Source organism: Chanos chanos, chromosome 1, assembly GCF_902362185.1.
Source record: "Chanos chanos chromosome 1, fChaCha1.1, whole genome shotgun sequence".
NCBI classification, from domain to species: domain Eukaryota; kingdom Metazoa; phylum Chordata; class Actinopteri; order Gonorynchiformes; family Chanidae; genus Chanos; species Chanos chanos.
The window spans coordinates 26,943,328-27,065,147 of record NC_044495.1 but is presented as its reverse complement, the minus strand read 5'-3'; the positions used below and the strand labels follow the sequence as shown (position 1 = coordinate 27,065,147).

At 40.9% G+C, this 121,820-nt stretch overlaps 4 protein-coding genes across 5 annotated transcripts; 1 reads left to right on the top strand and 3 right to left on the bottom strand.

Moving 5' to 3' along the window:
* Nucleotides 1-1,370: 1,370 nt before the first annotated feature.
* Nucleotides 1,371-68,545, bottom strand: osbpl8 (oxysterol binding protein-like 8). Of its 2 annotated transcripts, XM_030770383.1 has the most exons (24): nucleotides 68,263-68,545; nucleotides 51,746-51,837; nucleotides 33,678-33,714; nucleotides 31,834-31,977; nucleotides 16,659-16,729; nucleotides 13,907-13,987; nucleotides 12,270-12,371; nucleotides 11,856-12,059; nucleotides 11,271-11,355; nucleotides 10,802-10,961; nucleotides 9,996-10,221; nucleotides 8,528-8,712; nucleotides 8,178-8,259; nucleotides 7,968-8,066; nucleotides 7,247-7,343; nucleotides 6,997-7,095; nucleotides 6,770-6,867; nucleotides 6,375-6,464; nucleotides 5,027-5,163; nucleotides 4,615-4,800; nucleotides 3,731-3,818; nucleotides 2,799-2,915; nucleotides 2,080-2,171; nucleotides 1,371-1,824 (listed from the first exon to the last, which is right to left on the bottom strand). In XM_030770383.1, exons 2-24 carry the CDS (start codon nucleotides 51,788-51,790, stop codon nucleotides 1,686-1,688), a joined length of 2,664 nt encoding a protein of 887 aa, XP_030626243.1. In that variant the 5' UTR covers nucleotides 51,791-51,837; nucleotides 68,263-68,545; the 3' UTR covers nucleotides 1,371-1,685. The 2 variants fall into 2 exon arrangements, with proteins under 2 accessions (XP_030626243.1, XP_030626251.1); XM_030770391.1 differs by lacking the exons at nucleotides 31,834-31,977; nucleotides 33,678-33,714; nucleotides 51,746-51,837; nucleotides 68,263-68,545 and adding an exon at nucleotides 23,498-23,642.
* Nucleotides 68,546-69,845: 1,300 nt separating this feature from the next.
* zdhhc17 (zDHHC palmitoyltransferase 17) lies at nucleotides 69,846-88,917 on the top strand. The gene is made up of 17 exons (XM_030776924.1): nucleotides 69,846-69,908; nucleotides 75,195-75,298; nucleotides 76,678-76,800; nucleotides 77,511-77,588; nucleotides 78,293-78,437; nucleotides 78,949-79,013; nucleotides 79,152-79,314; nucleotides 79,470-79,595; nucleotides 80,359-80,501; nucleotides 80,855-80,955; nucleotides 84,968-85,092; nucleotides 85,795-85,857; nucleotides 86,097-86,190; nucleotides 87,469-87,552; nucleotides 87,786-87,943; nucleotides 88,051-88,145; nucleotides 88,373-88,917. The coding sequence occupies exons 1-17, from the start codon at nucleotides 69,846-69,848 to the stop codon at nucleotides 88,509-88,511; spliced, it is 1,869 nt and encodes a 622-aa protein (XP_030632784.1). The 3' UTR covers nucleotides 88,512-88,917.
* A 2,448-nt stretch (nucleotides 88,918-91,365) lies between these two features.
* Nucleotides 91,366-97,176, bottom strand: csrp2 (cysteine and glycine-rich protein 2). The gene is made up of 6 exons (XM_030777468.1): nucleotides 97,133-97,176; nucleotides 95,027-95,145; nucleotides 93,774-93,942; nucleotides 93,002-93,131; nucleotides 92,036-92,129; nucleotides 91,366-91,450 (listed from the first exon to the last, which is right to left on the bottom strand). The coding sequence occupies exons 2-6, from the start codon at nucleotides 95,136-95,138 to the stop codon at nucleotides 91,374-91,376; spliced, it is 582 nt and encodes a 193-aa protein (XP_030633328.1). The 5' UTR covers nucleotides 95,139-95,145; nucleotides 97,133-97,176; the 3' UTR covers nucleotides 91,366-91,373.
* A 6,096-nt stretch (nucleotides 97,177-103,272) lies between these two features.
* e2f7 (E2F transcription factor 7) lies at nucleotides 103,273-112,111 on the bottom strand. The gene is given in 12 exon segments (XM_030777855.1): nucleotides 103,273-103,422; nucleotides 104,130-104,518; nucleotides 104,634-104,802; nucleotides 106,042-106,366; nucleotides 107,199-107,271; nucleotides 108,364-108,508; nucleotides 108,651-108,799; nucleotides 108,911-109,069; nucleotides 110,342-110,581; nucleotides 111,081-111,243; nucleotides 111,416-111,712; nucleotides 112,019-112,111. Coding segments are annotated over 12 exon segments (2,352 nt in total).
* Between the last annotated feature and the right edge of the window lie 9,709 nt (nucleotides 112,112-121,820).

Sequence of the window (121,820 nt, the reverse complement as noted above, 5' to 3'; positions counted from 1 at the left end):
TAGCTCCAGAGTATACACAGACAGACAGACAGACACACACACACACATTCCCTTCAAACGCAAATGCACATACGCTACCGTCTGGTCAGTGAAACAAGTGAAGTCAATTGTATCCAAAATTAGACATTTCTCTAAGGCTTGATATGGCACATAACATTTGATTTGTTTGTTTCTGAAAAACAAAAGCAAACAAGCCAAAAAAAAAGAAGGAAAACAAGAAGCCATGCTGTCAGCTTCATCACAACCCCCACCTCCTAACATCTCCCCAACCTGGGATCAAAAACACTGTCATTCCACCACTCCGCTGTCTTAAACCCATCTCATAAAGGCACAGGTGATGTTCTTTTGTTGTTAATGTTGTTGATATGACCACACTCAAACATCTAGTGATAAAATAAGTGATAAATCATCAGAATCTCCATACACAGAATTTTACACCAACCTGCCCACTCACCCACCCACTCACTCACCCACCCACCCACACGCACGCACGCACGCGCACACACACACACACACACAGGCCCAGAGAACAAAGACACGTAGGTTATGGGTGACCAAGACTGGCTGACACATATTTCTACAAAAGAACAAAAATACAATTACTAGTAAATTAATTTACTATTTACACCACATCAAGTAGAGGCCTATACTCTATATCTAATATTTGGCTTTTCTAAAACTTAGAACTAATAATATTTCTGTGATAGACAACAGGGAGGAGCAACTACAAAATCAAGTTACTGGTCTTCCTCCTACCAGACTATATCTACTATTATTCATAGTAACATTAATGCGGCATCGGCGAGAGTTTAAAGCAACATTTCTGATACTGTACAAGCATATTATTCAGTAAAGGATCATGTGGAGCATTTAGATTACAGTGACCTTGAAACTAGACCTGAAATTATGAAATGTAGAACCAGTGTATGAAAACTCAAAAGATGGTAATTCATCCCTCGTGAACTTGTTCCTATCATCGTTTTTTCACTTAAAGAGAAAAGTCTTTGTTTCTGCTCTCGTTCATTCAACATGTAATGTAAGTATGAAATTCACATGCTTGTCAAAGCGTTTCAAAAACACCAAAAATTGTTGGACCAATTTAGACTTTTTTCTCCCTTGCTTTCCATATATTTCAAGTAGGTGCTCTTCTCTCAAAGATACATCAGAGCAGGAATAAAATATTAAAATGAGAAAAAAACAACAACAATGCAAAACAGCCTTATAAAATGATAAGAACAGGAATGCTCAAACAGCATATGGTTCTTCTATTCTAAATATTTTTCAACTCAAAATTCCCTGTAGATAAAGAGAACAGATGAAAATCAGCATGGTGTCCACTCCATCCACCTGATGGCAGCTGTGATTACAAATCTTTCGCCGTCCACTTTGCCGAAGTATAGGGACTGCACTGTTACCATGACAACAGTGGTGCACTTCATTAAAAAGGGGTGGGGGGGAGGGAAATAAAAAGTGGACAAGTTGTGCTCCCTCTTGAGGACACATCTGAAGATCATGGGGAGCAAGCTCAGAACACGCAATCTGTTACATCCAGTCATGAGAGAGAGAGAGAGAGAGGCTCAGTGGGCGGGTCTCTGTGGTTAACCCTTCTCTTTCATGACGTCCCATTGGTCAACCATAGAAAAAAAGGTCCTGGTTTTCCTGAGGCCTACCGTTGCCTCTGTTTGCTACTTAAAGAGAAAATTAATGAAGACCTGCAGGAAGATGAGGAAGATGATGATGGCGTAGTCACGCTGCTGAAGGAAGCTGCCCTCTGACGCTGACTGACTGGCTGCTGCTGCACGGCTTCGCAAGGCGCTTATACTCCTGAGGGTTGTCATGTGGAAAGGAGGAGGAGTCCAGAAAAGCAAACTGACATTACTAAGAGTAATACTACATGATGAATCGGCAATACACAGAAAGATATTCAGCTGTGGGTCACTGCATGAAATTGGAGAAATGTCTGTGTAACTCTCTGTTAATTGGTTTATATGATAAATATTTGATATGAACATGCTCATACAGAGGTAACTGGACACACAGCGGCATGGTGTAGGAAATGATGTCCACAGAGGGGTCTACCTGTTAATATCCTCCTGGGTTTGCTTTATGGATTCAATGGCACTTTGAAGTTCACTCAGGTCTGTTCCCTTTTTCCTTAACCTGCTGTTGTGCTTGCTTTTATGTCCTGAGTGAGAAGACAACTAAAATTTAGTGACTGAAAACATGCAAGTAGCCATTTTGAACCAGAATGGCAGTTAACAGCTCCACAGTTACAAACTATTGCATCATGTGCATTATGATATTTACAAGTCAGTTTCCTGTAACTCAGTGACAATTCATTTGTTACTGTTATTGTTTTTTCACATCAACAAATCGTACAAAGAATGATTTTTTGTGAAATTTCAGTGTGTTTTTTTCACCAATAAAAGCATGTTTTTCATGGTAGCAAATCATTTATTACTATTTATGGCATAAGAAAAAGGTTGTAGCAGCTATAAAACCTGCTACAACTAGTAAAATCATGTGGCTTTCCTTTGTTAGTATACTTTATATAAAAATGGTTTATGTCACATATATTGATTTATAATGGTTGCTGACAATAATGATATAGTGTAATTCTTTTACTGCACATGTGGTGAATGTTGCTAATGTAACCATATTTACTTCATACTTATTCGCTAGTTCTCACCCTTTTTGCAGTGATTAAAGTTACAGTGGTACAGACAAGACATAATTGTGTCAGGTGGTCCAGAGTCTGTTTTCACCTGACGTGGAGTGTGTGTGTGTGTGTGTGTGACACAGGACTCACTCTCACTGCCTGACGAGTCTTGATGATCTGGCTCAGGGGAGGAGCAGCCACTCTCTGGACTCTTCGGTTTATCACTCTGTTTGTGTTTACGCTTGGGGCCCGTCACCTATACACACGTACATACACACGCACACACAAACATACACATACACCCATACACACACACACACACACACACACACACACACACAGAGCAGAGACACACATACAATAAGAGTTACACGCAAGTCTTGAACAATCACTTGTATGAAATTGTCAAAGTAAGACTATACATGAAGATTGTTGGAAAGAAATTTACACCATACACGCACGCACAGAGACACACACACACACTCACACACACACAAACATATATCAGAAAACACTGCTGTGAGGCATGCCAGCGTGCCAGTGATTTTCAATGAGCGACACTGCGCACAGTGCAAAACAACTGAAAAACAAACGCACAAAAACTTATATATAGATAACCAAATCACGAAGCTAAACTCAATGTCAAAAAAAAAAAAAAAAAAAAAAACAACTTCAGAGGACAAAAACCTTAGCAGCCTTTAGCAAAAAGAACAAAAATAAAACAAACAAACCAATCTACAGAGACAACAGACCAACGGTGAGACAGAACGGCCACGGGTGGCCAGGCCAGGCAGCCAGGCGGTGGTGACTGGTTGGTTGGCTGGTGCAGCTGGTTTGTGGTGAATGGCTGGGCAGTGCGTAGGCGACAGCGGCGATGGTGAGACGGAAGCAGAGAGAGGGAAACTCTGGGAAGGTGGCTGTGCGTTTTGGAAGGGGAAGATGGAGAAAAGGGGGGAGTGGGGGGGGGGGGGGGGGGGGGGGGGGGCGCATTAGGGCCCTACCTACCTGGCACTTGAAATTGTCTCTTCTGGGCCCCTGGTTACTGAGACTAATTACACTGCCAGAACGTACCATTGGGGTCCTGTGACGCACTTTAGTCTGGATCCAGCCATCTTTCTCAAACTGAATCAAATCGTTCAGAGGATCCCACGGACGAGTGCTGCAGGAGAGAGAGAGAGAGAGAGAGAGAGAGAGAGAGAGAGAGAGAGAAACTTAACTGATACTGTTGATGATGCCCAAGATAAATTAGTGTCACTGCAGCTTAAGGACAGTCATTTTACTCAGATGATGGGATAAATGCTCTAGTAACATTTTTAAGGTTAACAATAATGCGAAAGTCGGGTTGTGTTCATCAGCGACAACATAGAGATGCAATGACCAAATCTGGGAAAAAGGTTCATGTGAGTATAAATCACCACCAGGGGGCAGTACATTACTAACGATATGCCAACAGGACTGCTGCCTGATGAAGCAAAAATTGCAGCACAGGGTGCTTACTGACATAGATATTACATCATTGTGAATAATTTGTTCGAGTTATATTATGTTTTTTTTTTTTTTTTTGCTTCCAGCTAGTCATGTTGTTGTCGCTCTCTCAACCTACTCAATGAGGTTGTTTACCCTACATTTGAATCTTAACAATAAAAACATCAGTGTTCCAAAGAATCATTCCCTGAATAAACAAGAATCATCAGCCTAGGGTTTTTAAGCTAAACTGCAAATCAACAGTAGCTTTTCTTCCACATCTACACCACAGTGCAGATACGGCAGAAATTTTAGGCATGTGGTCATTTTATGCATGTTCAAAAGAGGTCAGCCTGAGCAAATCAACATTCAGACCAGTGATACATTTTAGACCACGTCATGTCAGCTCAGCCTTACACGCTGATCATGTCTTCACCGTGACTATGATTCTGACTGAGGAGCAGTGGTCAGAGGAGCAGGGAGGCACTCACTCAGCATATTTGTAATGCCACTCCCCTGTGATGGGGTCCTGCTCAAACAGCGCCGGCATCCACTCCTCACACTTGGCCTTACGCTCACGTGCTGCTTTCCTCTGAGCCTCCTCCAGAATGAATTTCTCATTGGTGGCCTCGGTCTGGTCTTTGTTGTTGATAGCACGGGTCACATGCTGCCATAGCCTGAGAGGGACGGAGAGGGAGGGGCCAAGAGAGAAGCAGACAGAGATGAGATTTAGAAAAGAAGGTTCAGCTCTGAGGAAAATGCTTTGAGTCAGGTAACGCCTCATGCATTCAGATATCAGCCATATTTGTGATTTTATTGAAGGTGGTGTTCCTGAATGCTATTTTTGAAAAAAAAAAAAGAGATTGTCGAACGGCAGAGAAGGGAATGGAGTGAGGGGCAGACCTCTCGGACTCAAACTCGGCCTGTTCCTCCGTAGACACGGTGCAGCGCGTCAGACGACTCTGCCGCAGCTCCGGGGTAGGGTTAAAAAATGTCTCCACCACCCCCGTCTTCTTATCATTGATGAATATCTCACTGTCCTGGAGAGACAAATCACACACACACACACACACACACACACACATTGACTGAGAACTGCAAACACCTTGCCATTCTTCATCCTCATTGATTGTCTGTTAGGAAAAATCCATACTGAATTACATTAAAAGAGTTTTGGTCACAATTTTGCATTCATTACAGTCAGCTATTCCCAGCAAAGTAAACAAGCCAATGAGAAAAGAGGGACAAACAAGGCCTGCAAATTATGTTTCTGAGAAACTATTTACTTGCAATGTAATTATGGCGATTACAAGTAGACAGTTAGAAGCACATCCTAAAGCTTTATTCAGCGATAACCTGTGCTGATAGGGTATTGATATTATCCTTTCCAGGATGAGCTATGATGTGTCAATCAAACACATTTGGTTCTACAAAGGGTAGGTACATGTCAGTTACTTAAAACTGCTCACCAAACAGTCATGACGTCTGAATTCTCCGTAAAAACGGGATTAGGGCCACAGTCAGGATATAAAATCACTGCTTTAATGGCAATAGTTAATGTCAACTGTTATTTTATTATAGTTTGAGGGCTTGTGTTAGCAGCCACTCGGTTCAGTGACAGCTGCTGAATGGGAGCTGGCTGACAGGGACACTTGATAAATGAATAGAGCTTTCAGCAGTGCCTGAACACTTTGTCTGAAATAGCAAATCAAAAGGAGTGGGCTGACAAGGCCGGAATAGGGCTCATCTACTTCTTATTCCCATCACAAACACACATATCAAATTAAACAGCACAGTAGCAATTTGTCCCAAAATTCACAAGGGTGCCAGAATGAAATATTGGAAGCTGGTGCAACGGGTAATACATATGTTACAGTTGATAGGTTTCCTCTCTCTCTCTCTCTTCTCCTGCTCTGCTTAGAATAAAATGTCATAAAAACTAAAAATATAACCACTGGTCACTATGTATTAATGAGATGAGTGAGAAGAATGTAAAAGATTGGTCATAATTCCACATTGAAACAGACTGAAAGATTACATTTTTTCCTTATGCAAAGATTCCTTGGAACATAAGTTGCTGGGAGCTTGGCAGTGATTTTGATAGAGTCCTCATCAAATGATACCACCTCATCCCAGCCTCTGCATGTCTGAAACTATTACTGAGCCAATACACACAAACACTGCAGGGCTCTGCAGTCTGGACTGAGAAGGGAGTTTAGACCAGTATGACAGCTAAAAAACAGATACTTACCCAGTGTCCCTCCAGTGTGGCCAGCACCTCCTTGCCCAGTTTGATCTTTCCAGCAATGTTATTGACACTGTCATTGCTGCCCAAAAATGGCTATTACAAAGACACAGAGACAGGACAGATATCCAGTAAATATAGACAGAACTATCAAATGGCAGTAAAAAACAAAACAAAAACCTAATGGAATGCCGTGATGTTTTTGTTGAAACCCTAATCCTAACTATATGTCAGAACAAGTCTCACATACAGTGAGGCTCAAACACCAGTAGGCATCCATGAGGGAATAAACTCTGTAATGCACCAGCAAGTACTCTCTCTCTCTCTCTCTCACACACACACACACACACACACACACACACACACACACACAGAGAGACTTACACAAAGGCTATGCAAACCTTAAGTTTGAACTCCAGTTGAGCGCTATAGCCGGTCTTTTCACAGGTTACTGTTACTTGTCCTGCCAGCTCCAGGGTCATTGTGCCATACAAGATACCTGAGAGACAGAGAAATTCCAGGGTTTCACTTGTATGCTGCTTACCAGCCTGGTTACCAATGTAATCATTTTTTTTTAACTAGAACACTGTAGTGTGTTGAGGCGTGTGTGTGTTTATGTAGAGCTGACCTTTACAGTGTGCATATGGCATGTTCATCACATAGTCCTCTCCTCGGTTCAGAAAACTCAGCCTGGCCTCTCCATCCAGGATGGCCGACAGAGAGTTACCTGAGGAGGTGCACCAGACAATCTTTACAGTATTTAAAACATGGTGAGAAAGTATAACAGCGTCCAAAACAAGGATTAGTGACTGCTGGCATTTGATAACGGTATTGTTTGGTTCACAGGCCAGGAGGCATTTGAAATATTTGACACATACCATAAAACTTGGACTTGGCCAGGATGCTGCCGCTGAGGCAGAAACCATCCTTCCTGTTGCTTACATAGAAGGCGGACACTGGAGGATGATGGGATACCTGAAGAGAAGAGAGGAGGGGGTAAATGTACCATCAGTTCACACACAGAGAGAGAGAGAGAGAGAGAGAGAGAGAGAGAGAGAGAGAGAGAGAGAGAGAGAACGGCAGATGCAGTTGGTAATTCGAATCTTGCTCGTACTCTTGTCTGGGTCAGATGGCATATAGAACACAATCGGCCATGTTGTGGGTGGGTCAGCCAGACAGGCCATGCTCCCTGCCAGCGCGCTTTACAGACTGTACAGTTACAGGCAAATTTAGAGGATATGTGACAGACTGCCCTGAAGATGCCTGCATGCTACACAGCTGAGAACAGTAATGGCTGACTGTGCATATACTGTGGGAGCGACACAGCTCTGACGGCTCAGTGGCCTAGTGACTTAAAAACTAGTTGAAAAGATGGTCTGTATGAGTAGCATTCAGGTATCCAGGTCTGATTGGGCGATTTGCTCTTTAGAGAGTGGAGGGCCTCTCAAACATGAGGTCAAACCTCCACTCACTCTCCCTCATCCATTCACTATTCCTATTCACTGCAGCCCATGCTTTTACATTTTGATGCAAAATAAATATTAAAAGAAAAATACAGGCGAAAAAAAAATATATAGAAAAATAAATATTTGCACTTGCCTGCTCTGAGATATAAAAGGTCTTGCTGTTGGTCCTCCTATGGATCCACATACAGCGGAATGTTTCTCCAAGAATGGGGTTGTATGGCTTCTTCAAGCCCTGTCAATAAAACAGAAGAACAATGGTTACCTCAGAAAGAAGTTAAGGACAGTCAGTCTATGCCCACATGTTAGACGAGTACTCAGAGAACAGAGGAACAGCTGAACTGACCTTTGGCTTCTTATAGAACCCAGAGATGTACCACTTCACTACCTTCTTCATGCGGTTGTAGGCGTTCTCTTCCACAGCAGCCCTACAAACACAACCGCCAGAGATCAAAAGTCAAACTGTGTAGAATTACCGATGAGGTCAATGGAATCAAACATCTATATGATATAATTACAGCACAAAGTGAAATATAATGGCTTGAAGTTGACACTGCAGGTAATCACTCTAAGTAACAATATTTAAGTAATATTTCTGAGTAACATTTTTCAGTGGAGAAGAGTAAACAAAGTTTAAGCCCATAACATCTGCTACCATTCACCGCTAATGAACATCCTGTAGAGCAGGAGACTCACTCAGAGAGAAAGTCAGCGTGGTAATAGTAGTCAGACAGCTTGTCCAGGAAAGACCGCGGCTCCAGGATGAAGGTGGGCAGAACCACTTTTGACAGATCCATCCCTGGTCGCACTTGTTTCAGAAGAGTCCAGATTAAAGACTTATTCTCCTCAGACACTGTCTCTGTCTGAGATGCTTCACCAGCCTGAGAAAAACAAGCACGGACACACACACACACACACACAGAGGCACGCACGCACACAAACACAAACACAAACACGAACACAAAAATGTTCTCAATACTCATCTGTGTCATTTTACATTCCTACACTTGCTACCACCTCAAAGCATTTCACCATGCACTGTATGTAAGCAGAAAACACAAGCATACACTTACACACACACACACACACACACACACACACACAAATATCTTTGACCTCCACCAACTCATTACCCAGTTTACACTTAGTCTTGTCTCATTTCTTTGGCTGTGGCTAAGGCTATTACAGCAGACTGAGTTGAGGCTGATGGATATGAAGTGTCTGTATGTGTGAGCTGAGTGTCAGAGGGAGATGAGTGTTGGGCTCTCTGTTGTCACTTCTGTCAGTGACTCTTCCAATGTCAGGCTATATTCAGAGTGCAAAAAACAGGCTTACACATTTCATAATTACAATCACATAAGATCCTTTACTCAACAAGAAATCAATCTATCTGACCCATTACCTCTGTAATTATACAAAATTTAAGTCATCCTAAGACTTTCAGAATAACTTTAACTAAATTATTTCACAAAATATATACATGCAAGTCATTTTCTCTTTCATAATACAGACAAACAGATGTGAAAGTATATTTATATGATGATCAGGCACTGTCAAAACATGCTTGAATATGTGTATTTAATGTCAGTCTTGGTTTAAAATCTGTGTGAGATGTGGGTTATTGGATTCAACAGAAACATCAGTTACAGTGGCTATGTTTTACTGCTGCTCCTTGATGTACACATTACAGTGACTGAGATATAGGAAACCTATGAGGGAGCTGTGATCACGGATGGCTATAGACAGATGAAGGATCAGTGCTGAGAGAGATAAGTTATAGCCCAGGGCATGGCAAGGCAAGTGAAGAGTGATGGAATGAAAGCCCTGTAAAAACACAGGCATCAACACAATCTGGTCAACAAGAGAAGAGTGATGCGCTAAGGCCTGGACACACACACACACACACACACACACACTCATTCACGCACATACACCCCTTCACATAACAGTACATTTCTAAACGTCTCTGATCTCCTTGACCTAATACGTTTACCCATTTTCTGCACTAAACATAACTTCTCATATTAAGGGCTGCTGTGAAGAGAGTTCCACATTTTTAAGGGTATACGGATTGTTTTTTAAACCAGACTGACTGAGTCTGAGTCTGAGTGGCAGCAATGCCTCACAGAGTCAAATCTGAGTAAAGGCGTAGGGACATCCGTACCTCCCCCAGCTCCTCATGGCTCTGCTCTACGTATGTAGTCTCCCGTAGAGCCTCGTTTGGGTCCAGGTCCACGTAGGAGTCGTCCTGACGCTCAGAGGTGTCGCTGTCACTCTCCTCACTCTTCTCCAGCGCCTCGTTGTCAGACTCTTCGTGTTCTGGTTCGTTCTCTCGATCCGATTTGTCTGAGTACAGGTCTGGGTCTTTGAACTGATCGCTGTCATTAAACCTGCGTGACGCGTACAACCAACAGTGCTTAGATTTACAAGAACTCTGATTCAGTTCAATCGCTGTGAGCCGTTTGTTTATTTGTTTGGAGAGATTCCATTTACTAAACGACAAAAGGCAAATACACAGATTGTGGCACAGATGCATCTTTTCATAACTGAATGGTATTTTCTCTCAGGAAATATAACACCCGAGAGGAATTGTTTGCAAAAAGTTGATGCAAAATAACAAAGGCCTCTCAGAACATCCTTCTAGCCATATGTTTATGTTTCAGAAAAAGCCAACAGTCAGCGACAAGCTCGGACTGCGGCTATAGCTACTCAGTTAAGATGCATATTAGTGCGTTTGAACAGCATGGTTCTGTAAATTAAATATACATTTGAGGAGCAGCAAATACAGCTTGCAAATAACTCCAGCCTATTTAATATCTTTTTAAATATACATAGTTATATTGGCATGTATAAAAGAAATTTATTTTTAAAACCACTGCTGGTATGTCTCTACATCACTGCATAGGCTGACAGACTGCCTTTCTGTGACTGTGTGCTGATTTGAAAGTGTGTGTGTGTGTGTGTTCTTACTGAAAGCCTTGCATGTTGTGTGCACGCAGCAGGCTATAGAAGTTGATGTGTGAGTGCTCAGCAGTAGGCCCAAGTTCTTCTTTGCCCTCTCGGATCATAGTCCTCTTCAAAAGACTGGAACACTTCAGAGCCAGCTCCAAAGCATCCATCCAGCAGCGACCTAACACACACACACGCACACACACACACAGAGAAGGAAGCTAAATTACACCAAACATAAAAATGCAGTTCAGATCATACATCCAGTTCTTCTAATCAAGCTCCCACAGTAACAGATATGCATATATACTTGAATAATTTTACTTACAGAATCATACATAGCCTATATTGCTGGCTATGCATAATTCTGTAAGTAAAATTATTCAAGTATACACAAAACTAATCACACGCACACACACATCGACACACACACACAAACGTATGCACAGTCACACAAACTTGTGAGTTATGGTATTGGTGTGTAACCTACCATCAGACTCGGAGGCTGCACGAAAGATAAGGTGGCTGCTTGGTAGGGGCTGTGTGATGGAACCCACTGCCTCTCCTTTAGGACCCTGAATCAGAGACAGAGAAATGATATTTCAGCCTTATGTTTGAGGGTATGCATCTTCATACATCGCTGTATTTGCATTCTGAAATCTAGATGAATTTGTATCTTAAATGGAACGTGTGTGTATAGGTCTGTATGTGTGTCTCTGTCCATCATTCAGTTACTTGTCTGTATAGTGTGAGTTAGCATATGCCAGCCATAAATAAATCCACCGGCTGTCACCCTGACCATTCTGACCCATCTTGAGATTTGGTTGACTCAGCGATATGTATATTTTTCAAGATCAAGATTAACAGACAAAGCTCAGATAATTAATATAATTCATAACTCGTATACTTAATCAGTCAGTAGTTATCTTAAACGTATTTTAACATACAAGATTCGTGTTATCTTCCCAAATATCCTCATATCCTGGGTTAAAGGCATGTATATGGTCTTCACGGTCTGTGGTTTTAGAGTAGAGAGAGACGCAGACTGAGGCACTGCATGGTGCCTTGTCCATACCTTGACGGCCCATATGGACTGCTCCAGTGGGTGGAAGAGTTTGAAGCAGAAACCATCCTTCTTAGAGGGTCTCTCGATGAGTTCGCAGGCATTCAGGAGCACGGTGCCCACCCACTGCCCATTCTTGTTGGTTTTGTAGATGAGAAGCACACCTGGCTTCAGCACGCACCACAGCTTGGTCCAGCTCTTCAGAGTACCTCGGATCTGTGAGCAAGACCACAGGCCATTAACCCCAAATATAAACATTATGACGAGGGAGAAAAAAAAACAACAAATAAATGAATATACATGCAAGTATGTTAAATCTAAAATACAAATGTAAGAGGAGAAAATATTTAAACACACACACACACAGAATTAGTTCACACACACACACACACACACACGAACACACACACATGGAGTTCAGTGTACCTTCAGCCAGTCAGCCATGACAATGACTGAGGGGTCTGTGATGGTACTGAGTAGTTCCTTTGTGGCACGTTTCTTCTCTTCCCTATAGTTCTTCTTCTGCACCTGAACACACATACACACACACACACACACACACACACACACACGCACACACACACACAGTTAAAAAGTCTTATAGACTCAAGGTGTACCAGTACCTTATACTGCAACCCTCCACAATAATGAGTCTCATAACAGCCAGCTCACACACACTGCCTGAGTGTGCAAAGAATGAGAGCAGCCAGTGTGTGCCACAGACACCTTTCAAAACAGCTGCTCATGGCCTTTAAGTCACAGGAAAGCAAGGGAGGCTGAGAAGGATCAGTTTGACCAATGGTTCTCAATTCTAAGCCTTGAATCCTGGGTCTTTCAACAAAGCAAGCTTATTTAAGAGTTAGAGCATCTGATGAGCCACTGTGCCATCATACCTGACATTTGGGTAAAGAGAGTTGAGTAAAAACTACATTACCCATCCCCCTAGGACTGTATGTTGAGCAGGCCTGGCCTGGCAGCTGTTCAGGCAGATACATACCCTCAGTCAGAGATGATTAATCAGACTTTTAACACGGTTGAGATGTATCCAGGCACTGAAGTGGTTTTCAGTGATCTGCTGTCAGCAGCAACCATGTATGACTTGAGACCATTTGTTTTTTTTTTGTTTTTTTTAAATCTCTCCCTCCCACTGGAGTCCAGACCAGTGAGCCTAGCACATAGTTAATACAGTACAATACATACAAAGTCAAAAACTGCTTCTTTTTACACGACAAGCTGCTGTGAATGGCTAAAAGACGTGACATGCTCAGCAGAGGGCTAGGCTGCTCACTGACTCCATGTTAGGGATAATACTTTGAACCAGCGCCATCGGGTGCCTTTGGACAATTGGGTAGTTTTAGTATGGACTGAACTTTCCTAATCTGAAGACACACGTCTGATGTATAAACATAGTAACTAGCTGTTCCTGTGAATCCCATACGTAGTATTGATCTACGGCCTCTAGGGCTTTATCTGGATACAGCCTTCCAGGGCCGCTGACCGAAATCAGAACTTCTGAATGCCCCACAAAATTCTGCACAAACCCTCCTAACACTCTCAGACACAAAATACGTGGGCCTTTTTCACGAATGCGGCACAAAAGGTGGTGTGTAAAATGTATGGGGCTGTATAATGCAGGTTAAAACTAGATGGACAGACTGTGAGATGGTGCTCGTGATAAAAGGTGACATATCACGAGAACTAGAAAGCTTCAGTGAGACTATATGCCCCTCACAGTTTCTGTGAATATACTACATCATTCATATTCCTATACACATTGTCAGTTAGATGATATATCATCAAGTACAGTGTGCTAAAGAGATGTGAAATTTGGAAAGAGATACAGAAAAGATTCTGCAATATTGCATAAAGTATAATATCCATAAAGCAATATTTCAGTAATACTCAACAGGTAGGGGTTTCAATAAGTGCAAATGTCTCTTTTTTCTTTTCTTTTTTTTAAATGCTGAGTTTTGAAGTGAGGTGTTCACATGTGCATTGTTACAAATCTAAATGATTTGGTTGACTTCTGAGCCAGGTGTGCAGATACTGTATGTGATCCGTACCTTAAGAGACTCTTTCTTCGTGAGCTTGTTCCCAGAGGCTGAGATGTCTTTATCTGAGCCATTGTAGAGTTTGGACTCAGACTGCAAAGGGAAAGAGACAGTTTGAACACATCATCACTGTGCAACAACATCAACACATTTGATTTATTTGGCTTCACTAAAGATTTGGTTTCATGACAATGGTGTGTTTAACCATTTCATTTGGCAGTACACTGAAGTGGCTTATGCAGATGCTAAGTGGGATTCTATTGTTATTCTATCCACACTGACAATGTGTGTAATTGCTAGTTCCTGAAGACACACAATATAATTGAGAACAACTGACAACATACTTAGATCACACAGTCACATAGCATTTATCCATACTGATACATGTGAACAACGTGGTTACAGAAGCCAGAGTGAAAATTAACTTTACTGAACTTTAGGTTTAATACGTGACTTTGAAAAAAATAAACTGCTTAATGCATCAAAACTACCAGGTTAAAGACGATCATATCTAAATCTGGAATGTGATATAATACAAACTAAAGATACATTAAAGAACATACGGAGCAGGAATTTCTCAAGGACCAATACCAAGAATCAGTACCAAGTCAATGCAAAAATTCAGAAAATAGAACGGTACAGTTGGACATTCATGCAGTTCCTTAAATCTGAAATCAGTATAGTGTCAGTATGCCTTTTTTGATTTGTCTGTTTGTTTTCTTTCTTTCTTTCTTTTTTCACTTGAATGCTATATGGCAATGTTGGACTTGAAGATCAGTGCTCTTTGATCTGTGTGTTTACTTAATTTTTTTAAGGAAAGACTAGGGTACTGCAACTTTAAAGATGCACAATGAAAAGCTGATTGTACTTTGATATTACTGAATTACAGTACTAGTTTACTTGAACAATGGTTGGTTACATATTTGAAGGATATATAGCACAATTTTAAAACTGCTGTTACTGTTAGTTGTTGTATCTTTTATATTATATTACTGAATGGAAGCACAGTATTGTTTGCTTGACTAATGAAGGAGATACTCTAAAGCTGTACTTGTTAATGTTCCAAAAAATTTTTATTTTTAATTTCATTTTTTTCCTATAAAGGAGTGCATGCTGAGAGGATTTTTTTTTTTTTTGCAGTGGTATCAAATCAATAACTGAAAATTGGGGAAGATTCACTGGTAATGGTATTGTCTACCAAAACTCTAGTATGGTGACATCCCTGAATAATCAAGCACAAAAATACCATGAAATAAGCAAGGAAGTATCACATAGCTGAGATTTTACTGACAGGCAAATACGATTTTCCTTTTGTTTTTTTGACAAAAAAAAATCTGCATGAAGCTTCAGCCACACTACTGCATAACAAGACGTAATTAGCTACTGAAAACATGTCGGAGATTTGAGTTACTAAATTGAGCTACGACCCAACACCGGTAAACAAACAGTCGAGAGACATTCAGAGGATTTAAGCATATCCAGTAAAAGTCAGAGAGGACTAAAAATAGCTCTCACTGTTGCTTTGGTGCTATTTTTCTAGTCTAATTTGCTGTCACCATGCTGGAGTGTGAGGTTTGAAGTGTGACAGTTTGACTGGCCCTGCAGACAAACAGAGAGAGAAGAAGGCTGCTGATTGCTGTGATAGCTCTCCACACACAGTAAATGCTTTAAGCCAGTCAGCCCTTCATTACCAAAATGTGGCTTACTCTGCTCCGCTCTGCAATAATCAGAGTTATAAATGAGAACGCTGCTATGCTAACAGCTTGCTATGGTAACAGCTTGCTATGCTAAGATCCTCACTAGTTACTGGCGAAACACGAGCACACAAGCACATGCCGTCTGAAACAAAGATATGTTATCAATGACACACTGTGTCGAAAAAAGCAGTAAAACACAGTTTGTAAATAAGAATAAGACACCTTGAATAAATGCTATAAATATTCTCTTTTGTATGATGCAGTACCTGCGCACTCCAGTTTAATCAATTCTCAGTAATTAGTTTGCTTAGAGGAAAGTTTCTTAGAGCAAATGGAAATGTTCTTGTGCAGCAAAACAGTAACTACTTCATTTTATTACAATGTAATATTTCACCACTCATTACAGATTGAAAAGTATGAAATGTGGAGAAGTGCATCTCTGAAAGCTCAGTGGTGCATTAGCTGATGACATGAGTCTTAATGAGGCTTAAATGAGATTCCTCTGAAAGCGCTGTAGTCTGGTTCATGAGAACGTCACAGGGGAATGACGCAAGGTGGTGGTGGGTGGGGGTGTCAGACAGTCTAATCCTGATGCTCAGTCTGGAAGTGCTGTCCCAGCAGATCCCTCTCTTTTCATCTCACTCGAGATTCAATTGTTTGCCGCGCTGATGCTCACGTGATCCGCCGACGATCAGTAGAGGCTAATAAAGTTCTGGTCTACAGCAGTCAAACTTATTCAGACCCTCTTTTATTCTCTATTCGTATCAAAGACTGATCTGCTGGCTTCAGAGGAGAGGGGAGAGCTTCTCTCAGAAGTGAGATTCACATACCATCTCTCTAAGTCTCATTCCCTCTCCCTCACTGCGCCCCTCAGCCAGCCTATATATATATTTAATGAGAGGGTGAATCTTTAATGGCTGGAAAGGCTGGGCCATGGGGTAGAGATATAAATTCAAACAGCATTGATCTGTGTCTGTCCAGAGAAACACAGAGATACAAACAGCCTCTGGATACAGAGAGAAAGAGAGAGGGGGATGAGAGAAGAGAGAGGTCTTTCAAAGTCATACCTTGCTTTTTGATATGGAATGTGAGGAATCCTCTTTGAGAGGCAAGATTTCATCTTTTCCCCGATCGAAACCTGTGGAAACAGAGAACACACATTAATACAAAAGAACCATTCACTACTGCAGACAGCTGGAGGAAATGCATATTTGAACAAATGCTGTCTTTATTAGGCATGAAATGTCAACTGAAGTAGCGGAAATGTGAAATTTCATTCTGTACAGACGCTCAGATATCACCCCATTTGTAGCCAGTACCGAGGGTGGACACAGCAGATTGTAACTGAATGCCTTATGTAACCACAGGACTGCACGCTCTGAGCCTGCCCAGTCACTGCGGCAGATATCACTTCTCTGAGTCAGATTCGGGCACGGAGAGGTTTCCGCTCTGGCTATGGGAATATGTCAGAGCTTTACCTGTCACAGTCCTGCAGTGGGGAGCAGAGGGAAGTGCACACTCTGACTGCACTGTTGTCTTTACGTATTTCACTATTCCAATACGCCGCAAAGCACAGCTAACTGCAATGAGGTTCTATACTAAGGCATACTGCTCATTGAGTTTTCAAGTGTCGCTCAAGTATGTCTCATAGTCAGAGTCCAAAGGCTTACATGAATGTGAGAGTTTGCAATCTATGAGAACTTTCAGTTCCATTTAAAGATCGTTTTCATTTAAAGAGACCGAGGCATTATCGCTGTTGTTTACGTCCAGATTTTAAGATAAACTGCATGATGATGATGATGTTTTCAGCTCTTCAGTGGTTCATAGGATGCAAAGCAATGTAACATTTGTCCTCCTATGTTCACAATGTTTCAGGTTTCAATATAACAAAAGAACTGCAGTAGTTTTAACAAAGAACTGCAGTAGTTTTACAAAAAACTACATGAATATCTGTGTGTGTGTGTGTGTGTGTGTGTCTTATTAGTCATCAGTTTAATAACACAGCCTTCTGACATGTTATGCTTTTACATACTGTCCAGACTTGATGCTCATATACAACTCAAAAGAAACAGAAAGCTTTTATAATTTCCTCAGTGATGGATTCATTTTGCATGTCTTAATTGGCAGAAAAGAAGATTGCTCAGTAACAGATGTAGGTTGTATTCCAAACCCTCTGGCAGTGAAAATCCACCCATAAGCTGGTGGTGAAGCTTTTTAAGATTGACTGCAAGACTGTAGAACATAATTCATAGCTGGAAGCTTGAAAGCGCAGGTTTAATCTTGTTTCATTCACACTTTTTATTGCAGTTTAGAACCTTGAAATGATACATTACAACCCTCATAATCACTCAGCCTGTCAGCACAAGCAATTCCAAGTTGCTGTTGCAGTGAAATAAGAGGAAAAGTTAAGTTTTAAGTTTGAAATGTCAATCAATTCAAAAAAGTGCATAAAGATAAGCAAAATCTTAGGTTTGAGAAATGAGTCACTTGGCAATGAAAGCGGAGATAAACCATAATGTATGGACACAGAGCAATAAGGAGGCTTAAAGTGGATTATTGGACCTTCTTAAAGAATCATCCAATATCTCAGCTGACATATTCTAATACATGTATAATAGTATTTTAAGAAGGGCTGTAGAGGTACATACACACACACCACACACAACACACGCACTACAAGAAGAACTCAAGCCCCTTCAGTTGAGGCCCAATACAATAACAAGCCTATTGTAATACAGTACTCTAAATGCAGATTTCAGTCTTTTAATGCTGATGAACACACATAGCTCATTGTATTCTGCTTCATATTTCCACGGCTGGTCTCATTCTGAGAGACAGAGAGCAGCAGGCTTTTAAAGACCACTCCATAAGCATAACACAGTCCACTTCACCACCTCATCTCCATTTTTTCCACTAAGCACATCTCCCATTCAGTGCATCTAGTAATGAACACACACGAACACACACACACACACACACACACATACGCACGCGCGCGCACACACACACACACACAAAGTAAATTGATCCAGCATCAGTCCTGACTCACACTTATTCCCTCTTCACTGCCTCAAAGTCTTCATCAAATGAGCACTGATGACAACACAGCTACCCTGCCACAAGAGCACTTCTGAAATCAAAACCTATTCACTGCTACCTAACCAACAACTTCCTGCTCCAAGGACCATGTTAATAAAAACTGCCTCAAAACGCTTTCCCTGCAATGTGCTCATCAAAGGTAACACATCATGCTTGAATGCCCCAGATAACAGTGAGTAAGCCTTTTTTTATGCTAATGAGAATATTTGCATAACCCTCAAATCAGCCCAAATTGACGCCACATAAATCTACAACATAAGAATTTCAATCAGCCTGTCTCATCATTTGTTGGCTCTCTCTTTTACCTCTGCCTCTCAAGTGGGAAACAAATGAAGCATTTTAACAAAACACCTATGTCAAAGTGACCCCGAGTCACTCTTAACCTAACAAAAATACGTGAATTTAGCAGCTGAGCTCAACTTTATTGTCAATCACACCATGACGTCCCCTTGTAAACACTGCACTGTAAGAGAATTGAAACAAGTGAGATGTTTAAGACTTTAATGTTGTGGACATGGACAAGTCTTCATACTGTTTGATTTAGGAGCATGTTTTCAACTTGAGGCATGTAAGCTACTTTTGACAAATTCTGACAACCTTAAACTAAGCAGTGTAACCTCAATCATAAACACTTTCTTAAATACACAGTGACGTGCGCAATGGAGCTTCTCGTCCAAACCAACAGATCTCCATTCCACAGTGCCAAACGAGTGTGTGTGTGCTGTTAAAGGTGGGTGTGTATAAGGGTGTGCCAGCAGGCTTGAGGCTGGAGCAGCATGTGATAGTCAGATTAAAATGAGAGGAGACTTAACGAGGGCAAAGCCAGCGGTGCTGACCACAGCACCTCCATTAAGAGATTCATTCAGAGCCATTCTTAATCTGATTTACTCTCCAGCATTTTAGCCGTGATTTTTTTTGGTTGTAGTTTTCTCTTTTTTTTTTTTTTTTTAAACCATTATTTGTGTTTTTAGTGTTTTATTCTGAACATCATAATAAAAAACATCATTAGATCCTCTGTATCCATTTGGTTTTAATCATTGGTGAGTAAAAGGTCACAGTGACTCTGCTGGCATACTTCTGCAGAATGTCTTTGTTAGTATAATATAGCTTAATTCCAGAACAAATAATATCTGCAGATATTTGCCTTTCTGACAAGGCCACATGATATGTTGCTGCTTTATCACAGGTTAAACGTTGCACCGGTGTTGGCAAAATGAAAATGGTACGAGTGTAGAGCACAGGAAGACCAACAGATAAACACACAAAGGAACAATTCAGTTATAAACGGAATATAGAGTGTTAGGGCACAGTGTTATGCAGCACACTGTTGACTAATCTGGACATGTATAGAAAGTGAGAGAACAGGAGAAGTGAAGAGGGTATTGTGGGACGGGTCAGGTCAACAGAAAAAAGGACAGAGAAGTGGAGGAAAGAAATCTCACTCCCATTAAGACATTCACATAATGGAAAAGAAATTTAAAGACAACAGTGGATTGTATAATTTAGTGTAATCAGTGGTATAGATGGGAGAAAATGGTCAAACCAAGTAGCAACAGTATTTGATGACAGTTCAGCCCAATAAATTCTTTGCATTGTTATGTTCATTATGTCAACTGCGGTTCCCTCACGTGGAATTTTTTTGCCGTAATCACCTTTAAGCAAAGCCATTCACAATATTTTACAGCATAACTTCGGTACAACTGAATCAAAAGGAGAGAGAGACCCATCTGTACAGCAGTTTATTGAAATGTCAGGGCTGATGAGTGGGCAAGTCCAAGATGTGGCTGTGTATATAATGATTAATATCTATGTGTTGTGGATGTGTGTGTGTGTGTGTGTGTGTGTGTGTGTGTGCGTGTCATGGTGTGGACCAAATGTAAATATCTGACAAAACTGATAGTGAAGACCATTTACTGATCCCAGCTGATCAATGTGCTAGGGTTAGTTTTCTGATTGTTAATTAGTCAACGAGTGCACACTCTCTCTCTCTCTCTCACACACACACACACACACACACACACACACACACACACACACACACACACTGTCCTCAGTGATTTATGATGCAAAATGGCACTGCAAAACTATGACACCACTACATGAAAACAAACAGAGCAAACAAGTAATCAATATTACTGACAAACAGGGGGTTTTGATATCAGAAGCACCAAATTCCAGTTAAATTAAATTAATTTAAATTAAAATGTTTCATTCACTGGTCTTTCATAGAGCATGGACATGAAAATCACCGAAATGACCATACAAAAGAGACAGGGGGAAGTGTTCACTCCAATCAGCAAAAACATTTGTGTATTTTTGAACTAATGCAGGAGGATGGATGGCCAGCTACGAGGAACCTGCAAAGGTACGGCAATGAATGCAAGCACAACACAGAATTTCAGGACAAAGGGCATCAAAGATCGGTAAACGGACAAAAGGGATGGACCGGACAGGGGCATCAGAGGCCCTCCCGTGACTGGCTGAAAATGTGTCAGTCAAAAGGGAGAATCACAGAATAATATAACTTTCATTCAGCTACAGTGATTCCACTCATCCTCATCATGTCCTAATCACCTCAGTGAGGCAAAACAGCAATTCTATGATAGAGGACAGACAGACTACGCAAATGTACTCTACTCAGGTAACAATAAAAACATAAACATGTTGTTTGTTGTTCACTATGTTCTAGATAAGCACCTTAGTGCCTTTGGAGCACCATGTATTGAGGTAAATAAATCCCTTTGCAAAGAGAACATCTCCAGTCTAATGTGTGTGAGTGTATGTATGTGTTTAAAGTCTGAAGGGGAGAGAGGAGGAGAGGCACCTCACTTCATTTCCATATCTCTGCAGCGTCCTTGGATAAAGCAACATAACCTTACAGACTGAAATTACATACACAGTGCCCTGGAGTACTGCACTGCTGCTCTGGGCACAACTGCATGAAGGACTGCTGGCCTCAAGGACCAGAGAGAGAGCAGATAAGCTTTTAGTGGCCAGCAGCAGTTGGTTGTTTACCTGCCACCTCATGAAGACTAGTTCTCTGTCAGGTCATGGTCCCAACTGCATTTCAATCCCAACCAATCCACAAAAGTTATTTCCCCTCCTTGCTTCTCAGGAAGAGCCATAAGAGTGCAGAAAGAACATTTGCTAGAATCCAAAGACAACTATGAGCAAATAAAAACCAAATCAAAAGGGAGCACTCATAAATATATGAATCCCATTAAAATCAGTATGAACCCTGGGTGCTGAAAACTGAAGTATGTATGTGTGCACACATAGCAGCATAAGAGTTGAATTTACACATGAACAACAGGCCAGGAGAGAGCTCTTAAAATGGTAAAATCATGTCTCCGTTTTGTGCACTTTGTCTATTTATAACCCGTTGCTTGGGTTGATCTGCCCTGTCAAACAGCGAGAACAGCGGGACTTAAACTGACAACCGGAGAGAGACACTCTGGGTAAACCTGAGCGGAGGAGCTCTCTGACCCAGGAACAGTTTGTTCTGAATATGTTAAGTGTCTTTCATAGTAGGAGAATACATATCCAAGGACAGAGCAGATTGGGCACCACAGCAACTCGTTTTGCCATTGAGACATAATAGGATGCCGTTTTCCTTCAAATGTAGCTGCACTAATATTCACTAAAGTGCACATCTTAGCCCATGCGGTTAAGTTCGACGTAAGACAACTCTATATAGGAGAAGACATTTCTGAAGCAAGGAGAAGCACCGGCGACGCAGCTCTTGAGATTAAAAAACATTACTTTCTCAGTCCTGGCCCTCATGTTTGCCCAGTTATTTCACATGTTTGGTCTACAGTCAGCCTGACTTGTCAAAAGCTTGAGCACCATTTAACCAAGTTAACCAGGTTTGGTAGAACTTGACAATATCTAAGACGTGAAGTGTCTCAGCATGCCGAAAGAATGTATCACAAAAAAAAAAAAAAGTAACCTTGGCAAAGGATGCAGATGTTCCCTGACGTCACCAGAGATCAAATTCAATGCCAGATCATCTTAGCAAAGAAGGTTTTTTTGTTTTTAACTGTTTCTACTAGACAGAACTGAGTGATTCTAAAGCACACAGCTAACAATTGAAAGAAGATGAGTCAGACGCCATTAGAGAGGTCCATTGAGTTTTGCGTTGGATATGAAAAGCTCAGTTCTGTGTAAAAAAGACACCACACAAAAGCAACGTTAGACCTCAGTAGAGTTGAAAAACTTTCTCACGAGTCCTTGGAAAATGAGCAAGGACAAGAAACAGAATACTGTTATCACATTATTTAACCACAAACCATTCATCTACAACATTCAAACGTCCAACAAAGCCTTTCAGAATAGTACAGCACTGGAGATTCTCACTAAGGAGCTCTTTTTACATGGAGACAAAAAATACATCTCCAAAGTGGATCCAATAATTGACATGATAAACAAGCTCTTGGAAAAGGTCACATCAGCCTTTAAAATCAGGAATACCTGAGAGGTGGACGTGTGGGATAACATCTTTTCAGAACAGAGCAATAATAATCCACACTGTCAGCTGTCCGGGAGGTGAAAACTTAAGATACTATTTCAGGGATAAAACATCAGTCAAAAATATAGAAACTTTGCAAAAATATCCCAAAAAACCCCTCCTCAAACAGCTTACAAATAAGAAAGTTTGACCACTTTAAGATACACTAGCACCTCTTCACATGTCTAACACAAGTAACTTCAACTACACACATCACTACGAATTTAACAGTGAAATCCAGTTGGGAAGTCTCTCATGACACATGAGAGGATCTGTCAGCATTACAAAGGTAGGACCCACCTGGCAGAATTGGGGAGAGCTCATTGTAGCCCCCAAAGGAGGCATTGCGGATGAGCTTGCGTCCGTCGGGGCGTGGTGGGTGGACCGTAGTGGTCCCGCCGCACGTGGAGAAGCGGCGGCGGCACAGTATCCCCTCTTCTTTCATCATGGGGACAATGAGGGCAGGGCTCACCCTACAAGGGGGTGAGGGGAATAGCCACTGGTGAAGCAGACCAAAGCCCGGGTCTGCCCGTCTATCCGCCTGCCTCAGTCTCAGACACGGAAGCAGCTACGGAGCACAGACATCTAACACAGTCTAGCCTGCACTAAAGCAGAGCAGCATACACACACACTCACACTTGCGCTCTCTCTCTCTCTCTCTCTCTCTCGCTCTCTCGCTCTCTTTCTCACTCGCTCGCTCGCTCACTCACTCCTGCTCCCTCCCTCATGTTTTGGTGGGTGTTTGTGTGCGCATGAGAAAGAGCGTGTGAGTGAGAAACAGAAGGAAAGGACGGTTAATACCAGGTGTACGTGTCACTTTCCTCGGTTTTCTATCGTTCAGTGTGAGGCTGACGGAAAGGTCCATGTTATTGCTCTTTCTTTCTCTATATCAACCTGTTGCAGGATCTTGCTTGATATGCTTTTCTGTTATTGTATTTGCTTCATTAATCTAATTTTTCAGCTTGATTTATGAGATTCTCACACTGAGTCTCATACACACACACACACACACACACACAGAAACATAGAGATTCCTCATTTCTGGATAAGCCTCCACTGACACAGCTGGTGAGATTAGAAAAGAGCAAGCCTTTGATAAAAAATTTTCTACCCAATCATCATCTCAAGCCAGGTGTAGAGACAGTCCAATTTCAGAGCACCTTTCCGTCCACTCATATTCTTCTCTTTTCTCAGGGGGAGGACGCAACTTGAATTCTAGAAAAGCCTTCCATCTACTCGTCAAAACTGTTGCATGAAATTCATAACCTTCTACAAATTAAGCCTATGCTATGACAAACACAACACATCACTGACAGATAAACCTGAGTAAACAGATCAAACTGCTGCTCAGGTAAACTGCTCTGTCAACATGGAATGGAATAGAATATAATAGGATATCTTTAATTGTCATTGCCCAAGTACAATTTTCACTACACAAGTACAACGAGATTATGTTAGCAAGTCCCGTACTCAGTTCTATCAAAAAGACATGAATAGGTAAGATTAGATTAGCAAATAAAATAAAATAGCAATAAAGTAAAGTAAAAAAAAAAAAAAAAAGGTTACATGTTTGGGGATCAAACTGCATTTGTTTTCTCTGATTGCCAGTTTGTGTAAACCAAATGACACGAATGCAGAGAAGAATTCTACAATATTCAATCTTCTATCTGTGAATTTACAAACGGCAGATGACGACAGCAGAGAATCTCTTTCTAATGCATAGCACACACAATCCTACATTGCTTAGACTGCTTAGCAACATCCTTTAGTGTTCCAGATAGGAAGACTGATCCCGCAGGATCAGACAGGAGCTCAGAGACCCAAGATCAGCTTGAGCTAAAATACTCCCTCATTTCCTCCTATAGACCCCTATTCATCTCTCAAGGAAAAGTTGTGGTAAGCCATGCAAGATTACTACAGGCTGTTTTTACTGCAGAAACAAGATATCTGCTCTATGTACTGTGGCTGGAAAGATCCCATCAAGCTGTATTAAAATAACAACAGTGAGATCTATTTCAACACCAACAAATTAATGAGATTGAGAGACTAGTCGAAACCACAGATACTTTCCCTTTCCCTGGTAGTAGATCCTTGCAAGTGAAGTTTTGAGAGGGGGGAGAGAAGCAGCCAAACTGAGCATCAAGATGAAAAGTGTCTAAGCAAAGTAAGTAAATAAATACATAAAAATCACCTCACCGACTCATCTGTAGAATCTTACAATTTAAATTTGGTCAAATTAACATAAGAAATTAAGGTGTTCTCTTGTATGCACAAATTAGAACCTTGCACTCATTAATCAGAAAAGAGAGGAAATTAAAGCTAGGGCTCTAATTTAACTATGACGCAGAACTATGACTCACTTAATGCATTTTTTAATGACCCAAAACCCCAGGTCTACAATTAACAGAGATGCAATTCTCAGACCTGTAACTAGTCTCCAGAGGGATGTACAGTGGAGACCTTCCTGTCACGCAATCTCTTTTCTCACTCTCCTGATCCATAACTGATGTGGTCCAAGTCATTAAAGGCATAGAAACAAACACTCGTGACCAAAATTCAATCTTAAAGAAGCCAGAGGGCATCCACAAAAAGGCTCTGAAATAACTATGACTCAGGGGATTAAGACTCAGTAAAGAACCAGGTGAACAGACTCTCTACACAGTCACAAATTGCTGACAACCAACCAATAAATTTTCAGGGTAAATAGCAGCACTTGGCAGCTCTAGTTTGCAGGTAAGTAGTGTAATTGTAATGGGATTTCTGATTCAAATCCCAAGCAGGGCATATAAGGATGTTGACTAAGTAATCACTGCTGCTGGTTCTAATTCCTCTGGCTTTCCACTGGCTGCTGCAAGTGAGCCCTTGAGCAAAGCTGAGCAAGTTGAACATACTGGCCAGTCATAGACTGATTATGAATTACACTTAGCCATAAAGAGATGTCAAAGATTTTAACTCTCCAAAGCCTCCATGCGTAAACTTCACGAGGTATCCTGTCAAAATACTGAAATACTTTGATTTACAAAAACTGTTCTTGATTAAATACCTAAAACCAACACCAATATATTCGCTGTAATGACCATGCAAAACACATCTGGCCTCTGCCTTCCTTTGTTTTACTCCAAGCCATTCTACCATTCATACCATTCATACCATTCATACCATTCTGCACAGTAGCCTTAGGAGGAATAAGTATTCAAGCGAGATATTCACATGGTAATTTTAATAAACCCACAATTAGTGGTTTCCTTCACACTGATTTCTTATACAGAAATTTCACATCACCCTTAACAGGCCATATGTAAAAATTGTTGTCAGGATTCAGAGCTTGCCCAAAGACAGAGCTGGTCCAGAGGATGTAAGAGGCACTCTGATGATATAACACTGTTTTTCTTCAAGGGCTAGCCAGTCTGGTCTCTTTAATCCCCTTGTGTAAAGCGAGGGTGTTAGGAAGGGTCGATCTTGACAATCTGATTGGAGGACCAATGGTCACTTAACACTGACCCTCAGACACACAGAGCAAAAACAGTCTTATCCTCGCATGAATGGTTGAGTCTCACCAGGCATACAATGCTATAAAAAGCACACTATTGTTTTTTGAGAGACACATTTGAAGTGTTTCGATTTTAAAAAGTCACATATGGAAGGTCTTTTATGCTCTTGTTCAGAGAGCTCTACTTTGTGCTGCCCTTTTTTATGTATGCTTTCAGCAACACTCGACAAAGTAACTGGTTCCCATCCATTACAGCCCGCAAATGGAACAATTTCAGGCTAGAAAAAAACAACTTCAGGGAACATTTAATTCTATCCATTTAATTCTATCCAATTATTTCTGAATTTTTGATTAAAACAAGAATAGTAGTAGCAATCAGAACCAGTAATCTGTTCATCGAACTGTATGATTCAATAGCCCCTACAAACACCTGACATTCTAAAACCTAAGAATGGAAATACTCACAAGAGCTTGTAGTTCATTTGCATGATGCAGATTTACCATTTATCTATGTGTGTGTGTGTGTGTTTGTGTGTGCGTGTGCGTTTGCGTTTGCGTGTGTGTGTGTGTGTGTGTGTGTGTGTGTGTGTGTGTGTGTGTCTGTCTGTGTCTGTATTTGAGAGAGCTATTTATTCTGCGTTATGGAGTGCTCTGAGTGACAGCTACAGTACTCCAGAGTGAGTGACTGAATTTTGAATGACCTGTCTTTCTGTATGTGTGTGAGTGTGTGTGCGTGTGTGTGTCTTTGAAAGAACTGTTTACTTTATGCTATAGAGTGCCCTAAGTGACAACTGCAGTACGCCAGTGTGAGTGACTGAATTCTGGATGATTTCTCCCTCCCTCCCTATCTCTCTCTCTCTGTGTGTGTGTGTGTGTGTGTGGATGTGCTTGCATGGGGCATGTGTTCACCCACACATGTACTAGTGTAGTCTGTGTATCAAACAGAACATACCACATGCCCCATCTGACAAAGTCATTAGTGGCAGGCTAGTCGGAAAGATGTCTTCTTTACCAGAAACCTGAGACGGTTGATGGGATTCCTAAAGACACGAGGTGTCTGAAGAACCTCACATACAAGCAAAAGTACCATATCAATACATGTGAATAAACACAAGGACCCAATTCTGCTTTTCACTAATTGGGTGTGAAGACATTTAATATAACCTGGTAGCTCAAACATGGAAATGTGGTATGATCTACAGTTGTCTAGTTTCACTGTAGCTTAATAGTTCTGACTACATGGAGGACACATTGCCCTGGCAGCCTCTAATGGTAGAAACAGTTTTCGCAATTTACTGGGCGTGTTGTTCTCCGTCAAACCTTTTTCAGTATTTGTAACAGTATCTCAATATTTCAAAAGGATAATCAATGAAGTTTACACTATGGTATGTCTAGGGTAAGTCTTTAGAGAGTTTAAATCTTTGACATCTCTTTATGTTTAAGTATAGTTTAAAACCAACCTACGACTAGCCATTACATTCAATGCCCAAAACAAAAGCACCACACTGCTAGGCTAATGCCTCACATATTTCAACCCTATTCAGTAACTGAGACCACTGCTCTAAAGAGTGCAGCCCATATTGAGACCTGCACTGATCTTTTCCACCATTAAAAGAAGCCTGATGGATCTCAGATGTCAATTTCTATTTGTCCTCATAAGCAGTCATGTTATTGAGAATACTATTGAACAATATCTTAAAAACACACTCAAATAACAGGTTTCCTTTGGATGCTCCTGGAAGACTTATGTAACATGCCTGTGAGCCACGGATTAGCTCTCTGACAAAGAGGCTTTCTGAGCAAAGACCTGGGAACACCTTTTGCCTTGACTCTCCCCCACTTCTACTATCAGCTAAGGCTTTTAACATCTGTCAACAGTCTTTTATACTTCATTTGGTGTAGAAGATGGTGCATTAGGTTAGCTTGCATTCTATTCTCACCATGTGTTGTTTCCAGTAAGTATCTACTATGCTACAACATACAGTGGACAGCTCTACCTCTATAAACAGGCCTGACGACATGTCCTGACACGGGAAAATACTGGATGAGGCAGAGACGAGCAGACCACAACACAAAGTCCACTATCCTCAGCTGAGTCCCTTATTTTCCTATATCGGGACACCTCGGACGGCATCATCCTACTTATACCATGGCCACTTATTAAAGTTCAAAAATGGAGGCGTTGTATAAATTTTGCTCATTCCTAATTAAGGGTATTAATATAAACATATCAGACAAATGCTCTGTTGTCATGTCAATAACTTTCTAGTCCTGTCCATTGTGCCCTTAGCTAAAACACACTGCTCAATTAAAGTAGAAAATTTAAATTATTATTTTTTTTTTTCTAAATGTGAAAACCCACGTGAAAATTCACTTTTTGTTCATTTCGTTAAGGTGATACAACATAGCATAAACCCATAGGAAACAGCTGTGACTGTTATTTATTGATGTTATTATGGATACATGCCTTTTTTGGGGGGGGGGGGGTACAGGCCTTTTAATGTTTGATTGAACTTTTACTGTTTGAACTTTTAACCAGATTTTTTTTTTAGATTTCCCCACATATGATTTTAACAGACACCTGCCAGAAATGAGTACCTTCCTTGGCCGTGGTATAAAAGTTAGATACATGGTCAGCGCAAGCAGCATCACAGGGTTACTCCTACTTTGGTTAGGACTGGTTTGATTGATCTAAAATGGCTTTCAATCTGCTGCAATCACCATGAAGATTAAATACCCTTGATAAGACGTTCACTACACAGCTACATTACTTGCCTTGCTTGAAGTAAGGCGTGGACCAAGACAACAGGACACCGTCAATCAGTCAAACCCGGCCCTTCAGAGGCAACCCTCCAAACATGCACACACTCACACCCCCACACAGGTGTTAAGTCCAGCCCTGCTCTCCCTTCTCATGGACATCCAAACACTACCCAGGCCTTTCGGCCAGTGGATCCTCCATTACGTCCACACCACTGAAGCAAGTTGGGTACATGCACACAAAGACACATAGTCTCCTCTTCACAATGCTGCACAGTCCTCATTGGTTAACAGCAGGTAGCTCAACTGGTGATTGGTGGAAACACATGTTGTCCATGCTAACCCCATCAGACGAGGTGTAATCCTCAAAGGCTAAGCCTAAATCCAGGTTTGTCCCACCTGCTCTCACTCTCAATCTCTCCATCCATCCCTTTTTCTTTCTGGCTGCTGAAGAGGGGCGAAGAGACTCAGATGGTTAAAGTGAGAGTTGCTCCAAAGTAGATTTGGCATTAATGTTTTGGTTCACATGTGGGGTCACAACATGAGGGTGCTATTTCAGGCCCATTATGGAAGGGAGAAAGCTTCTGGCTATCTGGTCAAGTGCTAATGTCTTGGCTTTAGGTTACTGCTGGCTGTGGTGAATAATTGAATGACATTTGGGTTACAGCAGGCTGAGGGAGTCTAATCTAAAAGCAAGGCATCTGAATTCTCTCTTTGAAAGCTTCTCTAATGAAAAAAAAAAAAAAATTTCCATCAAAAATAACAGCTCCATCAGCCCAGGATCACACACTTGAGAACAGTGACCTGATCTTATGTAGGGTTTTTTTTTTAAAAAAAAAAAATGTGTTTTTTTTAAAAAAGAGAGAGAAAAAAAAAAAAAGATTTTCAATATTAGTGGGGTAGTGTTTCAGGGACTGCTTGTTACCATGGAGACCTTATTCAGAGCCACTGGCACAGAGGCATTAACCCATGTTGGGTCTACATACTGTTTGCAGGAAATGAGATAGCAAGGTTGTGTCTAAAAGTAGGCCATGCATTAACACAGTGCTCTCAAACACGGAAATGTGGTAAGCTCTACAGCTGTCTACAGTTTCCCTGTGGTTTAAAGGTACTGACTAAATGGAAGACATGTTTCCCTTGCAGCATCTAATGGTACTGACATCTACATGCAAGAGAACGACTATAAGCAATTGACAGTTGTGAGACATCAGTCTGTAACATTACAAGATCAAAGATTATTTGGAAATATAACATGTACTATATACCATGAACTCTCATTTGCAGTTTCCTGCCAACTCACTCCTTACCATCCTCTTCACAGAACACACAGACAGTTGTTTTTAATATTGATTAGAAATCAGCTCCTCACAGTCCAGTTTGAACTTTCAGCTTAATGAGAAGAGCTGCAGCTATTTCTAGATCAGTAGTTTTAGGCTATTAGAATAAACAAAATCAGTTTTAGGCTATTAGAATAAACTAAACCAGTCATCCTGGCTGAATGGTGAGTGGATGGTCATGTCTGTGACAGCCAGTGTGTAGGAGGACTCCCAATATGTACAGACATCTGAACAATCTCAATACATGATTATAAATAACACACATACACACCCCTACAGGGGGGTGGTATACTGGCAGTTAACCACCAATATCTCTGTTAAAACTACATAGTGAATTTTTCTTGGGGTCAGTATCACACACCCACAGTTCATAAGGATTTAGCTCTCCCTACTGGTGAATGCTCAGACCTCTGAAATGATTAATTAAACACAGACTTGCAATGCAATCACACAGTACCAGCACTAAAGTAGAAGGGTATCTTCAGATAAGAGCCTGTCTCTTGCCATAAATCTCAAATGTCTGTAAAGAATTTATTGTATCCAACATGCTCCTTCTAAACCTGATAAATTAGCTTCCGACTTGAGCCAGTGAGGTAACCAAATTAGCTATACAACCTGTGAGAGGACATGTAGCCTGTGTGACTGAAATACATAAGGCTGGTCCTTCAACTGGTCAAATGTTGAACAGTGTATCAGTAATGTCCAAAAGTTGGGTAAGGCAGATCCCCTTAGACGAAAGTCTACCCCATCCTCGGAAAAATACCTGCAGTATTAAAACACAACTGCCTACGCAGACAGATGCTAACTTAGCAGTCAAGTGATGGTTCCAGAAAGTCAACACAAAAATCCAGAGTCAAAATCAACATTTATTTGGGAGTGAACAGCAACGTTCCACTGATACCACTCCAAAAATCCAAAGGCCAAAACAGCAGTGAGAAGAATGGGCTGAAGTTTCTTTACGCCCATATTTAACATAAGCACTGGTGACATGAGTGAAAAATAAAGGACAAAGCAATAACCGCAGGTTAAAAAAAAAAAAAAAGTCTTACCGTGGCTGTAGCTGATCCCTGGGCTAAGGGAGGGGCTTGTGAGCAGGTCTCTGCTGGGCGTGTGCAGCCCGGCCTCCTTGCCCTGGCGCTGACTCATCCTCCCAGGGGTCAAGAGCACCGCCTCATCACCTGGCATTAAGGCCGCTGTACGGCAAGAGAGAAGGAAGACAGAATTTCATTTTCAAAATGGATAATTCAACATGATTAAGCAGATTCCGCTCAGAGAAAACATATGCAGCTTTTCAGAGGAATATGTCTCATGACACCGTTGGAGCCACAAGTATGTTGTTTTTAGTTGTGCTCAGAGCGCCCCCTAGTGATGGAATTATACAGTTTGTAGGAGGTTTTCACTGTATTGACAGTGCTTTTCTCTGTAGTCATGCCATAAGAATTACCTGATAAAACAACTAAGAATAGTGATAGTAACTGATATTCTCCTCTCTCAATATGTCTGCATACACCTCAGACCAGCTGAAATCCGTGTGTGTGTGTGTGTGTATAAGGAAAGAGGGGTGTTATACATATACATTTCTGCTCAATTCAAAAACAAGAATCAGAAAACACTAACAAAATTAATAAAAATAAGAAGCAGTAATTTATTAACTGCAATCTTTAAAGGCCATTACTCATGCAAGCCAAGATTTAATGAAATCTGAGATTTTATGCAGATTTTTGTCATAAACACTCTGAGGGTCTTAGTGTCAATGGATGACCAGATTAATAATGAGCTAATTATGAGTGTAACACATTTACAGCAATTTAAAAAATTAACAGGCTCATTTTCATGAGGCTGAATATGTTTCTTAAAATGATGATTAATACAGTTTTCTGTAATGCTACTGCAGTGAAACAACAGAGATGACTCATACTAGCAAACTCAACCACTACAACACGCCCTTCTTTATAACATACACACACACAAACACACACACACGCACACACACAAAACAGGATGTTTCATGATTTGAATGGCCCCTCTGTGTGAGTTCACATATCTTGTAATGCTGACCTCATGGTGTAACACTGAATTTCTTGTTTTAGATTTAACTGACATGGATTCCTCTGATTGGTGGGGATGAGTGGTCCTATTCTCAATCATCCAATGATAAACAGAGTTTACAGATATATCAATACGCATGGGACAAGTCATACAGATTTAATTAGCTCATTTTTAACCCAATACACAACAGATGACACTGAAGGCCAATACAGTCATAAAACTCAAAGGTAATGCTGACTTCAGGCATACCCATTTATCATTCATGTCAAATTTGATCTCAGTTTGCTTAGTATAATTTAACTGATGTTGTACTTCTCTAATGGAACACACATGAAAAAGTTGAGGGACTTCAACCATTATCTAACATGTATTGTCACAGTCTGACCCATCAGCTAGACGAGGAAGAGGACAGGACTGTAGAACGATACCCCTGTTTTGAAACTCATCTTGACCAACTATCAGTGTTTCTCTGTGGCTTTGATTTCTCTCTCGTCTGTTTCATATTGTGTAATACACTGTACATGAGACACAACGTTTCATTAATTCCCAGATGAAGCAATGCCGGTTGTATTAAAGTTTACTAACAGGACATCCTTAACCAATATCACAGGCAGCAATAACGTAAATAAGAGCATAAAGTCAGGAACTGCTCTTCATTAATATCCACCACCTTTAACCCCCACATGCCAAAAAGAAGAAAAAAAAACATACAGTGGTTTAGTGTTAGATGGTTTTAGTTACCAAAATAACCATCACCACCCCCATCTCAGTCCTCCCCGTTCCCACTGACCCTCACCAGCGATCCCTACCCCTTCCCCTGGGCGGGCAAAGGGCGGCGGCTTACCTGATGTGGCAGGGTGCTCTCTAATCTCTGCATGATGCTGGGAGTGAGTGATGAGACATATATCCGCACAAACACAGACACATACACACAGACACACACACACAGACACACACAGTCATAGACAAGACGAAGAGGGTCCAGCCAGGCCGAGTTGGTTCACACACAGTGGTTGGTGAGGTTTGCGCATTTGAATAAACAAAAGAAAGGGGAACAAGAAGACAAAAAAAGAAAAGATGTGTTAGTTAAAACAGCAGACATGGTAAAATGTGACAATAGCAACGGAACAGGGGAAGCTGAGAAGTCAGTGAAAGAACAAAAACAAAAAGCCATTCAAAGCATGGGACAGGAAACTGACTTGTGACTTGACATGACTGGTCAACATAGAGACACATTACACCCTGGGCAGATTAACAGATTACTGAAGAGCTAGGGATGAAGCAAGGTGAAGTGCAGTTATCACTTAGTCTTGTGAGTGGATGGATGTGAGAGAGTGCCATCCCAAAGCTTTTGACTTGCCCTCATGTCTGCCAATCACAGTGGGAAAAAAAATAGAAATCAAGGCCGTTGGCCATCTCTCTATAAGAACAACCCCATTCCTAACGCAGACCACTTCTTTGAATAACAAAACGGCTAGCTGATTACAGAGAGGTCGCCTAGGTTATTGTTTGATTAATAAAGCTTTCAGGAGCAACCACAGGCCAGCTTTTCAATTTAATTAAGCCTGACAAAGCATGGCACCTCTGAATCATATTCATCTGCAGGGGAATCTCACTGAACTTTACTTTAATCTGACCATCAAAATGCCTCTCAGCATATACTGCAATAACATATGTTTTAAAGCACTTCATAGAGAAATACACCAGACCCAAGTCCTATCAGTCATTATGGTTAGCCAGAGACTGAAGGATTAAAATGATTCAATAATAACAAGAAGGCTTACATTACATACTGGACCAACAAATACTGACTCTGAGCAGTTTCAGATAATGAGAATAATACAGTTCATACAAATGTATGGTATGACTTCCAGTGCTATGAAGGGAAGTGTGTCTGCCTGTCTGCGGACTCTGGTATGCCCTTACACCATTTCATTACCACCCCACTCTGTCTTATCCAGGCACCTGGCAGCTCCATCCCTACACGTTTCCTAATCTCATTCCTCAGGAACTCAACTCGTCTCATTTCGAGCAATCCTGGTGGGGTAGTGACCTTTCCCAGTTGAGTCTCTCCCCAGGACATACCTCACCATGTCTCACCACATCTCACCCCCGATCCCCCGTACCTCACCTAACACCCACGTAAACAAATAAAATACGCAATAGATGTTCCTCTCCATTTTAATGTACTTTGAAGTCTCTCTGGTAAAAAAGAGTCTGCTAAATGAACAAAATGTAAACTGTAACTGTAAATGAATGACCAGACCAGTGGTTTAAGTGAAAACATACCACCATAACCATTCCAACCTAGAATTAGACAGAGTTGTAACAAAACTATCAATATTGATGTTTCCAGGTTGTCAGTCTTTAGTGACTGTATAAGTTAGCCATGAGTGCACTACACTGCCTGTCTGGTGCCGCAGCTGCCACAGCTCTGGTCTGATTAAAAATAAAAAAGCAAGCAGTAGCAGGCGTACTAATGATGTTTGTCTTGCACATTGCTTCCATCCTACTGGGCCAAGCCTGTCTGAAGCTTATGAGCAGGGGGCCCTTAAAAGTGGCATCAGGACAGATGAGTTCCACCGCTGTACTAAATGATTTGGCTGATTCATTACGTAGACATGATAGCATTCTAATCACCTGGGGAGCTCCTTAAGCACGATGAGAATAGTGATTGAGGAGATTCTTATCCAACTGCAAGGACCAGGGAGGAATTTCAAGGGCACATATAAGGAAAGTGATGCATTTATGTTATACATAAGCTAACATTTCAAAAGACACTGATTGATTTGTAGTTAGGATTAGTCTCAAGATTGGATCTACTAGGTTAAGCGACACATGCCATTTTTGTATTTCCAGTATAGATTGAAAGGCATCCAATGTAATTCTCATCTGGAAAGTAATCATTCGACAGAATCTACTGCAGACACTGAGTTCTGGTCATAACTGGTCTCTCAGAGGCCGTGGCAGACTGGTAAAGGCCAGACTATCTCTACATTATTAAACCACTCACTACCCTGTTCTGCTGTCAGCCACAGTCCCAGACTGCCTGTCACTGACCAACAGACACCAGACTGTCATTAACCAACAGACACCAGACAGTCATTAACCAACAGACACCAGACCGTAATTAACCAACAGACACCAGACCGTAATTAACCAACAGACACCAGACAGTCATTAACCAACAGACACCAGACTATCATTAACCAACAGACACCAGACTGTCATTAACCAACAGACACCAGACTGTCATTAACCAGCAGTCACCAGACTGTCATTAACCAACAGACACCAGACAGTCATTAACCAACAGACACCAGACTATCATTAACCAACAGACACCAGACTGTCATTAACCAACAGACACCAGACTATCATTAACCAACAGACACCAGACTGTCATTAACCAACAGACACCAGACTGTCATTAACCAACAGACACCAGACTATCATTAACCAACAGACACCAGACTGTCATTAACCAACAGACACCAGACTATCATTAACCAACAGACACCAGACTGTCATTAACCAACAGACACCAGACTGTCATTAACCAACAGACACCAGACAGTCATTAACCAACAGACACCAGACTATCATTAACCAACAGACACCAGACTGTCATTAACCAACAGACACCAGACTATCATTAACCAACAGACACCAGACTGTCATTAACCAACAGACACCAGACTGTCATTAACCAACAGACACCAGATAGTCATTAACCAACAGACACCAGACTATCATTAACCAACAGACATCAGACTGTCATCAACCAACAGACACCAGACTGTCATTAACCAACAGACACCAGACTGTCACTACCCAACAGACTGTCACTACCCAACAGACACCAGACTGTCATTAACCAACAAACGCCAGACTGTCATTAACCAACAGACACCAGACTGTCACTACCCAACAGACACCAGACTGTCACTACCCAACAGACACCAGACTGTCACTACCCAACAGACACCAGACTGTCATTAACCAACAGACACCAGATAGTCATTAACCAACAGACACCAGACTATCATTAACCAACAGACATCAGACTATCATTGACCAACAGACACCAGACTGTCACTACCCAACAGACACCAGACTGTCACTACCCAACATACACCAGACTGTCATTAACCAACAGTCACCAGACTGTCATTAACCAACAGATACCAGACAGTCATTAACCAACAGACACTAGACAGTCATTAAACAAAAGAACCTCACACAGTCAGTCCAGTGAGATGCATGACTTTTCTCTCAGATACATACAGAAACTGCACACACTGTGTTGAGGAGCAAGAGCAGCTCTCAGTCACAACACAGATGGGATATAAAATTACTTTCTCAACTCTGCTGCATTGTTTGCCATTTATGTAAACTGTCCGATATGAACCGAGCAATTATGTTTACACAGTTCTTATTCAGGGTACTGCAGGAGGTGGTCAACCAGTCCTACCAATGTGGATGATAAGGGACCATAACAACATACCTACCTACCTGTCAGCAAACCTCTGTTTGCTTTATGATATTAGCATGGCATTAATTTAGTTATTTCACTTCCATGACAAACATCCAGGGCTACACAATGCTTGCTTATTTTGAAAGACTGGAGGGAGAGAAAAAAGCTACTAGGTAGGGTGAAAAAAAATGAAAGCTGAACTCTCAGATGAGAGGCCATCTCTCTCTCTGCTTTTGAAGCTTTGATCTAATGCTACTCTCTCCTGGGTGGGCAGAGGGGTCAGTTCTCACGTCAGCACACGCTTACAGACTGGCTAGTTCCTTTTTCTGACTGTCCCAGAATAGCACTTCACACACACACACACACACACACACACGCGCACACACACACACACACACACACACACACACACACACACACACGCACGCACACGCACACACACACACGCACACATACCTGATGACTGAGGCACCTGGCAGCTGGTTCTGATTTCATGAAAGTACGAAAGAATGGACCAGTTTGTGGCAGGAGCCCCTGCTTGGGAGTCCCTTTTCTACCCCAGTATTCTTTTACTATTTATGGTCACTTCCTGATGTATTCATTTTCCTCATAAGACAATCCCAATATGGGCCTCTACAATCAAAACACAAAACTTTTTTGGCAGGTTCACATGTTTCCTTAATAATGTTCTACATTCTTTGCAGCGTTCCCAGTGCAGTGAGATATAAACAACAGGAGTAAAACAGACGGGCCGATGACATAACAGCTAAACAGTACTTGAAGCAGACAGCTGACCCATTGCCCTCACATTCTAAGAGCAAAAACAGGACGGCACAAGCTACAGATCTGTGCACCATGGGAAACGTAGTCTGGGTCCCCCCCACCCCCCGCATTCATAACATGCAACAGTATAATGTAACATGCAATTGATGGTCAAAACAGCATGGTCCCATCTCGCCCTCTTTGATTAATACAGTGAGTGGCTTGGGGAACAGAGGTGGGGGTCCTCTTTCCAAATCCTGCCTTTCTAATCTCCTTATACAGCAGAGCAGAGGGCTTAGCCCAAACACCACCCCTCAAAGCCTCTGGCTTTCATCAGCAGAATTACCAAAGGCAGAAGAAAACCCATGAACTGTGAACACTCACTTTCATTTCCCTTCCCTGTCACACTCTCTCCTTTACACATGTACACACATACTGAAAGTACCTCTACCGTACTCAATAACTTACCCTCTCTCTTTTTACTTCCGAGAGACAGGTAGTGGGGGAGTGATTTGGGTTTTGAAAAAAGTGAGACAAAGGTGTGAGAGGGTGGGGATATGAGAGAGAAAAAAAGAGAGAGAGAGAAAAGAGAGAGAGAGGAGATCAAAAACAGCTGCTTGATGTATCTGTTGAGTTGTTTGTGGATGCCATTACATAGAGTTCTTACTCTGAGGGACAAATCCGTAGTCTCTTTAATAAGGCAGTGGATAGGCCAGAAGTCTCTTTTATTCTCATTGAACCACGGAAACCAGCGGTCTCAGTATAGGAGGAGCACCAATGTGCGACGACAACTGTAAACAATGTGTTGGGTCTAAGTGTTTTCTTTGAAAGAGTTTGTTTTATGTTTCCACCCTCTTTAGCGTGTGTTGTGTGTGTGGGTGGTGTATATGTGTGTGTGTGTCTTTGTGTCTGTGTGCGAGATAGAGCACATGTAAATAAGTTTGTTTCTAAATTTACCTCCTCGTTTATGTTACCAGGGCACAAATAGTGTTTGAGAGGATGACAACGCAACAGAACAGTTAGCAAGACAACCTAATAGACAGTCCACCGGTTTATGGAGACACTTGATTCAGATACATGTAAGTTATGCAGTTTTGGATTTCCCTGGCAGATGAATCATTCTTTTCCAAAGCAAAGCAAAGTACAAAGTTAAATACCAATGTCTATTCTAACACCAATACTAAGTAAAGCTGTATTTAACATTAGAGGAGAGTGAGTGGAGTATCTCTGTGGATTGCCTAGATCAGGCGTCGGCAACCAGCGGCTCTGGGGCTGCATGCGGCTCTTCAGTCCCTCTGCAATGGCTCTCTGCAGCTTTGACCAAAGACGACGTGGGAATAAATAATGTTTTATTTTTATTCATTTTTGTTGCGCAATGGCTAAACTTTTCATAGGGAACACTTCATAATTTCTTTGGAAATTAAAAAAAAAAAAAAAAGTTTTAATATTTTGTCCACGGAAGTATGCGTCACCTCTTGTGCAGGCGCACTTCTGGGCGTTTTTCCCCCCACAGGTGGCTAATATGCAGTTCTGACCCTCGCCCTCGGTAAGCTATCATGGATAAATCCAAGAAAAGAAAAGCGTCGGAGGAAAATGGAGCGTTTAATTCTGCGTGGACAGATTCGTTTGCTTTCACTGCCAACGATGCTGGCTTACCTGTACGCTTGATATGTGGCGAGAGATTAGCAGACAACAAAAATCTAATGTTGAAAGACATTTCCATGATGTTATCCTTTGTCCTTTTTTATAAAATGTCAAGAGTTTTCTGTATTGTATTTCTATAATTTCATAAGTGCATTATAAACGATAGTTTTAGTATATAGAGTATAACTATATATAAAATTCTGTGTTATCTTTATTTTAAGGGTCAAACAGGTTTTCGTCTCCAGGTGAATTTTATGTGGTGGGAGAGGGGGCAAATATGGCTCTTTTGATAATAAAGGTGGCAGACCCCTGGCCTAGAACATGGTTCTGATTTAGTTCTCAAGTTATTTTAGAGCCAAGTGCTATTTATTTTTCGTTGTCATACCTAAACCAGTTCCCAAAGCTCTGCTATCGACCACACGTCGGACATTATGTGTAATATTTGGGTTTGAATGGGACACGTATGCTGGCGTGTTCTGCAGGGATATGGCACACGAGGAGATAAGGTGGTGGAAGTTCAGGTTCCTTGGCCCAACAGACCTTCCTCTGTCTGAGCCATCTGAGTGCTCTGGCCACATTACAGGAGCAAACTGATCCAATCTCTCCCAGAATGTTCCTCACCTGACCACATCCTCTGCATCCTGCATCTTTTAACAGGTCGACGTTCTATCAATACTCACACACAGCTGAGACACAATGCTGACCACCAAGCTGACAAACACACACAAACACACACGCGTGCGTACACACACACACACACACACACTCACACATGCATTTCAAAGGAAGGTGCTGAGGTTTGCCAGCTCACTGAAACATACAGTCTAAAACAAGGAATTTCCTGTGAAATATTGCTACTACATGATCTAAAAATGTCCAAAGCCTGAATCATCCATCTTATTTTTTCCTCTTACATGCAAAAACCTCTCTGTCAAAGCTCTTTATAAGCAAAACTGTCTCTCTAAATCCAAGAGCCATTTCATGAGCAAAACCTGCCCCATATACAGAGTAACAGACTAGACTGAGCAAGCAACAAGCCCCTCCAGCCCATTCTAAATTATTCCTAGACCACAATTAGCGTGCACACACACACACACACACACACACACAAAAACCCCAAACCAAAACAAACCAAAACAAAGAGCAGTTTAGACAAAGAGGAGCGTATAGGGGTGGTTGATTTTCAAATGCTGGTAGAACAGTCCCTCCGTTATTCAAGTTCCTTCCACAGGCATCACTGAGCTTTTAGAAAAGCACTCAAGGGGTTTCCACGTCAACCGTTAGACAAAAAGATCAACTGCAGTCAGCATAAAAGACTGCACTGTCAATGGTGAATCCGCACTGTAACCATCACAGCAATATCGCCAATTACCTGCTGACAAGGCCAGTACAGAAACTGAACCAAAACATGACAAAATAAAGAATGATAAAATGCAGAGAGAGAGAGAGAGAGAGAGAGAGAGAGAGATTTACTGCTGGTAAAGAGATGTGGGCCATAGCAATAAATAACATCTGGTCTCCGGACATGGAAAGCATACTGAAGAGTGTTGAGAAGTAGCTGCATGTTGACATGAGAGGAGAGAAAATGAAGGCTAAACAGAAAAAATGACCATGATGAAGTTGCAAAGGAAATATTAGCTTAGACAGAGACAGAATGAGAGACAGAGTGAGAGTGAGAAAAAGGGGAGTCCTACACTGTATCTTTAGTTGGGATCAGCAGAAAGGAAGAGGAAGAGGGTGTGCAACAGTTTAGTGAGTCTGAGAGAGAGAGAGCGAGAGAGAGAGAGAGAGAGAAAGAGATGGAGGGAGATCAGTTTGTTACTACTGGAATCTGTTAACACTCCTGCCAGCCCAGGCCTGTGCATTGGGATATGCGAGCACTAGGATGGCTAGGTTGACGGCATATGTAGGGGGTATGATTGATTAACTTGTTGCCAAGAGAGACAGGTCTAGCACACTGAAAACCCATCCTGTGTGCAGGTATGGACTGATGGACCCCTGGCTTCCGTGTGGTGAGACTGTGAAAGGGCTTCACTGTCATAAGAGCTGAACAACCCAAACCCACCTCCAAGGAGCTGCACAAGTCCACACAGGAAACATCACTGAAGACAGGCCAAGACTCAGACAAAGAGGGGAAGCAATTAATATCCTCCAAAGGTAACACTATGACAATATTAAGAATGCAGGCTTGGCCTGCATCAGAGGACACTGAAGATAGAACATTCTATGGTCCAGAGCTTTGATTGGCTACAGTCTGTTTTTGAAAATCACACTCAAAGTAAGCTACAATGTTCATATATTTGAAAGATGTTTTTTGATATATTACCTTTTAATTAACTTTAAGTGTGTAACAAAATGCAACAGAAATGCATTCTAAGTGTACACTAACTTTAAGTCTGCCTTGATTTTGATAATCTTTTGATTTCTTATGAATTAAGTGATTGAGGTATCGCGCTGAGGGTAGCACAGTCAGTGTGTTGAGTTTGTTTAAATACCCATCTCAGGCATGATGCAGCAAACAGAGAGCCTCATGTCTAACTGTAGAATACCCTACCAAGCAAGTCCCATCCTGTAGCATGTTTGGAGAGGTAGAGGGACAGCAGGTCCACGAATTACGGCAGGTCCATTAGACTTTTGCTTTCTGTTACAGATTTCGGATCAGTTTTCAGAAGTGCTCTCCTAATCTAAGACCAGTATGAATAAAAGGTCACAGTATAGGAGAGGACATTCTTGGATTCTTAAAAAGCACTCATAAAACAATTAGGAGACAAACTTAATAATAACTGATCTTTACCAAAATAACAACAAATTTTTAAGTGCTCATGTACAGTTCAATTAAGTCTCATTGTTCCTCTATTGGCTGGCCTTTGAAAGTCCAATCTTGGTGGTTAAGGTATTCCTACATTTTGCACTTATCTCAAATAGGTTTAGGCAAACCAGAGAGCCCAACTGTTGGACCATATGACAGCCAGCAGCAGCTCTCTGGGACTGGGTTTGAAGCTCTGGTGTCCTGTATATCTTTCTCTCAGATTTCAAGCTCTCTGTAGTGTGTTTCATCACTGAGTGCAGCATAGGGCTCAGTGATGGTCTGCAGATGACAGCTGAATACAAACAGCCAGAGCAAATGACAGGTTGCAGGGCAGAGGCTGATAAGTCTCTTGCCCTGACCTTCTGCTGACTGCTAGAGTTGTTCCTTAGAGAAAGACACCTTATCCCATATTACTCCAGGGGTGTTGTTACACAGCACCCCTGTCTCCCTGTCCTCTTACTACAGCAGACAAATCGATACACAGATAGATAGATCGAGAGAGACAGAGAGAGAGAGGGGAAGAGAGAGAGAAAGAGAGAAAGAGAAAGAGAGAAAGGGAGAGAGTCAGAGAGTCAACAGCAGAAAAGGACCATAAAAACAAGTAGATACATTATGCAGACTTGTGACTGGAAACAAGCAAATCTAAGAGACAGCGTTTTGCATTTCATTCACTATGGTAAATTAGCTATCTTGGCGCTTTCATGCTGGAGTTCCGACTTTGTAAATAAAAAAAAATGAACATAAGGGAAGCTAAATACATTTAACCTGTTTTCTTTTTTTCCAGTGGAGAATCATAGTGGTTACACTGGTCTACTGGTACGAGAACCGTCTATAAAGACTGCCCAGCAACGTTTACCACAAGAAGCGTCACACTAAAAACAGGCTGAGGATGAAACCACCAGCGAGCACAGTCACAGAGCATAGAACACAACAACACGAGACTTGGCCACAGCCACACAGGTTCAGGTTTGCGGATCTAAGCTGACATGGGGGGTCAGCTTGCTATTGATCTGTAGTCTTTCTATACATATCCCTCACTCTGTGGAGACTTGCATTTAAAGGCCAGTTTTTCCCCCACACAGAACATATCACCTGTGGTTGTGGCACCCACAAAAGGTCAAAACAGTTAGAGTGCAAGAAGTGAGACTCCCTTTGCAAAGGCTGTTCGATACTAATATGTGACCATCAGGAAAATTCATGCTATCACCTCAATCACTGTCCAGTTTTGCCGCCTTTTCAAAAGGAACCATAGAAATGTAATTAGACCATGCCAGAGACAATTAGCCAGGTGCTCAGGGACAGATCATGGGTCTGGTCTGAGAGTCCTCCAATCAGAAAGCCCACATCTGAGTCTGTGGCCAATAATATAATAACCATCCTGAGAGACCGAAAGAAACAAGAAAGCATTCTGAGCAGATGAGAGCCACAAGACGTGTTCCTCATCGGCCGAGAATCTATTTATCCAATCACAGCAGCCTAATAGAAACAATCTGCTCACAAAAAGTGTGGCCAGCTGTGTGAGTCTGACAATGACACTTCAGAGCCGCAGTCTGTGTCCAGTGTTTAAAATACCTGGACACTGCGAGGAGTGGATGGACACCCCACTATGCTGCAGACACTTGACACCATGTGATAAGAGCCTTTTGTTGTTGTCCAGTGAGATAGACCACAGAGACTGGCCTTAGCGACCAGAGCATGATTTAGATTACGTAATACCAGCTTCTTGGGACTTTCTGGAATAACGGGAACACATACCACCTAACAGGGAGATTAAGCAATGGAAAATCATTCTCGTAAATATATCCAAGAGTGCATTCCATGGTAATCATCTAGTGCTCTCTCTTACCAAACAAGCCTAAAGATTCAAATCAATCGAATCCAAGTTTTGGCAATCAGTCAGCAGAATTTCCCAGTCATGCAAGCAAAAGAAAGACAAGAGTTATGACATTCTGCTCCTCAACCTAATGGCACACGCTTGTGTGAGCTCACATGGACAAACACCCACAGACCACAGTAAAACATTTTCAGTTACAGACTTTCACACTTAAAGCAGCTCACTGATGACACGTTAACACTAAATGAGGCTGGAAGTTAAGGTCAAAACAAAACTATTTAACAAAAAGCTACCCAGGCTGCAGACGGTCAAACAGTACTTCTGCCTTTTGTCAACTGACAGTAATAAGATCATAAGCACACGGGGTACGTGGTTAAGCAACTGCTCTTCAATACAACACAAACACTGGAACATGGTCTAAAGCCTGATGTGCTACAAAAACTTTCAGCAAGAAAATAGGTGAAAGAGAGACACGGTCAAAATAGAGAGAGACAGGGAGACAGATGGTGAGTAAGCTAGAAAGAGTGACACAGAGAAAAGAAAAGATAGAGTGATACTGAGCATACCGTCTGAGAGTTGTCTGCTGCTGCTGTGTGGCAGGGCTGGACCTGATATACTGAGTGACTGAGCTAACACACACAGAAAGAGAGAGGGAGGGAGGAGAAGAGAGAGTGAGAGAGCGAGAGAGAGAGAGAGCGAGAGAGATGGGGGGGGGGGGGGGGCGTGCTAGAGAGTATGTGTCCCTCCCTTTCTTACATGCTATTTTACTGCCTGCTGCTCCTGCTAACACATATTCTCTCTCTTATAAACAGCCCCTCCTCTCTTCAACATTGTCCCTGTCCAGTTTTCTCTGGCCTTCTGCATATGTTCCATTCATGTCTTATTTACATTCCCAGTTCATCGCTTTATGAACCATATATTTGCTCTCTCCATCTTTTAGTCCTCCCTCACAGACAGTTTAACAGCACGCTTTCACAAAAGCTATGTACACATGCACACTGCCTGCAGAATATGACATTCCAGACAGAGACAATCAGATGCACACACACACACACACACACACAGACACTCACACACAGACACTCACACAGACACACACACACCGTGCTGGTCAATTTCAAGCCATTTCACATCAAAATAACCTAAACTGGCAGTTTTATTTTACAATCATGATGGAAAACCGAATAGCAAACAGCCTAGTGAAGACACAGCACAACTCCTCTACCTCTTCAACCCCACGTCAGCCTTTCTACCTCTCCAGCTTCATTAGGAATGTCTGCCTACAGCTGCACATTTTCCTCTAACCTACTTCAAAAGCCTGCCCCAAAAACCACAGCCCCCACCTCACAGACAAACAGTAAACAGATTAAGTGGCAATGTTTCAGTTCACCAGCTCATTACTCACAATATATTACAGAGCTCCAAAGGACTCACCGTTAAGATTGCATAGAACCAATTGTGTATGCAGAATCAACAACACGTTGTATGTTTACACCAAAGTCACTGTTGCTTCTCACCTAAACCAAACTATTAAATGACTCTCCATGTGGTTTTGACACCACTTACTAAGTCAAAGGACTTTTTGATTTGTACCCTACAGGGATAGCAATGTGGGTGTAGCAGCAGAAACTGTTGATAGAATAACCCAATATATCTCTCTCCTGTGAAAAACTGTACAGTCTGCTGTGTGCACTCTAAAATCAAAGATTAGTGTGAGATTGAGTACCGGCGCGGTGTACACAGCTGTGGCGGGAACTTGAGAAATAGGATTCACATTAAAAGTTTGTATGAGAGCCACATGAAAACGTTTGTTCACCTTCGGTAAGTTGACTTACTGACCACACATTATTGCAAAAAAGGTGATATAGTTTCATGCAGTGTCTCTGTGCACAGTTAGCAGGACCACGAGACAGAAGAAACAATCACCTTTAACTGTGTTAAAATGTGCCCTTGAAAAAAAGTCCATGAAATGGCAGAGATAAAGCACAATAAAGTCAAATCATGCCTTTTGGTGAACTACACATTAAATGCAATAAATAAAATGATGAGAAAGAGTGGTGCTGAGTATAAAGTCTACCTCCAACTGAAAAAAAAGAGATGTTACTAAAATATAGGTGTGATTTTACATTCTAAAGAACATGATGCAAAAGGATGTGTTTTCACATATGTGCATTTCTTGACATCTTAAGAGTCTCCTCGAACAACACCACCACCTTGACCAGTACAAATCTAACCAGTTAGCATATCTGCCATCTTACTCAAAGACAATGGCATTGAACAGGCAATTTACCTAGACACAAAAACACTCAATTTCCCACACTGCTCTGCAGGCTGTTGCCAAGGCTGGTGAACAGGTAGCAGGCTATCCACAGCTTGACTTCACAGAAACACCGTGGCTGGATTCTGCATTCAACAAAAAAGACACATCTGAACTCATCTGCAACACAATGCTAACTATTTCACTGAGACACGGTACCTTGCAGAAGAAACACGCCTGAGGAGAGTACAACGTTTCATAAGAGCGAGCGATCAAACGGTTCCTAGATTTATAGGTCTCTTTGGTTTCCTGTTGTACTAGCTTTACCGGACATTCACTGCCTGGATGTATGTTTAGGTAGCAAAAGCACACAGAAATAAAGCCTTGTAAAGCAGCAGTCTGTGAAATAAAAGGCCAGTGAGGGAGTAAGAACGTGTTCCTGGGTAATATTTGCCTCTGTGAGCCTGTGGGCAAGGCTGTGACTCATGTCTGACAACTGGCCCTGTGGCAAAAGCTAGAGCTGAATGCTCCCTCTTAAGATTTATGGCTTTTGATGAATGAGTGGATATTATTGGTTCTCCAATGGCCTCCTTTTAATGGGTTCTGTTTAGGTGCTTGATTGACTATATGATTTTTGATAATGGAAGATCAGTGAGAGAGAGAGAGCATATGTGCATTTTAAATATATTTAAAGGAAACCTAGTCTACAATCCACAAGCTAAAAAAATATACTTTCAGACCAGCTAACTGATGTACTGGCATTCATCATAGATGCCTACATAAACATGTGACTAATGGTCTCCACTTCCTCTCTGACTACATCACCACAATGGATGGTGATCCTTGTACTGCTTTAAGTAGAGGGCAGCCATTTGACTCAAAGTGAATGTCACTAATGCAAAAAAATTCTGTTTTATATTCAGTTAATCATTTATGACAGGTTAAGAGAGACCCATAGTCATCCACTGGAAACTGCAGGCTGTCAGCCATCTTAGTGGGATGGCACATTAGCACATGACTCCCAAAGCCCTGTTTACCGATACGCCAAACATTTCCAGACGTCTCTCTGTCACGCACTGTGGTTAAGTCTGACGGCTTTGGCTCGCCTACATCCTTACTGAGTATCTGAAGTCTTAAAGCATATGAAGCGTTATCAACAAAAAAAGAATCACACCTGTTTCCTCCCACTCAGCCTCATGCTTTAAGCTCTCTGGCTCTACTGAAGGCCAGTAATAACAAGATATCTTGTCAAAACTGCCACTACCTACTTCCTCTCACATATACGAGAATCATGTACCTCTGGAAGCATGGAGAGAAATTCTGCATCAGCATTGTAAAATATCAGTAGTGCACTGTGCTAAATAAGACTGAGGCACTAACTTCACAAGTCTCCACTGTACATAAAAGCCAGAATACACAACACAGTGATATATCAATAAACGTGATGAAAAAATACATTTTCATGTATTGCAAACTCCAACGTCAACTCTCCTTTCCATTCACAATAATTCTAAAGATAGCACCTAGACACTCATTCCCTTATTAAATACCTTCCTGTTGTCAAATCTTTTGTTAGATCTATGAATGAGAAAATAACATCTTTCTGGAAAAGAAACATGGTGTATGCAGGTTCAGATGTGAGTTGAGTGTTTGCCAAGAAATGTTTCAGTTGTACTGTGGGATGCCACTCAAGTGACCCAAACAAAACAAAGTGTCTTCAAACAAATAAATAAATGTTCCACTGGCTTCCATTTCTCACGAACAGTGTTTGTAGTTTGTAAACTAAAAAAATGCAACAAGCAAACAACAGATGGTTGGGATCCTTATGGTCCTCAGGTTGTGAATTCTCCTGTCCTAACTTTGTCAAATAAATTGGAACATTCAGTTTAAATTATTCGACAGACCGGAGACTACTAATATCTGATAAAACCTTCTGTGAACTTCTGCCCAACTGAGCTCATGTTAGATCATGGGCCAGTTCTCTGCAAACTGACAGGACCAGCTGACAGGCAGAGACCTGAAGGGAGGCAGCAAGATTGAGGGCCACTCCGTGTTCCTGGCAATAAAAATCTCATCAATGTGAGCCGAACAGCGCGCCGAAGCAGAGAGTGGATTTCTCAGAGATCTAACATATAGAAAAGGATATCTTTCATGTCTTCTCTGATAGCCCTGACTGGTACTCATAATTCTCCTGTAGATTCTTTTTCTCTAAAGAGTTCTGCTTATTCAGACTGGTAGGGAAAGCGTGAGATTTAACACTCCGTGGCAGCAGAAAACATCCCCTGGTGGTGAAATAATAACTTTTGTCGATTCCTATTCAGAAAGCAATTTACAGCGTCGTAGGCAATCACTTAAGGCTTCATTGTGTGGCGAAGAACAGCAGATTTGCAGGTGGTGTGAAGAAGGGGATGTGACGTCAACTGAGCAGAGAGGAGAGAAGCACCAGCTATTAAAAGACAAACACTTACTGTCGCTTTCACTCATTATGACATTGTGCCAATATGCTCACACATTCCAAACCCCAAAGAACACTGGAACATAAAAGTGCCTTGAACTACTCATTAAGGCCAATTCTTTTCTTCGTTGGGGGCGTTTATAATTGATAGTATAATAACTGAGTAACCAGCATCCTAAATGCAAATAAGTTAATGACATGAATTTGGACTAAACAGTCATTGAGGACTCATTAACTATTTCCGTTGAAACCAAGTCCACCTTTTTGGCGAAAAACACAGAACAGCACCATCAGTAGACTTTGCATACCACACATATAAACACATTTCCATCTTATACAAACAACCCCCCTCAGTCAAATCCTCCTTTTGGGGATGCTTGAATAATTTGCAAACGTGGCATTGTATACTCCCGTCAGCACACCATCATCACAGAGGATCTTCGGTCATTAAATCATCCTTAAGTAAGCTTCTCCATCATTTTCTCTTTTTTTTCAGAGAAGAGAGGAACCTGTCGACTCTCCCTCTTTATAATAACTTTAAAGGCATTGTCTGGAGAGGCAGTGAAAGAGAGAGAAAAAAAGTGGGAGGAAGCATGTCGCTATCGTAATAATAATCAGAACTTCTAATTGCCTCTGTACTCCTGCACAATGAAGGCAAAGAGGATTATGACTGTGGGGTTGGGAATATGGATTCTGAGGAAGCCCCAATGCCTCAGAGCTACTGCAGGGCATTCAAAAACAAGTACAGCACGTTGTAAAGTCAACGCAGACCATAAACTTGACCTGGAATAGATCACAAAAGTTCACGATGGCCCCATAAAATGTTCTGTTCACTGTTAACTGGCTTTTTATACAGGCCAGCTTGCTTTATTACAGTCTGTGTCTTTAATAAGCTGACTCCTAATATAGTCCATCAAGCCTGTTTTGTCATTACGCTGTAGCTGGGCAACTGATCAGCTTTCTTCAAAATATGCGGTTTCATTTAGTTAAAGTAGGCCTTTATTTTCTGGAGAAAGCTATCTGTTCTATAAAAAAAAAAAAAAAAAATACCCAAAACACTCAAGTCATTGCCAATTAGTATAAGGTTTACAAGTTTGTAAACTAGCGGTATACTGATGCGTATATTTTGACCAAACCACTTGATATGGTAGTCTCCCTTTGGTACATACTGTGCACCGAAGAATTTCCACTGGGAAAGGATTAAGTTAATGAATAAAACGAAAAACCAGCCGTGATATAATTTCCATTAGGGCAGCTCTGTGTGATGAGGTACAGATTTAGTTATTTTTCCAATTATTTAAATGCTCTTGTTTGTTAAAAACCTAAAGCAATAATAACATATGTTGTTTTATAATTCTTATGCCAAGGGATAATTTTGCTTTAGGAAAGTGTAGGCAGTTGCTGTCAGTGAACCAAAAAATTTACATTTGGTCTTTCTGTTTTTTGTTGTTGTTTTTTCTGCTGTATGGAACATGTACTGAACTAAGGCCCATTAATTCTAGTATGGACAGAACTGTGACACTCACACTATGCTCTACTATTACACTCACATTGTAAACAGACTTGTTCTCTTGTTTGCAATACTTGTTTGCTTCCTGTGAGTGTGTGTGCACACAAATGCCTAATGAGTCTGAAACAACTGAACACTTTGCAGAGAGACAGGCCTCACGATACACACTGGGTAACACCTGAGGCTCATGACTCAGAGGCAGAAAGGTCACAAGAGCTGTGAGTCAACAGAGCTGAGAACAAACACATGGCAAATGTTTGGTTGGCCACAGCCTTCTCACTTTTGATGAGCAGAGATCCAAACACCAGACTTACCGTAAATTGATCTATCTAGGAAAACAGAGAATCTTTCAGAGAGAAGGGTACATCATATTCATACAGAGAGGGCATTTGCATTTTGCAATGTAAACAGCTGCACACGTCCACTATTTGGTCTGTTTCCTCCCAGGCCTCTGCTTTTCATTTTTTTTTTTTGAATTAAAGACAAGAACCTTTTAGGCTTTCATCTTTACAGTAGACTGCCCTGACCTTCTCTTTAATTGGTGGACACTTCAAAAAGCCCAGTTTCTTTACAACCTGCCAGTACAATGCACACCACATCCCTTTTTAAACCATTACAATACCCATTAGAGGTTTGTAACCTTTCGTTTAAAGTCACGAACAGGACAGAATCATTAGTTGGTAGGCTGTTGAGTCATTATCTCTCTGACAGGGGATTCTGGATACTGGAAGGTCTGGAATGTCACTGGTGGGTCGTGTGGGGGGATGCGGGAATTGCCAGCGGTCATTGTGAGGTTTGGGAGAGAGCCGTTTCTGTCACTAATAGCCTCTTTATAGTCACTCGTTATCTAATCCACCATAGTGAAAAAAGAAGCAAGGTCCATTAATTAGAAAGGTAGTCATGGATGTAATGGAGAAGCAGGGGACAGAGATGTCTATGTCTGGAAGGCAGTCAGTCCACCCTTTTGTCATTTGGGCGTCGCGCAACATACACTGAAAGAAAATGTTTACATGGCCAGAAAGACAAGTATGAAGATGTAAACTGTTTGAGCGTGTGTGTGTGTGTGTGTGTGTAGCATGTAGAGTATGTGTGAGAGTAATATGTGTGTGTGTGTGCGTGTGTGTGTCTGTGACTGTCCCACTCAGGTGTTTGTGTGGTACTCACCAGAGCTTTGTCAGGCTCCCCCTGGGTCTCAGTAAAAGACTCCATGTTGCCCTAGTGTGTGTCCTGTCAATGCTGCTGACACAGCTGCATGTCTGTGGAGAGAAACAGGAATGTTATACACACATTCACCCATCCTCATGTACACACATGCATACAGCGCACTATTACCAATACTCATCATCTACACTCAGCACACACTGCACACACACACACTCCACACACAAACCAGGCATGATCTGTCATGACACTAAATTAAATCCAAGACAACATCAAACCCAGAGCCTTTCACTCCTGTCTCTACACCTGAAAGGTCTGGTTTGAGTCTACTCCCAAATGCCTAAAGGCCAAAAAAATCAGATCCAAACTAGGAAGTAAGTCTAGGTCCAGAGATGCAGACTTACTCTGACTGACACAGAAATGCTGATGTCATCTGTCCCAGAGCTCAGGTTCCTTGGGTAATGAATGAGGAGAGAGAAAGATGATGGGGTGGGAAGTGTGTGTGTGTGTGTGTGTGTGTGTGTGCATGTTGGAGTGGGGGGCAGGAACAGCTGAGGCTAGAGCACATAAATCAAAAGAGGCCCAGAATCAGCTGACAGGTGAGCTAATGTACTGGCCCAAATACCCAGTTTAGCGTTAGATGGGACAAGTGTGACCGTTAGCAGATTCAGTCCAGTTCTGTCTCAGCAGTGACCTCTAACCACTCCTGACATCCACTTATTTCAAAATCAGATATGGTTGCAGCAGCTGTCCCTGCAACACCTTAGAACCAAGCAGCATTTTGGTCAGTTTCATCGTCTTCTTCTATTTCCTGTTTTTTGGGGGGGTTTTGTTGCCAAACATACAGTCCATACATACACAAAACACTGCATGACACGTGGGTGTTTAAAAAAAAGTCCCTAAAAAAAAACAAAACACCCAAGCTGTAAATCAAAATACTATCATCAGACTATTATGAACAGCTTGTTCAGTTACGTAAAGAGTCTTGCACAGCAACGACTGCATCTCACCACAACTATGTCATTAACATATTTTTACAGATCACTTCACTCTCACCTTTCACTTTTATACATCAGAAGAAAGAAGGTAAAAGCTAAAACATTGCAGATAACTGAGAAATTAAATTTTCTTTCTTTCTTTTTCTTTCTTTCCCTCTATCTCTCTCTCTCTGTCTCTCCCTCTCTCTCTTACACACACACACATACACACACACAAAAACACACACACATAACATCTCAAATCAGCAGAGACATATGCATACATAAGTATGACCGTTCAATACTGGCATCCTTTCATTTAATAAAGAAAACACAAAAGCCCTCTATAATCATACTCAAAATTCGGATTTTCTGATTCTTATATAATTTAGCCTACATAGGCTTGGATTCCATTTTCATAGAGGAGAAATTTGCATTCTCATGCCATTGCACAGCCTCCTGGCCATAGCCTTAAATAACAGTCCCAGTGTGGGGAGGTTTAGCTGCACAGTCACGGCCAGGCCTGGGCATGGTTAAATTCATCTTTCCCATCCAGTTTTACACTCCAGTAACCTAGTCTGTTGTGGCTTCAGCAATTTCTTCTCATTATTCTCTAGAAATAAAAAGAGTTCAGGCAGAACAATAACTGAGGAAAACATAAATAAACAAACTGTATTCACTAAGACTCAGTCTTCGAATGAAATGTTGAAGCCTACTCTCTGAATATCTTCTGATCTTCCAAAATAATCATACACGGGATCAAATCAAATGTGTCAATCTAGCTAGGGCTGTTATGTCAGCATCTTAACAGCTGCTAACGCACTGGATATTTCGTAATAAACCTAACTGACACTATTGCAAATCACTTCATGCATCTGTTTGGTGTGTGGCCACCAACATACACACACATGCATACGTTTGCACATGCACATGCACACCCACACACATTTAAAAATGCATGTAACCAGAAAGCATGCTAATTCATGGATTCCTAGAATCACATTAAAGTGATTAAAGAATTCTAATGTTAATGCACCAGACGGTAGCTCAGTGTTTTTCACAGGGAGCACGAGAAAAAGATACATATTTTTTTTCAGGTATTCAAAAGAAAAAGAAAAAACAACATGAGCCGGGCACAAAAATTCCCTAAAAGACAGAGATAAAGCTAATATGTCATCAACAAGAGGTCTTTCACATTTTGCTTAATTAGCAGTTTGTTAAGGCCTTGACCATAGCGTAACCATGAGCAGATAACAGTGTGGCCTCTTCAAGTGGTCTTCAGAATCTTCAGCACTTCAAAATTCTTCACCACCTCACAGTCAAAACTGAACAACAGTACATGGTCAGGCCTCAATTTTGCATCTTTCAGTGGCAGCCACCATCTTTAATTAAGTGCTTTTGGAGGGAGAGGGGGTTATTACACAGGATGTGCTCATTAACAAATGGCTCCCTGCAGATAATTAACGTACCCTTTGGATTATGAAGATCAAGGACAGATTCTTTTAAGAGCCCTCTATCTACCAGTACTGTTGTATATCCTGTATATCCTCTGACTGTCCAACTGTCTGTCTAAACAGTGTTTCACCCATTAGGGTCCATTCAATCACAAACAAACAACAAAAGAGATCCATTATGAAGATCTACGAGAGTGAGACTACACTGCTAAGCATAGCCCCACTGTGGGGGACATAGCACTATTTGTATAACTCCAGGAGTACTCTCTTATGCATTGTATTAAAATGATGAGAGAGAGAGAGAGAGAGAGAGAGAGAGAGAGAGAGAGAGAGAGAGAGAGAGAGATTTCAACAGGAAAGAAAGAAGGCAAAAGGTAAAAGAAGAAAGAAAACAAGTACATTGTGTAATTTGGTTAGTTGAAGTGGTTAGCTTGTGTCTGTCATGGACACATGCTTTTTCTAAAGTTGTTTCTGTCTCAAACCACCGCTTGTGTGCCTTTAAGTGGCAGACAGTCAGAGCATTAACAATTCTTAGAAAACGTTAAACACTGCAATGTGTTCAATCACACACACACACACACACACACACACACACACACACACCTGCTGCCTTTATCTAGTGGCCCATTAGCACAAACACTTGAAAATATGCACAGTTTGGAAAAAAAGGATGCATTGTTCATTTTAATGCTTTCATTCTGTGACTATGCCATAGCTCTGCCCTAAACACTCCTCCAAACCATTGTTTGGTTTGGGGAGAGGAAACGAGAACTATGCTTTTCCCATGCTTTTACAGGGAATGGTGAGGTGGGGTGGGCATGAAGTCAGCGAGAAAATCAGTTTGACAAGGTACAGCGACAGGCTATGCTGACAGCAACAACTCAGTGGAGGCTGGAACAGATATTGTGGAAATAGAGTACCTAGAGTCCACAGTCAAAGATCAGTTGCTTCCTCTGTCACCTTAATACTGCTCTAAACTGCTCTCTGATCTACAGCCAAATAGTACTGAAATACACACGTTTTAGCCCCTAGCTAAGGTTACAATTTAAGACAGCGATTCTAAACTCCAGTCCTGAGGTCAGGCTTGACACACCTGATTCCACTGATCAGTTCATCACCAAGTCCTTGATTTGTTCAATTAACTGTGATAACAAAGAGTTAAAACAAAGACGTGCAGGACAGGGGGCCCTCACAACTGGAGTTGAGAACCACTGATAAGAGACCATATGGAAACAAGCGTGGCTGATAATCTGTATGCACATACTAACATCTTGGAATGGACTGAATGCACCACTGTCATTCTCTTTAGTGAAGTAGTGTGTTACATGATGCCTTTAGCAAAGTCTTAAAAAATCCTCATCGTTTCTCTGGGCTGAGTGGCTGCTGAGCAGGTGGAGAGGCTGTGAACTCATGCCACTCAGCTTTGGCATGTTTGGCCAGCCGCATCACAGTCCTCACTCAACGTTCCTGCCAACAGGAGTTTTTAATCAGTATAAAAAACAGTGGGAATCCCAGAATAGTGTAAGAAGCATTAGCACAAAGACAGTGGGAAGGGATTATGGTGTAATTCTGCCTGCCTGTGCCATTACGTCAGCAAGACTCATCAGACAACAAAGACGGGGAAAACAGGTGGTTCAGTTCAGAGCCCTGACCCCCTCACCACCACTACAACCCATTACCTAACACTACACCCCACTCCCCAACATTATACCCCACTACACCCAAGCCAAGGGACATGAAGAAGCACTACAGGCAGTTAAGTCCTAGAGGGTATGGCAACCGCAGCTTTAATCAATGAGCTCTCCCCAACAGCTGTGTATGATTTTTGCATATGCAGTTTTAAAGAGTGACACAGTGCCTTCCTTCGCAACACTTAAAAAAAAATAGTATTCCCTAAAGAGTGACTGTGGTTGCCACTGATGACATACGCTGCAACGCAAATATTTACAGAGCGCTAGACTGACTCATTGATATGCAAAGCCAGTTTGTCTTAAACGGAAAAGAGGTTCACATTATACAGCAATGTCCTCATAAAGACAAACTTGGCTATCGTTGCAGAAAGAGTAGAGATCCATTAGTTTACACGACTAGACAAGAGCCTTGGAGTGAGGCTACAAAGCAAAGTCTCAAGCCTTCCTATCTAGCGGTCGAAACAATTCCCCGCAGGCGTTTACTCTTTATTTGAAGCATCGATTTCATGTCAGTTTGCGCCGATATCCACCAGCTGTGCCCTGTGGGATGGCTGAGACAGAGAAGGCCTTAAGAGACAGATGAAACAGCCATGCTTAGATAGAGAGAATGGGTGGAGTCTTAAAACAAGCAGCCATCAAAGATACCTATCATCTCAAAAACCGGACAAAGTGTCAGAAAGCATGTCCAATTTTAGACCAGCCCTACTCTTCTGAGATCTTGTTGGGCTATGGGAGCCTGCATGGGAGGAAGCAGAAATCCTCTGCTCTGTACACTGAATACAAAGATGGGAAAGAGAAAAGAAAGAAGAAATAGTTAGGCTACATTTCAATTTTTAGAGCACCTGTGTAGTCGAAGGGCAGGGGAACTAATGGTAGAATGTCTCCTGCAGGTCTTTGTTAAACGGTAGGGTCTAGAAGAAAATGTTCAGCAACCAACACAGTTCTGCCCTGCCATATCACGCATTTTTATTGCAGACATGCTAGAATACTTGATACCCATCATAGTACAAAAACTCCAGAAAATACAGGTCATGTTCAAGAGTACCAATTCATCCTCACACAATCTGACTATGAATGACCCATCTATGTAAAGCTTTAGGGAGCATCTTTAAACACTTTTACAGGCAAGGGAATGAGGATTATTAATCAAACCCTGAACCAGAGTATGCCAGAGCGATAGCACAGAGAGGCACCAGGGAAATAAAAATGTGATTCATAGCATTAGGTCACGACCCGCATAATTCATAGCCTTAACCACTCTCAATACCAGTTTCATTCTAAGTGTCAATATCTTAAAAAGTACACATCATAAGAAGGTCATTATAAAGTGAAGTCTACGTAATTACAAGCTATAACATGGTGTTTAATCGCACTGTGCGGCTTTCTTAATGGTACATAACATTCAGTTAAACCATTACCATTAAGTCAGTATTCCAAAACCAAAAGCATGAAAACAATTCCAGACTTAGAACGAAGAAGAAGAAAAATAAGTACTACTTTAATGATCCCCATGGGGAATTTCATCCTCTACATTTAACCCATTCTATACACACACACTGTGAGCAGTGAGCGCACACACGCTAGGAGCAGTGGGAGCAGTGAGCAGGTGCAGTGCAGCACCAGGGGATCAACTCCTTGGTCAAGGGCCCGGCAGGAGTATTAACCCTAACATACATGTCTTTGATGGTGGGAGGAAACCAGAGCACCCAGCGGAAACCCACGCAAACACAGGAAGAACATGCAAACTCCACACAGAAAGGACCTGGGACGGCCAGGATTCAAACCCATGACCATCTTGCTGTGAGGCAACAGTGCCAAGCCCTAAGCCACCATGCTGAAAGCTGAATATACCTAAGAGCGCTCGACCACACTAACTTCTGCAAGAGGTTTTAATGCTCCAAGGATCAGTATGGAGATTTTAGCAAATAATTATTACAGATTGAGTCTGTTCCTAATCCAATGCATACTGTGTGGCAGCTTTCTGCAGGAGCTAGAGCATGTACACTGATGGGCTATCGCGCTGTGAGACACGTAATGGGTGAGATCATGCAGGGAGAGAGGTGATATTGGCTAACAATGTGGGAACGGGCTCTAGACAGAACTCACACACTGAGAGAAAGACTGCAGTGAGCTTGGCTAAATGCCCATAGTTTGGGGGGGGGGGGGGGGGGGGGGGGCTGGGAGAGCATACAAACGCAGGAACGGCCTACCCATGTCAAGACAACTGTGGTGCCTGCAGTTCATTCAGAAAGAAGTGCCACGTAAGTGAGAGACAAAGCAGAGCTAAAAAAAGAGCATTTCACACAGAAGAAAGAAGACTGTGCCCATGCAAATATATCGCCTATCAAGGACGCTATGGGCTCACGCGTTTCTGTTAAAGCAGAGTGATTGAGCAGACTCCAGAGCCATTAGTGTGAGTTGTGTATCCAAATGATGCTCTGCTCTTTGATTTACTGGGTCAAGAAAGTGAAGGCCTCCAGCTGAGTGCATCAGAGCGAGAGATCAGCTCAGTCTCCTCGAGCAGATATGTCCTGAAAAGCTTATTTTCCTCATATAGTACTCGCCAGACGCTGTGATCCACTGAGAAGCAAACGCTTGTAAAGCGATCGTGTGTAATGCCACAGCAGGGTGAGAATGTGCAAAAGCAATACGGTACAAACACTGGTCCTACCTCCCACCGCCGCAGGAGAGTAAAGTGTTCTGATACAACAGTACGACAAGCTTCAGATCAGGAGGCACGGACAGAGCAGGAGAGCAAGACAGAAAGAGAAAGATGAAAAGAATGTAGGAGCAGAACGTACAGATCAGACTTTTTATCTTCTAACTTGCGATACATAGTCGGTTTTAGAGCCGTTTTTAACTTTTGCTTTTTCCCCTTAATGGAGGGCATGTCAAGGAGTTCTGAGTGTGTTTACGTGTGTATTAGGTTGTGTGGAGTTCATTTAATCATCATGCTGATGGTAGATGTAGTTCCACTGGCCCTGTTACCTTACCTTCATCCTTGTCAAGATGCTTCTGTGCACCAATTACTGCATCTCAGGAGAGTTTAACATGGCTAAAGGAGAGGTCAACAGTGTGTGCTGTGTGGCCCAGTTGGAGTAAAGCCCTGGCCAGTGAATAGGTGATATGTCCTAAAGAATCTCATTAGGTGAGAGGCAGACATACTTGGTATAAGAAAGTGCTTCCCTGTTAGAAGCATATGGCCCTCGTTCCATACGATATTAACAGCAAGGGAGAACAACAGATATAGGAAAAAGTGTAAAAACCAGTTTTGTTACGAGCAAAAGAGAATTCTTATCGATCTACGGATCTAACAATAGCTGAAAAATTACATTCTAGGTCAAACTTCAAGCCAATTCACCAATCAGATTCCACATCAGCATCATAAAGGTGTAACTCATTCAAGAGTTTCCCTACAGTACCTGCAAACTTGTGTTTATATTACCAACAAATGGTCATATCTTATAGTTCTGATACTATTTCTCTCAACCCTCTTTTCTCTCTCCGGTGACTGGCCTAATTGTATTACAGGCTTCTGTGGGAAGGGTGGAGGAACTCTCAGTGGAGCAGTTAACAGTGGACCAGGAGGCAGGTGTAGATTATAACACTTGTTGCTTTAAAAAGACTATTTTTCTCACCTCAGAGCTGTGTTATTCCACAGTCCCTTATCAGCCAAAACTGTCTAGTGCCAAGCCTGCACACAGCTCTGTTCATGGGATGGTTATCAGAACAAACATGGTTATCAAGGTAGAAAACAGACGAATGATGACAGCTGGGAGTTTTTGACAAACCAGTCTGAACTAGTACATCTAAGTGAGGACAATGTGACATTTTCAAACTAGTACTTACTGGGGGCAAATTAGTGACTCTTGGAATAAGTATGTTAATTTTCTGATTGCATATCCATACAGCTGCAATCGGGCATTTTACCACTAAGAGGCTTGGTTACTCTTTGCTGCTAGTTAGACCCTCAGCCTATTTCATTCTGTATTCATATTTACATTTATATTTATATCTATTGTTATATTTATAATACAGGCAAAGTTTATGAATGAAGGAATACAAGACAAGAGCAATGGATCTGCTGGAGGTTAAAACACAGTGGACAGGTCCCTGCAGGCACTGTTCTCTGTCCCATTTACTGGTGTCTGATGGCAGTAAACAAGCCCTAAACATCCATGCCCTAAATAAACATGCATGAATCACAATGGCTTAAAGAATTCATTGGCCTGCAAGAGCACATTGCTACTGGCTCCAGTAAACAATCACATTATCCACAGCTCTTTTATGTTGCTTAACGTTTTATATTGGTCTGAAGAAGGCTGCCAGCAGCCTCAGGAGACATCATTTATCCTGAAGTACGTACTCAGAATGAAACGTTTTGTCCCACTCTGATATTTGAATGAAATACCATCAAATTCTTCACTTGTCAGCTCCCTCTCTTTCTTCTTGTTCTTCTTCCATTGGTGTCTGTCTCAAAGTTTCTCTTAACTTTCTCTTCTCCACACTTTTCAGCTGGCTTTCAGGGCTGAAGACGGGAAGGCTAACTGACTGTGCTGCTGTTCACAAACGTCACTGACAGAACGACACGCTACCGGTGACATAAGAGTACCGTGGCATGTCATTGTCACTCTCTCTTTTCGCCGACAGGGCTTAGATGGATTACCAGGGCGACTCAGTGTTACCCCGAGGACACTCCTCTCCCTACACCATTCCAGACAGGCCTTCCGTGACACAAGCTCAACAACAACAGTTTTGTTGATAAACAACAGCAGATTTGTTGTTTATAGGGCCAGTGTCACTCACTGACACAACCACTCCTCTGATCTTGGTCAATGGAGGCGGCAAAAATTCAGAAAGCTCCTAGCACCTGATCAAACAATGTGAAAGCCCAGAACATACTCTGACTGTCTAAATGGATTACGTAGGAAGTTAGATTTAAGTTGGCTTTGTTACTAGGTACTCCTCAAGTGTCTTAACAAAACAATATTCTGGCTTATATCTTCTCTGCTGAAATGAACACACCAGAAATTTGACATTCAAACAGACAAACAGCTCTCCTCCCGGGGAGAGTAGGACAGGTGACAGTTTGTGGGGCCCAGGAGGACCCCATATATCTAAACAGGGCATTTATGTGTGTAGCGCCAAAGCTTGATTTCATTTAATAATAGAACCTAATAATAGAGCAAAATGAAACAGAAAGAATCTCAGAAATAAAGAACTGTGCATCTTATGCCAAAGGCATGCATCGAAAATGTTTATGGATTATTCATCCACTGTCCACCACTAGAGCAACCTCTTTTATCTGATCTGCACTCATCTGAGTTGGAAAAAAACACCTCCCACACAGACAGTGTTGTCATTCAGTCCTTTGGGGAGCTCAACAGTGTTTTCAATTAAGAGGACTTAAATATGTCAGCAGTGAGGCAACAGGCTTATCTAATAACAGTGCAAAAAGACCATTCCTCACACAGTCTTTTTCTCTATTGTGTCTCTACTGTGTCTCTATTGTAGTGTCCTCCAAAGTACAAAAACATACAAGCTTAAACTGTAGCACAGTAATCATAGAGCGATAGATTTTTTTTAGTCTTTTAGAAGGCAGTACCTGCCTGACTTAAAACATTTCTTTACAGATGTCGGTTTAGTTTAGTGAAAGGCCCCACACCCTACCACAGTCTGAAAGAGCGTGGTCACATGACACTCATGTCATCCATGCCTCTTCCTCAGGCAGTTCCTCTTTATCACACGCTGCTGGGCTTCCTGTAGTTCACCTTTGTGTGTGCTCTATACTTAGAACAATATTAGCATTGCCTCCTGAGCATGCATGGCCTGGAAGAATCTCTTTCAGCTGAGAATGTGTGTCATGTTGGTAAGCAGGATTCCTCTAAGGCAGGACCAGCTGGCATTTGTCATTACGAGTACTGCACCTCTTCCACAACCCACTATTCTGTTGCCTGAGATGCCACTTTATTCAAATCTTTAATTCCAAACAATTCTGTTAGAAAAATTCTATTCATAAACTTAGAATGGACTAAAAATTTGCTTAAATGTTTTATATTATAAATCATTGACAAATAGTTTAGAACTTTCAAAATCTTTCTTTTCAGAAATATAATCTTTTTTCAGAAACAAATATATCAGGTCCTTGGTTTTCTCAGAGGCACTTTACCTACAAACCACAAGCATGAGGTCAGACAGGAAACAGGTCCTGAGTTGTCTTTACAAGATTTGCGAGTTTGGCTGTTTTTTTTTTTGGGGGGGGGGGGGGGGTGTTCCAAGAGAAAGCGGCACTTTCTGTGTTAAACACCCCTCCAGCACATTTATAATGATGATTGCGGGGGACATGGTCAGAATTCACTTTAATTTGGCTCTTTCCCCTTGTTGTGTGCTTCAAAATTTGACCACTCTTATAGGCCCACTCTTATAGGCCCAAGGTTATTCTAACACACCTAAAATCCAAACCCTTTTTCATCACTGATAGTAAATAACACTGTCATTTATTCCAATCCCACAATTATCTAACCGGTGTGTGCTGCTTATCAGCAGGAGTGTCTGATAGAGTGAGTGTGCTGTATCTTCAGTAACACAGTCACACTTTACTCTGTTTTTATGGGTGGACATCTTTGATCAGGAGACCATAGCAGACTGATCTCCCCCTAATCTAAATAGGCAGTAGGTTGACTTGAAAGAGTACTTGAAAACAGTTAATATTTTTAAGATGTCTAAAGAAATGAATTCATTAAATATTATATATTATTCATTAAATAATATATAAGACTTTAAGAGTTGCTCAAATTTGCACTTTAATTGCATCAAATGTAAGATTTTAAACTCACACTGGCCTCTACTGATGTTTAACAGTGTGTTTCTTATTTATGAGAATGAAAAAGCACCATGGTAATCAGAGTGATTAGAAACATCTCTCAAGAGAATTTTGCATTATTATCTTTCAAATAATAAACTGTAATTATTTTTTTTTGGCTTTGAGTTACGCAAAACATCTTGAGTCATCTTTGGGCTTGGAGTAGTAGACTCTCTTACACTGCAAGCATAACCTGAACAACTGAACAACCAGAGCCTCCGAGGCAATGGAGACAAACAGGTCAGAGAGGGTACAAGATGGGGGAGATAAATATATTGACTCTATGCACTATTCATATATGCCACTGTTATACTTCAATGGGTAATCTCTCAAACCAGAGGAGGTTGATTATCAAGCCTTCAGTATTGTTATTCAAATGCAGTGTCATAATCTTGCTATGCCCAAATCATCAGCACCTCCACAATCTTCAGAGTGACAAACTACAGCCTTCCTGAAACACACAATTTCCACAAAACCTCTGACCTAATCATATGTGAGGTTGCTGGACACAGCACACAATCAGAAGGTCTAAGGCTCTTTTAACTCTGTCTGCTGACTGTGTCCAGTATAATTAGATAAACCATGTGCACCTCAGAGGGGTTCAGGGGAGGGGAGGGGCTCAGCAGTGGGCTAATCTAATGAGGTTCCTCAATACGTGGAGATGTGCTTTGAAAACATGACAAGACTACGGCAGAGGGAATAATTGGCTTGAGCTCAGTCACTCAAATCAGCAGGCTTTCAGTTTAGAATGACTAGGCCCTACCTGTGGAGTACATTGATCTGCAAATAGCTTCCAAAGGTGGCATTTGTTTTTGTGTACCAGGTGTTAATTAAATCTTTGTTTGGAGTGCAATACACATGAATGCAAATTGCTTTTACTCTTTTGTGACTTCAAAATGCATGCTGGCTCCAGTCCGTATAAGGTTGTCAGTGCAGTCCGATTGGAGCAGGACACCTTGATGAATGTACTTCATGCCTACATAACAATGCCAACCATTTAAAATGCTTAAGATACCACTTCAGCTGACAGGAGGAAACAAGATGCATGTGTTCTCATAAGCACGAATACGCTCAATTTAACATCAGCCTGATGCCGCTGCTTTGAAATATGAGATGGGACCTGCAATTTGATCACAATTCAGGTTGCTGTCAAGTATGTAACCTATTCTTTGGAGAGTGCCATGGTCAGTTACTCTCCGTTTGTTTATTCTATTCAAAGTTGTTTATTCTGACTCAGCCTAAAAGGGAGCTTCAGTCTCATCGTGCACCTTCAGTAAAGGTCCACAGGGTCTGTTACTGTTACTGAGCTTCAACTGTACCCTCACAGAAAGAGCTGGAACAGAGCAACACAGCACAATGTAGACAGGTTTTCACTTTAACTGACATTCAGAGCTCTGTGTAATACCATCAGAATGAATCTGAAATAGAGAGGGAAAGGTGGGAAGATTTAATGAGGATTAAACACATAATTTGATTTGAAATTTGCAGAAAACTCTGATAACATAACAAGATTAGGGCTGCGTATCAGTGGGGGATTAATTAAAAGGTATTAAAATGTCGCTGCAGTATTTGTGCGCTGCCATTCAGTGGATTTGAACTTTGTGCTCCTGACCACTTCCTTCACTGTTGACAAAGTATCACAGTGGCAACATTAGCTGGACACGTTCCAACTCTCAGTCCCAACACTCAAGCTCCTCTGCTCCAGTTTACCATCTAATCTTTTAACACTTCATCAAGTCAGCCCAGAGTGGGTCTCTGTTCAAAAAGTGAAGTGATCACATCCGCCGGGACCACTCACTGAGCATGCACTGTGCCAGGGGTAGAGGGTCAAACAGAGCAAAAGCATCCATCACTCAACAGGCTTCTTACCAGCACAGCCAGAATGCACTCTGTATACAGTTACTGAACCAAATCCCTGACCACACAGGGGTGGTGGATCAAATCCCACACAGACTGCCTGCAAGGAGATGTGTCAGTTTCCTGCAACATCTCTGCTCACCCTGGCATCCATCGCCACTGACAATGACTATGTGTAACATATAAACACCAAGAGGCTACAAATACAGATGAGACATCGTGGAGCCAAGCAACACAGCATTATAAGAGCAGATGGCAAAATATTCCACTTCCAAAAATAATAATAGTAATGAGTAATGTGATTGGTCTCAATGGAACCAAAACTAAGTGGTTTGTTAAGATATTTAGGATATTTGTCAGCTATGCTAAAGAGTTATTATTACTGTTTCCTTTGCAGTCCAATTTCAACATCTCACCAAAAGTAGCCTATATGACGTCATGTATTAAATAAACAATTAGGGGTACCACTTTACAATAAGACTACCCTTATAAATGGCTTACAAGTAGGCTACTAATTAGATTGTAAACACTTTATAAATAATTAATAAATACTTCTAAACAAGATATAACACAGTTTTCATACATCGATGCGGGCTCACTATCTGGCAAGATCAAGTTACTGCTGCACTTTTCATCCATCTATTCTGTTAAATCTCAGATCTTGGTAGTTGCTCAGCTTACTTTATGTTGTCCCTTTATCAGTCAGCATGTTAACCTGTCAGATTCATCTCATTTTTATGACCATTTATTTATTAGTTACTAACATTTATAACTGCCAAAAGGGAGCTTTATTGTAAAGTGTGAAACATATCACCATTTACTAATGAGTTACTAACATTTATAACCGCCAAAAGGGAGCCTTACTGTAAAGTGTAAAACGCATGACCATCTATAGATGAATTACTAACATTTATAACTGGAGAGGGGAGCCTTATTGTAAAGTGTGAAACACAACACCATTTACTAATGAGTTGCTGGGTTTTCTCTAGAGTGATAACACTACCTTTTATTTTGCAACAGCGCAAACCGAGAAATGACATACTTAACATGCTGACATGGTTTGAGGGCAGTACATCATTCATGCTGCCAATTACGTACACGGTACACAGATAACATTAAACTATCACAAGAATTAAAAACACAACACAAAGACTAGGCTACACGATGAACAATACACACACATTTCTACTTGATACAACGGAAACATAAACAGGACAATAACGAACCTGGGCTAAAGAACAGTCCATGGCCCCAAGGTATGCTGGGAAGCTCCAACCATCTACCTTCAACACGCATCACAACATACTACTTTAATATGATAGCATATGTCATATCAACCCCCGTGATAAGAATGAGGACGGCTGCTGGTAGCATGCTGAAAATGTCAAGGTAAACAATGTTGCCAGATCCTTAGCCTATCTTATGAATCTGGCAATATGATATGAAAATTTAATATGCAGTAATTTGATATGCCAGATGAAACTTTCTGACTATTAAGATATGCTAATGGTGGATAAATGCTAGTAACTTATTAACAAATATCTGATGGTGCTGAGAGGTATAAATGCTGGCTGATGGAGAGGACAAAGTAACCTAAGTAACCAATGAGATCAGAGGCTTAACAGTACTGATAAATCACTATTTGACAAGCAACAGATGACTGTAGCGCTTTTTATCTAATGTTTATAACAGCTTATTAATGATTTATAAAGTGTTCACAACCTAATTAATAAAGTAATTATATACCACTCACAAAGCCTTTATAAGGGTAGTCTTATTGCAAAGTGGTACCCAATTAGGCTTTGCACCCCAAAGAATTACAGTGCTTTCCCCCTCTCTTCTTCAAGTGGACACAGTGATGTGCTGCCATAGTAGTAACTTAGCATTACAACTTTATTACACTGACTTACTTAATAATCCTTTTCAAGCAAAACATAAGTACCCTAAGCTCTGACTCAAACAAAACTGGTGTTGGCAGCCCTTGTTCAAACTGCTGAATGGAGGGCACATTTATATAATGGACAGAAGAATACTAATAACCAGTTAGACAGGTCAGGACTGTCAGGACAAAGTAAACCCAACACTGAAGACAGCCCACCATAAACCAGCATCAAATTCTTACTGAAGAAAAATGAGACATTAATATTATAACACTGAGTCTCTAGAGGCTGAAAACAAGGCTGCAGCTTGAACCACAATGGAAACTACATTTGACAGGCAAATGCCTAACAGCTGCCCTCAAGAACAATGCTATTGCTAGGCAGGAGTGTGTGTTCAGTTCCAGAGGAAGCCTTTCCGAACAAGAGGAGTCAATCTTCTTTTGAAACGCAAATGTCCACTGGAAACATGGAAATGTCATATAAAGGCCTGGCATATGGTATTGCCCTTAGGGATAAAATAAGCACCAGCAGTGCGTGTCCTGTTCCTTCTTTTTTCAGTAGCAAAGGCACCTAAATCATTTCAAGTTCTCGCCAGAAGCATGATTTGAACACTTTGAAAGTACCAGACAAGAAGACGACACGTTAAGTACTCTGTAATTAAGCAGCAATTACACTGTGACTGGAATTCTATGATAGGCATCTCATCAGCGGGGAAACTCAAAGATGTAATCAGTAAAAAAGAATTGCCCTGTTTATTCATGTGAGAACGCTTAATGACGATGCTAATCATTTTGATGAGGAAGTTTTGTTGGCGGTCATGTTTCTGAATCCGTCACCTGTGCGAAGGGAAAGTCGAAAAGTGATATCTGAAACAAAGTCCCCAGCAAAAGACATGCAACATGAGAGCCTCAAGACTTCATTGCAGTACATTCAACCATCCAAGCTGCACACCCTGGTGCGGGGAAACCGCAAGCGAAAGAAACATACTTTCCGAGTAGGTTTCATCCAACAGCCTGAACCATGAAGCACGAAGAGGAGTTAAAACGACATGATATGAGTTACGGAGAAGCCTATCAATCAAACGAAGTCTATTAATTACCTAATATATTGCCCAAATGTACAGTTTATTGTGTCACAAACCGGGCAATCTTAGGGATTGGGCAGAACGTTTAAAGTGCAAGAATGGTTATGTCAGGAATCTTAAAGACAAACACAACAGTGGGGAATTCTTGGTTTATTTTAAATTACAGTTGTCACAGTGGGTCATCAAACTGAATAGCCTATTGCTGGAATCCAAGTTTCTGTTCCACACAGTCATGAAAACAGTTTCAGAAAATGAGCCAAAGAACCGTTGCGTATAAAATGCCGCCAGAGAATGAAGTCACATCAGAACTGTTTGGGATCTTTCGGGATCTTCTAAAATGTACGACAATTACCAGCACTATATTTACACAAAGCTATCAGCGTGCTAATTTTTGTCAAGCTAACAACAGCACACGACAGAGGATATGTAAGCTAAATGTTATGTCGCTCGCTACAGCATTGCAAGCCAAATCATCGCTTACATAATCGAAAATACTGTCCTGTCTGATTTAGTGACAGAAGTTAAAGTTTCACCATCTGAAATGATCGCTAAAGCTGAACATGGGCCAGGTAACTTTTGCTATAACATTCAGTAATTCCCCGTGTGATCTCATCGCCGTCTTACAACGAGACATTGCAATGAGTAGCTTCTGGAACTGATGACGGGCAGACACACTATTTTGATTCTGCAACTGCAACCTAGATACTGTACGTACCTTTTGATCACCACGGAGATCCACGCAATAGACAGGTTGTGCCTTCTTAGCGATCAGCCAAAATCTCGATTTTATGATCCCAAGTTCATATAAAACTGCAGAGATCACCGAGGATCCGATTTCTACAACTCCATCAGATTCTTCGAATATTCAGCCAAGACAATTAAGATATCGCTTCTATATATAAAACTTTACACTTTTATGAAATATCAATAAACTTGGATCTTTCATAACATGTATAGAGAAGCTTTGTGATGCGGTCTATCATTATGTTCCGCGAAGCACTTACTGGTCCTGGCTCCTACGTTTCTACTCTGTGATCATGAGTAATGTCTGTTGACGTTGAAATCGACAGTCGATTGCCAGTGAGACAACAAACGAAAACAGACCTTGGATCAGGCTCTTCAACCCTGGGGTACTCCAAGCTTATCAGAAAATGTAAGCACTAGCGTAAAAGCGTCACATCAAAATTGATCTTAAATCAGCAGAGAGAAGATGGCTCCTAGTATTTCAAGTATGTATGTACAATATATTAAATAGCATAGTACTTCCAAATTGGCAAATAATGATTTAACGAAATAGTTTCAATACTTCCGTCACCAAATATCCATTCTGTTTGGCACGAAGCAAAATTTCCAATTAGTGTCAAATTGCTACACTATTGATAAAAATCCTAATAATTTATCACATCGCGTTTTTAACGTTACACTTTACGCCCATGCTTGCGAAAATATGAGTGAAGGATGCCACCTAGTGGGTTTATTCAAATTGACCGTCTCTTTGACAGTTTCCAAAATATTGCATTACGCAACGTATCGGGTTTAACAAAATAAATATCATTGCTACAAAAGAAGTTAATATAATTGATAAATATTGGTGCTTGCTCTGTTGGTGTATGAAAGGGCACCATAGGATAAAAAAAACCTGAACACACAGGGACTCTTTTTTTCTATTTTATTTCCGTGATTTGTCGTTTAAACGCCAACAGGATTTTCCCCCCCTCACACTTCCTTTTCCAGTCTTCGTCTCATCACCTGAAACCTGGACTGTAACTGCAAGAGAGGTAACAGCAGAAGCTAAAGCTATCTTTTAAAAGTACCTCTAAATGCTGCCATAAAAAAAACTTTTCTTTGCAAATGACTTTGGGATAACCCTAATCAGCAGAAAATTTTTAATCAGTGTGTGAAAGAATCGCAACGATAAATTCAGTACACATCTGAGGTGGATTTCATGCGCATTAGAAAAGCACGTTCAATTCAACGGACAAAAGTCAAGCTGTAACCAGTAACCTTGTCGTGTTTTGCATTAACTGTATGGATGTTTGCACATATTCCCATGTCAGATTTCAGCGGGTGATGATATTAATGTAGTGTCAAAAACCTGAGTTACTTTAAATAAAATAAACAGCCATGCTGTGACACGATGATGTAATGCTCCAACAGTGGGCACATCCCATTGACACATTGAACAGAAAATCGCAGATTGGAGAGTTTAGAGCATTGCTTTGCAGAACACCCCCTCCTCCTGTTTGTTTCTCTGAAGAACGTTGCTTCCCATAATGCTCGGCGAGGTTGATCATCAAGATGGCTGACGCTATGGATGAATATGAGAAAGAAGCTGGATGTGTCCCTATCCTCCATCCAGAGGTAAGATATTTGGCCTCTGCAGCTTTTCATGCCCTGCCAATTACAGACTGCTAAAATTTATATTGGCAGTCAGTTATCATTATAAGCGTGTCAATTTTGCATTGTTCCCGAAGCCCCAGCTATGAGCGAGAGGGCAGCTTCCAGTGGTACATGTCAGAACTCCCCCTACTGCGTAATAGCATACCAGCTGGTATTAGCTTGCTAAATTGTATGATGTCTTTAGTCACTCTTTTTAAAGACAGTGATTATCACTAAAATTCCGTATGGCTAACATTCCCATGATACGCCGTGTGATGAGCTGCGCCATCTTCAAATGTAAAACACAGAGAATAACGGACCATGTAGATCTGTCCTATGATAGCATTGTATCTGTGACTAGCTAGGTAGCTAATAACACTGGACGCGGTCTAACCTCTGTCATGGTGCCTCATTAAGATGTCTTGAGTGCAACCAAAAGGCCAGGTTTGGTGCTTTCTTTTGTTGCTTGTAATGGGAATACAATTGTTTAAGTGTACCAACATACATTTCTGTCCAAGACAACGTGGTAATTTTTAACATCGAGGGTATTCTGATAATCTGGAGGTAAACGAGGGGTTTAGGCCAGCAGCTAGCTTACCTCATCATCTCGAAACATTTAGCAGTGCCTGTTAATACAACCGTCACCCCTTTGTACAATTCCTTGATATTTGTTTTTCGCTGGCAGTAATAAATAAAGCGCATGCCATTTGCAGAAGCAATCTTTTATTCGTTGTCACCGAGCCTATACGCATTTTGCAGTAAAACGTGTGCCATAATCATAATTAAAGAACTCAAATCATTGACGCGGCGTTTAGCATTGTTATAGCCTTTGTTGGTATTAGTATGATTAGGGACAGTGCATTTTTGATATTTGTACGTCTGTTTCCTTGAACGTTCTTTCCAGAGGTTGACTTACAACCGTGAGAGATAAGCATTCTGAGTTTTGTTCAAACTCTTAGGCCCTTCTATTCAAAATCACTTCTTCACTACTTCACTCTGCTCCTGTATTTCAGTGGTTTTGCTGCGATGGTTTAGGCTCCATGGCCTGGCAAGCTGAGAACGCATGATAACCCTACCTGAAAATCACCTTCTTGAGTTGTCATTTGGGACATCAAGCCCTGAAAACAGCCATGACATTGTTTTATGACCCAGTGATAGAGTGTAAATTGAATGTGCCCACGCAATTTAAATGCAAGTGATCTCTGTTTTTTTCCCCACTGGCTAACTCATTATTGTAGGATTGCTCCATAAACTTAGATTACTGGACATAAAACTGGAATTCTGTGCTTCGGAATTGAAGAGGTCACATCTTTAGAATTACAAGTAAACAGGTTGCATAGACTTTTACCAAAAATGAGTAAGGATGCTTGTTGACTGGAGAGCAGTTATCTTGTGTAAATAAGTCTTACTATTCTTGGCTCAACTGCCTTGCCAGATAAAGAGCTTGATGGTTGTTTGGGGGGAAATTTGAAACCACAGTGCCTTCATTTGCATATGAGGTATTGAAATAAGACAGGAAAGGGGGAGACTATAGCTAAGTTTGAAACTGTTCCCAGCTTCTTCACCCCCAGGCCCTTTTGTATGAACAAAACAAGTTGATGGCACAAACTCTACTGAGATATCAGTTTCTATCGTTAGGTAGGGTTACAGTCCATTTTAAACATCTCTAATTTAGTTAAATTGGTGATGTTTGCATTTTTTGAGATGCATAGTTTTCTGATATGACATATGACTAGACCAGCATTTAATGGAACTTGTTTTAGATTTTGAAATTCTGAATGTACGTGGCACTCAGGGGCTGTTCAAACAAAAATAGTTGACATTCCTTGAAGAAAATGCATGTTTTTGGTGAAAAATGCCAAAAAAGTTTTTTTTATAGTGTTTGATTGAAGAGCTGTCTGGCATACCTACACTGAAGTGAGGGTCAGTGTTAGGATGAGCCCATATGTCAATGGGGTGAATCTCCTGCTTTCAATAAGGATTTGATCTATAGCTGAATAGTAGGTGAGTGAAGAGTAAGCTGTCATTCTTTAATGTGAAACATCCAAATGTTGTTGGAGAGACAGACAGTTCAGTTGTTCTCCTTTTCACAATGTCCAATCAGAGGCTTCAACCCGGAGTAGGTATTGCATACATTGGATCCCATGTATTCCATGTCGTCGGAGAGGGCCATCAAATGCTTTACCAGTTGAGGAGGAGTCATCTGTTCATCTGCCCCCCTAGAAAACACCAATTTGCTGATTCGCTGGCCTAGATATAATGCTCTTGGTGATCCTTCAAGAGTTGAATGTACAACCTTGTGCTCCATTAATGTAACCTTCATGATGCGTTGTAGGTATTTAATAGTGCAAGGTGAGCATGACACTCTCGCCACAGAGGGGACGTTGGCATCGGCATGTCAGAATAGGCCGCTGCCTTCCCTTGGATTTGCTGTAGTACCTCTTGGTTTACAACAAAATGCCCACCCAGTTCAGCCCAGCTGTGTATCACAAGCTTTCCATGTGATTGTTAAATCACCAGTGATTGTGATCTTGCATTCTCTGCTCTAGAGAAATGAAACCTGAACAGTGTGAGAACATGCATAATCATTGTTCTTGATTGACCTGAAGGTTTACTACCCCTCTTTATCAGCAGCTTGGCATGGCTGTTAGTATTGATATGCTATGAGTCATGTTAGGCTGACAGTGTTCACAAATCATTGTGTAGAGTACATTATACAATGTTTTTGTGGCAGAGTGTGAGGGAGGTGTTTTTTTGTACGGTGGAAATGATTTAGGGGGAAAAACAAATGGATGTAGTTTTGGCCTTCTATAGCAATGTTTCTTTATCTGCAGATCCAGAGGACAACATGTTTGTGCTCTTTATTAACAGTTACATTAATTTAGTTCACTATTTATTTCAGTTTACGTAGTCAATATATACGGCACCAGCATAAATATAGCTGATTTGAGACAGCAGACAGTCCTCATAAGTACATGCTGTAGTAATAAGCACTGTTGTGTGATTGTGATTGTCATACAACAAAGGTAAAGAACATAGCAACAGTGCACTGTAGTGAAGAATGGTATTCATTAACGTTGATGCAGAGAATACAGAAGAGGTCAGGAACAATAAAAAAATTTGTCAGCAAATGGCTCTTACACCTGATAGTATCATTTGAGTGAGCCTGGCTTACTGTGGGAATATGAAAATATGGTTACAAAATATAAAACACTGAAAATGCTTTTAAACGTCAAAATATTCCTTTGCAGCAACATTTGAAATAGAAGACTTTCCTTGGCATCCCCTCGTTATGTTGTTTTTCTGTCACTGCAGAATGGAGCTCCAATATTCTTGGCCTGGATTAAAATGCTAATGACCAGGCCTGTTTGTTGCATGATTTGGATGCAAGAGCAAACTCCTATATTGGCTGCTCTACATACAGACACATAGCCTGGATAAAACAGAAATGTATGAAACAAAAGTCGGTGTATTGCTCTGGAACAGCCGCAAAGATAGCTTGATTTACCTCAACACATTCGCCAGTCGATCCATGGGCAACAGAAAGATAATTAGAACCCAGCCTGGCCATAGTCAGTCATGTGTTGAGAGGAAAGATTAATCTTATGTATATTTGTTTGCTCGGGGCCCAGAGACTTTGGCTTATACAACAATCCTGCAGGTGGCTCCTTTCCTCATTTCCCTTATCAATGGAAATGACTGTCACAATATTGAATTAGAAAACATCTCTGGAGATAACGTTTCCGATCTGCACCCGTAGCTAAATCTGTCCTACATATTTCTAGCCTGTCATTTGGCTGATGGTTTGTGGATCTGCACTGTCTCATTGAATCATATGCTGCTTACATGTATGCAGTAATGAGACAGTAAGTCCTCACACTGAACTTGGAAACTGCAGTGGTGTTGCAGTGTTCATGGCTTCTCTATATGAGGATGCGTTTACAGGCTATGTACCATTAATCCTGTGTTTATTCATTAACCGAGTGAGAGCTGATATGAACGTGAAATGGAGTGCTTTGGGAGTGGGCTAAAATTGGGGTCATAGGTCTGACAGACATCTAATGAAAGTTGTTTGAGGTTTGTGGAGTCATACTTGTTTGTGGCAATTTGCTGCACTTTGTAATTGATGGTTCAGCCTTCCTTCATTTGCTGCTAAATCTTGTGATAGTCAGGTGTAATGGATAGAAATGTCTCATGGCTGTGATCATAATGAATGCATTGACAGGAAAAAATGCCTTAGTATCTCTCGTGAGAAACTGTCAAGTCTTTTATTCTCTAAAGTCTTTTACAAGCAATCGTGGCCCTTCCAGTGAGCCCGTAAACATCAACACAGATATGCTCTGGCTTTCTACTAGCCCGACCTGGGACTTGTCTTTCTATCCTATTTTTCAGCATGTGTGTGTGTCAAATATAGGCTGATCTTAATTTGAGAAAACATCTGCTTTTGGCAGCCAATGAAGGCTACATTTATCATCTTTTGGAGCTGTGTAATGCATTGCGGATATTTTGTACACATAGATTAAACTTTGGTTGTATTGTCAAAACATCCTTGTTTAGCATGGAAGTTTGACATGATTTGAGATCAGATTGATCTTTTGTGTGTTCTTATAGCTGCCTCTGATTGTGGTATGGTGATATTTCAAGAGAGAATGAGTGAGGGAGTTTGCTTTAATAAACATGATTTTGTATTTTCAAATAGTCGTGTAGCAAACAGGGTTAATTCCATTCCTGCTGCCTGAGTTTGTGAGCTTTTGTTTTTGAATGTGGGATGTAATGGACTGTGACCATTTTAGGTCTGTTCGAGGCTTTTCATTTTGCCTGAGCTAGCCAAACCCTTCCCCCTGCTAATCAGTGGTGGTCCCAGAATCTTATGGACATCTGGTGCTCACCCCCTCACCCCCCTGTGCATTTATTAGCATCATCATCGTTGTCTTAACAGAAACACTGTGCAGGAGACAGATGTGAGTCCACCTATCTGTGTTTCAGGAGGGATGGTGTTGAACGGAGCTCAGTGTAAGACTGTAGGAATTGGGAATGTTCGTTTGTGGCAGGCTGCAGCCCACTCTAGGAGATAAAGACTAACCAGACTTAGTCTACCATTTACACAGACACTGATAAGATGTGAAGGGCTGTGTGATGTGGCGTTAAAGTGCCCATTCACTCCGTCCCCCTCTCTCTGCTCTCATCTGAGACCAGCTACTACTGCTTTCTCATTTTTAATTCTGTTTCTGTCCTCTCTCTCTCTCTCGCTCTCACTCCATCCAACAGGAGATCAAGCCCCAGAGTCACTACAACCATGGCTACACTGAGAATGTCGGCCGAAAGAGCCACGTGGATGACTACAGCACCTGGGACATCGTCAAAGCCACACAGTAAGTTGGTAGAGATGGAGTGCTATCAACAAATGGTTAGGATTCCCTGCTGCATTTGTGTAGAGAGTAGAGCAGCCTCTACACAAAAACACAACCGCACACAGGGAGGAACCACACTATACTCACTGGTGTTAACCCCTGTGGTTCTCTAAGAATCATTCAGTTTGTTCTTAAATGTCGTTTGTTCCCAAATGTATTTGCTCTGTATACAGAGTATATAGTTTGGAAAAACTGACATTTGGATATAAATTCAGTATTGGAACTCTAAATGTAATGTTAGAACAAATTAATTGTGTGTATATTTCCTAGTTGTCATTCACATGGAAATACTGAAGAATGTCATAGGTAATGCACCAATTTGCATAGAACTAATGAAGCCTGTATATTGTTTTAAATGACTATTCCTGACTTTTCTCTGAATCGTATTGCTGCGTGTTTCGGTCATTCTGTTTGATTCATGTTTGTGTGGCACACTGTGAAAATCAGATGGCTCATTCTTGTGAAAACTCACTCAGGTGAAAACCTCAGCCATATTCATTCACCTGCTGCCTGAAATGTCTGGGCATTAGTTTCCTGTAAACATGTATCAGATAAAAGCTGTCTGTGGTGAGAGTCTGTAAAATAACCATATCTCCTTGGCCAGAGTCAGCCTGGAATTTAATCCAGATATATTCAAGTTAAACTGCAAAATTTAATGGATGACATTTTTTTTTTTCGTTTTATGAACAATCACGCTGTTCCAGTCATGTTTGAAAGCATTCACTAAACATTACTTAAGGAAATATACAAGCTTAAAATCTGAGCAGTCTCTACTGTAACACTGTAAGCTTAGATTTCGTCATTAACAATACCCTCAGTACGGCAGATTGCAATAACCCTTCCAGTCTGCTTTCCCACCAGGCTCTCCCTGCTCTCAGTCTAGTGCAGAGTGCTCAGCTATAGCCAGTTCATAAGTGATCTCCCTAGAGCATGTTTATGTGTGAGGTGACAGACCTCAGCTGGGCCTCACAGGAACCGCTAACAGAGAATTTATTCCCTCTGTGATTTAGCCTTGGCTAAGAGAGTTTTGTTTTCCCTGCATGTTGCACTGTGACTACTCATATATCAGCCAATCTCATTTCCCTGACAGAATCTTGCCTCAGCCTCCCCTGTCACTGTGTGAGTATTTCATTACCATGTGGCGTCTCGCCACAGAATGGATAATATACCCAGGCCGCTGCCCTGATCAAGTACCTGTGTTTGGCTCTCTGCCTCGGTCTCCTGTCTCAATCTGTAGCATAATTATGAGTAATGTTGGATTAAACACAGGACTCATTTGCAAGGTTTGTAGACAACTGTGCAGTAGCAAAGCTGACAAGCGTTCACCTCTTAACCCACAGGTATGGCATCTTTGAGCGCTGCAGAGAGCTGGTGGAGGCGGGATATGATGTGCGTCAGCCAGACAAAGAGAACGTCACACTCCTGCACTGGGCAGCCATCAATAACAGGATAGACCTGGTCAAGTGAGTGGCATTTTCACAGTCCGCCGTTTAATGTTCCTGTCGTCTCATTCGATTTAGATTCAGAGAAATCCAGAAGAGCAATCCAATATCCCCACATGTTCTTAATAAATGTATTACACGTGTTATGCCCAGAGGAAATTATGGACTCAGTGGAGGCGATGAATAAACATGATGTTCGGAAACTATTCCCAGTATAATTTTATGTTCCAGTTGTGTCAGTGTCTGTCTCACATACAGTGTCACTCTCTCTCTCTCTCTCCCTCTCTCCCTCTCCCCCCTCACACAGACACACAGTGAGCAGACTTTTAAGGGTGATTTATGTCTGTCATACATTTGTGGTACAGAGTGTAGCTCTCTCTGCATCTGTGTTCTAAGCAAATCAAAACTGCAGGGGCGGAAATTGCCATCAAGATCCCTCTTGTGCATGTGTTTGTGTTCACCTAGCTCTTCCTTCTCCAATACATTCTGTCAGTATCAATATGAAGTACCTCTCTGCTTATTGCTGAAGGAAAAGGGAACAAAAAGGTTTTCTACTTTCTGGCTGCAGAAACACCATTCTGACCCTCTGTGATTGCTGAATTAACAATGCTGTTTGCTGGGAAGCAGAGGCATGTCCCAACCTGGGTCTCTCTCTGCTACTGTCAGTTGTTTTGTCACTCTGTTATAATTCACATTTGCATTATTCAGTACACAGTGTTGTTCATCCATAGGTACTACATATCTAAGGGTGCCATTGTGGATCAGCTTGGAGGAGACCTCAACTCAACGCCCCTGCACTGGGCTACAAGGTACAAAAAAGAGCCAAGGCTGCACAGAGAGGAACTTTCATTTATCAGAACTGTCCTGAGAGAAAATGCACAGAGCCTGTCACACAGTTCAACAAGATCGTCTCTGAGATTATATCAGTATTTTTAAACCGATAGCATGACATGATAAGAGAGTATTATCTTATGTCGTCCAAAAACTCCTGTCTGGAAAGTCCCAAAAAAGGAAATTTTTAAAAGAATGAAGCCTTCTCATCTTTGTTGAACTTACTCACTTGTGTGACTGGTGGAGCACTGACCTGGTTTGTTTGTTTGTGTGGAGTTATTGGCCTCCCCTTGCATGAGACCTGAAACTGGAGTGCATTATTGATGGGCTCAGTAGGGGGGTTTCAGTCCTCACCCTGCACTCTCTCTGAATGAGTCACTGAGATCTCCTCCCCTCCCACCACTGACCTTTACAACTCATCGTCTGACACATAAACTGAAATCTAATCCAATTCTATATCACATCAGAGTAGTCCTTTGAATCATACCATCTCTCTACTGTTCACGCCAACACTCGCATTCATTTATTCACTTTGGTATGTGAATGATTTCTCATTGCTTTAGGGCGTAGCCGAAACAGAAGTGTTTGTTAAATGGGCCAGTTTAATGTCATAATTACTGGGTTAAAGACTGGTTGTGGTGACAGTAGAGTGATGTTTTTCTGTGTCTTCCTGTCTGTGTAGGCAGGGCCACCTCTCCATGGTGGTGCAGTTGTTGAAGTACGGTGCTGACCCTTCGCTCATCGACGGCGAGGGCTGTAGCTGTGTCCACCTGGCAGCTCAGTTTGGACACACCTCCATCGTGGCTTACCTCATCGCTAAAGGACAGGTACGCACTGGTGTGTTTGCTGATGTTTGGTGTCTTTAGAAAAAAGGTTTCTGATTTGCAGTCCTGTCACTGGTAAGCGCGCCATAGGGAAATGGTTCTAGTCAGTTGGCTTAAGAATTCTTTTTTTTTTCTTTTTGCTGTGTTTGCAGGCTATTTGGTAGACATTGATGGAATATTTATCTTAATTTGTCTCATATTCACACTTTATAGAGCTAGAAGACCACAAGGGATTCATTAGTCTAGTTAATTATCATACATTAGTCTGCTCACTATCTTAAATGTGCTCTCTATCATAGCAAGTGTTATAACCACCAAAACCACCAGGGTGTGCTAGATCATTTATTACTGTCTGCCTGACTTTTGGCTGAGTCATGACATTCACACACACATTTATTCAAACATGTCCAAAGAATCAATATTTACAGCTTTTGTTTCCGATATCTGATTTTGAGTGCTGTCTCTTTCTTTCTTATTCTTTCTCTCCCTCTCTTTCTTTGTCCTCCTCCTATAGGATGTGGACATGATGGACCAGAATGGTATGACTCCTCTGATGTGGGCAGCTTATAGAACACACAGGTCTGTGAATCTTGATAAGCATCTGTTTGGATGTGCATAGGACTTCTTCTCTTAAAGAAACTGAGGAATTAACATCATTAGATTTGCTTGTCTGATTTTCTTGTAGTAAAAAAGGCCTGTTTCCCTCCTTTTTGACAGTGTGGACCCTACCAGGTTGCTGTTGACGTTTAATGTGTCAGTGAACCTGGGTGATAAGTACCATAAGAATACAGCGCTCCACTGGGCAGTGCTGGCTGGAAACACCACTGTCATTAGCCTGCTGCTGGATGCCAATGCCAATGTGGATGCCCAGAATATCAAGGTGGGTGCAGGTCTCTCTCTTCCTTTTCAGCTTACATTCTGGAAAGCTGCTGAGCTGAATTATCATGTACGTTTGGGCAGTAGATTACTAGTCATTTTGTTGGCCTGCATAGCATATAGTTAAACTGCTGTTTGTTTATTTGTTCTTCTTGGTAGGGTGAGACACCACTGGATTTGGCCAAACAGAGGAAAAATGTGTGGATGATCAACCATTTACAGGAGGCCCGGCAGGCCAAAGGTTATGACAGCCCCTCTTACCTGAAGAGACTCAAAATGGACAAGGTAAGTGTCCACAGGCTGCTACCATATGCCTTTAAACTGAAAAGCAACTCTAAAATAAACGTAATGCCTCTGGTCTCAAGAGTTTGTAATCCAGTCGGTAAATAGTCAGAGGGAATACCATGAGGACTCGGGTTCTTTTGGAAGTAGCCTCAGATGCTCTACTTCAGTGGGGCTTTCTTAGTTGTACATGCTCATGTAACCTCTGTTGTAAGCATCTCAAACACTTTATTGAGAGCCTGTGTGGAGAAAATTGCTACTTTGTTGTAGACAAGGTAGTGGCTAACATTGAATTTTCTCAGCTTGGGTGCAGTAACTGGAAGTAGCAAGAAGTCAGAGGTAGTGATTAGCCTGTGGCCAGATCTAGCTGTTGTCTAGACACAGCTGTCAGAGGCCTAGGACATAATTAGCACCTTCAGGCTCTGGTCTTTTTCACTACAATCATACAGACACAGAGCTTAGAATAACCTCCAGGTATATCTTTTCTGCCACAGAAACATTCTCAGTTTTATTGTGACAATCTTGGTTTTACTTTTGCTTCTGTGTATATTCACAGCCTTGGTCCAAATTGTTAAGGAACAGGTTCTGAAAACTCTGGACCGGAGTGTATTTTATTTCTCTGTCATGCCATTACTCCCTCTGATCTGTCTTCCTCCTGTTTTCTCTTTGCACTGTTGGAATGGCGGATGGTTATATTTTGTACGCTTGAATATATCAGGTGATAAAGGGGGCTTGAAATCTTTCTTTTTTCCCTTCCCTCTCACAGGAGTTCAGGCAGAAGGTGATGCTGGGTACACCTTTTGTGGTCATTTGGTTGGTAGGATTCATCGCAGACCTGAACATTGACTCGTGGCTCATCAAGGGTCTCATGTATGCGGCTGTGTGGCTTGCAGTGCAGTTCCTCTCCAAGTACGTCACCCACAAACACTCCCCGCAGACCTGATTTGATAAAGCCTTCTGGCCCTGCTGCTCAGGCCTTTAGTAGCTCCAACTGGCGTTAACTCACCAACTGTATATGCTGTTATACATTTGGAGGTGTTGTTGCTTGTTGAGGGCCTTACTAGGATCTATAGGTTTTGCTCCTAGAAATGTTCGAAGTATCTTTCCCTGGAGCTGTCTCCTGTGGTCTCTTTGCATATACAGTAGTGTGCAGTCAACAAGAGGGCCTGTCAACAGAATGAGGCTCTGTTTAACAATGTGGTTTAACTCCACAGCCTGATCTGGACAGTAATAGTAATAACAAGTTCTCTCTGTTTCTCTAGGTCCTTCTTTGACCACTCCATGCATAGTGCACTGCCCTTGGGTATCTATTTGGCCACCAAGTTCTGGATGTACATCACATGGTTTTACTGGTTCTGGAATGATATCCTTTTCTCTAAAGACCTTCCATTTGTTTTCTTGTGTCCGATGACGTGATTGAATCCTGATCCCTCTAAAATATTCTTGGGCAAGATAACATTGCAATTACTTATCGAACAAAGAGAGCACCTTCCTCTAAACAGGAATAGGATTTGGGGGGTTTTGAAAGAAATAACTGTTTCTCTAACCTCCTTATTGGTCTGATTATTGTAAGCATGAAGCCTCTGTGCATCCTTGGTTTCCTTGGTAACACCAGCCTACTGTGCTGACAGAAGAGCTGCCTCCACTTTATCTGTGCCCCTCTTATTACTCATTATGCATTAGAGTGGATGCATAACCAAAGACCAGTCACCTGCACTCACTGTTCGCCAAGCAGTCTGCTGCTTTTTAAATATTTGGCTTACCCCTAAACTGAGTCATATTTCCAGCTTATTGCTGATGTAGGCTGTCCAAAACGTTGATAGCAAGAGTCCTCAGAGGTGATTTGCTTTAAGTGATTCTAATGAATCACTAATCAGAGAGCTAAAATTACCATTACATTATCAGGTTTTAGTAAAATCTTAAACATCCTGTATGGAGAAATATGTTTTGTGTGTGGGGATATAAGAGTAGAGCCGCTGACCCGTTTGACTTCAGATTGCCCGTAACCTCACAACATCTTTCGTAATGCCTACGAGAACTTCAACACATGGCAGTTAGTCAGACACATCTGAGATGCTGGCTACAGACCCTTGCTTTAATCCAAAACAACTCCTATCTCTCTTTCACATCACAGGGAGACCCCAGAGAACTGGAAACTTAAACAAACTTGGGTGTGACAAAGGAGAAGGGAAAGGAAGTAACTTGTGTGGCTGTGTTCAAGGGTGAGGGACAGAGAGGAAAGCAGTGGGATTCACATGCTCCTGTGGCAGCAGCTCCTGATGGACAGACACATGGGAAATATTCCATTTAGAAAATGGGTCAAGTGTGAGGTTGAGAGAATGAAGAAAATTTTTAGAAGATAACATGTTTTCCTGCTGTTTCATGTTATGCGGAGATTGAAGTTGCATTGCTTGTGGAATTTTGACAGAATGCTCTGACTTTAGATGTGCTGAAGTGTTTAAGCATATGAGACAGATTTGAAATATGATCTGGTCTTGACAGTGTTGCTGAATGCGTTTCGTCGGCTGGTGTTGTTGGACCTTTTACCCTACTGTCGATTTGTGGTTTTATTTACTGTTACTCTGATCCAGGAAAACGTTGGAAAATCAAGTTGTTCTTTTTCTCAGCGTGTGCTGCTGGTTGCTGGGAAATTCTTTGCAGGGCTTGATAGATCAGTGACCTGCAACTGCCAGGCTTAAGCAAATCAAATCCTGACACAAAATCTGGACTTTTTTTCCATTTGCCATTCTTGATATTTCCATCACTATAGGTTGTGAATGGTGCTTTTCAAAATAAAATGGTGCTAATGGTGCCTTTCAAATAAAAGTAACCCAAAATGCTGTAGAAAGCTAACTAGTGTATTGGAGAAATTTCAGTCAGCTAGCAAAGACCCAGCTGTCTTGTCTGCAAGGGATGTAAAAGATATGGCAGGTGAGGAAGGGCAAGTAAAGTTATCAGCATTCAGAGAAGGGATCACTTGTATAGAATAGGATGAATCCACAGCTGTTTTATGGATTTTAAAAGAGAATACACAAGAGTTTGAGGATCTCCAAAAATTTTAAATCTTTGACAGACACAGCAGATGGGAGTCACAGTTATGGTCACTTGCACAACAAAAATAAACACATAGAGAATGACAGTGATTTGTATCGCTGTGAATCTGAGCCACCAGAAACAGAATCAAATACATGTTAGGATGGAGTCACCTCCTCAGCTACCTTGTGACCAACACGCTTCTTTCATGTTCCATGAGAAATGTTATCTGTAACAACCCAAGCACACAACCACGGTGAGCCGTGTCTTCACACAGTTTACTAGGTGGTGGTTATACATTATGGGTGTGCTGTTAAAAGTTAGTTGTGGGCCGCTGCTGTTTTCCTGGTTTTGTGTCTGCTACAGGGCAGGTGCAGGTTGGTAGCTGCACCTTCAGCTCTCCTCAGAAACTGACGATATGCTCACCGACATCTCATAGGCTGAAACTGGTTCTAATGCTTTGGTGGGATCCCAGCCAACATTTCTCTCTGAAACCCTTTCCAAGTCAGATATTAGCTCAAGGTGAAACCAGAATATCCTTTTCATTGTGATTGCTGTTTTTGCAGTATTGGATTTTTGTACTGCTTTACACATCCCAATCAGCAGCAGCTGTTAAGAAATACAAACGGGACAAGTTTTCTGTGGAAGCTTCAGGCAGCCTTGATTGATCTAAAAACTCTGAGTTATTATTATCTCTTATTGTCTTGTTACAGTTTCTAGGAGTGCAGTCTCAGGCTTTTAATAATTAATCCTGTTGTTGTTGGGTTTTTTTTAATGCTGTCCTGAATAACTGAGTCAAAGTTATTGGCCACCACATGCAAGCTACTTTTGTTAACAGTGAGATGTTTGAAGTACAGTGCTCTGTAGAGGTACAGAGAGTTTCACCTGAGGACTCTTCGCTTTTTTTGTCTTGGACATGTGGTTCTAATATGGAGGTATTTCCGAGCCTACTGAGTTAAAATGGGAAATTTTGTGTCATTTGTTTAAAATGTCTGTCTTGAAGAGAGCGAATGACGCATCAGAGAGGAGGCCATGGCAGCACTGAAGGTGTGATCATTTCAAAAGTTGAAAGTGGAAGGATGTGTCATACCAAAGAACAATTGTTTAACTATTAGCGTTGCTGTTAGCACAGCACAGCGGGTTGGAGTAATAGTTTGGTGAGCCATTGAGTTCTTTACAAATGGACCATGAAATGAGCAGACTGTGCTAACTTGAATCACCATCACAGAGTGTCTCATGAGATGGCTGTCACATTGGACAGATCATTACACACAAACAGGCTCAGGCAGTCAGTGGTTGTTCATTTGCCCGAAGCACATTAGTCACTGTATTTAATTCATTCTGTGCTAGTTTTTATGGGACATGTGGTTTGTTTGTACATCATTCATCCATGACCATCACCTGCACTAAAAAAAAGGTTCTTGTTCTGTACTAGAAAAATCCCACTTTGTTTTGAAGTTTGTTGAGTTCTTTCACACATCTGGACTGACAGCTGTGTGCTATGGAGTGTAGGGATCCTTCTTGGGAGCTCTGTGACATTTGACAAGCCATGTCTTGCCAAGGCTCTCTCTTATTTAGAAAATCCTTGTCTCAGACCCACTGGAGGTAGTCTGTAACTTCAGGGACTTGACGGCTCAGTGTAATTCATTGTGTATGCGGATGTTTTGCTTTTTGGATGAGCCCATGGGGACATACACCCTAAATGAAGTCATTTAAGATGCAGAGTCCAAATCTAATGTAATCCATTACTTTGATACTTTCTCATACGTGCTCACAAAGGGATAATTTACACTGAACAGCAATTTGTGATTCTGTCACCAGAGCACCAGTGTCAGTGGATGTGTTCATAGGGTTATTTATTTGGTCGTGAGCACAATTGTGGTGTTATTTTCATACACAGTGTTTCCTATCAGGTGCTGGTTTGGGTATGTGCACTAGAGAGAGATAATTGAGAAAAGGCAGTTGTGTTAGGAGGACTGTAACTGGAGGTTCTATCAGCTGGAGTGCTGTTCTTCAGTATGTTAGCTTCTGTGCTCGTTACTCTGACCTAGAGACTCCCCACAAACATCCATTTATCCAAAGTCATGTCAGCCCCATTTTCCTCAATTAAAGGGTAACACGACTGGTTTGAAGCTCCATTTGTGGTTACTGTAAATAACAGACTAGTGACAGTGAGTAATAGACTTCTGATGTTTACGACATGCTGTTCTTTACTGTTGTACAAAATGTTTAGCATAAGGGGATCTCTCATTTTTGCCACCCTTGTGTGCATCAGTAGTGTTATCATTTTTATGACTGGAAAAGTTACACATGGGTTTTGAGTTCTCCTTAACTCCCCACACATCTCCCTTTTGTCACCATTCATCTGCCATTCTTACTGAACAGCGTGGCTCTGTTCTACAATTTTGGCAAGTCTTGGAAGTCTGACCCAGGGATCATTAAAGCCTCAGAAGAACAGAAGAAAAAGGTTTGTGTGTTAAACTGCACAAAGTCACCCCTCCTCCTTCCAGAAAACAGAACAAAACATAAAGAGAGTGTGTACAAGTTTTAATTAAACCATCTCAAGGACCCATCCACAACTGCTTTTATTTTGATACATTCTTGTGTCCAGTAGCTTTTATTGAGGTCCTGGCACTGATGGTCACATAACATCAATGGTCTGACTGGTCTCATTAGTGCTTCCCAATGGAGCATAGTCCCATACACTGCTCTTGCAGCTCTGTTGTTTGACTGATGAGTATGCCATAAATAGCTACCTCGTTACCACTTGGTCTGCAGTGGTAATGGGTGAAGGAAACTCCCCCGTGTGCCTGCCGCCCCCCCTCCTCATTCTTTCTTTATACTATATGGAGACAGTGCTCAAGCTGTAGAAATGCTGTGCACTGATAACATACCCTCAGGTCTTTGTATTGAGCACTTGCATCAATTTCATCAATGAGGAGTTTCAGACAGAACACATTTGTAAGAATCAAAGATTTTAAACATATATCTGGATGATTTGGCCACATTGACAAATTGAACCTATTTAACTGATTTCTTCAGTCACCTTAAACACTCACTCTACAAGTTCTTTCTTGTCTCAGTATATCTAAGTAGCGTATGTATGGTGGTTATGCCAGGGTCTGCAGTATAGCCAAACTAATGCTCATCCCCCTCTCTCTCCTCCTAGACTATTGTTGAGTTGGCAGAGACAGGCAGTCTGGACCTAAGCATATTCTGCAGCACCTGCTTGGTAAGTGTTGTTGCTGTCTTTGCCATCATGCTCTTTGGTTTTAAAGGTAATGTGCTCTCACTGGAAATGCTGACACGTAATACTCCTTGAAACCTATAGAGATAATCAAATTCCCTCATTTGCATTGGTTATTTGAATAATAGATGGTCGCATTAAGTGAGGGCTGATAGCATTTAGTCGTTTTACAGCAGGGTCAACCCAGCAACTTGATGTCTCGCTGTGTCGCCTTTTTGAAACAGATACGGAAGCCCATCAGGTCCAAACACTGTGCTGTGTGCAACAGATGCATTGCCAAGTTTGACCACCATTGTCCATGGGTGGGCAACTGTGTAGGTAGGTTACAACATGAAAAGCTGTGCTGTACCTTGGTGCTCACTGGATTATGATTCCCATCAGTGCAATTAGCTATCTTGTCAGTAGCAGCACATGTTGCCAACAAAAGACTCCATGAAGAAATCATTAACACTGTGCTCCACCTTTTTTCTTTGGATCCTCTACCAGCAGTGTAAGAGTTCACCCCACATGTTTGAAACTTGCTGGTGTTTTTGTTTGTTTGGTTGTTTTTTGCCTCTTGTGAAGACACCTTGTCACGATGTGTCAGCAGCTGTCTGTTCCCATCAGTTGTTCTGAAGACACTTTGGCTGTTTGATTCTTGTCTGGACTTGTGCACTTAGTCAGCAGGGGTAAAGAAGTCTTTAGGCTTCCCACAAGTGTCCCATAAACAGGTTTATGCTTGCTTTTTTTTTTTTTTTTTAAAGTGAGAATGATGCAGGCATGACCTGTCCCCAGAGCTGCCTGTTCTTGTTTGGCCAGGCGGCCATGGGAAATAGACTAAAGAAACAGGAAACATAATGCAGCTGGACAACAACGGCAGTCAGGACTTGTGTTAACATAGGAGCATAATATTCCACCAGTGAATGGTTTAATAACCCATTTCGAATAAAAAGAATTCATATACACTCCTGATCTGGATAAGAGTGACCAGACGCTGATCTGAGTTACTAATGTCATTCACCCATATAAATCCAACCCTGGTTTCTAATTTTTATTAAAAGAATTTAAACTGAGTTCACTCTACATGGGACCGTAGTCATTGTATCGGCTCAACCAAGATTTTCTTTTGCTTGTTATGACTGACTTAGAACTGATAACTGATGTCCATCAGTGAAGCCCAGTTAGATTTGATAGCTGACTTACATTCAAACTCTCTTGAACTGCGGAGGGTTTTCCATTTTAAAGTTTTCATCAAACGACTGTGCTAGAAGCAACAAAAAAACTCAAGATTTCGAAATGATATTCTTTAGCATACATAAAAGATTTTTGATCTAATCTCAAAAAGACCCTCTAGTTTAAAATGCCAACAGCCCTAAACTTTGGAGGATGTTCCCATCGCCCTGAGTCTACAGTATCACTGGACAACAGTTAAAAGAGTAAATCTACACCTGCTCCAAATCATCTTACCAGAGCCCTGGTCTGACAGTGACTTGGCAGCGTACAGTGGAATTCTCCATCCTACCCCTCATTCTCTCAGGACTAGAGCCAAGCTGGTGGGAGACGACGGGAAACCAGCCACGACTCACACTGTTTCTTTTTCTTTGTTCCTTCCAACAGGAAGTGGGAATCACCGCTACTTCATGGGCTATTTGTTCTTCCTGCTCTGCATGATCTGCTGGATGATGTACGGTTGCATCTGCTGTGAGTAGTCTGACCGCCATCATTAGCAGCCTGCACTGTGAACTTGGAGATTTTTTTTTTTTTTTTACCAGAGTTGATCAAATAGTTGGTAGAGTATCAAGCCTATAATTAGGAAGTAATCTAGTATCTTATTCCTACCCAAAATGTATTCATAATTGAAATGTTGAAAACAGGAAAGTCCAACACTTTAAGATGAAATCCAGTTGTCAGACTACCTGCATGCCTTTTCTCAGACTGGAGGATCCACTGCGCGACCAACTACGCCAAGGATGGCCTGTGGATTTACATCACTCAGATAGCATCCTGTTCACCCTGGATGTTCTGGATGTTCCTCAACAGCATTTTCCACTTCATGTGGGTGGCGGTGCTCATCATGTGTCAGCTGTACCAGGTAAGTCAGATGTGCTACTCTTCACTCCATTCACATCTTCACACGCTTTGTTCTGGGTCACAGTCTCAGACAGTGCACAGTGGATTATTGGCTTTTCTTTTCCCCAGATCGCTGGCCTTGGGATCACTACAAATGAAAGGATGAATGCCAGGAGATATAAGCACTTTAAAGTCACAGCAACGTCCATTGAGAGTCCCTTCAAGTGAGTTGTTTTCAAAAGACATACCATGATATCTTGATTTGTTGATATAACACAGGAAAGATTTTATTTTGCTAAGTGAGAATGACTAAAATGATCAGGAACTCCTGGTCAGACTTTATTGTTATCCTGCAACAGGCTGGGAAAGTACGTAGATTTAAGATGAAGTGAGGAACAGTCAGTATGTTGTAGGTAAGGTAACACTTCTCTGCCTCTGTGTGTGTCTGCAGTCATGGGTGCATGCGGAATCTCATAGACTTCTTTGAAATCCGCTGCTGTGGTTTGATTCGACCAGTGGTGGTGGACTGGACCTCGCAGTACACAATAGAATACGACCAGACGTCTGGCTCAGGCTACCAGCTGGTGTAGCGCGAAGAGGTCAGAACGAGCGCATGCCGGAGAGAACGCGAGTGAGCAAGGGTGAGGGAGGGAGAGGAGAGGAGGGGAAGAGGCTTTTTCTCAAAGTTCACATTGGAGTGCCGCTACTCTGAGAAACGCTCGCCTGGACCATCTCCTTCACTGAAAGACTTACACTCAGCCAGGACTAGCATGCTGTTATGAGAAACAACCACCACTACTATTACTACAACCAAGCCAACACCACCACTTAACGGCACCATCACCGGAGCCCTGGTGCTCCCCTCTTTCTCTCCAGACCCCCTCCTCTCTCCTGCCATAGATAAATGCACTGAGGCCAACAGAGCGGGCACAGAGGAGGAAGAGTGAAATAAGGGATCTATACATTTCAGTACAGGAAGTCATCACTGCAAACATAGTTCAATGAAAGGATGCAACATAACCTGTAGTTTCATTTCTAAATATACCCCCTTGTTTTTTTGTTTTGTTTTGTTTTTTTAGTTTTTGCCCTCATTTGCTGGGGTTGTTTTGGTCATCAGCATATTTCATTTTTTTTCCTCCATTTGTTTGATGAAAACCCAGATTGTTTTGAAACAGAAGGTTAGGGTTTGTAGGGAAATGTCTTCTCAAAATTGAGGGGATAGAGCACTTTTCTGTTTGGATTTGATAAGGGATTGTTTTCATGTTGGCCTCTTAGCATGGTTAAGCCCTCGCATGCACGTCACCAGACCTCAGAGCGTTACCCAGACTCACTAGTGCTGTGATTTCAATCAGGTTGTTGAGTCATGTGGTGGCATGTACAGTGAGTAGTATGGATTGTTCTCAGTGGTCACCCTCACTGGGCTGCGGAAAAGTCCGGTTTGGAATTGTCTTCTAATAATGTGACAGACATATTTATTTTAAAACTATTTATAGATAGTCAAATTATTGTGTTATGGTACCATTTGATTATGTTTAAAGTCTCTTATATTACGATATTTGTCCACTTTGTGGTAATTAATCCTGGTGCCCTCAGATCTTAACAGAGAAAGTGTGTTTCACATATACATACATCACTATTTATTAATATATGAGTAGTTTTAGAGAAGGTCTACATTTTCATTTCATAGTCTGTTGGGGGAAAGCTATTTCAGACGAATTGAACCTGTATTAACTTAATGGAGTGATTCAGGACAATTGCCTACAGGAATAGGTCCACAAGTCTTCATTTCCTGTTTGTATTTTAGTGTTATTTTCTTCTTTCTTTTTTTTAATAACGGTTGCAAAAGTTTCTTTTTTTTTATTTGTTGGTCTGCCTAACAGAATGCACTGATCATCGTTTGGGTTCTCCCATTGTTACTGAAGGATCAAGATCAATTCCTGTCGCTTCCTATAGAAATACTTCGTTTACATGGAGAGGAGGGCCTCAGCAGGTAGCCTTGGTCCCACCCTGTGCTCTCGTTCACTTCCTCTTTTTTTTTTTCTTTGATTACACAAGTGGACTCAGCAGCAGCAACAGGATGGACTGAGATGTAAAGAATGTGCATCTGTACATAAACAATCTAGAACTTTTGCTGTGAGTGATGTTTTTTTTTTGTTTGTTTGTTTGGGTTTTTTTTTTTTTTTCGTTTTTGTTTTTGTCAGTGTTAGTTGAAACTGCACCTTTTTTCATTTTGACCAAAAAGAGATGAAAAATTGACTATAATCCAAGTGTATGACTGTAGCTTTTAGTAATGTCCAACACTGCTGTCAATAGGCATTTTAACCTGCAAAAACCTCCACTGCATGTGCGATGCTTGGACACTGGGCTGTCACCACACTGCTGACCATCTGTTACCATCCTGTCTGCCCAGTGATAGCCCAGCCAGCCATGCATCTGTAAATAGTGAATGTTCAGTATTTGCAAGTACGTTTTTTTTTGTTTGTTTGTTTGTTTATTTGTATGTACCACTTTTTTATGTTTTAAAGCCAATGTGTGTATCTTAAGTGCAAGTCCTCCGTGGTCTGAAGGTGCCCAATATCTATCAGCCCGCCCCTTGCAAAGATGTAATATATTTGAATGTTCCATTCTTGTTGATAATAGTCAAATGAAAGGGTTTCTTTTTTGTAATGTCATTTCGCTGGGTTTGTTATACTACTGGATGTACAAATTGTAAAGCAAGATGCAAGAGAAATAGTGATCCAGGTCTTTTTTCCAGCGTAATATCATGCTGTAATTCAGAGCAACTTTTAGCAAGGTAAACCTGCTTTGCAAGCTCATTATGTTTGCATCATTAGTAATGGACATAATGTAATTCTTGGACTCGTTCAGCGTTGACGTACTCACAACGGGCGCAGAAACAATCTCTCAAAAGAATAATCCCTGAGTTTTGGATCAAAAGCAGTTTTTAGAGAAATATTAAACTTTACGGTTCCTCAGCCTCTAAGATTTATGCCCCTTTTTCCCACCATGTGAAAAGCACATGACCATTAACAGTGCCTCTCAGCTGTCTCCAGGAAATCACTGTAACTTTGCTTCAGATGTAAACATATTGGGCATGGTTCAATTTTAATGGCTTTAATAAAAAACATTAAAATGTGAAAATACCCAGGCCAGTTTTGTGTGTGTGCTTTTGATATTATTCAAGAATAGGGTTAAGTCTCAGAATTGGGAAGTAAAACGTGAGAATTGTTCCTGATAGTCTATTATTCGCAAACAGAAATACTCCAGCAGTCACAGATTGTAGCTTTATTTCTTGCACAAAGGCAGCCAACAGTAAGACCTAGTTTTTTAGCAAACAATCACACCTAATCCCCATAAAAGGCTTTATCATCACATAAGTAAAATCTGGTTGTCAAAAATGATCAGAAATGTCCAAAGCGAAAACTGTGTGGGCTCTTAGTCGGCAGAAGGCATCATTGGGCATGTACTAAAGCTCCGGCACCCTGTCCATAGCCAAATCCTTTGGGTCCAAAGTTCTTAGCATAGCATGCTAAATGGAAAGGGAAGAGAAGAGCATACATCTTGGTAATGAATAATGAATCACTTTCTTTTGTACACTGACCTCAATAGCAGTCACTTTCAAGTGTGCTGTAAATTAGCTGAAGCTGTGTCAGTAATAGTGAGTGAACTAAAAGTATCTTGTTTATACACAATGTCTCTCCCAATTTTGGATTTAAACAAAGCTTGGTTTGAAATGCTTCAGTTTACATCTGACAGTTCAACTGCTTATCACGTTTTACTTCACTGGCAGTTTTGAAACTCAGATGAAATATTATATACATCAGTCAAAGGCTTTAGGTACAGCGTGAATTCCGGGATCCAAGTACTGTTACATTTTTTAGTCTACAAGACATTGTAGTGTAACTAAATTCCAAACTGCTGATTGTTTGGTCTGGCAGTTTGGCCTCATTGTTTTGTGAGCTTTTTTTTCCCCACGGTCATTACATAATGACTTGCTGATCCAGCCTTACAGCATAAGAGTTGTAAACTTTATTCACTGTCCATCTACGGAGGCTGTGGTGAGAGAAACTAACCCATTTTCTGTTTGTAATTCTGCTTTCAGAAAGATACTTACCTTTGCAGTAAATCTCTCCTTCTTTTTCTGTCTGAGTGGTGGACTCCAAGCTTTTCCCACACTTAGCACATCGAAAACAGTTCTTATGCCATGGCTACGAGTGTGGGACAGAAATAGGAATACATGAGTCTAAAGCAAAATGTGCATTCATTTTTACGCATTTCTTTTTTGATTTATAGGAAGACACCCAGAAACAGCTTCAGGAACAGTGCGGTCAGGCTGTGTAAATCTGCACACTGAGCTGTAAGATTTGAATCACTGGTGCTGGACTGTTTTGGCTATAATCCAATGTGTCATATGCTAGTATTCTCAAGGAACCTCAGATAGAGATGTATCACTTTAATCTCTGACACACCCTCACCCCTTCCTTAAATCCTGAAAACTCCGCAGCCCTACCAAACCTCAGTTATGTTGCCCCATGACATCAGTCTGTGAAGTACAGCTGATTTGTCATATCCTGAATGTCCACAACCATTTCCATCCTCATTCAAATCCGCAGAGAACACACAAAGCATATTAAATTTAAAACACAAATCACTTTTTAGCTCAATCTTTCAATGCATGCATGCCACTATCATCTCTCACTGTACCATCTCCCTAAGACAACTAATGAACACTGAAAATAAAAAGTGATAAAACTCTGGGTGGGTCTGTGTAAGTACTTCAAAATACCCCACCATCAGAATCACCTTAAATTCTAACCGAAGTCTCAAACATAACTTGCCTTCTGGTGTTTCCATTTGAATCATCCGTTTATGGTATACCTCTAACATTCATTGCTAATTTCGCTACCATGCATGACAATTGTACTCAGAAGTACTTAAGGAGTACTAGCAGTTGAATATGTGATAACAGATTGCTTCTTTAAAGATATTCCTGCATCCTTAAAGATTTGTCCCCTGCAAACTACTTGGATTCAGACATGCTCTTTGAGACAATGTGTAGTTCATTTCCTCGTTCTCTCACCTTTCCTGCACCCATGATCTTCTCTGCAGCATACACAGAGTCCCCACAGCGTGCACATTTTTCGGAGCCACCAAACTTTTGGGCATACTTGGAAGGATTGGGGTTTGTAGTAGGTCGGTGAATCTGCGTCCTGAAGGATAATGGAAAAAAGCGAAGTAATATCAGATAAGAGGCTTCAGGACAGAGCTGCTTTCCTCAGGCCTTGCTCAGTTATGGGGCCTGGAGTTAAGCCTAACGAAGGGGAACCGTATGTCCCAGCTGCTCTGAATGGCCTGCTTTGTGCTGGGAAAATGCAGAAAGAGACGCAGGTCAACTGGGCTGCCCAGGAGTCATGGTTTCATAATGGGCCCTTTTGCAACAGAAATCACCTGACGCTAGTATTTCTCTAATAGCAAACAGGCCCTGGACAAGGTTTCCATCCACTGCAGGACTGCCCCCTTGAAACTCATTGATAATCATTCAAGGACAGTGTAAATGGACATTCCCAAGCCTGAACTATGGGCCATCCAAAGAAAGCAATACTATAAGACCTTTTCAGTGATGTGATCACCGTGGGTTTCTACGGTTCCATATAATTTGTCCATAATCCTCTCTGTGATGTGGGAATGAAAGGAAACATTATTGGTGTCTCTAAACATATATGAAACATATATGAAACGTATATTTATAAGTCAGTGTAAAACCTGCATCTTTGGACTACCTAAAATAAATCTTGCCTACAAACTATTTGTCATAAACAGATTGTATCTACATCAACTGCAAAAACACCCACTGTTCTGGTTTGATTCCAAGCCGTTCTCCACGGTCCATATTCAGTGTTCCTGCACCTTGGCCGTAGCCATAGCCCTTTGGTCCATACTTCTTGCCATAGCAGGACTTGCAGTAGATCTCACTGTCATGGATAGCCACGGTGGTGCTGTCTAGACCTTTCCTACAGACCACTGGAGAGATGAAAACGCTGTGGTGAATACAACAACAGAATAACTTGGTTTTCAATAAGAGGACATATTGTCAATGACAGGGAATGTCAGCTTTATCCGGCCCATGTGACTGAATGAAGCACAAGACTCCACATGCTGTTAAGTCTGCAGTTGGATATTCAGCCTCAGAATAAGTCATTGTCCCTTATTTCATTAAGGATAGAGACAAACATCATACCATAGATGGGAGGGGATGTGTTTGTGCCTTTTACATTCACTTCAGGCTCTCTAATTACATGTCCTTGTTTAACTACATTAAAAATGTCAAGTGACTAGCCAGAACTCTGACTCACAAGCAAGTGACTGAAAGAGCAGTGAGCCACCTTGTAGGGACAATGAAAACGGGACAAGCGGATTTTGATAGTCCTTTAGCAAGGAGAGGACACAAAACAACAGGGACAAAATTAAAAACTTTCTCTGCTCATTAATACATCGATGGTTGGTCCACACAAAGCAGCCTTTGTGGCCGGCCTTCAAAAAAAAAAAATCTTCTTCTGGGGCCCGTGTTGTTTCCATTTCAGTCCCAGAATAGTACTCCAGAGCATGTGCACATGTGACATGAAAAGAAAGAGTCAAGACCTCCGAAACTATTAGCTAACAGTTTGACAAATTCAGCAAGGATGCAGAAGCAAAATTTTAAATGTTTAACACCTGGATGGACAGGAATCTGCAAATCGAATTGTCCATTCAGTTTCAGTCTACATTTAATTTTCAGGTTGTCTGAAAATTACTGTCACAAGAAAATCGCAGGGGCAAATGAAGGGCAAAAAATGACAAATCTTTCTCTTTGTGACAAACTCTCAGGTATTGTTCCCCAAGTAGGTAAAAACACAAGAGGAAATTCCAAAGTAGTTTTTTTTTTTTTTCAAAAAGAGTAACAAATTCAGAGCAAACTGAACAAAGAGTAAACAACTCCTTTTATTAAAACTAAACAATTTCAGTCTTGTTGTAAATTTCATATGACTGTCAGTTATGGAGATTTAAGATCCTGTCTAACTTGTTAGCCACAGGTACCAATTTAAGAGGATATTGCTAGCTCACATACTGCAGAGGAAACAGCACTTGTGAAAGCTCTTTCCATCACACTGCACCTCCTCAGCGTGGTACACCGTCCCTCCACAGGCCCCACATTTGTTTCCACCTCCCCAGTTTGGCATTTTGATACTGCAAAGAAACAAGAAGATAACCATTTGAGAATAGTTAGATGCCATTTTATGGAAGGGATATTGTTCTGCCTCTTTTGCCTATACAACCAGGATAGAAACTGGGACACATTTCATTGTACTTTGCGAAGAGAATTGGGTAGATGCATGTTTGATTTGTCCCTTATCTTACCGATTGGACCACGGGTTGTTAAAACAGACTTTTAAGACTGTGACCACTTTTGTTTTCTTTTTCATAACGATAATACTTAAGAATAAACAGGTGAAGCATAATCCACAGTCAGTATTTCAGCTACAGGTTTTCCTCTGAGGTGGGGAATAGTCTGCACCTCCCTAGTTGAGTAAACAAGCAAAATCCTAGTGCAGTCAGGAAGTTGGAACATCAGTTTGTTGGGAACTAACAAAGGAACAATGGAAAGTTAAATGGAGCTATGTGATGCCTCTGTCATAGCATTGGCTCATTCAAGCATATGAACGAAAAGTATTTAGGCGATAGTGCCAAATATGTCATAACTTCTGTCACAGTCACACATTATCACAGTTTTCTAGCTACTGACAGTCATTTGAAAGACAAATTTAAAATACATGTCAGTTGCGGGATGTACAATCTGAAGTTTAAAAAAGTGTCTAAGATGAAATGTCTAGGAGACACATAGAATGCTAATTTAAGATGCACATCTGCATTCCAGAAAAAAGGACTACTCGAGAAAGCGATGATGTCACCCTCCAGGAAAATAAGAGTGCTTTTATTTTTCATTTGATTGACCGCAAAACCACTGTAGTCATAAATCAACTAGGAGAATAGCCAGCCTACCTACTGAGGCTCTCATTCCTCCCAGCTTTATTAAAGACTGTAAGACATGCCCAAACCAAGGCTAGGATCAAAAGGAGACAAAAATGGCCCCAGTTCCCGTGGGCTTCTTCGAGTGAGAATACATTTTTTAACATGACACACCAACTCATATTATCACTGCTAATTATTTGAAAATATTCAGTTGCAGTGTCTAATAATACTTCTGTCCGATGTCTATTGGTAACTAATACGTGGATAACGCAGTGTGATGCCCATGGCTCCCTCATAGCTGAAAGGGAAATTCTGTGACCGTCCAAATAATTAACATTAGGTTATGCAGATACGCCTGGACAGTCAATAAAGTAATCAATGACCACCGTTTCATGTCCCTCAGCAAAGGCTCAACAAAGAAGTCCGCGTTTAAGGAAGTTGAGTCATTGAAAGTTTGGCGTCGGTGCAGATATGTCATCGGTATTGCAGAACTTTTTTTTTTTCGTCAGAACAGTAACTCAAAGTTTTTAGGTGATGTCATCATGCCGGACTGGTCCATTTATGCCAAATAGAAAAGTTACTATTAAACGTGAGTAACGGATCAAACGTGTCTCAACTTCTAACGATAACTTAAAGGTTTAAGGACAGAAGTTAGAAAACGTGTGTAAAAATATTATGTATATCACTTCTTCTCCTATTAAGGCTATAGTAATATAAATGTTGGAAGAAAAACGCCATGGTTAAAAACAAAGCTAAGATACACCGATACACTCGTAATTTTTAACCTGTTCCTCAGGTTGAACCAGGTAGCCGACCACAAACTAGGTATGGACAACACTTGTATCAAACAAGATCTGGTTACAGAACGTGGTGGTTACTAGCCAGCTGCATTGTTGAGATGTTCAGATTATTTTTTCAGCGATTATAGCGTTGTTTAATAACAGTACAGGAAAGTAAATATCAAAGCTGTATTTTGAAATGCTGAAATGCTCAAAGATTAACTTTTAAAGTCCCCAATGCTTTATAGCACAAAAACATCTCAACCTGACCATCTGTGAACCGACCGACAGATATTAACCAAAGCCATGCAAGTAAGCCAAGATATTTTAAACAAACTCAGCTCGTTTGAGTCACCTCCACCACCAGCTCCACAAAAGTGAACACAAGTACACTAGATATCCTCAAATATCCGGAAAATCCTTACATTTGCTTCAGATGTTGGGTTTCACCGCACCTCTAAACTTGCCGATTACGTTTAGACTTAGGGCATGTCATATTTGAGATAGTTTAAGAAAGGGCGTGGTTTTCAGCGAAGGGGTGGAGAACTATCAAAACAGCCTCTTTTCATGTGTCATGTGGTCCTGCCCAATACAGAAACGATATTACATAAGTTCATAAGTTGCTGTCATGGTTTTGTTTTGTCTATTTCATCTGTAAAAACAGGAAATTAATTTTACACCAATTTATTTACCATTTGTAGCAGATGTCACATGCTACAAATGGAGCACATAGGATGAAATGATATCAGATATCGTAAGAATGGCTGTAAGTTCCATCAGTCTCCTCATTCCACAGGGATAACTGTCACACCCAAAATGTTTTAAATAACTTAACTGTCTCTTAATTACAGTATGTTATGAGATTCATTATTTAGAGAGCACCATTTTAAGAATTATTTAAAGGCTTGTCTAAAGTCTGTGCCTATTGTGGCACTATTGTGTAATTTTGTTTGTTTGGCTGTTTATGTTTTTATGTTTACAGATCTGTATGGCTCTTGTTCTGTAAAGAGATTCGATGTACAGTATTTACTTGTTTGGACACCATTGTACATTCTTTCATTTGAGTAAACAAATAAAATTAAATTCCATTATATTCTACTTTGTGTTAAGTACTACCTTCGAAAAATTTACTGCACCGCTGACAGAAGACATCCCTCCCTTGACTGGATTGCTTGGGATGGTTTAGGTGCTGTTGTGCCTGATCTAAAGAGGTAATGAGTTGTTAAATCCCTGAGAGTTTGTGTGTGTGTGTGCGTGTGTGTGTAAGGGGATATGGAAGAGAGCTAATACAAACATTAGTAAGTATAGAAACAGAGAAAAAGAATAATCAATTTAAAAAAGCACAATTTTATCTTCTGTCTCCTTTGCAGATATATTGGCAGGACAAAATAGATTTTTCAGACATAATGGAGGACTGTACAGCCTCCTGCACATACCAAAATGTCAAGCTCTGTGCTGATGAATGTGTGCCTGGCCAGTGTTGGGCTCCTACAGGAGTCTCTCAAGTGCTTCTAAATCCCTCCTAAAGGAGTGAAGAATCAGAGCTGTATACCCTCATTAAAAACCTACACTGGCAGATTTAACTCTACTACAGTCTTAAGGAGTAAGAATGATTTGCAGAAGTCATATCAGCATCACAGAACCACATTCATTCCCCCTGAATATGAACATTGGTTTTGTATGCTGACAAGTTTTCTTAGATCCACTCTTACTGGTCAGCATACAGAAGTTTTATTACAGATGATGGGCTGTATAATCCCTAAACTATATCACAGAACTGAGTGCTGGGTCTACCATGATGAGTCAGAAATACGGCTTTGTAATGCAAATGTAAAGTCAAGAAACTGAAAAAAAGAATTGGTAGAGTTGAGGTGACACAGGAGGTCAGTCACCCCTTACAACGATGAGGCCACAGATGGAGTTTGGTCATTCTGAATGTCTTTTATAGACTCTCTCTGCAGATTAAAAAAGGGTTTATTTGAGATGCTCTGTTTGAATCTAATTGTGTGATCTTTGTATTTTTTGTTAGGGCATTATTCTCAAGGAAAAGGTTATAAATATATATTCTTTTTCATTTTTGGTTCTCTGCTTTCACTAACAATTAAAAAAACAAACACAAGTTTCATTGATGTGTTACATAACATGCCAGTGAACTAAAAGAGTTGCATAGATAGGCTTGCCCAATGAGCCATATTCCCATAAAAGGTATGTCTCTTTAACACTGAAATGTCTTATCCTGCTTTACATAGTGGCATTAGGAGCAGCTTATCTACTGTGGTCGAATTGACTTGGTGGGTGGAGCTTAGATGATAAATTTGTGTGTTTTGGAATGCTACTTTGACAAATGGATCACTGAATAAGTTTTACACAGCAAGATACATTAATTACTGGTCATTCAAAGCACCTTTCAGAAAGTAGGCTGCTTTGACAACACTTGACTACACATGACATGCGGTGGATTGTTTCAATCAGTTATTTGAGCTCTGTGTTCTGTGGCTCTGAACGCAGCTGGAAATTGGTTTAGAAAATGGTTTAAGGAGAGAAAGGGGGGCGCTCTGGATTAGGAGTGTCAGTAATTCAGTCAGTCAGTCAGTCAGTCAGTCAGTCACTGAGTCGGATATTTTCGGGGTTCTCTGCTCTATTTTCAGATTGCCTGTGTAACATATTTTAGCCTTCTAACTGTTCATGGGCCAGAGGATAATTTTAGTTCTAGTTTTTCTTTCTTTCTTTTTTTTCAAGTAATTACCAAATCTGGAGGGCCATGCCACGATCAGTGAGCTCTAGCCTCACAGTTTGTCCATTCTCCTGTCTTCTCAGCCAAGATTTTGAGTTAGAATGCAAATAGTAAGAAATGTCATTCAGAAAGAATTTATTGTGGACTAGGGAAAAACACAGAGTGAGATGAGAATGAAAAACAGATGGGGCAGGTAGCTTGTCCTTCTCTTCTGAGCCTTTTATGGTAAAAAACACACCCTCTTTGGTTGAGGAGGGGACTAACTCCGTAAACCGCTCACACAAGAGTGCATGAAATAAATAACCGGCTCATTGAGGTTTCCATGCATGTGCTTACTCTTGACATGTACTGCTCTTCTCGTTGGCCAACAGTTTCCGTGGCTCAGTGCCATCTTTAAGGGACTGGATATTCTAAAATCTGGCTCCTCTTGCATGTCTCTTGAAATCCCATTAGATAGCAACATATAAAGGGAAATGTCAAGCAATGTTTACTCTGTGTTGTAAGTATAAGTTAAAGAGGAAGTGCCAGATTTGCTAATTGGTCTACATAAAATCACCAGACAAATTAAACTCTCCCTCCCTTTTGCCAATTGTGTTGGACATGCATCAGTATTTACATGTTTACAACTTAAACTGAGATAACCCTCTTAAAAACTTTATGTGATACACAAAATGGTTATTACTGTGTAGTTTGAACATTAATTAAGTAGGCTACCCAGTGTACATTTCCATATAAAAAGAGCTAATAGGCTCTGTGATAATGCCAGAGGAAAAAGGTGGTATGTTGTTCTACAAAAGAAATGGACTTAATTACTTAATTATGGCACACAGCACAGCTTTGGCTCATTCCTGGAAATCACATTACCTTTTTGTTTTGGAAGGATAGTGGTATGACTGATGTGGACAGTGATAATAAGTCCCTAGAAACTTGTGGAAAAGTGTATGGAATAATCCTTGGCCATTCGTTTAGATTAAAACAAGATATTAATGGTATACCAGCAATACTAAATGAGATATTGGTAACATTTTATAGGTATCAGATAAATTGTATTTTTTAAGCACATGTCATTTTGTCCTCAATGGGTGAGTCACATAATGGGTGAGACACATAAACTCCCATTTCCTCTTTCCATCAGATAGTCTCCCCCTCCGTAAAACCTTACTGCATAACTCAAAAAAAGCCCTGAGGCAGTGTGTATCTGTGTCTTTTTCCCATCTACTAAGGTGTGTTAATATTATCAAATTATAACAGTATATCTAACAAAGTAACGGAGAATGATATTCCATGTAACCAAGAGGCTTTGACATGGTAACAATATTTAGCTCTGAAAATGGACCTGCTGAATATGACTCATCTTTAGTATTGCCTGACACACACAGTCTCCAAGAACCAATGTAAGCAGCACCGGCGTGCAGAACTGATCTGTAAATTTACTGGATGTAACATCAATACCTAAACTCAGGCCTGCTTTGTACATGGATATAACACAACTAATCAGTTAAGAAAATTTCTTTTTTTTTCAGAGTATTGACACAACATTGTGGTTAGATTTAGTACAGTTTTATATCACTGTGGTATTTCGTATCTGCCATTAGTGAAGTGCTTGCTTTTTAAGACACAGTTACTGCTGTGCTGAAGAAACTGAACTCGAAAGCACCATCAGTATAAGGAAAGGCTCCCATTCTCAGCATCTGGGATGTTTATTATGTCATAAACACAAACAAGGCTCTAAATATCAGCCTACAGGAAATAAGTGTCCACAGGTTCATTATACCTATGATGAAATTCCTCATCGGTCCTATTTAACTCTGACAGAGTGACTATGTCATCATATATGTCTGTGTTTATACATCAGAACAGATTTGTTAGCACATTTGTCTGTATTTCAGATTAAAGAACAAATGACTACTAAGATCTCATCTAAATTCAGTCCTTTTTCTCTCAACCGAACATGTGCTGCCATCTGCTGTGCAGATGTGTTTATCACCATAATGTGGTTTGTGATAATGGAGGAAGCTTATTTATGTTAGGAATGTTTAGAAGTAATAAATCAGTAATGAATCTAATCAGTGTCATAACAACACAATCATTTAACAGTCTCTTACAAACCAGCAGACGGCAAAAAACACATTTCTTTCTCTTTTATTTCTTCTTCTTTTTTTAATGAAAGCTAGTGTATACAAAAGTTGGATATTACAGACTGAAGCATTCTAATACAACAGTTATGGTTGTTTAGCATTATACATGACCCACGCAGCAACATACTGTTACCTAATGAAACTAGCAGTGCAATGAAAGGTAAAAGCAGCATTAAATAAACAACACATTCAGCAAAAACAGCCTGACAACAGATTATATCAAATGAATTAAAATACTAATCCAAACATCAGGTTCTGTATAAAAACTGTACATCCACAGTTCAAGTTCATTTACTCACAGTGGTGTGAACTAGGACCAAATGAAATCACCCCCAAACAATTCATCAAACTGTTCACTACTAATACAGATATGAATACTCATTTAATGCATCTGATACAGTACTCTGATATTTTCATTTTGGCCAGACATTTTTTACAAGTCATTCAAGTATATTTTTACTCAGGTTTTCAGCATTGCATTTCTTTAACGGAGCACCAAAATGACAAATGCTTTCAAAAACTACGCCAGCTTTCGGGCTGCAATTAGTTTGGTGAAACTGACAGCCTGGTCTTTTGTCCAGGTCTTCATTCATGCTACATCTCATAGTATTGCAAACACTGACACTCCATTTGTCTTGAAAGAGAGGTGTCATATTCCTCTGTGCAGTGTGAAACTCAGCACCAACCTTGTACCTGAAGGCATTCAGTGTGACAAAACATAGAGGAACATTTGACCCAAGGAAAAGTGTTATTGTAAAGGTGTTATAGCATTTTAAGAGCGGTTCAATGTAAACAAATATTGCAACATTTCCATTTCAAGTTGTCTTGATGAACTGCTGAGATGTTCTTTAGTTTTCAAGTTTTGCTGAAATAATTGGCCATTAAATATAAAAATATTGTCAATTAATAAAAAAAAATCAGTTGTTTCATTCCAGCAAGAAATATAATGTGACAGTAATGAATGTGTAATCATGCCACCCAACTCTCCTTCATGGCTAGAGTTAAAGCTGTCAATGTGTAATCTTAACGGAGAGGTCTGTTCTCAGAAAAACTGCAACTTCTCAACTAAATTAGTATTCTTCACTTAAGATCAGCATCACTGTATAAGATGTGCAAAAGTTCCGTTTAAGCTTCTTATAGTTGAGACAACCACTGGACTACTATTCAAGGCATTGAATGCTTCACACGTTTAAAATGTTTAGTGCTAAAACACCAACATTACAGGAAATGTTACTTCACTGTCCCAATTTGTGTTTTATAAATGATCTCACGTAAATAATGTTGGAGAATAATAACGTAGGGACATTTCAAAAGGTAGCTCTACCGGACCATGAGACACAGGCCAAAGCATGTCTCAGTCCCACCATGAGAGGGCAGTATAGCAAATGAATACACAAACCAAACCTGCCTCACATCCTCATCTAACACAAGTCCTCACTGAGCAGTTTTATAGCACTACAAGTATTGCTGAAAAACCATGAACATTACACACACACACACAATACAGCTAACCTCATATAGTTCAAGCCCATACCTGCAGTGATAAGACAACATAACTGAAAAACTTGGTAGTTGGCTAGCACTGCCATTCACTCTAGTTAGTACTACTGAGGTCCATTATTCATCCCTTTGGCACTGCACTGCTATGGAAGCCCTTACACTGGAGGTGTGTCTATGTCTGACTACAAGGTCTCTAATTGGCTGCAGGGTGACCGATGTCCAGCCTCCTCTGGGCAGATCCTCTCCTGCGTACGGACGGACCAGACTCTGGTGCCAGGGTTCCTGGTGTCTGGAAGAACGCCTTGGAGCCTGCTGCCTCCGCCTCCTTTGGAGTCAGTGGGGTCTGTGGTGACAAAGAGTAGAGCATTAAGTAAAAAAAACCACAAATGATTCATGGCAGTGGAAAAAAGAAAAAGAAAGATCAGTGCAGAGCTCCGAGCATAGGCTGATCTAATAACATGCCATGATTACCAATGACAAAAATATTATTATCGTGTACCGCATTCACAATCTATCAATTAAATGACGGTGTAATTAAAGGCGAGTAAGAAAAGGGATGTCCGTCTGAAAATCATTTACTCTGTGCATCCCTTATGTATTAGATAATATGAGGAGGAACTGATAGTGAGATGGGATGGGATTTCTAAGGGTCTCTCTGATTTATGACTTATTATAAAGTACTCATTTACCCTCTTCCCTCATTTATAAAAGCCTTGAGATTTGGCCTCTTGGGAGGAAGTCTCAAAACTGCTCTAAGAAGATTTGAGAGACAATTTCACCGCGGTAGCATCCATAAAAAGGGAACATCGATTGTATTTTAATGGCTTTATGATTATTACACTGTTCTTGGATGACTGAGTGCGTGAACTGCATATTTTTACCTTAGGATGACACGTTGAAAGAATGCTTGGCAAAAACACACACACACACACCTCATATTCAATTAACATTTGACAAAGTGAGCAATATTTAGCTAAGGCATGACTTCAGGCATTTGATGTCGAGGAGTCAGAGATAATATATGTGAAGCTCACTGTGCTGCAGACTTACGTGTGGCTCAGCTTGTTTGAGGCTGACAGGCTGTCTGTGTGCAGACAGAGGGGACAGAGGTAGAGCTGATCCACTGGTCCTGGGCTGTTCTGGACTGGAGTGGACTCCTCCTGTTGGCCCACTGGGTTCCACAGTTCCTCCTACAGAGAATGCCTCTGCTCCCATCACAAAGTGTGCCGAAGGGACCATGGCAGCGCTACTGAAGTTCACATTGCTATGAGCTTCACCGCACACTGTGGGTATGGCATTGGCAATTAGAGGGTAGGGAGAGATAGCTGAGGATGGCACCAGAACATAAGGCACAGCTAGCGCGGGCACGGCGCCTGACGATAATCCCACACTTCCGGGTGAATGGCCCGCAGGGAGGAGGAAGTTCAAGCTGTTTAGACCTACAATACAGAGACGAGTGGACTTATTAAATATGGTCTTAGTTAATCCTACACTGGCAGTCACCGAAGCACTCTAAGTTTAGCATCGTGTTTTGTTGGATGGGAGTAGACATACCTGCAGTGTTGGGCACATAGATGTAATGAGAGAGGGGGGGTATGTCATGAGGACCAGATCCCTGCATTTCTCCATCTCTAAGGCCTCTGGACACAGCCTCCCCCCTGGGCGGACCGTTAGAGTGGCCAGGACATGCCCTGTCCATCCCAGCGTCACCCTCGCGCTCCCTCTGTCACATAAAGCAAACAGAAGATATTATACTGGTGCCAGAGACAGAAGACACGCCTCAGTCAGCACGGAGGAACAAATTCATAGAGTTAATAGCCTGCGCCCAGGCCTAATATCAGCTTTACACGTTATGTGAACACACAAACACTTCTCAGTGACCACTGCTCTCCATCACTCTGGATTAAGACAGTTATATTCCCACATTAGAATACATTCTGATTAATTAGCTGGCCTTTCTAACTGAATGTGTTGTTGAAAAACCCACTGGGTGAAGCTGAAAGAGATGGGTGTGTGGTGGACCAGTACTCCACAGATGTTTCACGGTCGGCAAAGTTAGATTAATGAAAGAGTTTTTCACACTGTCTTGCGTTCTGATATTTTTCCAAAATGATAATGCCACTGGCCTTAATTACCAAATGGGATTACTTTCAAATCAGTGGGCATACAGAAGTGCACACTTAATAGTGCAATCTGCCCCAAAAAACCTCCAAACAAACAAAGAAAAAAACCCAACAACAACAACAATTCATAACATACTACAAATTCATATTCTAAAAAATAAATAAATGAAGCCTCACAAGACAGGAACTCTACAATGATATATTCTGTTAAAAGAGCAAATTGTGATTTTCTAAATGACCTTCAAAAACAAACTCAGAGGGCATTTTTCCTGTTTCTGTAAATGCTCAGCTTCGAACTCCTAACATTAACTTATGCATTTCACCTTTGCATATCAACTCTGATGACCACGCAGAACATGTACAAAGCCAGCAAGTTCGAAAGCTTTCCTCTAAGACAGCCATTTTCAGACTGAACATTCTCTCTTATGATGAGATACTTAAACATGTCAAAACTTCACTGTGGAACATAACAGCCAAGGACAAAGATATGCACAGACTCTTAAGAAAATGACCTTTGAGATGAATTAATTTTGACATCCCGATGGATTTGTCCAAGTGTGGCTTAATGGGTTCCAAGCAACAGGGTGACTCAGGCAGGGTAAACAACAACAGTCATCAGTTCAAAACTAATTACTAACGCTCTGTCCTGGGTACTAGTCACCTTGGCAACCAGCCACGACGTTAACGCTCCTGAGGAACAAAACTGACATTTTCTCTGTTTGAGCTGACAGGAGTCAGATCAACAGATCTGTGTTGCTTCAGAGAGGACACTGGCAAAGGAAGTCTGATGTGGCTTGAAAAGCAGACGCAGCTTGAACATTTGTACACCCAGAACTCACCTGTTCAGTCTCACGTATTCCAGATTCATCCCGCTTGTCTCTTTTACTCATCTCACCAGTCTCCTCTCTCTCGTTCTTCCTCTTTCTCAGGTTTTCCTTAGAGACAGGTGACTTTTGCCTCTCAGCAACCCTGCTGGGCGTCTCTGGAGCTTGACCCCCACACAGCACAAACACAGGGGTCTGGGACAGAGTGGACAGGTGCGGGGGGAACGAAGAGGCGACAGGGAGAGTTGCATAGGGCACTTCAGAATGGATGGGCACTGCCAGTGGTGCCAATCCTGAGGCATGTGGCAAAGGACTAGTCTGTTCTGTGGCGGGCTGGACACTACGAAAAGAAAAAGCAAATTTTCATAGTCTATGATCCATTTCACAGGCACCCTCCACGCTCTCCTACAGCAGCCACATGGAGAAACAATGCATTTACACTGTAAACCAGCAGTGAAATACTTGACGTGCCACAACACAATTTCATGCTTGTTTGTACTCAGTTTAGAAGAGAATTTGAGGCCAAACGTTTTTTAAGGGAACATCATGTACCCCTTTCTTCAGCATTTTATAGACCCTCTGGCCAATCCCTGAAAAACACTTTGCACAGCATCAGCAGTCAGTCCACTGTGGCTTGGCGCACAGTTAAACACTACAGCCAGTCAAACATCCGTAGAATAAATGCTGGAAACCAATCTCTCTAACCAGCACAGCCAACTTGCGTAAAACTTTGCTGAACGCTGGGCAGTCTGGCCAATCTAAACAAAGTTTAAGAACTAAATGATAAGTCCAATGCTAAAAAAATACTTTGTGAGTTAAATGAGCTGTACAGCACACACCATGAATAGTTTTAGGGAGCCTGCTTAAAGTCCTCTGATGCCACGGGCTGAACAGTTTTTACACTGAGTCAAACTTTCTCCATGCATCTTGTCATTAAGCTCAACCACCGCAACACATTTACTCAAAAAAGTGCAGTCAAATTGCACTCCATCTATAATGGTTAATGTACTAAGTGCCTGTGTACGGGCCAAATCACTTCTTACTGAACAAACAGGAACTTTGTAGAAAGCTCTGACAAATTGAACATGTCAGAACGATGAAGGTTCTGATTGAAAGCATGGTTATGATATGGTCTATTAAAACTTATTGAGGTAGAAGATAAATGAACTCACCTGGTATCGTCTTCAAACTGCAAACGGCATACTGCACTATTGCCAGCACCCTTTCTGGAGTAATCCACCGGTTCTGCACGAATTAAATCAAAAGACATAGGATTTCGGTATTTTAAGATATTAGGGGACTCCACTTCAGTAATGAACAAGCAACTTCACTAATTTATCAAGGATAAAATCTGAAAGACATCATATCTCAATCAGGCTGTGTATATGAAACAAAAGGGATATGCTCATCTTTTTACAAGATAACCGAGGTGTCTGTTAGGGTTGTCCAGTATGGAGGAAATACGCCCTGTGTGATAAACTTGTTGAATATTGCAATAGCGATATGAGATGCAATAAAACAAAGATTAAAGTGCACAATTTCTCCGTGTCACTGATTGAACATGCTGCAAGTGTACGCTGTGAAAATGCATAAATTTTGATTTCAATAAATCACGCTGCATGGTGTCACGTTTTCAAAGCAGTGGATGGCTGTTTAAAAGTAGGCGTTAGATTGGGGCGAGAGGTAGGTCTAACTGTGCTTCCCGACGTTATTGCTGAGTACTCCACCTATGACTCCTTACAGTTGCATTTTAAGTGGTGATATGGGTTAGTTGTGTTCTGCCTTTTAAGGGTCATCACTAATCGACACAAGTTTTGCACAAAACCTGTATTTGTGACTTGTCATCTCTTCTTTAACTGAAGCACTGCCACATGACAGAAGTACTTCCTCTTTTCGGCACAAATTCTGCTGCTGCTGCACTTACATTCTCGGTCTCGGTTGTTTCTTCAGAGCTACTCATTTTAACAGTTTGTTGCTCAACCGTTTCACATGTCTAGTGTTTCTCTTTGCAGCTCTCTGCTAGACCCATGCTAATTATGCCACCTTGCACATGGCCTACACGCTGTAGACTTCTGTGTGGATAATACTGCAGTAGATCTGTTCCTCTGCTCTAGGTGTCTCTGTCAACATTCTGACTTTATGAATCTTAACCAACCTGACACTGCAGCCCTTTGCAAAGAGTTTATCATGGAAGTTCATATTGTGATGATGATAAAAATATGACACATCGTGCAGGCCTGCTGTCTGTGACTCCAGCAGTGGGCCAAGCCTTTTAGATCTGACCCAGAGCGATGGATGTGTCACCAGCTGCAGTAGGTGGATACAGCCTGTTCTTACCTGTCACCTCTCTGCAGGGGGAGCTGGGGGCTGAGCTGATGCGTCTGTGGGTGGCCACAGAGGTGGGCACTACATGAAAAGAGGCATGACGTGCCAACTTTTCTCTCCGGCCACCTGCAAAAGTCAACCGGGCATTATCGAGGACCTCTGGGAGAGAACCGGTAGCCAAAATCTCTGAGTCATAGAGAGAAAAAAACCATATATGTAAATATATGTATGCACTAAATTCAGTTCATCCTCACAGTTTGAGGGGTTTTTTTTTCGTCTCCTAAGACCGGCAAAATGACTCAGCCCTTACCGCCGTTGCCATGGAACTCTGCCGGCCCGATCCATTTGAAGGCTGGCTTCCGCCCCCTCTCTTCTCGAACGTGAACTTTCTTGATGAGCGCTAGGCTGGTCAGGACATTGGCGATGTCATACAGACGTCGTACTTTAGCTATTTCAAGAAAAGAAAAAAGAAAACATCAGCGAAATGTTGGTCGGTCATGTAAGAATTCTAGACATTAAGCTCAAGGTTAAGCAGAGAGATAATGAGAGACCCTCTCACTTTTGTAATTGCTGTGGCTGGCTGCATCTTGACTCTCCTCAATGAGAATTTTAGCAGCTGTATCCAAGGTAACAGTCTGAGTCTTAGACACCAAGAACAGCATTACAAACTTCTGGCTCATGATACGCAGCGACTTATCTTTCCTCCTGCTGGCAGAACCTGCAAAAGGTTAAAAAGATTAAATATTTTGGAGAGCAGCCTTAAATCAGCAGTCTACCTCCTAACAATACAACATTTAAGTTTAGTGCTTGAGCACATAACATTTGTTATGGGGAAATCATTTCATTATAAAATACTGCAGGTGTATTTAATCAAAAAGGCTTAATGTTTTCATTAACTGGAACATCTTTAGCCTACATAAATAAATGTGAATTTTGTCATTATGAAAATAAGTCAAAAAACAAAGGGTGCCAAGTTGACTGTAATATTGAAGATAAACGTTTAAAATCGAATCTAACAAATTTAAATTAGAGGCACGTCTGACTGGACTGTGGTCAGCTCTAAACAGGTTTTTACATGAAGCTTACAGAAGGACAGCACAAGCTTACAGAGGAAAGACGCAAAGAATCATAACAGGGAAGTGATCTGCTACTCTGGGCTTTGCTTAAGAGGAAGGCAAAACCATGGCAACCACTGGCTTGAGTTGTTAATACAACCAGCTAATAACATGTGGGATGGTGGGGGCTGCCAAAGCTTTTTAAATCAGCACGACACAAGCTACTAACCTGACAGGATTCAGTTTGAGTTTAACTACAAATTGAACAGCCAATTATGCTGTGTAACCTGAAGTGAGCTATAAAGTAAATAGTCAACAAAAGCAATGCTGTGTAATTACAGTACACAGTGTTTTCCTTGGTTAAAAAGCATTGTGAAAGGCGGGTGAATTAATTGCTATACGCTTAGTGAGACTTTGGGGGGTAATGAGCTCCAACACTGCTCTCCACACTGTAAAAAAATGAATGTATCTCATTAGGTTGTAAGCCGCAGTAAATGAGTACATTCCACGTTGCCACGGTGCCTTCCGAACAGAGAAAAGGCCCTCTGTTGTTTCATTAAACACTTCGGGATTATCACCATGAAGATCTGTGTATTGACTGCTGCCACTGTGTCCAACTGTGGGGTCAGTATGGTGCAAAGCCACAGCAGAGAAACATAGTAACCAGCGTTGTGTTGCCTGTAGCTCTTGTTAAGCAGTTATTTATTAATGAGGCTGATGGGGCCTCAGCGGAAGCACAGGGGAGATAGTTAGAACCAGATTTGAAAGTGATAATGAAATAATTGGTGAATGTGATAACACTAAAGGAAATGCCCACCCCTTGTTTTCAAGCATGCCACCTATTAAACATTAGTGGTCTTGATGAAAAAGACATAACATTTGCTCATTCAGACAGGGTGTCCTGATCTAGCAGTTCAACTGTATGTGTCTCTTACCGAAACTGTTCTGACTTTGTTGAGGGTTATTTGTGCCTGCTCCGTCTCTCTGCTCAGACGGTGTGCTCTGCTCCATCTGTACATGGTAACGCTGTTCTCGACCCAGCTGCTGCAGCTCCTGCAGAGTCTGTGGGAGGCGTGGGCGCCCGTGCCACACGTATTGATTTTTAGCTACTCGGCTGACCAGCATCAAAGACTCCAGCACATTCACAATATCATAGATTCGCCTCCGTTCCACACCTGTTACACAAAGCAGGGACAGAGCAAAAAGGTTAGATTTGCTGTAAGCACATTCCAAGCCCTGATAACAATAGGCACTGCATGCTGACACTTTGCTGACCCCTGATTTTACTCCACCAGTGCTATATTGTGCCTGGGCAAGCAGTCTCTTAATACATTCCATCTGAGGTCCAATCTAATATATTGTAGAGTACCTGCAAAAATCTATGTCTGCAATCTTCATTTGGTCATAATATTGACGAATATACATATATTTTGCCCAAAACTGCTGTATTAGTATCAAGGCCATGGAGAATTTAATTTCAAAGGTATCCATAGCAACAGGTTTTCAAACTAATAATATGAATTTCATACAAGTCATGAAGAGGATGTCTGCCACTTTCCTTTTAATGCCTTCCTGTAAATGGAAACTTGATCTCCAGTTCCATTTTAGCACTGGCAAAGTCATTGAAACAGTCAATTTGAGACCCACCATTCAAACCAGTTCTTTGGCTCTTACCCAAACTCAGGGCCACCTCATCCAGGGAGATACTGATACTCTCGGAGTCATCTGGATAATCAGGGTAAAGAGCCAGAAATTTCTGGCACAATAGCCCCAGGCTTTTCTGCTTCCGACTGGGCCTCTTCTCAAAGTCATCCACCCCAACTTCCACAGCATCAAACTAAGACAGTGTGAAAACAAATATCAATCACTGTCACACAACAAAGCTCAAACACAACTTTACAGTGCATTCTACCTATTCTATCAGAAATTGAAATGCCCTGTTTTTGGGTATAAAATCGTCTGTGGGATAATTTCTTTAGAATTGTTCTGAGTAAGAAATCCTTTCATACCTGACATGAGTCATCCAGTTCCACATCCTCCTCTTCCTCTGCGGGGTTCTCCTCATTCTCAATGGGTCTGAACAGAGTCTTCTTCATCTCACGGTCTCGCATATCGGGGCTCGCAGCACTGATCAGCATCTTCAGGTTGGCTGTGGGCGTCCAGGGATCAGTGTAGGATCGTTCAGGGTGTTTAATGGGTGTAAGATGTACCAGCTCTGATGATGAGGGCTTCCTGCCATTCAGTACAGTTGCTGTTGGTTCAGTCTTGTGTGGAGTCATTTTCCTTCTTTCCAAGCAAAGGTTCTCCTATAACACAATATTTCTAGTATTAGAGCACTGGCAAAACTATTTTAAAACTTTGAGAATGGTATGGCACATTTGGAAATATTATTTATTTGATTAACACTTCACCTCAAGCTTGAAGAAAAACGTACATACACGTTATGATCATACATACATCATGTGGATCATACATATACGTTATGATTCATTTATAACACAGGTGCAGCACGTCATAGGTGACTAATCTGCTCCAAACCAAATGTTTTGCCTTGGCTGTAGCTGAGCTATTCGTCCCAGGTTCATTTTATGCACCATAATAATGGGGATTACCTTCTGGTCATTCGTGATTCGGTCCTCGTCTGTTTCTGCCTTACTTTTCCTCACGCTTACAAGATCCTTCAGCGTTAAACATGCCATGTCCATCTAACAAAACAATGTCGAAATGCGATCACACCGTTCCAGATCTGCTCTTAAAGGGAGCTAGGCAAACTTTATTTGGACCATTAGCCAAGACAGTTTCGGAATTACATGTTTAAAATTGTTTAGGATATTTAAAGGGCTTTATGTCTGCTGTACATAAAGTAGTTAAGTCGACATAATAATAAAAAAAACTTCCTCTTTCAACTGTGACAAATTTCATTCATTTACGCTAGTTATCCAGTGGTCTGATGGTTTTGGCGCAAAGAACTTGCTAAGCTTGCCTAGTTAGTCATCACTGAGCGCCAGAAAACAAATTTGGACATACCTCTTCAGAAAAAACATTATAAAGTGATTCCCCAAAATGGTAATTTTGACTTTTTCTTCCAATATTACTTGGGCAGTCAATATGTGCTAAAACTCAGAAAAGTAAACTCTCGTTCGCCAATAACATTTCGTTAACGCCACCAAACTTATAGCTTCAATAGCCTTATTTCACCTTAACCTAAACAAATGCCACACAATTGTTTAACAGTCACACTTATGGGTAAGTACCCGAATTACAACGACTTTTTCTAGAGACAGAACTAAATTTTACAAAATGAATATACTGTGTATAGATATATATTTGACTGAGCAGATACCTACCTCGAAGGCTACCTCAGGCTAAAAGTTACTTAAAGTTGAGCAGAAAAATTTTAACCTGTGTGCGACGAGTCTTCTGGGTAATTTATATTTTTTACGAAAACAGCATAATTTCCCTCTGTCAGTGTATGGTTCTGTTCTCAGATGCACAATCGCATAATCTAATGTTAGCTAGAACATGACAGTACGCTCTCAATACTACAGATACAGTTTGCACCCCCTTCAGCTTGTTTTCTGGCGCTCTGGAAAGGTTCGCTCAATCGGGCCAATCAGCGTTTAGATCACTGCTTGAGTCATTTCGTTGGTCAGTCTCATCCAATGAATTTGGAGATGCAACCATGCTTTCAAGATTTGTTGGCGGGGCAGTCGGCGCGTTCTGAAATACAGTACAATCTCAGCCCGTTGCGCGCGCTTAACTGCAGAGGTGTAAACGAACTGCGCCGAAACTCATTTTTCAAGCTAATCGTTTGCCTTTGCTTTTGTGGGTAGAGACCGCAGTCTGTCTGCAGGTCGGTGTAATTAAGGGAAGCAAAGAGCAAACAGATGGACATGGTGTTTGGCGCAAATTTTGGTGTAGAGACCGCGCGAAAATCTGCAAGATGAGGTGTATGAAACCCTGGGACCCGCCCTCAGGCAATCTGAGATCCCCGTTGAGCAATGTCGTTACACTATAGCTCAGATTTCACAGCCTTATGCTGTTATAGTCCTACAACAAATGCATTTTTGTTATGTACTTAGATTTAAAGAATATATTGTTTTTACATGACACTGATACATGTAAATTTGAACTGATGAAAAGGAAATGTCTTTCTCTGTCTTCCAGAATGTTTGTTTTAAGTAAGAGTCAGTGTAAACATCCTTTGCCTCCAGTACTGAGGTTGTAATATGTTTTCTGATTAGGAAGAGTTTTTGCAGTACTGAATGTCCTACTGTCCTACTATGCATGCAAAGATGGACTAATGCTCAGGCTATAAACAAAAATTATCAATCTACCATGAATTTGCTGTCATGGCTAATTGCTGAATAAAGATTGATGAGCAAGGGAGGATGGTGAAGCCTACCTGATTTGCTTGGTAAATCAGACAACATTTAATGTAGTGTGTCTCCATCTGTGCAAATGTAGTTCTTTGAACATAATCAAGACACAGTTGTGAAACGAGGAAGTTTTTTGTTTGATTGTTTCTTTGTTTTAGTTAAGCGTGTTCTACTTAATTACAGTCTCGGTCTTACTGACTGTCAGTATCGCTTACGCATTTTGTCTTCCAAACTCAGAGAAATAAATGTATATTTCACTGAAAACATACTGACTAAAGACCTTTAACAGGCCTTAAAGTGTCATCAATACTGATAACACTTGGCACACAGCTCAAAATGGAGTTCACTGCAACTCTGGTTCAACTTTACTCAGCAGGGAGTATATTGTGGCACTCTATGTTTCACAGCTTTTGTGTTATTCCTCAGCCTGAAAAAAATATTCATAATTATCATGGTACAATGTTTGTCGTGGTGCTACAATGGGACCACCGACTGCATCAGAACAGAGCTCAGAGCTTCAGAGAGCAAACTACACTGAACTATTGGATGTGACACAACTTCCATGTCATTACTAAGTAGCAACAACTATAGAGAAAAGACTTAACAGAGCATTTTTTGTTGGGTTGCCTTTACAACTGAGTGAGAATTTTAGCTTGTTCATGCTTCATCTTATGTAGATTAATGTCCACCCTCGGTCAAAGCAATGATCAAGTTATGGAAAGCGCTCAGTTGTTTATAAAGGACCCAGAGAATGTGCAAATAAACATGGAAGAGTATGTAAAGCTTTTGCAAATGCCTCATCACATCCATACTATGACAAAAATGTCTTAATAATAGGTTCTCTCTCCACTGGATATTGAAACTGCAGCATTTTTGCAGCTCAGCGGACACCATAGACACTCTTACCACAGTAAGTAGAGTTTGAAATTTCTTCATTGCTTAGTTTCACTGCTGATCATTTTTGCTAATATCTCTCATATGAGACATGGGTGAGTTTATTCCGGTGTTTTCCATGGGAAGTGTATTAGGATGTGTGCCAGGGCTCATTTCACTTGCTGTTGAATACTGCGCATGTGCGAATTTAAGGCAATGTATTTATTGAGATCTGAACAGATTCACAAAGGCTCAGTCTTTACCATCATATCATTCAGCCTATGACAGCACGTAGCATCCTGTAAACAGGTATGTAAACCTACATAACTGACACATATAAGAGTTAGGTCATGTATATTTACCAAAATATATCTAATTAATACAGTAATTAATAATAAAATTGCAGAACAAATCCACTCCCCTCTGTAATGCAGAACAGTGGTACAGTTTAGATTTCCCTAGCCAATCAAGCAGAGAAGAACAATAAAGAAGAAAACTAAGATAAATAAATAGGAATAAAAAGAGAATTAATGACTACAGATGAGGGATTGGGGAAAGTACTTTATAAATAAATTTAAAACAAGTCGTTCAACATATTGGAAGGAATATGCCTACAAAATCCAAAATGGATATTTTACACTCAAAATAAAGTTAGACTTTAATTCTAGTTGCTGCAGAGATTATGCTGAGCAAGCAGTTCACTATTGCTACATTTTTTATTCAAGGGGAGTTATAACAAATACATTTGTATAAAGGTATGTTACACTTCTGAACTAATCTATGGAGCATGTTCCAGTAGGGAAAACACTAGCAGAAGTAAGTACAAAGACTCATAAACACTTTCTCAGAATATGAAAAATTGCTATCCTTCAAATGGATTTCTAAAAACTGGATGAATCTCTTGAGCATCCTCTGAAAATCCATCAGTAGGAAGAAACAATACATGAAGTTCAAACAACTGAAAGGCTGACTCACAGATTAAAAAATCAAGACCTTTGTTTAAAAAAATCCTAAAAAGTAAAAAGTACATCTGGATGAAATGTTATTAAAAATGAAACTTGCAAAAATAGCGAATTTTTGTAATCATAAATTGTTTACATTTAATGTTGAGCTGCATGGACTTGGATCTAACCTTTTCTCTTTCTTCCTTTTTACTTTTTTTACATTATCTGTAAAAATGTCATGTGATAAATACAGTTCAGTTCACTAATGCAATAATACTAATAGTGATGATACTGATACTGATAGTGATGTCCACATTGTTATCTAGTAAATGACAATAAAACTTGAAACTTGAAACTTGAATACATAGACAATAAAACAGAGTATGGAAATAGAATAGTAGGTTACCAATATTAATAGATGCTGTAGTTTCAGCATGCATTCTTCATTTTAATGTTAACAGTGTGCAGAAAAGAGATGTAATCATGCTGACAACGTGATGTTTGGTATCTTTTTGAGGGCTGCAATTCAAATGTCATGGACCTCATCTGTCTCATTTTCACTTTATCTGGTACGTTCTGTCACATACAACATCACCAAATGCGAATGAACAAAAACCTTGCCAAAGCACAATAACATATATGTATTTGAACTGTACACTGAGCAGGATTCTGGACCTGCAGCTCTGGACAGTCTCATCAGTACTACTACATTAGTCAGGAAATGAACTGGGATGATGCCCGGGCCTACTGTAGAGAACACTTCACTGATTTGGCGTCCATCAGTACTGCAGGAGAGTATCAACAGATACATAGTGTAAAAAACTCTGCTGCTGAGCGCACCTGGATTGGGCTCTTTCACGAGAGGTATCTGTGGCGTTGGTCCCTGCAAGACAGCCAGTTTTACCAAACTGGAGAAGAAGACTTCCACAGCTGGGCAGGAGGTCCTCTGCCTGGATACATTAAAAGCTGTGCAGCGACATATAATGGCGAGTGGAACAATGAATTATGTAGTGACAAAAGGCCCTTTGTGTGCTATTGGGCACAAAAAGGTAAGTGCATTTTTAAAACATCTTGATTTATCTAAAACGTACACCATCTTAAAGTTTTAAAAGATTTTTTAAAAAATGCTGTAGATCACAGAATAACTCACAAGAAAGTGAATTATCGAACTGTTGATGCTCTGTAATGCAATGTTATTATAACATAATTATTTCTACCAGTCTGGTGAAATATCAAAGCATCCATGCTTCAAAAGCCTACTGAGGCCCAGTGAATACTTACACTGAGCCATAGAGGAAAGACAGATTAGAACTTGGCATATTAATGGAAAACAATACATTTTGGTTGATGTTGCAATTATGATATGAGATAGCTAAATTAACATTAGATGAAGTGCATATATTTGTATTTTTTGGTATTTCTTGTTTGCTTGTTTTTCATAGGTCCAAATGGTAACTACTCTGAATACATTTTGTTGTTGGAAAAGAAGAACTGGACTGAAGCTCAGTCTTACTGCAGGCTGCATTACACTGACTTAGTGAGTATCAGGAGTGAAGCAGAAAATGATGAAGTGACAAATATGCTTAATGGAACTGTCGGATGGATTGGTCTTCACAATCGCTGGAAATGGTCAGATGGTGGTGAATTAACATTTTCTAATGGGCAGGAAGAGAAATCTTCAGTCGTGACAGGCCAAATGACCTGTGCATATCTGAGTCAAGACCCTGAGAGTTTTTGGGGGCCTGCGGACTGTCAAGATTCTTATCCATTTTACTGCTATGGCTGTGAGTATACCTATATGGCCAGTCAAATCCTAAGCAGACCTCTTATCTTGGATCTGATTTTGATTAATTTATTGGTATTTTTCCTTTTATGTCAATAGACGCCAGGACAAGAGTGGTAGTCGGAATAAAGATTAGAAGCAGCAATGGCATAAATATTCTAGACACCTCTGCTCAAGAACTCATCCTTCAGTGGGTAAGTAAGGAATGAGAAGATCAGAAATTGCTTTGTGAGTGTGCAAGAGTATTGTGTTTAAACTTTGTATTGTTTTCAGATTCAAGAAGAGGTCTTCAAACAAGCTGATCAACAGAACATCACCATGAAATGGAGGACACAACCAGATGGACGAGTGTTCCACAAAGAGGAGAAAGACTGAGGTGAGGTCATATTATGTGAAACAAATTGGAAGACTGTTTCCATTAGTTAGTAGGGAAAAGGACACTAGACAATTGTACTCAATGAAACGAAATCTTTAAGAATGTAATATAACATTCATACGGAGCAAATGTGATATACTTTGAATTTACTCTTTTTTTGTCAATTATCTTGACATAATTTTCTAGGTGTAGTGTTTCAGAATCAAATCCCTTTATACAAAAAAACAAATACTAATTTGCCTTCATGCAAAACTTTAAATGTTACATAATGTACAAGATAACAAACCATTTTACTGTTACTTTGATCACTTTCTGCCTCATAACATTTTCCCCTACTAAAGTACAGCTACAACAATTAATTTCCATCCTCTCTCTGTCAGAAAAACAGCAGTCAACTGAATGCCACTGAGCATAAAGGCACACCTTTTTCAGTCCAAGGTTTTGGTAATATAGAACGTGGTGCAGTACATTACTGTACAACAGACCTTTGAATTGCAGTAATGATCTATAGATGGTCTGTCAGTGTGATGCAATCTCATTACAATGGAAATGTAGCATCTATAAAATAGACTGCAACTATAATGCATGATTGCCAGAGTGGATACCCCACATCATGACATGAGAGCGAATATGTAGGTACATGCAGTTACTCTGTCACTGCAATACGACAATGTGTAACACTACATATGTTCTAATGTGCTTAATTCTACATATTTACACTTTTATTTGCATATTCACAATACTCACATTTTCTTTTATGAAATCGATATTATTCTCTTTACGTATTCCCATAGGTTCACAGAGCAGACAACTCACCTATGATCTAGCATGTCATTATGTAATTTTGTGTCAAATCAGAATATTAAACCATTTTCTTGGTGATGCTTCATCTGATTTGAAGTTGTTTATGATTTACAAGACACATTTTCAAACACAGAGTTGATTGAAACTGAAAGCCCAACAGACACAAATAAAACCTATGCTGATCATGTTACTTGCTCTTTGAAATTTGCAAATGGTTCTGCAAACAAAGATTTTAAAATGTTTTTATAAAAAATGAACAAACAATTATCACAATCTAAAATGAATTCAAAGACATAATCTTATGGCAGTTTTGAGATTTTGCATTTCACTACAGTTGTTCAGAAAAATAATGTCCTCATTTGTGTATGTGTTACAGGCACTGAACAGTGCATTACTGACAGGAACTACAGCAACAGTCCCACTGCTTATCCTCTCTCTCAGAAGGACCTCTGATTGGTTGGTAATTTTAGGTAGAATTATATGATATAAACACGAAGAAACACCCAACAAGTCATAAATACTATGGTAAAACTTAAAATCAAATCTCTTAATATGTAACACAGTACATTTTCTGGAAAGGTGGTTTTATAATTTTGTTGTCACGTAGGTATGGACTGAAAGTGTACCTTATTTTCAATACCAACACTTGTATTTGTCATCAGGGGTTTTGAATTACACATAATTACATTCTTGATCACACCAAAGGCTCTGACTCTTTCCATTATTAATTCTTAGAGTAATGTCTGGACTTATGTGTACTGTAAAGAGCTCTGAGTTTTATATAACAGACACCTTTTTATTTTCTGAGTGCATCTTCATTTGTTTATTCAGTGTGTTGTTGGTTTGGCTTTACTGTTTTTGTGAAAGCTTTTAGAATTTTTAATTTAGGTATTTTATGTATGCATCAGAATTCATCAGAAATATTGCAAGTATTCAATATATTTTAGTAGTAATACTGCAATCACATATTTGTCTAAAATCGTGTCTTGTCTTTCTGCTGAACGGAGATTTCATCTAGCTATATAGGAAGGTATGCTAATATACAAAACACTGGCTTAAGTATTCAATTTTCCTCGCATGAAAAACACAGGAAGACATCTACATGTGTCGAATGTGTCATCTATATTTGAAAATTGATTATGAATATGAACTGTTTCTTTATTTGATTTTGTATCAGAAACATTTGATGGGGTTTAATAAGTGTATGAATTTTTCAAATCTAATGTTCATCTGGCTCTTTATAAGTACATGGCTTACCTTAATTTACAAAAGCACTGTATTTCATCATGTTTTATATACAGTTTATAGTTAACTGCTGCATTAATGGTAAAGTGTCACGGTCCAGTCCCGCTCTCCCAGATCCTAGTCCTTGTTTTCCTTGTGTCCAGTATGTCTTACCCTGTTCCCTGCCCGGTCTCTGTTCACCTGCTGCCCATTTCATTAATAAGCTACTGCATTTAAGCCCTGTCTGTTTCCACTCCTGTTGCCAAATTATCTCGCCTTCTTTCCTGTCTCATGTATTAGATTGTCTTGCTTCTTTCCTGTTTCCCCCTTTTTGACTATTGCCTGTTTTTGGAGAAAGAGTTTTTGCCTTTTGCCTTAGGATCATTGCCTGCTTTTGGAAGAAGAGTTTTGCCTTTTGCCTTTGGATCTTTGCCTGTTTTTGGAAAAGGAGTTTTTGCCCGTTGCCGTTGGACCATTGCCTATTTTTGACCTCTGCCTCTGTCTCTGTCCCTCTGATACCACTGTGATTCATCTCTTTTGGATTTCTGGAAATCATTGTAATTATTAAACTCCAACTAAAACTTACTCTGTGCTCAGTCTGCTTTTGGGTCCTCAACCAACCAGGCCTCACCGGCCCTAACAGTAAAGGGCCCAAAACCATGGTTTTTCTGTCATTAGAATAACAGAAACTGGCACAACATATTTCCACTATACTGTTAAAGGATCTACATAAGACAGAGGGTCTTCCACTGGCTCTGCCACGCCACTTCCAATAGCAAGCTGATTCTCATTTGGAATGGAAACAAACCACAGTAAACTTGCATTCCCAGTGAATACACATTAAATGTCTGTGCTTCAATATCAAAAAGGGATTAACAATGGGATTTTTGTGGATGTGTTCCTTAATTTGAACGGGTACTTCACATGCTTACACAATGTTTATACAACGAACAGGCAAACAAATGGGCCATCATTCACTCAGTGCTCTTTGATCAATTAACATCTGCGCTGATGAATGACACGTTTAATTGTCTCCTCCATTCAACTCACTTGCCAGATCAGAGATCAATAGTTGTTAAAGGCTTGTAATGGCACTTTGATATCTCTATTAAGTTTGCAGCATTAATAAAAGACTCACTCTCACTCTCTCTCTCTCTCTCGCTCTCTCTCCCTCTCTCTCTCAGTGGGCCTATTTTGTGTCTTTACCTGCTGATGCAAAATGGCATTGGAGTCTTCCTTGAGCTCAAATCCACCACTGATTCATGATTATAGCTATTTCTGATGATGTAATTCAGGATCAGCTTTAAATGCCACTGGTTCAACTCAAGTTAAGATGTCTGGGAAAGCTGAAATATTTTAATGTTTATGTATTCTGAGGTTGCTTATATTTGATAAAATTCATTTGTATGTTTGAATGTTTTTCAGCTGTCCAAATGAAATTGCAGAAGGGCTTGGGTTTGGGCTGAGAGCAGAGGAATAACAGCCTCCCTTCTCTCAGTCTTTTATTTTCCATATGTCTACAATAAAATCACAGCTACAATTTTCTCCCACCGAGCCACAACCCTTTGGTCTTGGGGAGTGCATTACTGTCATTAGCTTCAGAACACACTGACATTGTGTTGCCCCTGAGCAGGCCTTATAAAGAGAACCCTGTGCAGAGACTCCCTCTGAAACACAACAGAAATCCTGGCTTCTTCTCTGATTATACAGTACATGTGACCTTACCAAACGCTTCAGTATATATGATTATTGTTCTGTTCGGTTCACATACCTAACTGAGCACTTATTCTGTACCTCAGAACCATAAGATGAGTCACAGTTTCATGAATATTTATGCCTTCTCTGACTCTGATAAAATGCTCATTAGAAGTTGTGATGAGAACTGAGAGCTGAATATTCAAGACATCTGCAGTGGACTGCACCCTGTGAGGAAAATCTTAAATTGTCAGTTTGGACGTGTTTTCTGACATCACAGGGAGCACAGGTGCATTGCTGTCACTCAGCCAGGACTCCCACAGTCCCTCTTTCCCC

Excerpts from the sequence above, each read along its gene's own strand:
- osbpl8 (XM_030770383.1), bottom strand. The coding sequence starts at position 51,790 with ATGGAGTCTTTTACTGAGACCCAGGGGGAGCCTGACAAAGCTCTG. Across the intron at positions 31,978-33,677 it reads AGAGCACCCTGCCACATCAG|CGGCCTTAATGCCAGGTGAT; the intron begins GTAAGCCGCCGC and ends CTTGCCGTACAG. Across the intron at positions 12,372-13,906 it reads CGAAGAAAGAGTCTCTTAAG|GTGCAGAAGAAGAACTATAG; the intron begins GTACGGATCACA and ends ATGTGTGTTCAG.
- zdhhc17 (XM_030776924.1), top strand. The coding sequence starts at position 69,846 with ATGGCTGACGCTATGGATGAATATGAGAAAGAAGCTGGATGTGTCCCT. Across the intron at positions 85,858-86,096 it reads TATTCTGCAGCACCTGCTTG|ATACGGAAGCCCATCAGGTC; the intron begins GTAAGTGTTGTT and ends TTTTTGAAACAG. Across the intron at positions 87,944-88,050 it reads TCATGTGTCAGCTGTACCAG|ATCGCTGGCCTTGGGATCAC; the intron begins GTAAGTCAGATG and ends TCTTTTCCCCAG.
- csrp2 (XM_030777468.1), bottom strand. The coding sequence starts at position 95,138 with ATGCCAAACTGGGGAGGTGGAAACAAATGTGGGGCCTGTGGAGGGACG. Across the intron at positions 93,132-93,773 it reads CTTGGAATCAAACCAGAACA|GACGCAGATTCACCGACCTA; the intron begins GTGGGTGTTTTT and ends ATTATCCTTCAG. Across the intron at positions 92,130-93,001 it reads AGATCATGGGTGCAGGAAAG|CCATGGCATAAGAACTGTTT; the intron begins GTGAGAGAACGA and ends CCACACTCGTAG.